The 106,150-nt window shown below is 44.0% G+C and overlaps 5 protein-coding genes across 11 annotated transcripts; 2 read left to right on the top strand and 3 right to left on the bottom strand.

Moving 5' to 3' along the window:
- Nucleotides 1-4,810: 4,810 nt before the first annotated feature.
- Nucleotides 4,811-21,127, bottom strand: dtd1 (D-aminoacyl-tRNA deacylase 1). The gene is made up of 6 exons (XM_079158818.1): nt 21,032-21,127; nt 20,058-20,148; nt 18,615-18,850; nt 17,146-17,243; nt 10,782-10,937; nt 4,811-5,709 (listed from the first exon to the last, which is right to left on the bottom strand). Exons 1-5 carry the CDS (start codon nt 21,072-21,074, stop codon nt 10,782-10,784), a joined length of 624 nt encoding a protein of 207 aa, XP_079014944.1. The 5' UTR covers nt 21,075-21,127; the 3' UTR covers nt 4,811-5,709.
- Nucleotides 21,128-23,106: 1,979 nt separating this feature from the next.
- Nucleotides 23,107-25,468, bottom strand: LOC306696748 (small integral membrane protein 26-like). The gene is made up of 2 exons (XM_079160432.1): nt 25,277-25,468; nt 23,107-23,546 (listed from the first exon to the last, which is right to left on the bottom strand). The coding sequence occupies exons 1-2, from the start codon at nt 25,389-25,391 to the stop codon at nt 23,371-23,373; spliced, it is 291 nt and encodes a 96-aa protein (XP_079016558.1). The 5' UTR covers nt 25,392-25,468; the 3' UTR covers nt 23,107-23,370.
- A 2,961-nt stretch (nt 25,469-28,429) lies between these two features.
- Nucleotides 28,430-56,845, top strand: LOC306695574 (uncharacterized protein). 5 transcript variants are annotated; one of them, XM_079158837.1, is made up of 55 exons: nt 28,430-28,552; nt 30,925-30,998; nt 32,917-33,360; nt 33,463-33,510; nt 33,602-33,655; nt 33,797-33,844; nt 34,055-34,198; nt 34,340-34,438; nt 37,743-37,808; nt 37,906-37,992; nt 38,219-38,269; nt 38,479-38,637; nt 38,794-38,874; nt 38,985-39,029; nt 39,261-39,383; nt 39,484-39,771; nt 39,894-39,944; nt 40,027-40,058; nt 40,159-40,186; nt 40,278-40,340; nt 40,425-40,529; nt 40,620-40,673; nt 40,869-40,904; nt 40,997-41,050; nt 42,041-42,112; nt 42,411-42,473; nt 42,681-42,752; nt 43,575-43,610; nt 43,701-43,817; nt 43,933-44,040; nt 44,161-44,232; nt 44,340-44,390; nt 44,511-44,573; nt 44,684-44,734; nt 44,937-44,963; nt 45,056-45,115; nt 45,371-45,433; nt 45,612-45,659; nt 47,242-47,400; nt 48,719-48,790; nt 49,343-49,369; nt 50,196-50,321; nt 50,405-50,527; nt 50,633-50,728; nt 50,867-50,992; nt 51,070-51,177; nt 51,274-51,414; nt 51,560-51,676; nt 51,922-52,083; nt 52,942-53,067; nt 53,665-53,787; nt 53,898-54,047; nt 54,132-54,212; nt 55,588-55,641; nt 56,096-56,845. In XM_079158837.1, exons 2-55 carry the CDS (start codon nt 30,935-30,937, stop codon nt 56,140-56,142), a joined length of 4,965 nt encoding a protein of 1,654 aa, XP_079014963.1. In that variant the 5' UTR covers nt 28,430-28,552; nt 30,925-30,934; the 3' UTR covers nt 56,143-56,845. The 5 variants fall into 5 exon arrangements, 4 of the variants coding, with proteins under 4 accessions (XP_079014963.1, XP_079014964.1, XP_079014965.1 ...); XM_079158838.1 differs by having other exon boundaries at nt 40,027-40,053; nt 40,160-40,186; XM_079158839.1 differs by lacking the exon at nt 51,070-51,177.
- A 153-nt stretch (nt 56,846-56,998) lies between these two features.
- LOC306695576 (STE20-like serine/threonine-protein kinase) lies at nt 56,999-82,167 on the bottom strand. 2 transcript variants are annotated; one of them, XM_079158844.1, is made up of 18 exons: nt 81,456-82,167; nt 79,833-79,997; nt 77,167-77,215; nt 76,315-76,464; nt 74,847-74,919; nt 71,920-72,114; nt 71,706-71,787; nt 70,209-70,340; nt 68,711-69,481; nt 68,493-68,623; nt 67,470-67,593; nt 65,266-65,445; nt 63,413-63,542; nt 61,570-61,694; nt 61,240-61,431; nt 60,995-61,120; nt 60,788-60,901; nt 56,999-58,310 (listed from the first exon to the last, which is right to left on the bottom strand). In XM_079158844.1, exons 1-18 carry the CDS (start codon nt 81,603-81,605, stop codon nt 58,164-58,166), a joined length of 3,036 nt encoding a protein of 1,011 aa, XP_079014970.1. In that variant the 5' UTR covers nt 81,606-82,167; the 3' UTR covers nt 56,999-58,163. The 2 variants fall into 2 exon arrangements, with proteins under 2 accessions (XP_079014970.1, XP_079014971.1); XM_079158845.1 differs by lacking the exon at nt 79,833-79,997.
- Nucleotides 82,168-82,677: 510 nt separating this feature from the next.
- On the top strand, nt 82,678-88,725 carry stn1 (STN1 subunit of CST complex). Of its 2 annotated transcripts, XM_079158847.1 has the most exons (9): nt 82,678-82,916; nt 83,354-83,449; nt 84,085-84,162; nt 84,395-84,568; nt 84,958-85,069; nt 86,182-86,332; nt 86,748-86,870; nt 86,958-87,030; nt 88,123-88,725. In XM_079158847.1, exons 1-9 carry the CDS (start codon nt 82,784-82,786, stop codon nt 88,278-88,280), a joined length of 1,098 nt encoding a protein of 365 aa, XP_079014973.1. In that variant the 5' UTR covers nt 82,678-82,783; the 3' UTR covers nt 88,281-88,725. The 2 variants fall into 2 exon arrangements, with proteins under 2 accessions (XP_079014973.1, XP_079014972.1); XM_079158846.1 differs by having other exon boundaries at nt 86,748-87,030.
- Nucleotides 88,726-106,150: the final 17,425 nt, after the last annotated feature.

The following is a 106,150-nucleotide window of genomic DNA, read 5'->3' on the forward strand; positions in this document are numbered from 1 at the left end:
GGGAGCGCGAGACTGTGCGCGTGGCCATGCACGCACACGCGCTAACTTAAGTGAAACCCAGGTCAAAAAAAATCTATATATTCACCTTCACTGGAAAATAAATAATAATTTTAGTATATATGTGTGTGTTTGAATAGTTTCTACCCATATTACTTGGTAGTCATGTTTAGCATCCTTTATTTATTAATTCATCAATGTGCAGTCAAAGTTAAGGTGGCCATCCATAAAGCTGCAAGACTAGATGCTCTGCCCACGTAGGGCAATCTGTAAACACATCAGTGAGGTTGATATGATGAACATGTTCCACATCCAGCAGACACAAAGAAACAGGTGTGTTATAGGCCATTAGACCAATGAAGTTAAGACCAACAGCAACATTTCATCTCAATATTTAGCTAAATGCTCCACTGAGCTCACCGTGTCTGTCTGCTGCTTGGTCCAGGCTACACATGTATACAGTGCGCTTGGACCCTTTTTCCAGTTTGAAAACAATGATGACATATACAAGTGTGCACACACAGTTCAGCAATGGAAGTACAGCTGAGTGAAACAGCTTGTAGAGCTACATAAGAGCATTAACCAGCAAAGATGGTGACTGTACCTAAACACACAGCCTTTCCAGAATTCTACAACACATTAGCTAGTGTGCAGGTATCAACATGTATCTGGTGGAAACCATCAAACACCAGGACAGAGACTCAGAGGTGGGACTTTATTCACTTTTAAAATGGACAGTGGTAGTCAACATGTGTAATAGCTTGCAGCCATAGAAGCCACCGGTGTTTCTGTTTAACTAGTGACCGTGTTAACTCGTGACTCTCACAGCACAATGTGTGACGGCAGCTGTTGAAAACACCAACAGAACATGTAGGTGTCCTGGTAAAAGACTATGTTTATTATCTACCAACCATTAAATGAAGTATAAGTTACTGCGAGCAACCACGGACGCATTCGGCTGAGAGTCACCAGTTAACACGCTCACTGCTTGAACTGAAACACCTTGAAAAGGTTGTGATCCTGACTGAATTCTGTAGAACTTGAGTCGGTTCTGACAAAGCAAACATGTAACAACCAGACATTTAGATGCTGAAAACAAGATTCTAACTCGTCCGGCTGGCTGAGACACAACAACACTTCTGTTGACAACATACACACAAATGTTTTTGATCTGTAAAAAGGGTCTATACAGCAGTGATACAGCCCAGTGGTTATGATAGCTGCCCAATGGGAAAAGGCATCGATTGGCCAGATTATGAGGATTTCTACCACAGAAGGAAGGAAACCTTTCTCTTCCAAATAAGGCTTCCATGAATGAATGAGTGAAGAAATGTCAGTTTATTTTAAATGCAGGTACAATTTACTGCATATAGTAATTTGTACTTGTATATGTTTGGCAGTTTTTCATTGAGCCTATAAACAAAATTCACAACTAGTCCAATCAGGTAAGTTCAGGTACAAAACCAAACGTCTGGCCTCCTCTGGGACTGTCTAATTGATGAAGGAGATGACGTAAAGGTTTGTTCATAGCTGTATCGGCTGTCTTATAACAACACCAGCAATAATAATGTTATCATTCTAAAATATGTAAGTATTCCAGCCAAAAGTCAGTAACCACTGCTTCTGTTTCTCTTCAGACATTTGGGCTAAAATAAGAGGAAGACTCTCTCAGCACAGATTAGCTGTGGTCTCTACACAATGCTAGTTAGGTCATATGGATTGTTTCTCTTGTGGCTCCTTGTACATGTTGGGATTTCACGGTGCGTCTGCCATGTGTGATAGTGAAAGAGAACTTTCGGATGGTGGATCAAACTTTATACAGTCCAAATGGGTTTGTTGATTGTCGGGCCTGAGGTTTCATATAAATAGCACTGGAAACTTTCCAGCAAGAATGGAAAAAGTGGTCAGGGCTCTAGGCAACATGGTTTCTTTGTGTTTTAACCCTTCGGAGCATGGAGCTTAGACCAATAGAATAAAAGACAAGAAAGAGGGAGGGAAAGCAAGAAAACATGTTTTAAGATAAATAATCCACATGTATGTGTCTAAATACAGTTAGTTTCCAAATAAGATAAACACACTATGAGCATCCCTTATGGCAACCCCCCCCTCCGTGATTGGTGACCTTAAAGCTGCCATGAAACCTGGCCTGTCCGAGTTGCAAAGGGAGCTCAGACTGGGCATGGAGTTACCAAGCGAGATGAATTCCCAACCTCTCAGAGGCACACAAAGTAGGGGGAAGGAGGGAAGAGGAAGGGAGGGGGTGGGGGGGCAACAAATTAAATCCAGTTAAATTGTTTTTCCATAGCCAGTGGGCTTGGCAAAGGACTCTCACACACGCACAAGATGTAAGATAAGTTGGAGAGAAGACAAACCAGAAACAGTGTGGCTTCAGATGGAAGAGAATGCCTGGAATTTAACCCACTTTCCCATGTCTGACTGCCCCGCCCCGCGGCTCAGGGCGTCCACCCAGCACACAAACACAGGTGACTGCAGAGACAAACCGTGAACATCTGCTCTGCTCACACTCCCTGTTCTCGCCCCGTTACAGCCGCTACCTCAGATGTGGTACAGTACATCAATAATCCGAGGCCCTCACACTCTACTTCTTCCTCTGTACTGTGAAGCCTGTCTGGCATTGGGATCACAATGCAGTCATTGCAGAGCACAAGTTGCAGTTCTAGCCAACTTTGAAGCAGCACTAAGGCTAGCAGAGAGCAGACATATTTGGGTCATGTCCACCATGCAGCAGCTCCTCTCCGCCTCCTGCTGCTCTCCACCACAACATGGAGAGACCTCAGCTCAGCACCACTGGAGGGACAGAGAAAAAGGGGTGCAGGGATACGGCATGGTCGGCCAGGAATAGCTCACTGAACTAAAATTAAAAAAAATAAAGTTGGGACAGAATAGACGGGCCAGGTGGTGGTGCTGAAAGGAGAAATAAGGACAAGCGTCTCTGTTCTTGCATCACACAAAGCAGAGTGGAATAAAGCAAAGCACAGCATGGATCACTAATGACATCTTTGTAAAGTGGAAATAAAATGTACATTCAGATCTGTCCAGTGACGGCAGGACAGTGTAATAACCAAAAACATGAATAAATACTCTGTGTTTTTGCTGCCAGTGTTGAGTGATGCTGAAGCACCGCTGGCCCCTCATCACAGGACACGTCATTGAGACAAACTGACTCGTCGTCACTGAGACCAAGTTACGATAAATGGACTGCAGTCAAAACGATCATTTTCTCAGGGGGTCTGGAGGGGCAACAAGGAACAGTTTAAAGGAGACTAAGCACGCTCATTTTCAGGTTCATACTGGTATTTTTCTTCTAGAACGTCTTTACCATTTTTTTCTCATACTGTCTGTCCGAATATTCATGAATTCCCCCGTCTTAAAACACTCCGTTTTAGCGTCTGTCTCTTTAAGCCCCCTCTCATGAAAAGCCCAGTCTGCTTTGATTGGCTTGCGTTTAAAATATGGTGCACCTTTGCAAAGGTAGATCTCAAGGGCTGCGGTCCACAAGTCCAAAAATGACCTCCTACCGTCTATTCCTAACCACTCCTCCTTGAGCCTCTATGGAGAACATCATGGGGTCAAGGAAAGATGAGAGTTCATGAGGAGTTAGGAAAAGACAGCCGTGGAGTTTAGAGCATCCCCTCCACTTTCACTAAACCACGTCATTATGAGACGACGGTGGAGGTCACTGACGTAGGTCTGCCATGCATGGAGAAACTACAACGGACCACAAAAAGCACAACTAAAATATGACCCCATGAAATCTATTATTGTAATCCATGCAGGAGCTCCTTCCTTCCTGCTGCTGTCACACAACAATCAACATGCTTCAGTAGAAACAAGTCACTCATTCAACATCAATATATCCTCTGTGCAATGATGTAGAGTTAACAATATATCATATATATATATATATATAAGTATATACAGGACTGTCTCAGAAAATTAGAATATTGTGATAAAGTTCTTTATTTTGTATAATGCAATTAAAAAAACAAAAATGTCATGCATTCTGGATTCATTACAAATCAACTGAAATATTGCAAGCCTTTTATTCTTTTAATATTGCTGATTATGGCTTACAGCTTAAGAAAACTCAAATATCCTATCTCTAAATATTAGAATATCATGAAAAAGTATACTAGTAGGGTATTCAACTAATCACTTGAATCGTCTAATTAACTCGAAACACCTGCAAGGGTTTCCTGAGCCTTGAAAAACACTCAGCTTGGTTCAGTAAACTAAATCACACGTATGGGGATTATCACAATATTCTAATTTTCTGAGACAGTCCTGTATATCTTTTAAGGATGCTTCTTGTTATTGAGAATTTGTTCATTAACAGTTTGCTATAGTTACTATACATTATATTTTGTATTCTTATTTGTTACATGTTTGAAGTAAATAAATACATAGAAATGAACTGTAAGGATTGTTACCGTCTGTTCATATTTATCAACATAAATCCCATTACTTTAGGACTATATAAGTATAATTATTAAACCTGTGTAAGATAAACATATTGTTTGTTTTCATGGACGGCCGAATGGTGCGTCACTTTAAATGTTGCCGCCGCAAGGAAGGAGCTAATAAAGGAAGCATTGAAGCACCTTTCCTTAGCTTTTAGAGAAATATCATGACGGACACTTAGACACTTCAGATCATTTCACTTCAGAGAGGAACCTTCCGAAGCAAAAAACACTATTCCACCACAGCCACGCTGTGGCCGGTATATTCTAATGAGCCTGCGTGTGACACAGGAAGGGGAGCTGAATCTGATTGGCTTGTTGAATCACGTGATTTCCGATGCAGGCAGCCCACCACAAACTGACTGGGTCATCTTCTTTACCAGCTTGTGGGTTGGTAGGCTCTCCAGATGCACAAACAAATGTGCACAAGCACTGGAAAAGTGAGGATTTCATCATATAGAAGAGACATTCAGATCGGTCTTTTATTTTGAGGTCCAACTGAAATCACAGTTAGTTTCTGCACTCTAAAGATCATTCTTAACATATTGCCAATATTCTAGAAAGCATGAGTTAGAGAGCTGATGTGGGCGGTAGGTCAGAGTCCGAGGCCTTGTGTTTTGTTGCGATGCTGTTTAGCTATAAGACATACATTTCTTTCACAGAGCACCTGTGTGCTGGAGCAGTTGGGCCTCAAAACATAGCCTTTTCATACAGGTACAATAACCTTTAATGACAGACATTACACACAAACCAAGGTGTCACTGACGTTTTGATATACTGATACCACTGTCCTCGTGCTCACTATAAGCCACGGACTTGGATCTGAGTTATGCTTCAAGGACAGTCCCATGAGAGAGTGAGACAGGCAGGGAGAATCTGAAAAAGAAAGACGGAGAGAGACAGAGCAGGATAGAGGTAGACACCTGGAAAGATCGGCCGGAGGAGAAAGACACTGAGCCACACAGTCTAGTGCTGTGATGTCTGTTCCACCCCCTCTGCACCCCTGTTCAGTCCTACATCAATCGAAGAAGACTGGGCAGTCTTGAGGTGACACATTGCCTCTTTACTTTACACCTTGCCAGTCCTATCTGATTGTGGAGGACCCCGGCGGGGGGACGATGCTCTGCTCCAGGCCAGAGGAAGGAGGACGGTCCACCATCAGGTGTCAGTCACTGAGGATTGAGGCCTTCCTGAGGGAACTGAGCTCACGGCTACGTCCCCGGTTTGAGATCTGCATGAGAGAGAACAGAATCATTTTTGGTCTCTGGCTCTTCTCATTTGTACTATCATTAATCAATAATAAGTATTAAGGTTGCTAACATTAGCCGCAATAAGCTTATGGTCGTAGCAGACCAAGCGAGGCGGTCGCAGCTAAACTCTTGAGCATATTTGAATGAAAAAGGACACTTTTTATTGCTTCTGTATAATATTGTTAAACAAACAAAAGATAAGAGGGCTAAACATTAAAATGAATTGCATGTGTAAGACATGAGTGTAACAGTCTGTGTTAACAGTGACATATTATCAACATATCTTCACCTTTTAACGTAATGACGAACATGTTAGCAAACAGTTACAGTAGCACACCTATTCCACATCCAGCCAATAGGGGGCAGCATTCTTTCAGTCCAGTATTCACTCTCTATTTCTTCCGTTTCTGTGAGCAAACTTGTGGGCCAGAAAACCAAAAGCTATTGGCTGAAAGACGCTCAAACAGTTCTCATAGCTCAGGGGAAGTGCAACGTTTGGTGATAATTCTCTACGAGGGACAACTTTCACATCTCTGTCTTTGCTAAATACTACCAATAATAATTAGCACGGCTGTAAAGAAAGATTGACTTAATCCACAGCATTATAGGTGACCAGATGAAGTGAACAGTGACAAAAACAGGTAACTGGAATTACTTTTTTATTGTTTATCATCAAAGTTTCACAGATGAACAATGTGACTGTAAGGGTTAATCAATAAAAAAGGCACAACATTGTGAAAGCAGACATATGAAAATTGAAACATGGAAGTTACATCCACTCTCTGAATATATATGTGACAGTTTTGCAATTGACAATGCGGGATAGGAATCGCCAACAGCTGACACATTCATATAAGATGTTCATGTCAACATCAGAACATTGTAGGCAGCGAGGAAGGAAGAGCAGAGCAGGTGACGGAGGACTGTCACAGATGAGTCACTGAGAGGAAAGCCAACGCTGCTCATGTTTAAGTCAGGCCAAGCAAACCAGGTCTCTCTTTAAAATATGCAGCGACAGAGTCAAGCAAGCAAGCCCCTTGTCTGACATCTCGCTGACATCCAAACGTCGCTCTTCCACCATAGCACACACATTTCCAGAAGTGCTGTGTGCCAGATGAAAAAACAAAGAACTCTCTGGACAACTCAGACTTTATTCTTTTAGCTTCTTTCTCATTTCCCTCTCTTTCTCCCGTCTCCCTCGATCTGGCTCTCTGTCAGACTAAAAGGCCTTATGTAACGAGGCGCTGAAGCCTCTATGTCTTACCCAACATGCACTTGGGGATTACAGTGCACGGGCCCCCTGCAGAAGAAGATGGGACTACGGGCTTAAGCATTGCTTGTACTCCGCAGACGAGGCATGAACGGAGGCGTTTACACTCTCTGCGCTGTTCGTTGCATTATTATTAACAGCAGAGGGCGTACAAACAAAATGAACTGTGAAGAATCAAAAAGACAATGAGTGTAATCCAGAGATATACATGTAGAATGTAGCTGTAACAGGCATTAACTACTTTATTGCCTTTCAACAAACCCTTCAAAGAAACAAGTCGAGCATTAAATATATTATGAAGAAACAAAGGTTGAATATCCTGTTAACTACTCGATTCGAAATATTTACTCAGATGTAGATTTTTAAGACCTCCTGTTTCTAAAGCATTTAAAAAACGAGCTGACCTTCTTTGTATAATCCCCAGACATGTAATCAGTGCTTTTATCCTTTAACTATCTGTGACAGTCACGTGATCGTAGGCAGCGCCAAATTACAAATAAATTCAGAGGTGCACGACCAGGCGGCCGCGACCACTTTGCGGAGCCTTCGTGCCCCGCGTGTCGGCAGGGATTACCTGGAACCGGCTTCACCACGGCGAGTATAAAGTATGCTTTACAAGGTCCCACACGGGACAGGACGTGTGTGTTTATGGAGGCCTTATAGAACGGATAAAACTGTACCGTCAAAATGAATGCAACACACTTCAATGGTGCACTTTAAGATGTTCCCACTGGTGTCTGACAGTGGGTGTGAACAGCGGAACAGGAAGTAGGACCGTCACTGTCACAGTTGGGTTGCAGCGCCAGACTGCTTATCAGCCAAAGAGGTGCCACAGCAGCAGGGACACGGAGAGAGATGACTCAGTGCTCTTTATCCTCCTCCTCTGTTTTTGCACTAGTAAACAACTACTGAAGGCAAATAGGAGCAACCCAAAGCCCTCCTCATCCCCACTATATGAGCCAGAGCATGAGAAACAAACAGATCTGTTTGCTGAGTTTTACTGCAACGTCAAGAATATGAAAGAGAGCAGGCAGGAAAAGGAGAGGTGAAAAAGAGAGATGCTGAGGTGAACGACACCTCTTTTCTCTTTTCACTGCACATTTAAAACTGACGTATTGTCCTTGACAGAATATACTATCGAAATAAATGGGAGTAGGACTGATTTAAAACAAGACATTACAAAATATATACAAGATAAAACACAGGCATCAATGGCTTTAAAGTGAAAAAAATGCTTTGTTAAAGTGTCGTTTTATTGCCTATCTGTGTTTCTCCGCAGCATTGTCCGGTGTGAGCTGGGTGGGGGGGTGATGGAGGAAACCGCTCTGGGGAAAAAGCTGTTCCTCAGCCTGTTAGTCCGGGTTTTGATAGTCCTGTATCTTCTTCCTGATGGCAGGGGAACAAACAGAGAGTGACCCGGGTGTGTGATGTCTTTGCAGATGTTGCTGGCCTTCTTCTGGAGGCAGCCAGGTATGGTCTTCCTGGATCTCCTGAAGTCCACTATGACTTCTTTGGTCTCGGCGGTGTTCCGAGCACCACTCAGCCAGATGTTGGACCTCCTGTCTGTAGTTTGTTTCGTCGTTGTTGGAGATGAGTCCCACCACAGTGATGTCGTCGGCAAATCTCACTATTGTGTTGGAGGAATAGGTGGGGAAGCAGTCCTGGGTGAAGAGGGTGAAGAGGGCCGGGCTGAGCACACAGCCCTGCGGTGCACCAGTGTTCAGGATGGTGGTTGTCGATGTCAGGTTCCCCATGTTGACATTCTATGGTCTGTTTGAGAGAAAGTCCAGAATCCATGAACAGCGTGAGGTAGAGAGTCCAAGGTTTTAGAGTTTATGCACCAGTTTATGGGGGATGATGATGTTGAAGGCAGAGCTGAAGTCAATGAAGAGCATCCTGACGTATGTGTTAGGGTATTCCAGGTGAGACAGGGCTGTATGGAGTGTGATGGAGGGTCCTCTGTAGATCTGTTCACTCGGTACGCAAACTGGTGGCTGTCCAGGTCAGCTGGGAGGACGTCCTTGATGTGCGACAGTATCATCCTCTCGAAGCACTTCGTGATGACTGGGGTCAGGGCGACTGGGCGGTAGTCGTTGAGGTAGGTGACTGCGGTCTTTTTCGGGACAGGGACAATGGTGGTGGATTTGAGGCAGGTGGGGACTGCAGCTTATTGCAGGGAGAGGTTGAAGATGTTGGTGAACACACCTGTGCTAGCTGGTCGGAAGTCGGAACAGGTCTTCAGTATGCGGCCCGACACCTTGTCTGGTCCCGCTGCCTTGGTGATGTCGACCCTCCTCAGAGCGGACCTCACCTGGTGGTGCTGGAGGAAGAGTGTCTGCTCCTCCTTGGGCTGGGTCTTCTCAGCTGTTGCTCCGCTGTCTATTAAAGCGGATAAAGAAGCAGTTCAGGGTGTCGGGGAGGTCACTGTGCTGACTGATCTGTGTAGTGCTGCTCTTGTAGTCAGTCAGGGTTTTAGTTCCTCTCCACATGCTCCGGGGGTTGTTGTTCTCGAAGTGTCCCTTGATGCGCTGTTTGTATCTTGGCCTCTCTGGTGCCCTTCTTCAGGTCCCCCCTGAGCACTTTTGTAGGCCGGTATGTCACCAGACCTGAAGGCAGCGTCTCTTGCTCCAAGCAGTAACCGCGTGCTTCTGTCCAGCCAGGGTTTTTGATTTGGGAACACTTTGCTGGTTTTGGTGGTCGTTACTGTCTCAGTGCAGAAGAGTAGGTAAGCCAGGACAGTCGAGATGTACTCCTCCAGGTCAGCTCCCTGTGCAAACACTTCCCAGTCCGTGCTTTCAAAGCAGTCCTGCTGAAGTGAAGCAGCGTCGTCGCTCCATACTAGAATGGTTTTGACAGCTGGTCTTGTTTTGCAAATGACTGGTTTATATGATGGTTATGCTTGTTGAATAAGTGGATTGATAAAGTCAGCTTAGTCGCAAAAGTAGTATAATAAAACGTTTGCTGACAGCATGGAGCCTGTAGGCTCAGACAGTGCAGCGGTGTTGGCAGTGATGTGGGCTACATGTGCGATGGGAGAATGAGGGTTGTGATTTTACTGAATTCCTATTTAATAGGACGCTGCCAAATGATCTGTGCATGTGATGAAGAGTGCGCTGCTGAATGTAGTGCATGGTTACTATTAAACTGGATGGGCCGACTTTGAACCAAAACATGCCATAAGACCTAGTATTGCTTTTTTTGTGTATTTCCCCCCCAATAAGTTCACTGTTAAAAAGGCGAGAAAGTTTACGGAAATGTGCCGATCCTTTGCAACTCAAAAATGTGAGCGAACCATTTTTGTTTCCAGTGTGAAAGACATAAAAAAACCTGCAATTTCTCGTGATAAGGCACAGCTGTAACTTCTCTTGGGTGTCAGGGTTTCTGCAAATTTCAGTCGAACTGGTCCATTAAAACATCTGCCATTGAATTGAGCTAAAACAGACTACTTATAATGAATCAATATAACTCTACATCTATAAATGAAAGGTGTTAATCATACTGTAATCTAACAGTGTGTTATTTTCCTCTTTTGCTTTAAAAGGTGAACGAGAACAGATTTGACAATGTCAATCAGATTTCTCTGGGTTTGAACATTGTTGAAACATTTGAGATAATGAAAGTACATACAACTCATGGGAGAGAATAGGCACATTATACCTTTAAGAGATGATCCTGTATACTAACATGGTGAATGATTTCAGACCTCAAATAACTAACACCTGCAGACACCTGGTGTGTGTTTCAACATGTATTACATGTGTACGCCTCCCTCACCCTGCTTACCTAGGGCTCCCTTTCTGACGACACGTCACCGTCGGCCCCACTGCTGGCATTGGGGTCCTGTCGGGAACGCACAGCGCCTTTTTCCCTGTTCGACTCTGAGGGGCCCTTGGAGCGCGTCTTCTCTTTCCTCTGGTGCTGCTTCTCCTGCTTTGACAGCTGAGGAAACAGGAAAGCTTGATTTGTAAAAAAAACTGTCATCTTCCAGTTCAAATCATGTATAATCACACATGCCCTAAAATTGTCCCTAAGAACATTTAGACGTCTCTGAAGAGGAAAAGGAGTTACATTCAATTGATGTCCATGTCCCGCTCATGATAATACATAGCATTCATTTAAACCCAGAACAATACCAATCTCCTTTTAAAGAGGCACTACACTGCGTACAGACACACTGCACACAGACACACTGCATACAGACACACTGCATACAGACACACTGCATACAGACACACTGCACACTGCACACAGACACACTGCATACAGACACACTGCACACAGACACACTGCACACAGACACACTGCACACAGACACACTGCATACAGACACACTGCATACAGACACACTGCACACTGCACACTGACACACTGCACACAGACACACTGCACACTGACACACTGCATACAGACACACTGCATACAGACACACTGCACACAGACACTGCATACAGACACACTGCACACAGACACACTGCACACAGACACACTGCATACAGACACACTGCACACTGCATACAGACACACTGCACACTGACACACTGAATACAGACACACTGCACACTGACACACTGCATACAGACACACTGCACACTGACACACTGCACACAGACACACTGCACACTGACACACTGCATACAGACACACTGCACACTGCACACAGACACACTGCATACAGACACACTGCACACAGACACACTGCACACAGACACACTGCACACAGACACACTGCACACAGACACACTGACACACTGCACACAGACACACTGCACACAGACACACTGCATACAGACACACTGCACACAGACACACTGCACACTGACACACTGCATACAGACACACTGCACACAGACACACTGCACACTGACACACTGCATACAGACACACTGCACACAGACACACTGCACACTGACACACTGCATACAGACACACTGCACACAGACACACTGCACACAGACACACTGCACACTGACACACTGCACACAGACACACTGACACACTGCACACAGACACACTGACACACTGCATACAGACACACTGCATACAGACACACTGCATACAGACACACTGCATACAGACACACTGCACACAGACACACTGCACACTGACACACTGCACACTGACACACTGCACACTGACACACTGCACACAGACACACTGACACACTGCACACAGACACACTGCACACAGACACACTGCACACAGACACACTGCACACAGACACACTGCATACAGACACACTGCATACAGACACACTGCACACAGACACACTGCACACTGACACACTGCATACTGAATATTAGGATTCCCTACAAAACAGAAGAAGTCAAGTTGATATATACAGTATATATATATATAAAGTATTTCCCTTTAAAGACGCAAGTTTATATTGAAAGAAAAATGGCTTTCCTAGGCAAGCGCTCATAAAATGAGGAGTAACCTTTCTTAAGATATGAAAAGAAACGTTGTGTGAAGTTAAGTTGTAGAAATACATCCGCTTTGGCAGAACTGGAACTGAGACCTTATCCGTCTGGGGTTCCTGATGGCTCACATCATGAACGTGCTGCATCATGACTTGCAGATCATGACATTTGCAGCATGTTCAGTATTCACCCAAAGGTGCATGAGAATTAGTGAAATTACTTAAACAAGGACGGAGAAACACGTCAGCGGCACAGACCAGCACTCCACATCTGACTTGTCTTTGTGGAAGTACAACCACTTCTACTCTCTCCTCACCAAGAGCTGCTCTGGAACGTCATATGCTCACTTCAACGAGTCCATTGTTGTGACTACATGCCCAGCCTCGCACACACTCCAAAATAACAGTTCACAGTGCCACTCGGTAGTCAGTACTCCAGTCAAAGAGCTCCTCCTTTCCTCATTGTGTTCTTCACGGCCCATGAAACACAACAACAGTATGCTAGCGTCCATCTGAAAAGGGGCCTGTAAACACAGGTGCTAAAACTTTAATGGCGGCTGGGAAATATTTATGAACTAAATGTCATCTTGAAAATCCAAAGCATTGCATAAGACATTACATTATTCAAAGAGGAGCCAAAGAAATCAGTGTCATTCCCATTTGAACCCATTTACACGCTGTGGTATCAAACCAGGCCTGCTGACTTTGTTGATACCGCTGTGAACAAACGTACACGTTCCTCTTCAAGCATTCAACATTTCAATCTCTAATGTTAAAGAATTCCTTCACCCCAAAATGATCATCTGTATATCAGATACTCGCCCCGTGTTACCTTGAATTCCAGAAGAAAACTTTGTTTCGCGATCCTCTGTGAATGAAGAATACAAAATAACGGCGATTGGTCTTGACAAATTAAAGTAAATGTGGGCCACGTTCAACAAAAGCAAAACTACATGCAAACGTCCGTTTACAAAATCTCACACAACTCATGCAGAATAATCCAAGTCTCATTCATCCCGGAGTAACATGACTCCTGTGCAAGCGTTAGTCAGTTTCTGCAGAAGAGTTTGAAATGGTACAGTTGTACTGAAGATGTTTGTACTACATCAGCTGATGGATCAGCTGGTTCACTTCTATGCATCAAATTCTCATACAGGACCCCTATTTAAGCTGCTTCAGCCTGCTACCCTTGCTGCTTCCTCTGCAGGCCGCTTACAACAATCCTCTTCACCCCTCCTCCACCCCTCCTGCTGTGTCTGACTTAACCAATGTCACTTCTGTTGTCACTGATGCCGGCTCCGTTCTGTATCCTTGGGGGTCTTTGCAGCTGCTGTCCCCTTAGGCTTTTTACATAAGCACGCCCTTCCATGTGCTTACGTGAGAGCAAATGGAAATCAAAGTTTTCTTTGCTTAAAGTGGTGCTGGCTGAATTAACATTTCCTTTAAAGCTACAAACCCCAAAACTCTGAATCCCAACTCGATAGAAACCTGACCTTACATGATCAAACATTCCATCCTTTCTGTGTGTGTTGGGTTTCAGCCCAGAGCCCCAAAACAAAATGCACAGTCAGGTGATCAACCTTCAGAAAAGGACCCCTCTGCTATGGACCCCAGTCGTTCAGCGTCCCAAAGGCAACATCCAGACGGCATGATTTTCATTGCTCTGGATAACACCATTGTTTGCTGGCCGCTTGACCCTGCAGAGGACTAAATCCCTGATTCATGGAAAGAATGGAACAGTGTCTGTTGGCCATTGCTTCATTTCCCCCCCCGTGCCAAGTTTAGCCTGTTGGCTGGCCTTTTATCCCTCATGTTCAGCCTCAGCTTTGGCTCGTCGGCCTCCACAGCAAAAATTCCCAAACAGACAAGATTACAATTCTGAGCACTGCTTAACATCCCTCCCTTTGGGCTCGAGAGTCAAGGCCACCGAGGGGACGGCAGCCAAAGCCGGCCTGAAGCCACAGCATGAGGACGCTGGCCGGGTTCCACAGCAGTGACCAGAATCCATTCAGGAGGACGAATATATGAACGTCTCCTGGAGTAAGAGGCTGATAGAGGTGGTGCTTCATGAAAGAGATGTAGAGGTGAAACTAACCATTATAAGATAATCCTTTCATAGTCCAACAGCGGGGACATTTACTAGTTATTGTAGTTGGGTTTTAATTATCTAAGAATAATAACTTAACATACCTGTACAAAAAAATGCATTTTCATTATTATCAATACAGTCCATCCCAAACTGAGTTACAGGAGGAGCAATGTGGAGTGAATGCAGAGTGTTATTATCAAACACAGGATTAAGTCAAACATTATTAACTCCTACTTTATATTGCATTAATAGCTGGAACACTGCCATCAAATAGTTCCAATGTGCTTTTCCTGCTGTGAAAAAGATCAATTACTGACTGCGTTTGTAATAATGAGGAGTGCTCTCATGCTAGGAGAGCTATCAAGATTCAGCTTAGCATCATTTACTCAGAGAGCAAAACGACAGGGAAGGAAATCAAACGCATGAAGAAGCTCTGGCCCTGGAGTTCACTGTCAGTGGAGGAGGAGAGCCTTGTGTCGGTTCAGTCTCAAAACTCAGTTTGAGCTAAATTATGCTTGCATTCTATTTTTGGCACAACAGCAACTAATGAAACTAATGTTGTTACAAGTTGATGGAAACACATTGTTTTGGCTTCCAAACGGGGGGGGGAGCTAACTTTTTCATCCATCCACCCATTCATTCATTATCTTTAACCGCTTATCCTAAAAAGTTACGATTGTCCTGTTCAGGGTCACGGGGGGCTGGAGCCGATCCCGGCTCACATTGGGCGGTAGCGGGTTACATCCTGGACAGGACAGACAACCACTCACACTCACATCCACACCTTCGGGCAATTTAGAGTCTTCAATTAACATTAAGTTGCATGTCAGCCGGAGAACCCGGAGAGAACCCACACTGAGACAGGGAGAACATGCCGACTGCCCCTCATGCTGTGAGGCAACAGTGTTAGCCACCACCAGCCCGCAATCTTTTTCAATTAATTGAAATAATACTAAAATAAATATTAGTTTTAAACTAGAATTTCCGCCTTAAGGTTGAATGTTGCAGTTTACATCCATGTCTGTCTAAAATGTCATCACTTTATCATTTTAGACATTTGTGTGAAATTGTCATAGTGTATCAACTCTGCAGTTATAGCCCAAAATGTGAGAGACGGACAGACGGACAACCCAAAGATAATGTTTTGACACAACATGGGTGGCCGTGGCTCATGGGGTGGAGAGGGTCGTCTGGTAACGCCAGGTTGGCGGTTCCATCCTTGGCTGCTACGTGTCGCGTGCCGAAGTGTCCCTGAGCAAGACACTGAACCCCTAACCGCTCCCAATAAGCTAGGGATGGGTTAATGCAGAGGTTAAATTTCATACGTATGTACATTACGCTGAATATAATAAAGTTTAAGTTTAAGAACTTTACCTCAGTTAAATGTTGCTTAACTCAGAAACGTCCTGATCCCAGATCAGAGTGAAGGAATCTGACCAGACATTCAATGCAAACTTTCAGTACTCGAGCGTCTTCACCAGCTGGTGCTCTGGACATATTTTGGTCTGAACCAAAAAAGTATTGAGGATTAATACTCAACCCTGCCCATCAGAAATTGTCAGAACTTAATTTGACATCAACTCGTCTATTAATCGACTATTCACTTCAGCAACACGGATATCCTCTCCTCCCCAACACAGCAGGGCACATGCATGAACGGCCTCACAGTGAATCAGTCCCACTGAGGTGGACGGCAGACATGGATCTTGGAAAAGATGCAGAGCCCATCCAATAACTCAGGCAGATTTGACTTTGTCATGTTAATAAAAAATCCAAAGATATGTTGGACATAAGTAATGGCTCTTAGAGCTCGCATGGCGTAGAGAAACAACTAACAGGAGGGAAAAAACATTAAAGTTTGACTATTTTAGAGATTGGAGAAACCAGCAAGAGGACTTTAGATTTGACAGCATTTAACCGAAAACCCAACTCTTCTCCACTGACAGCAGCTAGCAGCTCCAAATTGTAGAAATGGTGAGAATTCTTTATTGGTTCGTCATTAGAGCAGTTTTGAAATGTTGGATGTACATTTCTTCTTAGAAACTATAAAATATCAGTCTTGATCTAAGAGTCAGTTGAGCTCATTTCATATTTACAGCCACATAATAATTAAAGAGGTCAGTGGTAGTCGAAATAAACCACAATTTTCTCAATTCTGTCTTTGCATAATCCATGTTTCTTAACAAAATCATTATCATTAAAAAAACTGCTCTACATGTAACCTGAGAAGAGTTACTGCACACAACAGGGAGGGAATAGCCCCACCTAGTGGTTCACAATGAGGAATAGAGTGAGCCCCTGGAAAGAGGAATGACACTTTTTGAATGATTTTAAGTTGGATAGATTTATCAAAGAGAAGTCAAGTCAATTTTAGTTTTATGACCCATTAGCACAAATTTGCCTCAAGGGGCTCTAAGAAGAAGCCAGTTCATATTACATAATGACTCTGAATCTGTATGAAACCGTGTATGTAGCTCAGTGTACTAGCTTTATTCTGAGCTGTAAATTAAACCCTGATAACGCCATCAACTTATACGAGACTGTGGAATACAGTTGAAAGCTCCAGTAGAGAGCTAATAAGTGGACCTTGAGTTCAATTGTTCTGTCAATCCACTTTATCCAAACCTCAAAAAACGTACCTGTCTGGGGTCTGAGGGGCCCGTAGGTGACGTCAGTTCGACAGTAACAGGTCCGTCATTTTGAATTTGGACCTGCATGTAGGCCCCGAACTTCCCGTCTGGAGACACAAAAACAAACAGACATTTTACAAGCCATCAACAATGAGAGCTGGAAATCAGACATCAGAGACGTAGGATGAAGCCAGGTTAAATCTGTTAGCATCACTTTACTAAATCTAAGTAGCCCAGCGCATTCAAATCCAATCCTATCCTAACGTCAAGAGGCAGTACACGCTGTTTGTTTGGCATCGTCAGCCGATGTCCCATGAGGACGTAGGACGACGTGGACCCTGGAGACATTGGGGACCGAAGACGGAGGGGCTGTAGGAGGACAGGAAGTTTAAACTTAAATGTTCTCCTTTCTTCAAACAGAGTGCAGGAGAGTAATGACACCATCTGCACAATGAAGCTGTGGGCTGCGGTGGAAAAGCGCTGCATCATCATATTTCCTCTCTGGGGGGGGGCTAATTAGGAAGCCTTATGCCTGCCTTGCTGGGACGAGGTGTTCTTCGCACCCGCTCCCCGGTGGGCTGACCCAATTAACTGCCACCGTCACCACCGCGCCGTCAGAGCCGTGATAATCCCCCCCCCCCCCCGAAGGCCTTACACCGAGATGGGAACACTGCAATGAAATAGCAGAGGGGCAGGGCACCGATCCAAACGTATGAGTGGGTGGCGATAATGGTGACCCTCAACACTTCACTTTTTAATAAGCTTGGAAACAAGTTTTCTTTTTATCCGTCTTGTCCTCCGGCCTCCTGTGTCTGTTGAAACCAGCTTCATTGTGACCTCCTCACTGTTTGGAAACTTCAAACTCTGACCTCACAAAATCTAGCACAATGTCGTAGAACTAGAGAAGTGTCCTCAACAAACAACAAAGAGGTTAATCACTCAGTTGTTCCTCCCTAACTTTAGTGGATCAAACCCAATCGGGTATGGAGTTAATCTGCAGATGCTCTGCTTCAAAATGAGGTGTCAGCTTTTGAGACACAACTAAAGGTCAATCTGTGACCTGTAACAGACTAGAGAGGTTTGTTCTTAGCCTGGCTGATTGCTACTGAAGCCCCTACCGGCCGGTTTAGAGGAGTGAGCAGTCAATGACGGTAGAAAACAGTCAATCAAATGTTGTTGTTTTTAATTGTGAATCACTAGAATCCACAAGAGGTCCTTGAGCATACAGTTCTGAAAGAGCACAATTAACTATCACGCTGATGGGTCCAGTAGCAGAGATTAGCTGTGGACAGACGGACAGATACACATGCACGCCTGTGGAGAGATGCTAAACAATGGCTACCTGACCCCGGGCTGACGTTTAATGTGTAGGGATAACTGGGACACTATCAGAAGCATGCACCAAGTGTTATCAGCTCTCCTCTGAGGTCCAGCAGCAGCAGCAGCAGCAGGAAACAGTGAGCGACAGGTTCACTCGCCTTTAATGAGCTCCGGCTTGTAGCTGGTCCTCAGGTTCTCCAGGATGCTGCTGTAGAAGGGCTGGGCGAGCTCCGCGGGCATGGCTGAGTGAAAGTCTGGCTTGTTGCCCTTCAGAACACACTGCAGCGTGAACTGGCTCACGCACAGCACCTCAAAGTCCCGGTCCATGACACTTTTGGTCCACGCTCGGCCGCTCTCGTCCTCAAACAGCCGCAGGTTGAGGATCTTCCTCACTCTGAAAACACACGAGGATCAGCGGTGAGGAAACTGGGACAATCCCTCTGATCCATGTGGTCAATGCGAGCGGAGACTTTAGGACTTTAGAGCACACGTTAGGAGACTGATCACCTGTCCTCCACACATCGTTGCTTTTCATGCTTGGACATGAAGATCTACTTGGAACTTGACTGATATATATAATCACTCACAACAAGGATTTAGTTGTCTATGTTGTCGATCAGTTCTAATACGGTGGAGTAATGCAGTTCAAGCAGGAATCAGTTCTAAAGCTCTGCTTGCTTTTGATGGTTTTGAGCTCCTTAACTACAAACCATGGATACTTTCTATCTTTGCTCATCATTTTTAATGCGCGATATAGTCGGAGGTGTTTTTATGTACCTTCCCTTTTGTTCCAGACACTTATTGACTCACGTTCATTTCTGGATGTCATGAGAATCAAAACGAGCACACTTGTAATCCATCAGTGTGAACCTCACGTCTGCATCGTTTGTCATGTTTAGTCATCGTTGCATGGCAATGAGTCTGCACTGCAGAAAACAAACAGAATGCACTCCTGGTGTTCAGTGTGTTGGACTCCACAATGTTAACACATTTAAAGACTTTAACACTGTGTGTGAGGAAATGAATGGAAGCCAACAGTTGCCTGGAATAGTAGAAGAGTTCAGCTGCCCATGGCCTCAGAAGGACTGAGCCCCCCTTCTGGGCTCTAACACGTAAAAGATACTAAAGAAACTAGAACAACTAGTAAAACATACTAGAGTCTACAAATACTTGAATCAGCTTCGGAATGTCCCACCATCTGGAAGTTTATGATTATTAAATGCAAACGCCCCCTATATGTAAAACATGTAAATGCAATAACACACGAAACAAAAACTCTGTGTGTAACTCAATGAAATAAAAATATCAACCGATAACAAAACAACTTACATTAAATAGTTGATGTTAATTCTTTAAACGTGAGCTATAAAAGAAGAAATGTACTTAAAGGGACCTTTAAAGATAAACTTGTCTGTACTGACTGTATCTTGTTGTGAACTCTAGTCGAAAATACATTAGTACAATTTAGAAAATTAAGGATACATCAGTTCATAACTCCAAACTCATCCGTGTGGTACTGCACATGACACAGAGTGTTCCCTCTGATGATTTGAACTGTAGCCTGGGCCCGTTAAGGTGTCGAAGGCCCCACAAACACTCACATGTAGTCCGCATCCTTCTGGGTGTCCTCCACCGACACTCCCAGCAGTACGCACAGTCCTCGTCCTATGGAACTGATCTCTTCTTCTCCCACTGCAGGGACAGAAGAAAAGGGTCGAGGACATGAGCAGCTACTGTCTTCAAGCAGCCGGGACAGACAGGAGACGTCCAGGGGACGTCCAGGAGACGTACAGGGGACAGACAGGAGACGTACAGGGGACAGACAGGAGGCGTACAGGGGACAGACAGGGGACAGACAGGAGACGTACAGGGGACAGACAGGGGACAGACAGGAGACGTACAGGGGACGTACAGGGGACGTACAGGAGACAGACAGGAGACGTACAGGAGACTTACAGGGGACAGACAGGAGACGTACAGGGGACAGACAGGAGACGTACAGGGGACAGACAGGAGACGTACAGGGGACAGACAGGGGACGTACAGGAGACAGACAGGGGACATACAGGGGACAGACAGGAGACGTACAGGGGACAGACAGGAGACGTACAGGGGACAGACAGAGGACAGACAGGGGACAGACAGGGGACGTACAGGAGACAGACAGGGGACGTACAGGAGACAGACAGGGGACGTACAGGGGACAGACAGGGGACGTACAGGGGACAGACAGGGGACGTACAGGGGACGTACAGGGGACAGACAGGAGATAGACAGAGGACAGACAGGGGACAGACAGGAGACGTACAGGGGACAGACAGGGGACAGACAGGGGATTTCATCCTATACCCTTTGCTGGTTTCCTCCGAGCTTGGAGCCCCTGCCAGCCTCCGGATAGGCAACCCCACCGTCTGTCTCTGGAGCCATGAGTCTAACTTAGCTGCTAGTGCTATTGCTAACCCAGCTAGGTGAGCTAACGCGCGCGCTCAGCGACGTTAATAAACGAACGCTGCCAGCCTCGGTTTTGCGACACTACTAAAGGGGTGAAGGCATGCCACCTCGCGCAGGTCCTTACCTGCCACGGTCGCCTTGGTGACCCTCTGGATGATAGCTCTCATCGTTCCGCTCGTGTAAGGCCGCTCACTCTCTCAACTTCCGCACACCTCCGCCGTGGACGGGACGATGTCGCCCTCTAGCGGCCGGAACACGCAACACATGTCCCGGAGGTGTGTGGTACAAAGAAGATGTTCCTTCTTCTTCGTGGCATAAGTGGAAAGTAACTAAGTGTAATTACTCGATTACTATACAAGTCAGAGGTACTTGTACCGTACTTGTTATTTCATTTCCTGCTGCCCTGTACTCGTAGGCGACTCCACTAGATTTCAGAGTGAATATTCTACTTTTTACGAGCTACTTGACAGCTTGTTACTTTGCAGAAAAGGATTTTAAACCTATGAGCATATAATGTGATGCATTATGTAACAGTATTTAAAATAGCTCAAATGACTTTGTGCCTTAAATACATCAGAAACAATTAATGTTACAACAGTTAACTCCGACAAAGCTCATTTTCCTGCATAGCAGGTGCTTTGACCATTAAGTTTGTTTTACTCCTAAATTAATTTACTTCTGTAAAAGTATGGAAAGCAGGACTTTCACTTGTAATGGAGGTTGTTTTTTTACAGTGTGGTATTTTATCACTCACGTCAGTAAAGGATCTGGCTCTAAATACTAAGTTAGTGAATATAATAGCAACCTCTAAATATGAATTTTAATTACAAAGCAAATGAGAGAGCTTATTTACCCGACATAACTCAATGTTTCAAATTGATACAACAGCCCAACTGTATGATGAATCTGAGCAATAAATGTTACAATATTACAGTATAGTGCAGCGTTGATGTATCGGGTATTGCATGAATGGATATTGCTTTCACCGGATCAGAAAAGCACTACGGTGCTTCTTATGTATTTCCACCTCAGAGGCCTTTTTTTGGAGGACAAAGATGGATGAATTCCTCTTGGCTGCCTCAGTCGTGGGTTAGAGTTAACCCTACAAACATCACTAATGTTAGTAGTAACTGCTGTCTCAGTCATCAATCAAGATAATGACGAGATCTATAAAAAATAATCCAAATAATCCATATATAAACAGTGTGTGTATATATATATATATTAGAGCTGTGGAAAATAACGCGTTAACGCGTTATGATTAAATTACAGGATTAATTCGTTTTTTTTTTTTTAACGCATTTAACGAATGCGCAGAATGAGCTTCCAATATACCCAAAATTGACCGTTCGCCCCCTTAGTTACTGTTGCTACGTCAACAAAACTCCCAGGACTGTCAACCCTAAAGCATGGCGAGGACGAGGACCAGCGCTATATCTGTCAGTGTCAGTGATACTTTTTGGAGTAATATCTCCGCGATATTCTCCGGATCAAGGCAAAAGGGACTGCAATATGCAGTGGAAGGATATATCCAAAACATTAAGATCACGAAGGTGACGCAACAATAATCGAAGCAAAAGCATACAGGTCTCAATCAAAACATCTCTAATGCAGTCAGGCGTTAGCTGCTATCCAAACAAACTAATGTAACAGACTATCTCATGTTTGTCCTTTCTGGTGTTGAAGATATGTCCCATCAGGGTTGCCGTAGAGAGGGGGCAATTCCCGCCTCTAGGAAAAGGGGCGTAAACGTAAACGGGAAGACGTTATGGTTTCACCGTAGCACTACCAGCCTAAAGTACCATCTCCACGCGGCGCATGCGTTGGTCGGTGAGAGGAGTTTAAGTGGAATGCGCCAAACCACCCTCACTGAACAACGTAGTTCCCTCACTAAGTCTGCCTGGGACAAGTTGACTAGCACAGTTGCCAAATGGATTGCAAAAAGCTGTAGACCGATTAATATTGTTGAGGACGAGGGGAAGTTTTACGAGTGGCAACGGGGTACTCGAGCATCAAAGCACCGCAAAGACGCACAATAATGACAAAAATCGGTAATATGTGATTAATCATGATTAATCCACAGAAACCTGTGATTAATTTGATTACAATTTGTAATCATTTCACAGCCCTAATATATATATATATATATATATATATATATATATATATATATAAACAACAACCTTCAGACAGTTTCATATTAGCCTCTTACATAATGAAGAGATCACGTTTATTTGTACATCATTGTGGACAGTAGCTGACAGTAACATTACTGAATATTGTTGGCAGATAAAGAATAAAATAGATCTGGGGTCAGACCATTAGCATCCAAACACAATGGCAGCTGCCTCAGACCTGGATAGTGCGCTGGAATTTATTTTCCAAATAAAGAGAATATCCTCACACAAAAAGCATTCATAGTGCATTATAAAAAGGTGCTCCTGACGAGCCCAGTGTCCATCGTCATTTGTCACTGTCTCCACTCTTTGGTTCCCCGCTGAAGGACCGGATGAAGTTGTAGATCCTCGTGCTGTACGGGACAAAGTCTTTCCTGTAGACGATGACCGTTTTGGAGTGAGCCGTCTGGTGGACGACCTTATTTGGATCTTCTGGCTCTTCAACCGCTTCTTTTCTTTTCACTAAGTTCAAGGGTCAAAGTAAAGAGTGAGCCGTTAGAGCGGATATCATTCTATGTAAGCTGGGTTGAGTGAATAATATACAGGATAACAACTGTGAAAGGCAGCCGTGTCTGAATGAATGCGAGTAATTGATATTTATTTATTGTAATAAACATTCTCAGCTTGACTAAACAATAAATACAAATCAAAATAAAGATAAATAACGTAAGAAACTAATTTATTGAAGCACTTTGAAGTATCCATCTGCAAAACAACTATTGCTGTCAGACAAATGTGCAGGAAAAAGTGCAATATTTCAACATAACATTGAAATAGTCAAGTACCATGATATTCATACTAGACGACACTAACTGCTGATTACAGCCACACAGCCCAAGCTATAGATGGTGATATGGGTTCACGTTGATGCTAAACAGGCTATAGGTTAGAGAACACAGCAAAGCTGCACAGTGATGATAGAAAGAGGATGAAGTTAGTTTGTCAAAGGCATCGTTGTTTAGCGGTCCGTGTGTACAGCAGACATTACGGTGTAATCAGTGTGTCAGCTCTGACTTCAAAATAAAAGCTGAGTTTTGGTGAATGTGATAGGCAATTTCACATTCATTCAATAAATCAGTCTATCAATAAATAAATAATTACATAAATAAATAAAATGCATTAATAAGTAAGACAAAATGAATAAATATTGAATAATACAAAATAAATAATTAGTAAATAACTGCCGCCTGCTAAATGTATTTTAGAGAAAATGTAATTCCAACTATATCAATAATTAGTCAGATGTAAATAAGAATACATTTCCAAAGACTAACCTGACCTCAACATTAGTACTTTACCTCACATTCAAAAACTCCATCCACTTTGGATTAATAGGAGACACCTCAGAGTATCACTTAGATAATACCAAGATATTCTGATGTGGAATTTCAAAATGAAAGCCCTTAAAATGTCTCATGAGCTATCTCCCCTCTAATTTCATGTTAGAAAGGAAAGGACTACTGTCACTGATTCACTTCACTTCAGAATGATAGCAGACTATCAGTGTGAAACTAACATAAGAATAAAAGGACATTCTGATGCAGATTTCCTAAATTGACATTAAAATATCATATATGAGCGAAATGCAATGAAGAATTTTAAGGGTCAAAACTAAATGAATAAAACACAACTAAGTATATAATTCAATGTTAAAATAAATGAACGGGCCTTTACAGCAGCATTCTAGTGCTTAGAATAGGTTAAATGCAGAGGTCAGCTTTCATGTATGTTTATGACAACTGTACTTTAAGATCGTTTTTTTCTAACTTCAGCCTGCAGTACATGCATTACAATGCGTAAAAAGTCCACGGCACGTTTTTTTAATTTTTTCCTTAATGTGAGATTCACTGATTTGTTGAATGAATGTGAAATTGCCCATCACATTCACCAGAACGTAGCTCTTATTTTGAAGTCATAATAGTCGTAATGTCTACTGTGTTCACGCACCGTAAAACAACGTGGAGTCCAAGAAGACTCTAGTGACGGTCTGTTCACGGATGACTAGGATTCTAGGAACACTATAAGTGACTCTAGTGCTAGTCAACTAGTGAACTGAACAAGTACAAACCGAATTAGCTCGTACGGTTTGTTTTACAGCATATAGTAATACAATAGTACAATACTCCTAAACATAGACTGTATATAACCGACTGAACAGCAGTATAACACGGTTACAGTTGATCGTCCCTCACCTGGCGTGTCGCCCGAGTACGTGACGTATACGTAAGAACCGACCATGGTCCAGATACCAACAGCGTAGACTGCAGACACTCTCGTGTTCCACCTCACCAGATCTTTGAAATTCATGACAGCAGTCTGCTCCGGGGTTGTTAGCCTCTTCAGGGGTTAGGGTATCTATTTTCAGTTCTGGCTGTGCGCCGCCATGACAGTTCACCCGGAAGTACAACTGAAAATGAAAACTTCCGGTCAGGGTTTTATCAAAAGTATCACACGTAATGTTTTTATCAAGAAATGTTGATGTACGTCACATGCAAACTTGACAAATTAGATTTTGTATAAAAAACATCAATAAAAGGAAACAAAGTTAGGTCTAACAGATTTGAGGACCATAATGCTGATCATACATATACAGGACTGTCTCAGAAAATTAGAATATTGTGATAATCCCCATACGTGTGATTTAGTTTACTGAACCAAGCTGAGTGTTTTTCAAGGCTCAGGAAACCCTTGCAGGTGTTTCGAGTTAATTAGACGATTCAAGTGATTAGTTGAATACCCTACTAGTATACTTTTTCATGATATTCTAATATTTAGAGATAGGATATTTGAGTTTTCTTAAGCTGTAAGCCATAATCAGCAATATTAAAAGAATAAAAGGCTTGCAATATTTCAGTTGATTTGTAATGAATCCAGAATGCATGACATTTTTGTTTTTTTAATTGCATTACACAAAATAAAGAACTTTATCACAATATTCTAATTTTCTGAGACAGTCCTGTATGTTTGTATACACATAAACACATACGAGGCACCACATAATAATAATTAAAAAAATATTTTCTGAGTTTGATAACAATTTCAAAAATGTCTGTCAAACACTGCGACTGGAAATAACCCGGGACACATTTATAATGTTCATGTTTAAAACTGTCGAATGGTCAATAGATTGTAAAGTTGTGAAAATTGTAGAGAAATCCTGACGGCTCGTTTCAATTTATACATTTGCAGTAGTATGTGGAGACATTCCTGGGGGAAAGAGCTGTATAACAGTTTTTCTCCATTGTATAGCCCTACACACACAAAACTATGCACACAATTCACACAAAATAGCATGTTTGTATGATGAGATTGCTAATCTCAATTCATTTGTTCTCCAATAGAAATTCTAAATTAAGCAGGACTGAAGTCTTACGGATTGATTTTTTGAAGGCACAGTTGTTGAATATTAGCTGTGTGTATTTTTCCATGGATTGAGTGTTTTGATATTTTCATAGTATTTATATTGCTAGTGCACGTGAGCGTGCCTTACTGGTACTGCTCTGCTTTCATAAGGCGGTTACAGCTGATAATGTCGTCCAGACAGACAGCGTCGTCCCTCCGATCCCCCCTCCGGTAAACACTTTTAGCTCTGTCAGCACTTTCAGTGTTGTTAGCACCGTTAGCTTCTAGCAGCCGGCTCAGCCGTCTCCATGTTGAGAACCATGTGGAGACAATAGAAATGCTCTGAATGTCGAATTTAGCAATTTTAAGTCTTTAAAGTGGAATGCTGGTCTATGTTTCTATTGAGATATATATGTGGATATAGAAAAAAATACAACACAATTTCCTAAAATAGCTGGGCATTTTTGCAAAAACTACTCAAGCAGGGGTACATAGTGGGTTTGGGACTATTTTCCGCCATGGATTTGTACACATTTGGTGCTGAGGATTTACATCAACAGGACAATGTATGTGAGACTGACTCAAATGAAATACAGCGTACATGATCATGGTGAAGAAGGAACATGTAACAGAGTGGCTCACTGATGTGGAGCTCTTGCTACAATACAGTTGGACAGTATCTTATCTTAGTGCAGTACAGTAGTAGTTATCACAACAGCCTCCGTTTAGAATTTAAACTATTATCATTATTATGAGTGGTTGTTTCATTTTTTCTTTTGGATATGAGTGATGCTAAATGATGCTATAATTGCAGATGTCACATAGGATATTCATAGATATATTCATACGCCTTTGATTTTATTTCTTCATCCTCCAACTCCTGGAGGCCCTGAAGCATGAAGGTGTAGATCCACTCGTGCCAGCACTGACACATACCTGAGTAATAGTAGCCGGGAGCTGTGGGCTTATTAATGCAACTCACTCACATCTCCCCAAACTATTTGCCCTTTTAAAGACATCTGAGCGTGGAAAATAATTATTATTATAACGATTACTTCAGACTGGTGGTGTTGAGGTGACATCTTAACAGAAATCAAACACAGCCTGTGTCAGTTTGAAGTGGGAAGTCAGACGCATCGGTCCACGTTAAAGTAAGAGACAGAAGAAAAGAACACATGGTGCTGTGTTGTTGTTTGATCGCTGTTACATCAACAGACTTTTCAAACATGTCACTAAAGAATTCATACCGCATAAGTTTCATTCAGGATGGATTCAGACTTGATCGAACAGATTCAACTCTGAATCACACCTCCGTCACAAGGTTTGTGTCAGTAGTTCCAGATTGAGTGCTCCTTGTCTACCTGACACAGTGGATATATAAGAGAGGCTTTTCTCCACTTGAAGTTGTGTACCTGTGATGCATTTCTCAGCTCCAGTGAGAGTGAATATAAATCTGACAGTCACGGTGCTGCAGGGAGAGTCAAGCCTCACTGCCACTGTAAAGCTCAAAGCATGTAAACAAAGTCACAACACAGATCACCCTCTTGAGGAGACGGATTTGTGGCGCTGACTATTACTGCTCACATTCAGATGCACAGTTCAGGAGTCTGCTGCTGAATCATGATCACTATCTACGGCGCTGCAGCACGTTCTTCTAGAGCAGGTAGAAGATAATGAGGATGAATTGTTTTGTCCATGCTTATGTTTTCACTTTTAATTTACAATAATGATATTTTTCAGGCCTTTCAGAGTCACGGTCACATTCTTTTATTGTGTATGACTCTTCACACATGACACAAGCATGTGATTATAGAAAAAAAGGAAAGTAATTATCGACAGAGTGGCGCGACACACTCTGACTGCCTTTATTCCGTTGTTTTCTTCTGCCATCCAAAGAGCCCGGGGCTCTTGTTCCTGCACTGACTAAACAGAGAGCCTGTGAGGGGCCCATTCCACTTTGTTGGGACTTGTCGACTGAAGCTATGAGTCAGATACGCGCATGTCTCCGGCACTGCACAGCGTATTCCTTCAGCACCTGGACTTGATACACTGCGATGTGCTGAACAGGAAAGACTCATCAGTCTTTTCTGCTGGGAGACATTACTTCTGAACAAATAATCTAAAAGGTAAGAAAACTCACTAGCATTCTGTTTTATAAAATCACTCAAACCTATTAGCCGCTATGCAATCATTAGTTAATGCTGAACTATGGTTTTTACGGGTTCAGGTTATCGCCACTTCAGAGGAATAACATGAGTCATGGCAGCCACAATCGTTGTGAATAACAGTAATAAATGAATAACTATAACTGTAGACTTTAGCTTGTATGTCCTGAGTCTCTTTAACATGGAAAATGACTTTTAAAGATTACATAAGATCATCTTTATTGATCCATCAAATACATAAAAAAAATGAAAGGCACAATGCATTAACAAAGTATATTCAGTCACGCATAATAACACATATAGAGAGAAGGTTAGGAAGTTGCTTTGTATCAATAAATGCTGCAACAACAAAAAAATGCACTTAAGTGAATAGAATTGTGGGAAAGTGTTTGTCACATAGTGGAGAGACGTTTACTATGTAAACGTGTTGTGCAAATGTTGACTGAGAAATGTAAAATGTGAGTTATACATGTAATTCTCTTCATGTAGCAGGTATTTCCTTTCTTCACGGTTTTATGCCCACAGTATCTTCCTGAGGGGGGCGGGCTGCGTGGGGGGGTACTGTTCAGTATTTGGGGGACTGACATTGTCGGGGGCTTCACTCTGCCCTTTTCAAGCTAAATACCCAGACTCCCCCGTCAGACCAAGTTCATATTTCCACAAAGACCCAGCCAGTTACCTCAGGCAAATGAATGCTTTCAATGGACACGTTATCTCGAACAAGCCAACGCAGGGCTCAACAAAAAGGTGCATTTAGTGACTGTGTGGTCTCCATCATAACGTAGCTCTGGCAGCTTTTCCTTCTTGAGCTGATGATGGTAGCAGCTAAGGAGTGAGCCATCCTGCGAGCATTTTTTATTATCCTGGAAACAAGATTTGCGCTGAGTGGCGGATGTGAGAGAAACCTCATATATGTATTATGCAGTTTGCCATAACTTTGAGAGCAAGGCAAAGTAAACAAGGTTATTTTTCAAAAGGCACATCAATTTGATGAAAAACGTCACTGGAGTGTCATGAAAAGAACCATCAGCATCTCGTTTACATGCAGCTAAGAGTTAATTGAGAGCTGCTAATAAATAAAACTATTTGGATCGGGGCGAGTAAAAATGGACTTTGGGCAAGTGATTCCCGACCTACTGACCTTCCGGGATAGTAAAAACAAATATCAACTCTGTTGCCCCCTAGTGGCAGTATGATAGATGACAGTGTAGTGAACAGTGTGCACACCTCTACCCACAACTAAATCAGCTAAAAGCAACACATGGACTACACCAGTTTTCACAGGATTCACTAAAGCCTTTTGTTTGTAGACAAATTCCCAAAGTCCCAGTGGAACAGACGTTAGAGCGTCTGTATCTTCTGTACTGTGACATCTTTCACAATGAAACAGAGTATTTGAGCGTTAAACAGTTACAAGAGTGGTTTAAATCAAATCCTTCATATTTGATTGGACAGCTATCGTGGGCGGGCTTATAGTTCAGCACAATATGGAGCTCCAGAGGACTGTTGGCTCCACACACGCCTCCCTCACCTGTTGTCAGATCAGGAGGAGGGAGAGATGAGAGATGCTCTGTCTCACTGCAGAGCGACCACTTCATGCAGATGAACGGCGCCCAGCCTCCCTTCATGCCGCCAGTGTCCCCGCTCAACCGCTCATTTGAATGGGAAATTTACAAAAAAGAATCAAGAGTTAAAAATCCATAACAGAAGCTAAAAACGCTCTAACCTCTGTTTCACTGGACCTTTAGGTAAAACTGCTATGATCACGTGCTTTGTATTATTTTTGAAACCATTACTTTATTTGTGATCTCTAAAATATAAAGAAGTAACTCTGTAGCAGTCTTTCATCTAGCTTTAGTTTGTGAGTTCTTTGTTAGTCAGTGTGCTGTAGCTCTGCTCTGACTGGATGTCTGCAAAGGTCAGTTCTAGTTTCAGTCCGTCCGTCTGACTGCTGGCCAGAGATCGTGTTCCTCTGGCTGTGAAACCTCACCTGTTTCAGCTGAAGTTCTGTAGTGATCCGCCTTTTAGGTTCTTTTTGTTCAAAGGAAAGCCACATTCATCAAAGAGCTACGCCCTTTATACAGCTTCAGGTGAACCCTTTACATCAATGGCATGTTGGATTCTATAGAGCCCCATCCACAGGAAACATTGCTACAAAGGAAAGAAATATGACCACACAAATTGAAAGTTTATGACTCAGTGCGTAACGCCTCGGGGAGTAGTAACTTTCCAGCTCCGCGTGGCCAAAATCAACTTTTTCTCATATTTTACACAGTATAAAGGTATTTTCTCTCAGGAATCAAACAGTGTGTGTTCTGTTTTCTTTTCAACAGCTAGCATTGAATGGACAAACTAATTACAACCACGACTGTCGGTTCTGCTGGAGGCGTTGGAGGAAGCAGCAGAGGTAAGATCTCAGAGGTGTTGGCCTTTACCTGCTACACCTTTGATTTGATATGCTTCACACAAGCTAAAGGAAGCTGTGTAATGCCATGTATCACTGACATGGCATGAGTTCGATGTCAGCGTTTTAAAAGATTTGTTCATTTAAATTAAAAGAAAAGAGGAAAAAGGGATCTGTCTCCTTCATTTCTGCTTCCACCTCAATACACGCTGTACTGTTTTTATATGAGGACTAGTTCAGAGGAAAACTGTTTACAGTGGACCAACCTTTCAAAGGCCACATGCTAAATGAAATAAGAACATCAGTGTTCTTGTATTAGAATTGTATAATTCAATCCTTCCTTACAAAGTGTTGGGGAAGCTACTCTGAAAGCTTTGAGAGACACTAACTCCTTCCCACTGGAAGAAGTTCAACCACAGCAAAGCTGCCCTGAAGACAGACAGGCTCACTAAAGCTGTAGAAAAAGTAGTACTTTTCAATAAATAAAAACACCAAATGGACCATGTATATGTGATATGAATTCATTACAAAATATATTACAACTAGCTCGTCATGTATCTGCAGGGTGATTGTTGATGATGCTGTCGCTGTGAAACTAATACTCTCATGTAGTTCTCTATCACAAAGTAAGCTGTGCCATATCGAATGGCAGATTGTGAAGTTAAGTCTGGTCGGATCAAATTGTTTTATCTGACTCACATGTGGGTTCACTGTTCATCCCTCCCCGGGGAGAGTTATTCATGACACACAGCCCCAAAACACTTGTGCAGATGACTCTTGTAGAGAGCTGCAGGAGGACGTCATTCTGTAGTGCAACAGGAAGTCATCATCACTGGTTCCCTTCACAAACAGCCAATGGGATTCTTCTGATTTTGGATTACTCGAGAAAATAATCTGTGTCAAACGAACGTGAATGATGCTTACAGGTTTTGTAATCTTCACAAATGAACACCACTTTTATGTTGTTTGAAGTGTAAAGTAAAAAGTTAACGTTGTAAACGCTATAAAGGGAGTCCACCGCCGTCACATGACTTCATACCTCCACCACTAAGCTAAAGGAGGTCTTGTGTTCTAGTGAGGACGTTAGTCGTCTCATTTACACTCTTTTTAAGACACGTAAACGATTCCTAACTCACCAGTGACTCCCCCCTGCAGCTCATAGCCTTGTTTCTAGACAGCAGGAACAAGCTTTGATGAACCTACTGTATGCTACTTTCCCAGCACCAAAAGAAGTAAATGGAGACCAAAACTAAGCTAAAAGGAGAGCGAATATTGTTATTTAGCCAAAGAACAGCTGCAGATGAATGCTCATGTATCTCTGTTTCTGCAGGATGGTTTCTCGCTCACATGTTAACCATATCAACTGTAGAAGTTGATCATATTGTATGTCAGGGTTATGATTACAGCTTGTGTTGCTACCCCCAGGCGGCCAGAAAACCCCTGACTGCAACTTTAAAATATGTTGGTGGACGCAAAGAATTATAGAGACATGCTATCGTCATATTTCTCCCCTAGAGGAAGCTGGAGGCCCGTCAAGACTCCAGATGTCAGCTTGTCTTTTTTATTAAGCAAGAAAAGAACATTACCCTGTTCTATGCGTGTCATAAATCAATCTCATCCAAGTGGAAGCATTCCGAGAGTATTAAGCATGTTCAGGCACACTACCAGGCAGAAGAAGTTTGAATAGGTATTCATGTTATAGGTCAAATATGAGCTTTGCCAGTGCAGTCTTGTAGGTGAAACTGGATTCAGGCGATTAGTTATTAGCCATCTTCAGCCTTCCTTGGAGTATTAGCCGAGAGTTTTGATAAGATCTGCTGCTAAAGATGAGATGAAAAACACAAGGGGAGTCTTTTAACAAAGAGTGTAATAACTGATCACTGTAATCTCCTCTCTTTTAATTTCCTTTCTCTCCCTTTAGCTGATCTTTCTCTAAGTGCAGGAGGGTCAGGTGAGAGAGCTGCATCAGGAGGCTCTAGCAGCACCGTTCTCATCACATCCAGCAGCTCCTCTGGACCAGGAGGCCTCAGCATCTCAACTCTCGGAGCCTCCTCCGCTGTGTCCTCCGGTGGAGGGAGGTCAGCGGCTTCGGGGGGCTCAGGGGGCTCAGGGGCAGGGTTTAGGGCTGGCGGAGGAGGGTCCTCCACTATGTCCTCTGGTTTTGCGAGTGGCGGCAGAGAAGGAAAAAGGGAAGGGGGTCTAGGTTCGGTGACGGTTTCAACGGTGACGAAGACCAGCTACGGTCCGGGAGGATCCGGGGGAGCGAAGAGAGGATCGTCCTCCGCTGTCCCTCATTCACCCACTCCAAAAGAGAGGACGAGCACGAGCACCAGCATGGCAGCTGCTCTCTCAGATGTCTTTTACGGTTAGTCGTAGGTCAGAGGTCAAGTCATTGCTGAACTGTTTCTTGTGCCAATGACAGCAAACTGAAGGCTGATCTGATCATTACTTTGTCACCACGTTTCAGAGAGTTCAAGCACAAACTCCTCTCCAGAGTACAACAGGAAGGAGTACGGTAAGGTTTACCTGGGTCTCACATCATGATCTGGAATGAGCACACAAATTCAAACTGTCAACGATTTAGGTTTCCTTCTTTTTTCTTTTAGGCTCTTCAAGTGCAACTTCAAGTAGTGCCACCAGAGGGAGAACTCAGAGCAGAGGTACACTGGCTGCTGTGTCACAGTACACTTAAAGGATAGGACATAAACAATGCATATCAATACAGGAATACTAATCAATACTTTACTTTATACGTTGTTAACAAAGCAATGTACAATGAAGACATTTTGTGGTTTGTGTAGAGAGTGAGATCAGAGCCAGGCTGCAGAGCGCTTCTCCTCCAGCAAGCTGTGAGTATAGGACTCTTCACGGCCATGTATACCTACATCTGATCCCTAAAGAAAGAGGTCATGATGCAGCAGTGTGATCATGACCTACTGTCAGTCTGACATGTTGGTATTTATTGACTTCTTGTCGGTGCATTGACTAAATGCATGCTGTTAGCGTCCTTGAAGTGGACACAGAGTGGTCCTCTGTTTGATGTGAGCTCTGCTGTGCAGGGACGGAGCTGGATGACGTGAAGCGCCTGCTGAGAGGAAAGCGCTCCACCAGCACCAGCCCCACTCAGTCCCCTAACGACACGCTGCCCATCCCCAAGAAGGCCAGCGTGGACACGAGGACCGTGTCCGAGAGCCGCAGCGCAGGTTCAACCGATCAGCCGTCATGTCTGTTGATGTTCATACACACTGGCCTCCTTTATGTACCACAATATGGAGCTGTGATGAACCATTGTTTAAAGTACACTTCTTCTACTGTGTCCTCATTTGTTCTGTCTTCCCTACTAGACCAATATGGCAGCATTTGGTCCGGAGGTGTGAGCAGTAGCTACAGTTACAACACCAACCCCAACAACCTGTCCTCTCCCTCCACCTTTTACCCGTCAGGTGGGTCTTGTATGACAAGCAATAACCTGTAGCCAGAGGAACTATTGTATCTCACCCCTCTGTTAGCTGTGCATGGTCACACCTGAGCAAAGGGACTGTGGTTATTTTCACAAAGTAAAGCATGTTTTGGTTTTGTGAACTGGATTTAGCTTGTGACTATTTCTACAGCAGACATTGTGATGTTTAGTGATGTGGGTGACCAGACTCTTGAAGTCAAAGGGACCACTTTGTAACCAGGCGTTATCAGCAAAATAAAACAGCCAGGGTAGAGGTTCAGGGGTGGACTTGTATTTTCACCTGTGAGACCGTAGTTATTAAGGTGAATAAGGCCTTTAAAGGTGTACTATGCAGCAATTCTCACTTACTCTTTAATAATACATGCAGGGCAGAATTAGGCCATTATCCACAAAAGAGAAACTACATTTTGGACACAACACTTGTATCATTACCAAGCCCTGCAGTGCCAAGAGACCAGCAGACCAGCAGGTCCTGCTGCTGAGCCCACAAACCTGCTCCACCAACACACCAGCATTTAGACTCAAGCACATTACAACACAGGTAAAGAGAACTACGTCACCTACTGGCAAACACAAACACAGAGCTGCATGAGATGCTGTCTGGCTCTAAACCGACAGGAGGCAGAAGACTTGAGCATGGTTACTGATCTACTATTAAAAAGAACCACGACAGAACACAGATACATCCACACTGCTGCCTGCCATCAACTAAGAGACACTGAGGGACAGTGAGAGACACTGAGGGACAGTGGGGGACAGTGAGGGACACTGGGGGACAGTGAAGGACAGTGAGGGACAGTGAGAGACACTGAGGGACAGTAGGGGACAGTGAGAGACACTGAGAGACAGTGGGGGACAGTGAGAGACACTGAGGGACAGTGGGGGACAGTGAGGGACAGTAGGGGACAGTGAGAGACACTGAGAGACAGTGGGGGACAGTGAGAGACACTGAGGGACAGTGGGGGACAGTGAGGGACAGTGAGGGACAGTAGGGGACAGTGAGAGACACTGAGAGACAGTGGGGGACAGTGAGAGACACTGAGGGACAGTGGGGGACAGTGAGGGACAGTGAGGGACAGTAGGGGACAGTGAGAGACACTGAGAGACAGTGGGGGACAGTGAGAGACACTGAGGGACAGTAGGGGACAGTGAGAGACACTGAGGGACAGTAGGGGACAGTGAGGGACAGTGAAGGACAGTGAAGGACAGTGAAGGACAGTGAGAGACACTGAGGGACAGTAGGGGACAGTGAGAGACACTGAGGGACAGTAGAGGACAGTGAGAGACACTGAGAGACAGTGGGGGACAGTGAGAGACACTGAGGGACAGTGGGGGACAGTAGGGGACAGTGAGAGACACTGGGAGACAGTGGGGGACAGTGAGAGACACTGGGGGACAGTGAGAGACACTGAGGGACAGTGGGGGACAGTGAGAGACACTGAGGGACAGTGGGGGACAGTGAGGGACAGTAGGGGACAGTGAGAGACACTGGGGGACAGTGAGAGACACTGAGGGACAGTGGGGGACAGTGAGAGACACTGGGGGACAGTGAGAGACACTGAGGGACAGTGGGGGACAGTGAGAGACACTGAGGGACAGTAGGGGACAGTGAGAGACACTGAGAGACAGTGGGGGACAGTGAGAGACACTGAGGGACAGTGGGGGACAGTGAGGGACAGTGAGGGACAGTAGGGGACAGTGAGAGACACTGAGAGACAGTGGGGGACAGTGAGAGACACTGAGGGACAGTGGGGGACAGTGAGGGACAGTGAGGGACAGTAGGGGACAGTGAGAGACACTGAGAGACAGTGGGGGACAGTGAGAGACACTGAGGGACAGTAGGGGACAGTGAGAGACACTGAGGGACAGTAGGGGACAGTGAGGGACAGTGAAGGACAGTGAAGGACAGTGAAGGACAGTGAGAGACACTGAGGGACAGTAGGGGACAGTGAGAGACACTGAGGGACAGTAGAGGACAGTGAGAGACACTGAGAGACAGTGGGGGACAGTGAGAGACACTGAGGGACAGTGGGGGACAGTAGGGGACAGTGAGAGACACTGGGAGACAGTGGGGGACAGTGAGAGACACTGGGGGACAGTGAGAGACACTGAGGGACAGTGGGGGACAGTGAGAGACACTGAGGGACAGTGGGGGACAGTGAGAGACACTGAGGGACAGTGGGGGACAGTGAGAGACACTGGGAGACATTGGGGGACAGTGCGAGACACTGGGGGACAGTGAGAGACACTGGGAGACAGTGAAGGACAGTGAAGGACAGTGAGAGACACTGGGGGACAGTGAGAGACACTGGGAGACAGTGAAGGACAGTGAAGGACAGTGAGAGACACTGGGAGACAGTGAAGGACAGTGAAGGACAGTGAGAGACACTGGGGGACAGTGAGAGACACTGGGAGACAGTGAAGGACAGTGAAGGACAGTGAGAGACACTGGGAGACAGTGGGGGACAGTGAGAGACACTGGGAGACAGTGAAGGACAGTGAAGGACAGTGAGAGACACTGGGAGACAGTGGGGGACAGTGAGAGTGGCAGTTGCCTGCACCTTGTTGTTAGTTCTGCTTTGTTTCCGCTTTGTATTGTTCAAACCAACGTTTGACTTGTATACTTTCTGTTTCAGTTTATTCTATTGATTTGAATACTTTTCTACATTCAAATATGCTTCGGCAACATGTACGACATGAGCGAGAGAGACAGTAACTTCTGTAAATGTTTGGTAGATAATAAACTCAGATGAGTCTGTATTAAAAACGGATTGAAGTCTTTTACCAGGACACCTACATGTTCTGTTGGTGTTTTCAACAGCTGCCGTCACACATTGTGCTGTGAGAGTCACGAGTTAACACGGTCACTAGTTAAACAGAAACACCGGTGGCTTCTATGGCTGCAAGCTATTACACATGTTGACTACCACTGTCCATTTTAAAAGTGAATAAAGTCCCACCTCTGAGTCTCTGTCCTGGTGTTTGATGGTTTCCACCAGATACATGTTGATACCTGCACACTAGCTAATGTGTTGTAGAATTCTGGAAAGGCTGTGTGTTTAGGTACAGTCACCATCTTTGCTGGTTAATGCTCTTATGTAGCTCTACAAGCTGTTTCACTCAGCTGTACTTCCATTGCTGAACTGTGTGTGCACACTTGTATAAGTCATCGTTGTTTTCAAACTGGAAAAAGGGTCCATTCATTAATTTTAAGGAAAATCTTTCCTTTGCTTTGCCAACTGTGATCGATGGACACATACGACTGTGCTCTGTTCTGTCATGTGCAGGAGTTCAGAACAACCTGACACTCGGCTCTCCCTCCATGAACGACGGACCATCTGCTAGCAGCACTGGTGATTCTCCTCTTGTCATGTCGCAGCCCACTGGGATTTCACATCCTGATGCTTTGGCACTGACAGAAGATAACTGTTGATTGTCTCTCTGTCTCAGGCCCTGTGTATGGTGTTCAGAATAACCTGGCCAGTTCCAGTTCCAGTTCTATGGTCCTCTCTCCAACTGGAACCAACACACAAATAGGTGAAGCAGTGATGTTAAGAACAAAAACGTATCCATCGATGTCCTGTCAATCTTTTCCTACTGCGACAACATTAAAAGGGAAAAGCTCAGATGATCTTTTTGAGAGGTGCCAATATTGAACCCGTCAGTTTCAAAGAGGAAACACCACAGTTAATGTGGAAGAGGCTGTGGGGTTTCCTTAGGAATCATGAATCACGTCTAAACGAGCGTGCCTGTCTCCTCACAGTGTACGGCGTGCAGAAGAATGTGTCTGGCACTGGATACAGCACCACTACAGGTGAGGGGTTGATAGATTTGATTGTGAAACAGAGTGAGTTTACCCACTTCTGTCAGACTGCGCAGGCCCTTACGACACACATCGTTTGGTGCTGAGGCCCGCCGCAGTGACTGTTACTGTATTCTGCACATGTAATTCAAAATGTCTTAATCACGAGGACATTATAGTTATTCACAGTAGCTTCTAACGGTGTTGTCTGTGTCCCACAGTGAGACCCAGCAGTCCCGTTAATGACGACGCCTCAGGCAAAGACTTTAAGTTTATGCTGATAGAGAAGGAGAACGCTCCCGTCAAGAAGGAGACAGAGCGGCTGGTGATGACCAAAGACACAGGGAAGCAGTTCATGTCTGCACCAGCTCAGGCTTCTGGTAATACTAAATGCTACCAAGTACTAGTGCTTGTACTACTAAGCCTGATATACTGACCCCACTGCCCCGACTGCTTTCACTGTTGCTGACATTTTAAAGTCACCAAAGATGTGTTCTTTGTGTGATCCGTGTTTCTGTAACTGTTCTGTCTTGTAGCGACCTACTCTGGGGACTCCCTAAAGAGAGAGAAGCAGGGGCTGTCATCCAGCAGACTGGAGGGAGGAACAGATGCTAGAAGTAGACTGATATATAACTAAACATTATGGGCTTTTGGATTCATCACATACCTCCTATTTCTTGTTCGGTGTGTAATTATTTGCTGTTTCTTTTTTTTTTTCTTTTTAAAGCTGCAACCCTAAAAGTTGCCACAAAAGACAAAGCCACCTATGCAGGTACTGTATTTGGTCCCATTTTTACTTTTTCCCTTAAACTATAATCTGTTGTATACACAGGTTTACAGTCAAATCCTGCCAGAACTAGATTCACAACAGAATTGCTAAAATAGGTGTTAAAAGAACAAGTAATAAGAATTTGAAAGTGTCAAGTCAAAGATTTCCATGTGAATAAATGTCTGTTAAGTGTCTATATCGCCGAAGGAGCTAAACGTTTTTTTTGTTTCTCAGAGATCGGCAATGACGAGTCAGGCTCTAGCTTCTGGTCCTGCTGCAGCTGGTGGAAGTGGCTGCTCGGCCTCCTGCTCAGCCTGCTCTTCCTCCTCGGCCTCCTCTTTGGACTCATCGCTTTGGGCAAGACATGCATTCTCTTGCAGCATGTTATTTACTTTAACAGGGCTCACTGAAGGTCGTCTGCACGAGCGAGCCCATCATCTTCTCTCTGGCCTCACAGGTGAACAGGTGAAACGGCTCCAGAACCGCGTCGATGCTCTCGAAGCCATCACTGGCACTGTGGCGGCCAGGTCCAGCCGACTGTCGGCCGGCTCTGGTATCAACATCATCGACCCGCTGGACTCCTCATACATTTCTTCCGGGGCCACCCTGACCCGCTCTGACAACGGAATCAACCTGGGGGCTGCTGGGCCTGGTGGAGGTGCAGGAAGTGGACAGGACAGCGCTGCCCTGCAGAGAGCCGTTCAGCAGCTGGTCAGGGCTGAACTCCGCTCAGATGCTGTAAGAGGTACGGAGATATAACACACGGATGAGTTATCTTCACATAAGCTCATGAATCAACACATTCATCAATAGAAAAACTTCCTCAACGCTTACATTTGATTGATCCTAACTTGTTTCCACCACCAGATACACTTGTGTACTCACTAAAAGGGGAGAGAGGAGATCCAGGACCTAAAGGCATGTTTGCACAAATCATTAAATCATTTGGAAATTGATATTGTCCTCGATATCCTATTTAAGGCTGGTTGTTTCTTTACAGGTGATCCAGGGCTGCTAGGACAAAAGGGTGAGGATCAGTCCTGCATGTGTATTGAAAATGTCATGAATATCAAACCTCAGCAGTGTGTGATAAGCAGAACGCTGTGTAACGGCTATGAATCACTCTTTTGCAGGTGATGGCGGATTTCCTGGCCTGCCAGGTGAGACTGAGAACAAATGTGTTGTAGCTGTTTCCATCCCACAGAGGTGACCAACTCACTGCTTGTTCCTCGGTATATCTCATTTCTGTAGGCCCCCCTGGGCAGGCGGGACACCCAGGATTGGATGGACCGAGAGGACCAAAGGGTAGTGAAGGTAGTGTTCATTTTACATCATCATCTTTGTTCTTTGAGGACGAGAAAAGTGAGAGTGAGCGAGTCTCTCCTCCTTTGTGACCAGGTGAAGCAGGTTCCGAGGGACCACCAGGTCAGAGGGGCCGGGACGGGCCGACGGGCCCCCATGGAGAAGCCGGACCACCAGGCTTTGGAGCGAAAGGAGACAAAGGTAGAAGATGTTTACGTCACCCACGTTGAATCATGGAAAGTTATTCATTGATTGTGTTCAGTCTTTAAGAATGAAACCTGGTTTTGACAGGATCTCAAGGCGAGGCAGGGCGTTCAGGTCCTGCTGGTCCTGTGGGGCCGATAGGTAAGGTCAAAGGTCATGGTGGAGTTATAGGCCAGCTGTGATCCAATCTAAAAGACCAAACCAGTGTTTTTGCATATTTTAGGCCATGTACAAATGACTTTATCTTTTTAAATCACTAAGGAAAATGACATGTAAAGTCCCTTTGGTAACAGATGCTAAAACCAGTGGCCACTGTGATTTCCTTGTTTGATTTAGGTGCCATGGGAGAGCAGGGTACCTCAGGAAGCCCCGGTAAAGACTCATGAATTACTGTTTTTGTCTGTTATTTCCTATTGAGTGATTCATTGCAGTCATGAGTTAAATCCGTAATCTTGTGTTTGCAGGCGCTCCAGGTCCAAAGGGTTTCCAGGGTGAAGCGGGAGCACCAGGAGAAAAAGGTACCTTTTAGGGTTTATTTTCTTTTCACATTTCACACAAACAATCAAACGATCTCTCAAAAAACAATCAGTGGTTCAAGTCAAAAATATTCCTTCAGTGTAATATATCCACTATTGCTAGTTAAACATCAAACATGGGACATTTGAAGGAAAACTGTATTTCCCCAGTTTCAAAGTCGGGTCACATCCTGAGTCGTCCCTCCTGTGAGTAACTTAGTACACATGTAACTTAGAGGACAGTTTCACGATATTTGCCCTTTATAACAACATGTCATTTTCTTTAACAGGTCAACCTTAAACTTCAACGTATATCTGAGTTACAATAATGAAAGTATCAACAGTCAGCTACTCCCTGACAATGGGCTGTTACACATAAAAATATATTTCAAAAATGAGAGTACATTTACCAAAATGTATTCAAAATGGCCGCCGACATTAATAAACAGAGATATTTATATAATTTAGACGTGAATATCAATTAAAAATATTAAGTATTTAGAATTTTAAGACAAATAAAAAATAGATAATGCTGACTTTGATGATTTTTAATCATTAGAGGCCAAAAATTCAATTGAAAAATGGACATTGTAAAAATTGTCAAATGAGGAACTTCATGACAATTTCAAACTAATAGAGCCACAAAATGTGTGTCTGATTACATGATATGAGTTCCTTTTATTGGTAAAATATGATATTTTTTAAGTAAATAGTTAGATTATCATCAATGCACATGAAGTGTAACGCAAATATAAAATGATTCATAAACTATAAAAAAGAGTCCTGTCAAAATAAAACTATGAATATGGACAGAACAAATAATGACGTGAAACTAAAGACCAAATATAGTGAAAGGGTTAAGCTACTGTGTCTTAGCAGAACAATTGATACGTTCGTTGCAGTATTAAGTAATGATATATATACAGTATATTATGCAAAGATATCTCAGTATGAGTTCAGACCGACTTTCTGAGAGCTTCATTTTGAATGCAGGTGATCGAGGAACACCAGGGCTGGCAGGAACCAAAGGAGAACATGGAGAGAGGGGACCACGCGGACCAGCAGGTGAGTTCTAGAATAGAACAAATATATTAAGAACAACATGAATAATAAGTCATCATTACAGCATCTGTCCCGTTAGTTGTTCTTAATCTCTATCAAAACGTTTACATCCTAACCGTAAGTAGACCTCAGCAGGTTGTTAGGTGTAAGCTAGCGTTCTATATTTGTGTCATTTATTCTTTTAAAATATATGATAAGAAATAAACAATAATAACGTTATTCAGACAGTCTGACAAACCTTTGAAGAAGTTGTTATTGGTCAGATAAAGGTTTTAGATTTTGACGTTTCTCATGGTTCAAGGTGAACCTGGACAAACTGGACCACAAGGACCTGCCGGACCAACGGGATCTAAAGGAATTACAGGTGAGGAAAGAGCTTCACAAGAGTACTAAAATACATGACCAAGATGTGTAGATTAAAGAGGGATGTAATGAGAACTGCATCAGACCTCATCACCCCTGAGTTTGTTCTGTAGGAGCCAACATTCTGACATGGCTGCCAGAGAAACATCCACGATTATTGTGAGTTGTTGAGGTAAAGACTGCTCTGTAATCCAGAGTCTGTATGCAGGTGACGCAGGTTCAATGGGACTTCCTGGAGTGAGGGGACAGCCTGGAACCCCTGGAGATGTTGGTGCCCCAGGTAGGCTACTACCAGCACACAGCAGCACGGCAGTATGCACAGTTGTCATGTAATCAACTGTGTCTCAGATATTGCCTGAGGAATCAACGGTATCTTATTTTCAATACTGTACTGAAACGAAAATGATCTTTTATGCAAAGCCTCATGACAGGATAAGAACGCTAACTCATAAAACTAATGGAAGGTAGGTTGTTAAAATGAAAAGTAGCTATGGTTCTTATTGTTGGGGTTCAAATGCTAACTGTATGAGTGGCTGTGTGGGACAAACTTTGAACACACACACACACACACACACACACACACAGTAAAAAGATGAGGAGTCTGCAGGCATGCCAGCAACGCTGTGCGGCTGGCAGACACCGCTGCTAACGTCAGCTTGCTGATTAACAATGAAAGACACATTTAGTGTGTAACTGTGCGAAGGCTTTGTCCTTGGCACTAAATAACACAGCTGAGGGTGAGGGCAGCCATTAGTTCTGGATAAATTCATTTTTGACTTGATGATGGCGCTAGAGGAAAAGTCGGGGAATCTCTTAAAGTTAATATAATTCATCCTCTGGGGACCATGCATTCATGTACAAAATATGTGGAGATATTTTAGTCAGGACCAAAGTGGTGGAGCAGCTGATTGACTGCCATCGTTCGATTCTTCACTAGTGTGCCTAAAGAAAGCTTGCATACACACTTCACTTCTAAACACGTGTTTGTGGGAACTAGAGAAAGCATTGATTCTAGCTATGTAAATGGTAGTTCACTGTATGCCTGTATATAGTGTATAACAGAGAGTTTGATCATGTAATCAAACATAACTCTGTCTTTCAGGTGAACCAGGATCCCCTGGTAAGGTCATCGCTCCAAGTAAGAACCTTGACAAAGCAATAGTTGCTCCAATTAGACGTCTAAACACAAAGTCTAAAATGTAAATGGCATTTGACTTTTTGTTTCTAGTTGGCTCCAATACTGTGGCAATCCCCGGACCACCAGGGCCTGCTGGGCCTCAAGGTCCTGCTGGAACCCATGGTCTGTCTGGACCCATTGGCCCCGCTGGTGTCCCAGGACAACCTGGTAAACCCAAACTCTTGACCCGTGTTAAGCATCTGGAATGAGTCCAAGAGGATTATTGACACATATTGAACAGACTGTTGTTTTTCTGTGATGGTACATTGATATCATAACGTAGGATCTAAGGGAGAACGAGGAGAGAAAGGAGAAAAGGGAGAGCAAGGTAAACCTGGTGAGTCTGGTAGTATCGTGAGATCAGACACTGCCAGTACCACCGGAACCGACAGTGAGTGCATCTCTATTTCTATAATTCCTCACGTTGGCAACATTTGGTGGTGGTATCAAGAATAACAGTGTGGAAGACAGTAATACACACCTACCCCTGCTATGCCTTCAATCCAAACAGGATTTTCTTCAGCGGTTACACTGCCTGGCCCACCAGGACCTCCTGGAGCACCTGGTCCTCAAGGCGCTCCTGGTATGTCAAAAGCTATTTCTAACATTTTTAGGGTATTTTCAAATAATTGGATTAAGTGCTTAGATCAAACTAATAATTATGCGAATGCTGCTGTAACTCTTGTTTAGGTGACATTAAACAAGGTCCTCCAGGACGCAGAGGTCCTGCAGGAGAGCAAGGTAAACAAGTATCTTGCAATACACAGATATATACAAATAGATACCTAGATCATCAGCGTGCAGGATGATTTGAGCAGTGTCAGAGAATAAAAAGTTAAATGTTTTCTGTTGTCCTCGCAGGAGTTGGTTTACCTGGACCTCAAGGACAGAGAGGAGAACCTGGCAGCTTTGTGCCGACCTCAGGTTGGTGAAAGAAATCTTATTTCAGACAAATGAATCAAGAAACCTGTCATACTCAGCTTCTACTGTCTATGCTTGGCATCTTTCATGTGTTCTTCCCTGGTTTGCCTCAGAAACCTTTTTCGCTGGACCACCAGGACCCCCAGGCCCGCAGGGTTCAGCAGGTAGCTTTGACAAATCAGATACTTCTGACAACAAAAGTCTCTTTCAAAATAGACCAGAGGACTGTATGTATAACGGATTCATGTATAGAAAATTGTAAAAGGTGAATGTGGCAGCTCGCGGGTCAAGATGAATTAGGAATCTTCGTTAGAATTGTTCTGGTTCACAGGAATGTTCTCTCATCTTATCATTCATTGTCCTCAGGCAGCCGAGGACCACAGGGGTACCAAGGTGAGAAGATTGCAAGCCATTACATACATCATGGTTTAGAAACTACAAACGTTTAAAAGAAACATATCTTAATGTAATGATAACTGTTTCAGGTGAACCAGGCCAACCAGGTCTTCCAGGGAGTCCAGGGAGTCCAGGGGAACCGGGTGTCGGTATGTGAACAACCTCTAGATGAGATGGATTTTTAATGGATACTATGAGGAGTCTTGCTTCATGTAAGAATATATATTTTTGTTGTTGTTGTAATATATGTTACTATTTTCCAGAGCTTTCTTCCACATCTTGTAGCCTTCATCTTTAGGTGGAGTTTAGTTGTTATGGAGGAATTTCAAGAGTCAATGATGAACCTCCAAGCTCTTTTACCAGATGTTCAATCAGTGTTTTGGTTTTCATGTCACGTTTCCCAGGTCAGCCTGGACCCAGGGGGCCTGAGGGTCAACCAGGCCCAGAGGGGCCAGAAGGACCTAAAGGTAAACTCAGCCAATGTTCTGATCCTCTCTTACAGACCTGTTACCAATCATGTTCTTTTCTTTGTGTGTTGTTATAGAAGATTGAACCAGTGAACTGTTAAACACAAACACTTCCTGTCTGTCAATCCCTGTGTTTTCCACAAGTTTGTCTCTCTTATCGTTTACATGTTCCTTGCAGGTTATGCAGGATCCCCTGGTGCCCCAGGAGCCCCTGTGGTCTCCAATGGTAAGACCATCCTAGATATCATATCAAATCATAAATTGATAATAATCTTCAACAATGCTGTGCTTTTAGAAGGTTTGCAGGGTTGTGAGCATCCAGCAGCAACAAAAACACACCTATCAATCATGCAAACATGCTCCAAAAGTTATATCTTTTTATAATATTACGAACAGTGTGTTGCATTTAGGGTGATCTATTGGCAGAAATGGAATATTATATTAATAACTGTATTATCTTTAGTGTATAATCACCTGAAACTAATAATCAGCGTGCTTCCGTTAGGTTAACTATTTATATCTACATACGGAACAGATCCTCTTCAGAAGAATATGTAATGGTTCACTTAGGCTCTTGTGTTGGACTCCTGGGTGTTCTCAATTGTTTGGGTTTTTAGGGCTTATAGGTCATGTCCACTCTAAAACATTTGCACTGTTTGTATTCTGAGATGTTCTGGGTTCTTTTGGCATTTCCTTTGTTTTTAGGGTGCAGTTCTTTCTTCTGTTGTGGTACTTGGCTATACATTGGGCCTATCTTATTTCCCAATGATGTGCCTTCCTCTGCTTGTGACCTGGAAATTGATCTCAACGTTCTATCTTAAAGGACGTCTCTATTCCTAAAATGCATGTTGAGGACCGAGGAGTGAGGTGGCTTTCCATAGGAGCTATTAGCGAGGAAACACCAGTGTGTCTTTTTACAGCCGTGATGAATAAAAGAGGCGTGACACACAGCTGGAATCATTTCAGACGGTGGCAGTAACTGTTCCGTTTGTGTTCGGACGTTGTCATTATCTAAGAAGATCAAACTTTCTGCCCTTCACAGTTTGTGTAGCTCCTCATAAGGCTCTGTTCTAACAACATTCCTCAATGAATCAATAGACTAAATCCAATTCAACTGCTATGATCCTGACATGATTTACAGGGGCAAACAGCATCATATATCATATATCATAAGATGTATGTGATATCTGTACACCTCAACAATAAATCACCACCTTAACATAGCGGAGAGGTTTGTGTGCCCCAGCGACCCTGGGAGCTGTGCTGTTGGGGGCAACAGCTCCTGGTAGGGTCTCCTAAGGCAAAGTAGTCCCAGGGGAGGGGCCAGAACAAGAACGATTCACCGACCCTACATGAACCACCTGGGGTAGTTCACAGTGAGAGCAGGAGGGGCTCAACAATATTGACCTATAGTATCACTAATACCCTTTCACATTTCAGGAAGTCAGTTGACCAAGGGATGATATTTAGAAAGTATTGCCTGATGGATAAAGACCATTAGCTATTAGAGAGACAGCAATTCCTGGAATCAAAGAGATGTTGATCCTTAAGCTGCAGTCCACCATCCCTTTTTAAATGCAGTTAATGCAAGTCTACCATTTTTCATAATCATTATTTCACCAAAAGGGTTCTCCAACGATTTCTTGTTGCACTCTTCTAATATTGTCGGACTTGTGAGAAACAAGTTGTTTTTTTAAAGCACCTCTGCATTGGCCTCACCACTCAGTCCAATGGTACTGCTATTCATTTAGATTGTTTTGATATTTCAGTCTTTTTTCAACATGACATCATTTGTGGTGTCATACCAGGTCCAGGTGACTCATTCAGTCCTGGAGCCCCAGGTCCACCTGGACAACCTGGACAACCTGGACAACCTGGACAATCTGGACAACCTGGACAACCTGGAAGAGATGGAAGTGGATCTGGATCAACTGATGTGGGCCAGTACATAGCAGAGTACCTTCAGAGTAAGCCATGCATTTATTTACTGTGGTTCATGTACTGTTACTCTGTGATCGAATGAATGACACAACATTGTCTTGACACGCAGGTGATAGCATCAGGCAGTACCTGGCTGGACCTCCTGGTCCCTCACATAGAAAATGAGTTTAGATTTAATAGGAAATACACAGTAGGTTACAGCAGGTGTTTTCCAAAATGTTATTGCATGAGGCCCAGTGTTATTTAACAGAACTTCTAACTTTTTATTATTTACTATCATAGGCTTGTTGAAAAGAAAATGACCAAAGTAGCAGTTAGTAGACAAAAAATGTGTAGGTTGAAACTTTAATTGGGAGTCGCTCGGGATTGTTTTGCGAAGAAGAGCGTCATATAAATCACTTTTTTGAAACGAATATAATGAATTTTACCCACATGCTAAATACCTACTTAACGACGAGATTCTGAGAAAAAATACAAAAAATGTCAATCACCTGACTGACCGGCCCACTGTATTCTACACTCATTTCCGCATTCTTAGATCACATGTGCAAATCGACCAATCATAGGCTTCGAAAACTGCCAATACACACACAGGGAGTGACGAAAGAAATCACATAAAACACATAAATCAGGCCCCTGAGCGGTCAAAAATGGTTCAAAATGATGCCAAACTGCTGTATTAGATAGATTGCACCCTTATTAGTGATAAAACAAGTGAAATATATAGTTATATAGTATATCAAATTAGAATAGAACAGCTGGAAACCTGGTTCCAAAATTCGGAAAATTCAGAATTTTGGCTTGAGCTGGCATGAACTCTCTGTACTCCAACCTCTATAAACTTGGCCTGCTTCACTTTATCAAAGCCAATTCTTTTTTAAAAAGGACTGCTGACATGTGCTATGTTTGTGGAGAGTTTTAGGCTTACTGCTGCATTATTTCAAAGACAAAAGTGCTTTCTTTTCCAGGCGAACGTGAACATTTTCAATTTGAGCTGTGTGTTATATTCATTCAGCATTAACCAGTAACATATACACTGATATGTACACTTATTAACAAACTATCACAAGTGTTAGTGTTATTAAACCATCAAAATTATTCAAATAGACCTTGTAGTTAGAGAGACAGACTCTCTTGAGTATGGGTATATATTTTTCGAGCAGAGGCCTGAAAATAGGCTTAGAGGTTAAAAGGCTTACGGAAATTTTCCAGAGCTTTCTTCCACATCTTGTAGCCTTCATCTTTCGGTGGAGTTCAGTTGTTATGGAGGGATTTCAAGGGTCAATGATGAACCTCCAAGATCTTTTACCAGATGTTCAATCAGTGTTTTGGTTTTCATGTCAGGTTACCCAGGTCAGCCTGGACCCAGGGGGCCTCAGGGTCAACCAGGCCCAGAGGGGCCACAAGGACCTAAAGGTAAACTCAGCCAATGTTCTGATCCTCTCTTACAGACCTGTTACCAATCATGTTCTTTTCTTTGTGTGTTGTTATAGAAGATTGAACCAGTGAACAGTTAAACACAAACACTTCCTGTCTGTTCTGTCTGTCAATCCCTGTGTTTTCCACAAGTTTGTATTTTCCTTTATCAAGAAGTCAGCAAAGAAATCTGTTAAGTCGCTCTGTAGCAAGACAGAGCAGGTAAAGTTGCAGACTCAAGATAAGCAGTCTTTAAGCTGATAAGACAGTTAGAGACTGAGGCAAAGGACTGAGAAGAGACGACGGAGCTAGAAACGGATCGGTTGGTTCAAAAAGGACAACGTAAAGGAACAGAAAAGGCTGTGTCTTGTGTCAGGGTGTTGAGAGGAAGTGTAGGCAGAGTAACGAGCCACCTATATAGACTCACAGCTTCACACAGGTGCCCTCCATCAACAGTCAGGGAGCTGCACCTAGAACACAAAGACATAGAACAGACACATGCACAAGCAAAACAACAGAGCCCACAATGACATGTAACACTGTTCTTTGCAGGTGACGCAGTCCCCGGGGTCTCCAATGGTAAGGCCATCCTAAATATCATATCAAATCATATTATGATGATAATCTTCACCATCGTTGTGCCTTGAGAACAAGCAGCAACAATGGTTGACAAATAACACACCTGTCTATCATGCTGACATGCTGCAAAAGATTTTTTTAATATTCATTTGTTGGGATCAGGCAGGAGCAGGTTTGGTTATAAGCAAGTATAAACATATCAATATGAATGAATATCAATAGGATTATTAACACATATCAACAATAACGGGATCAGAGACCAATAACCAAACTGTGGATGAAGCACTATTCACAGAGTAAATGACACAGCAACCAGCCATTACTACAACACATGTGCACAGAGTAATCACAGAAAGTGCTCTAAACTATAACAGGGTTTATTGATCTTTGTAGAATCTTATAAGTACTATAATATTACAAGCTGAGTATGTGTGTGTGTGTGTGTGTGTGTGTGTGTGTGTGTGTGTGTGTGTGTGTGTGTGTAGGAGGGGGAAGAGAAAAAAACTTTCCACTGCATTGACTCCGACAATGTTGACACAAAGAGTGCAATGCTACATTGGTGGATTATCTTTTGGTGGACTAATGAATAGAGATGTGTCTCCTCGTAGAAGACTTGCATTAACTTTACATTTAAAAAGGGATGGTGGACTTGTCCTTCTTTTTCCTGGAGGAACTGCAGCTTAAAGTATCTCTCTGTTGGCCTCACCACTCAGCTGCTGGGTCAAATTGCTCCACTTATAATTTAGCAGTATTGATAATTGAAGGTATTTCATCTTTGATATTTCAGTCTTTTTTCTACCTGACATAATTTGTGGTGTCATACCAGGTGGCTCATTCAGTCCTGGAGCCCCCGGTCCACCTGGACAACCTGGACAACCTGGACAACCTGGAAGAGATGGAAGTGGATCTGGATCAACTGATGTGGCCCCGTACATAGCAGAGTACCTTCAGAGTAAGCCATGCATTTATTTACTGTGGTTCATGTACTGTTACTCTGTGATTGAATGAATGACACAACATTGTCTTGACACGCAGGTGATAGCATCAGGCAGTACCTGGCTGGACCTCCTGGTGCTCCTGGTCCTCCAGGGGCCCCGGGGACTGCAGGGGACAGGCCGGTGGATGATTTGGCCAACCAAGTTATCGCCTACATCCAGAGTATGACCAATTACGTAATAATGTGAATGAATGAATTATTACACAGGAGGTCTGTATGTGACACCTACGGTAGTGAAAACCTCCTAATAACGTTCACCTATTCAGGTTCAGGTAGAGGATATGATGGGACTCCTGGCCCTCCTGGTCCTCCAGGTTCGCCTGGCACAATCTCTGTCAATGACGTTATCAACTTGTTACAACGTAAGTCTCATTTAGAGGTGTTTAAAGTCCCCAAATCTTTGGCAGACCCAACATTTGAATGGCACACTTGAGGTTTGATACCCTGCTCTTAGTGCATAGCATGTGAGACTGTTTGTCAAAGTGTGTCGATTATTCCAGGAGAGGACGTGAGGAGATACATGGCTGGAACTCCTGGTCCACCAGGACCTCCTGGAGCTCCAGGCCACGGCAGCTACGGAGCCGACCCCCAGGAGGTGGCTGAACGTGTCCTGACCCTCATGAATGGTGAGTGTTACAGATGACCTACAGGTTACCATGAGAGAACATGACAGTGTTTGACCATGAGTCCTGTTTGTCACCAGAGAGGGGGGTGGTAGGTGTCCCTGGACCCCCTGGGCCTCCTGGAAACTTGTTAACCAATAAGGAAGACAATAAGAACACAGACAGTTCGCCACCCAGTAAAACCCGGTGTTAGAGCTCATCTGTTTTTGTTCACATAATTTCTATTCAAGTAATCGTATCCAGTAGCATTCTTAAGCCAATGATCAGTTTCATTGTTCAACTAGGTGGGTATAACACAGGTCCTCAGGGGCCTCCTGGTTTCCCTGGAATGCCTGGTCCACAAGGTCCAGCTGGACCAGCAGGTCCACCTGGCCCAGCAGGATTTGGGAACTACATCAGTTCAGACATTCGTGACTACCTGCAAAGTGAGTCTGTGTAAAAACATTAGCTCCATCAGTTCATGAGGAGTTCATCTGACAAAATATATAAGTATAGATGGTATAAAATGATGATTTAACTTGGTATAAGATACATTATGTCTTCCTCCACATCTGTTCCATTGTTCCAAAGACCAACCAGGCCCTTCTAGACCCGAGGGCACCCCTGGTCTAACCCACGGCCTGGTTTCCTATGCTGAGCATGCAAACAGAGAGATGCTGAAAGCAGAACAACAACAATATGTCAAGAGTGAGTTTACTTCACCGATTTACAACGGTAGAACGTTACTAAACTTTCTGTTATACTTAGCATATAGGTCCAAAAGTATTGCATAACACGGCTTTTTGTTATCAACCATACAAAAATATTACTTTGAGCATTTAATTAAGGCACAATGTCAACATAGACCTCCACAAAATGTCAATTCATAAATCAGTCTGGTTTATTGAGCCAATAACTAAGCAATTGTTTCTTGTACGTTATATTATCTCCAGGTGGCAGTGTGAGTGAAGCTATGTTTGGTCGTCCCGGGACGCCAGGCCCTCCTGGACCACCAGGACACAAGGGAGAGCCAGGTGCAACTAGCGCCAGAGAACGGAATTTGGATACTGGAGACTACGCCAATATGGCTGTCAAAGTAACTGATTACATCAAATGTAGGTGATCTAGAGGAGGTTTTCTTCTGAACGTTATCACATGACAAGTGTTTTCTCTCTGAACCATGCTCTCATTATTATATTACTAGTGTATTGCCCGTTCGGGGCGTGGCTGCCTACCCGTTCGGAATTGCTTGGCCCCTGGAAGTGCTGATTGTACCGTTATCGGGAACTGCTCATGACTCATGAGTTTGGTTGTAATGTTAGTATGTCCAGTATCCAGCAGCAAAAGTGAACTACTGTCAATCAGCCTGCTGTGGACAACATGCTCCTCCCCTGATGCTATACAGAACGCTGTCCGCTTGTTTTTTAAAGGTTTATTAATATTGAATGTGTCACAGGTCCAAATTGCACCAACTTCAGCACGTCCCGTCCTTTGGTTCCCAGCAATACACCCGAGAAGTGTGAAGGAGACCGGATGTACGGTTCTTGAGTTATGCGAAGGACGGACACACGCACACACGCACGCACGCACACGCACACACACACACACACACACACACAGGGCCATACTTACCATTGAGCACACAGAAGTACAGGCATTGGTATTTTCTGACTGAAATGAATCTGGTTCGGAAAAGACATTGTACAACACCTACTTGCTCACCCCTCTTCAGTGTATATCGTGTAGGCTTCACCCTCTAAGATCGGTTGCTATTGGGTTTATCCCCGCGTGCATGCACAGTCATGAAGTTTTTGTTGCGCACTTGTGCCCTGGACAAGCCTCTTACATCTGCACTTGTAACATTGAACAGGCGTGCAACCATAGTTCTGCTTCCAGAGATTCCTTGCTGTATTGTTAGATATTGCTACTTACCCTCCTTCCCTCCACTGAACTCTTCTGTCCTCCACATGCAGCCCACGGTCTGCTCCGAGATGTTGTGTGGGACTCTGAACGTCTAGTGCAGGGACCTCCAGGACCTCCTGGACTTCCAGGGGTTGGTTCTCGTGAAAACGTTGTGGATGTGGTGGAATACATCAAATGTAAGTGGATAAGAGCTCTATGGGCTTTTATAATTGAAGGTCATTTCTAGGACAGCGTCTGTTACAGATCTGGTTGAATACATCAGATGTAAAAAAAATAAAATTCAAAGAGGAATCACAGTCACTACTAAACCGTTGCTGCTATTGTTTGGAGCAAACTGTAGCCTACAGGATACGACCAAAAGAAGTGTACCCATCAAGACTTCTTATACTCAAACCTCTAATGCCCCAACGCCAAAGGTCTTTGCTCATGATCCAAGTCTGACAATTTACAGGGGGACCTCATGAAAAAGCATATACGTTTGTGTATCTGGAGAGCCTACCAACCCACAAGCTGGTAAAGAAGATGACCCAGTCAGTTTGTGGTGGGCTGCCTGCATCGGAAATCATGTGATTCAACAAGCCAATCAGATTCAGCTCCCCTTCCTGTGTCACAGGCAGGCTCATTAGCATATAGCAGACAGAGGTTGAATTTAGCTAAATCAAAAGACAGAGTATGAAACCTGAAAATAAACACATGTGTCCTTTGAAATATATGTGCTGGGAGATGATTGAAACCAGTGGCACAGAGAGCTTTCCCTTGCTTGTCCTTTGCAGCCCGCGGTCTTCTGCACGACATCGTGAGGGAATACAACAGTCGTGTTTTCCAAGGACCTCCGGGACCGCCTGGCCCTGCAGGCCCCCCTGGAAACGCCACAAATCTGTTTGAATACATCAAATGTGAGCCACTGTACTATGACGTCACAGATCTCCAATCCAACTCTACAATAAAGCACGATGGGTAGAAGTACTGTTTGACATTTCTCCTCACCTTGTCTCCTTTTCTCCAGCTCACGGTCTGCTGCGCGACTTTGATCGGAACCACAATGAACGGGCCATCCAAGGGCCGCCGGGACCACCTGGCCCCCCAGGTCACCCCGGACACAGCCGACTGTTTGGTTCCCACGCAAATGTCACTGATTTAGTGGAATATGTCAAAAGTAAAGATGTTACAAAGAAGAAGGATGAAGAAGCTGAGAGATGTGACAATTAGGATTTCTGATATCTGAATTTGTCCTCCACAGCACATGGAGCCATTGTAGGGCCGCCGGGGACACCAGGACACAAAGGGGACCTGGGATACCCGGGGCCAAGAGGAGAGAGAGGTAGATCTAAAAGATCTTGTTGGCGTTTGGAATGAGAAATCTAGAGGATTGTACTGTTAATAGTTGATCACACAGTGGTTACAGTGCTATAGTGTTCCACGCAGTATTTGGTCATGCTATAGACTTTTTTTCAGTTAATTCAGACTGGCGGCTGGTGGAACATGTTCTAGGTAGGGCCATCCAATCAATTTCAGCAAACATCCCAGAATGATTTAATGCAAAATGAAGGTATCAAACACGCATTGCTACTTTGCAGTTAAATATTTAACATTTATTCCAACATGAAAGAAAGCAGTAAATAACACTTTGGCAAACATCTTATTTTAGTCACCCTCACAGGGAATTCAGTATAATATAATAATATATATATCATATAATAATATTCAGTATAATATAATATATATATCATATAATAATATTCAGTATAATATAATAATATATATATCATATAATAATATTCAGTATAATAATATATATATCATATAATAATATTCAGTATAATATAATATATATATCATATAATAATATTCAGTATATAATATATATATATATCATATAATAATATTCAGTATAATATAATATATATATCATATAATAATATTCAGTATAATATAATATATATATCATATAATAATATTCAGTATAATATAATAATATATATATCATATAATAATTTTCAGTATAATATAATATATATATATCATATAATATAATATATATATCATATAATAATATTCAGTATAATATAATATATATACAGTATCATATAATTTTCAGTATAATATAATATATATATATATCATATAATAATATTCAGTATAATATAATATATATATATATATCATATAATAATTTTCAGTATAATATAATATATATATATCATATAATAATATATATATCATATAATAATATTCAGTATAATAAAATAATATATATATATATATCATATAATAATATTCAGTATAATATAATATATACATCATATAATAATATGTATATATATCATACAATAATATTCAGTATAATATAAATCACACACACACACACACACATATACATACATATATATACACCAATAGGGAGGTAAAGACCAGGAGAAGTAAACATGAAGTGCAATTAGGAATAATGGTGTTAAATGAAGCTATGATGAGTTTTCACTGTTCTGAAAGTCTCAATGAAATGGAGTGAAACTGGAATTGGGCCTAAAACAAGCAGTCTGAAACTGAAAGAATGAGTTCCTTGTAAAGAATCCACTCTTCTGAATAATGTTCTGGTCTTTCAAGGCTTCTTCTACCATTCGTCTACCATGAGAGTTTGTAATAACTATTGGTTGATAATGAGTATAAAGTAATCTACTCTGTCTGTGTGGACACAGGTGAACGAGGCCGTCCTGGGCTAGAAGGAACCAAGGGACAGAAAGGTGATAGAGGTCAGTTGTGAGCTTGATTTGATGGTTGATGATTTTGGCCTGGACTCCTCAGTTCTTCAAACAGTCAACATGTAACACATTATATTAGTTCGATCATCACAGCAGCATCATGACCGATAAGACCCATACAGCACTGACCAGTGGAACTATTGTTCATTTAACTAGAACACTTTGACACAAACGTATAAAAATGACTTTCATCAAACCACACTGTATATGCTGCACTTGGATTGAGAATCCGGTTTCATAAATGATAGTTACTCTACTATTTAGTAAGAGAAGAGTGATTTGTCGTGCAGTTCAAGCCCTAAAACTTCATCTGCTTCATTAGAAGATGTTACAGAGTAGAAGCATTCATCTCTCCAGCTGTTTGATCTCAGGCTGACATGCTGCTGCTAGTGATGACCGTTTGATTCAGCAGGTACCATTAATCCATCTGTGTGATGTGTTTCAGGAGAATTCCCTCTGATGACCAACAGCAGGAGGGACGTCAGTGTCTAAGAGTCACGAGACAAATCCTGTCTTTATGGAGTTAGTGTGCTGTAAAGTAGTGAAACACGGCGGATCTGTTCTTATATCCGCTTTGTGGTTCTGGTTTTTATATTCCAGAATGTCCACTGTGCTGTGAAACCAGGCTTTCTGATCCACTGCACTGAGGGTTGACATCTGTATTTTGGGGGTTGAATGAAGAGTAGTCTGTCTCTCGTCTTTTTATACTCGTCTGCATTTTTTCATTCAATCGGGTTTGATTTGTTGATTGTTTTTACAACCTGTCAGATAATTGCACATGTGTAACCAGACTGAACACAACTGTAGTACAGAGAAAAGTTTATTTACAGCACAATGAACATCAACATTACACAGCTATTCTAAAAAAAGACTTTAAATGCATAACAATTTTGATATGAATATTGTTTTCATTGACTCAAACTGACGGACAGAACGAGCACTTATAGTTCTGACTGCTGCGAACCTCCAATGAGGGAACACGCTGCATTTCATATAAATAGCTACAGAGAAAGTTCTGGAAAAGGTGCACAATGGTTATTGAATACCTTTGACTAGCCAATCAGGAAGAAAACGAGATGATGAGATGAACCTCTCGTCCAGTCAGGTCCACTTCTCCTTTGCTTTTCAACAGCTGCATCAAATATGATGTCATTCACAACACATCAGTCTGAATAAAAGAAATGCTGAGAGCTCATGTTGTGTTTGTTTCTTCCAACACAGATGCAATCGGTCTCACATTGTTAGCTTGCTTCACAGTCAGAGAGTAGAACAGGAAGTTGGCCAACTGGCATAAAACATAGTGTGCCCCAAAACCCGGTGTCAGTATATCCATTAGCCAGCAGGACAATGCCAACGGTATTTGAATAAGAAGAAGAAACTCCATGTGAAGTGGAACTGCTGATTAGGTGATTTGTGTGGAGCTGAACTGGAAGCTGTTCACCACAACAGAAACTCCTTCAAATGTTAGAGAACCTCCAACAGTTGCATTCTTCATTGGTCCCTGAACACTGCTCCTACAGATGCATCTTTTTGTGCCTGACAATGATAAAGTGGTGGTACCTAAAAAGATAAAAGCAGACCCATTGAAATGCTGGTTTGTGCTTCCTCTGAACAGTGATGCTCTGTCTCTACTGTGTGCTGAAGGAACGCCCTCACACAGGGAACACTTCTGTGGGAAAGGTTCCTGAAGCTCGCTGTGAGATCATGCATCATCTCAAGCTCTACTCATCACAACCTACAACGTCTACTACCATTAAATATACTGGATCAAGAGTGATCTTAAAAACGGGATCCGCCTCCTTCAGCAGAATGACATTCTATGTCATCATCAATTAAAAATGATACGGTTTCTGTTTAATATTTAACTAAATTAAATCAACAGGTTGTTCGAGTTGTATAAAAATGCTTTTTTTTCATGCAAATGTAGGGAAGCCCCGAGAGGCAAGTGAGAATAAGTCTGATCTCCAGTGTTTATGACAAAAGGTTTGTAAAGATATTCTTTCTTTCCCTCTGTGGAACAGACTGTCAAAACTGTGTTTACCACCTAAACTATCCCTTTAAGTAACAAACAGGAGGGAAAATGGATCACCACAATATCTCCGGTCTTATTAGCTTCTCAGGACTTCCGTACGATTGTCTAAAAGAGAAAAGAGCAGTAAATAATGATCATAAATTGCTGGAATATTGAACAGATGAAAGTCTACAGGCACCGGAGTCTCCATAAAAAACTATTCAATGACAACAGGAAGGTCGGGCAGACGGCTACTTCACCCCTTCATAACCCTCCTTCACAATAACCGGAATAGTGTGAAAATATGACAACATGAACAAGATGAGGGCGGAGTCTGCAGACTGAGGAACAAAGTCCAGAAACAGAAGTGCTTCTCACAGCCTCCAACAGTTTTCAGAGGACGAGGGCAAGGCAGCTCGGTTGGGTCTGTACTGTCGGGGTGTGTGTGTGTGTGTGTGTGTGTGTGTGCTCATCATGTCCATGTGCACTGTGTGCAGGTCTACTAGAAACCTGTGGAGTGGACACTGGGGATGGGGTAGAACTTGGAGATGCGGCTCTGGCTGGACGGGTTAAGGCACTCGGACTCTCCGCTCATCTTGAAGAACACTTCCTGTTCCTGCAGCTTCCTGGCAAACTCCTCCTCCAGGGCCTGCAGGGTGCACACAGAAACATGAGGAAAGACTATTGAATCTGGGTCCTTTACATGCAGTAGTGTAAGTAGTGCATTAGCCTCCAGCGGGTAAGGAGTGGGACAAACTCTCAGGAGGTTAACAGTGGTGACGTTAAAACAGTGTGTGGATTGTGACTCCTAAAGTAAATCACACTGCTGTGATCCGTCTGCCGACTTAAACCGATCAATGACAACACCTGTATGACACCAAACGAGCCGTCACAGTGAGAGAAGAAGACAAACGGTATTTCTCTTATAGGGAAAGTCTGCTGTCCAACCAGTGTTGATGGAACTGTAGACTCCAGTGCTGCTGTATTGACCCACAAAGTTGAGTTTGCAGCTGGATAATGCAGCGGGACAGTGACGTAAGGTGGGTGAAAGAACATGGACCTCTGGTCTCCACCTCGGAGCAGCCAGGGGGCGCCGTTCTCTCGGTAGCGCTCAGAAACACAGCTCGCTTGTTCTCTTCACTTGTAGAGCAAACTAGCTAACAGCCAGAATGCCACCCCATAATATGCGGTCAGAGAATGTCATGGACGACACATGGTACTGTGTTTCGGCTGTGGCTGCACAAGTCGTGTACACTGTGTGGTTGGCGGGGACACTGGCCATCAGAAGCTTGCACGCAATGCATCCTGGTACACGTAGGCACTGCTGGCAGGCCTCTGTGAACAGGAGGACTCCTCAGCTTTCTCAGTAACTATAGCAGCACTGAGGAGTTTATTGCTTCAGTTGACTACATTTACCATCATCAGAAAAAGATGGCAAACCGTGTTGGCATCATAGCACCCGGTGACCGTGCTGAGTCCTCAGGGTTCAGCTGGTCAGGACGAAACCGGACATAACAGATACTTAGCTGGAGAAACAGCCTCTTTAAGAATGATCACATGCCTCTTCAACAAAAAGGACATTTTCAGGTTTCAATGAAAGTGAACCGATAAACACTGCAGCTGTTGTTCCCTTCCGGTCTGATGAACAGGTGATCTTTAATATTCACAACTCTCAAAATCACCTCAATCAGAAAAGAAGTCCCAATGGGCCTAAAGACCAGAGTTTGTGACTGATAAGATCTTCTAAGATGAGGTCTGCATTAAGTGGAGGAAGGCTCAGAAAGTGCTGAGCATGCAGTTGTCCACCTCTTTTAAGGCCTAAAGAAAGAGCGTTCACATCCCGTTCTATCATTTACTCTGGGGTTCATGAAAGGAAGAAGGTTTCACAGCGATTCATCCCGTTACTGCAGATATTTCATTCTGGACCAAAGTGATGGAGCGACCATCACTAGAGCTGCTAGCATGGCTAACATCAAGGTGGACCATGCTCTGAACATGAACAGATGAGTTCACAGCACAGTGCAGGTTGAATCAGTTAGCTTTGAGATCCTTCACAACAGTTCTCTGTAAGTTGAATTCTTCATATACAGAACAGAGAAGATGGGCTCTGAGAACGACACGGCAGGCGGGCTTCTCGTGGTGCTTTTGAGGAACAGACGCAGTTTCCAATTTCCTGGATTTAAACTTCAAGAGAACAAAGAGATGGGAAGTGATTGCCAGTGAAGCAGTGGAAACTTTTGACAGCAGAAAACTTTTGACAGCAGAGAATGTACTTTTTATTAACTGTTGGATTTCACTAAAGATTTACACGCGTACTTCAGTGTTCTGTCTTTTGGTCGTATCGTATCTGTGTGGTTGGTGGATGTGCAGCATCGGGTCAGGAGGGTGTTATATGTTAACTCATTTATCCACAGATCATGATGGTGGTTATTACGTGTTTTAATCAGGTCCATATCATGTTTATTGGTTACTGTGCTGTACTACAACTACGAGGACACTACAGTTCTCTACGTCAGGACTAAACCAGGCTGCAGTGTCAAATCAGGACGGCAGGAAAAATCCAACATTGACCAAGAAACATCCCCAGCCTGGACCGTGAACTGAGCCTCCAAAAACAGCTGATTTGACAGGATAGTAGCGCCCCCCCCCCTTCACTTCAAGAACTCTTAGCTGGTCACGTGCACTTTTATTTTACTTGACTTTATTGTGCTTCTGTTATGATATGGAGCGTCTTAATGTGGCCGGTGTGCTGTTTTTACTGTGGACTCCACGGTGGACCAAACCAACGTCCTGTGGTTGATCTGTGTTGGAGTCCTTCACCAGTTGAGGACACGGTGAGGCAGTGTTGTCATAACACTAAAAGTATCCGAGTACTTACTGAAGTGATCCTACGGTAACAAGCGAAAACATCAGGAAAATAATAGATGAACATGGACCTTAAAAGTCTTCCTCTTGTCATTAATCAAACCACAAAGCTTCTTTGGACAATGTCAATGCAACGTATACACAGTTCTGTGTAACTTTGGCCAAAATAATCAAACCAGGAAATGTAATGTGAGCTCATGCGTCAATATGTTCAGTTTATCATTACTAGAACACATATCTTATCAGGAACAGATATTGTACCTTCTTCCTGGGTCGTAGTTTCTCCCTCCACTCCTTCAGCTCCAGACTGTGCTCCTCGTCCAACTCCTTCAGCTTCTGGGTCTCGTGTTCAATCAGCAGGTGGCACTTCTCGTTCTGAAACGCACAGAGGGGGGGGGGGGGGTATGAAGCACGTTTCCGTGTCTGGGACTGCGTGTAAACAGCAGATCAGAAGCGCTTGATCTCTACCTGTAACTGCTGAAGCTCTCGGATGTTGGCGTCACACTGCAGCTGCAGGTCTCTCATCTGGTTTTCATGTTTCTGGTGCTGATGGAGCCTCTCGTTCTTCTGCCTCTTCTCTTCCTGCGCTGCAAACTGGAGAACAGGGACACCGTTAGGCTTCTGGGTTCTCATTCTTTTAAAGGAAAGCGGGCTAAGGTTTTGGTGTGACTAAAGGGTTTTTCTGGCAGATTACGCTTGGTGTTGCCCGTCACCTGTTTGACCTTCTCCCTCTCCTGCTCGGGGGTGATGAAAGCTCCGGTGATGCGGAGGCTCTTCTTGAACATGGCCATGCGGGTCTTGGCCTCGCTGCGCTGAATCTTCGGCAGCCTGGCTCTCTCCTGCGTCTGCTTGTTCTTCATCTCCTCAATCAGACGCTGGTTGTAGCGCTGCATCTGCTCCATCTCCTGCACAGGCCACACAAGCAGAGACACAGTACATGGAGGGAGCTCGCAGAGAAAGCTCCGACAGGAACAGAAGCAACCGGAGGTCGGAGGGATAATCAAAGAGCTAGATTGAGGCTAACTGTCTGATGCAGCCCGTACCTTCTCGTGTCTCTTCAGCAGCTGATGTCTCTGCATGAAGTACTGGTCTTTGAGCTGCTGTTTGAACAGCTGGTGTTTCTCCTGCAGATGGCGCTCTTCCAGCTCCCACATGGCAGCCTCCCGTGCTAGAGAACAAAAGACAGCTAACTGATCAGTCTCCTCAACATCTGTATTTCTAGATGCTCTGCAGTGAGACGGAGCAGAAGACATGCAGCGACAGCTGTGGGCTGAAGTTACCACCTGAATGCTTGAGTTTAACAACATCAACTTTACTAATGAGGTTTCAGCTTTTAAGCTCTCAACTATCTCAGTGTGTTTTCCCAGAGAAGGCCCTCGGCAGGCTCCTAACACACAGTAACACCTCAGAGAGTGCTTCTCAGAAGTGTTGATTGTGCAGCATATTAAGCATAGATTAAGTCCCAGGCAGCGCTGCCTGCTAACAGGCTGCAGTGGTGTCGGTCGGGCTGAGAGGATCTCAGGCTTGTTTACTGCTCCTCTGACTCCCTATGACGGAGATGCTTCCATTCTATGCTGAACCTTCTGCTACCACTCAGAGGATTGGACAACACTTAGTGTTGACCTGCCTGGAGGAGGACATGAGGTATGAGTTACACAAAACACTACAACATTTGCACATGCCGTGTGATTGTGATCTCATTTCTTAATGAAACATTGGGCCTCATACAGTTTCTCTTTCTTCTCTGTTCAGAGAAGAAATAAGAGAAGTAACCTCCAGACGGACCAAATCTTAACCATCCAGATCTGCTGAATGATGAATCTCAGTGATCATAAATTGATTATTAAAATCATCATTAGCATAGGTAACGGTTAACGGAGGCGTATTGTTGAATTAAACTAAGTAAAGCTGAGATTCTCCAGAGCGTCGGTACCGAGGCTACAGGAGCAGTACGGAAGCCGTTTAGAAGATGAATTATGATCAATGGACCAATAGTATGTTCTCTACAATCCCATCACTATAGTCACTCTAAAACAGCCCATTCATCTGCACACACACCAAAAGAATATTCCACACGGTGGGAACGTCTTTGACTTCATTATAAACTGTTGAACTGAACATGTAAGTCAAAGTAATACATATATAAATCTGGAACTAATCATTAAACTAACCATAGATAACGTAGCAGAGAACCTTGAAAGTGAACATCAGTCTGCTTCACTTCCTGCATTGAATCTTAGTAAGAGAAGGTGTGATCTGGTGGTTTACGTCACTAGGATATGTTCTATTTATTCACAATGTGTTCTGAGGTTTAGAAGTGGCCAGGGTTGCCTGTTACATTATTAAACGCCACTCTTAGAAACCCTGAATGTTGCTGCGTGTTCCCGGGGTAAGCAGGGTCTAAAGTGATGAATGGATATTATGTGGCGGATCATTTGGAAGAGAGAACCTCAACGTTGGTAAATAACACAAGGTGACAGAAGGATTTATTTCCCTGCTGCTCTTGGATCGTGGCGTTTTGTTCTAGACTCCAGAGAAACAAACTGAAAACAGGTCTGAGATGACATGAACACAAGTCGTCTGCCTGCTATAAAATCAGCTGTTCACCGCGACCGCAGAGGTTTAGTCACATGTTCAAACCCTCTCGCCCAGAAAGAATCATGTGTTGAAGGTCTTTTTCATGAAGTCTTATGGAAGTAATCGGAGCCCAGTTAATAACGATGGTTCTGTACTGAAAAGCTCTGTGTGGCTCTCAACAGTCTAACAGGGTGACTAGTCTCTAGAGCTGTCTGACGGTGTGGACACTCACAGGTGGTAGTGTAACCACGGGAACGTGACATGGACACAGCATTACCTGGCTGACAGTAAACGGGTTAGTATTTTCACCTCGGAGCAGCTGCTGCTTGTGGTTGAGGCAGTCTCTCTCGATGGTGGCGAGCTCGTGTTTGTGTTGCTGGATGATCTTCTTCAGAGCGGTGTCCAGATCCTGCTGCTGCTTCTGAAGGAACTCCTGTTCCTGGAAGGAGGACAGAGGTTACAGGTGACATGAAGCAAACACAGGAAGAGGCTGCTGATCTACCATCCAGTGTGTCTGAGAGACCCACGCAAAGTTATGATGATAATAATAATAATAATAATGAGGATAGAAACAACGACAATCAACATCAGAATAATAAGAACAGATGTTCGCCTCATCAGTGAGACACTTCTACACAGAAACCTTTATCCATACATTAACCTGGATTGGCTTTGTGAGGCCAGCTGTGTGTGTGTGTGTGTGTGTGTGTGTGTGTGTGCGTGCGTGCTGGCCTACAGGCTTTCTGCCAAGTTCACCTCAGGCTAAGCTCAGCTTGAGCTGGAGGACCAGACAGTAGCAACAGGTAATAAAGAGCGTTTCACCTGCTTGTCACATTAATCCTAACCTGACCTGGCTTACCTCACAGAGAGGGATTAGTGGTCATGTAGCGCTCAATGATAAGACAGGAAGCACCATCAAGGTTTCTATTGACGCATGTCTCCAAATGTCCACAATTTACCCAACGAATCTGAGCTTGGCATGTTCTCATGGGAAAGGTAGAACATAAGGAGCACCCTCTAAACCGTGAGGCCATGGGCCACTACCTCGTACGGTTCTGATCCAATAGAGAACAATGACCCTCACTCATGAACCACACTGGCTTGAGTCATTGTCCTCATTCCTCGTCTTCATCAGGTCCCTTAATTCTGTTAGAATGAGAGACTTTCCTCTCTGGATCTCTGGAAGCAGGACTTCATCATAGGACACATGGGGCAGGACGTGTAGCCTTATATGGTGTTACCGGGTTGTTAGCGATGCTAATTCACTGTCCTTATGGACGCACTCATTTACACACACATCACTCACCATGTTAACGCTGGTCATTCACACAGTTATCTGACGTTCAGAGAGTTTGCTGAATGTGACGAGCTCACCAAACGGAAACAAGGAGGAGAAAGTTAAGATGAGAATACCAAAATGTTCTCGCATGAGCTCCATTACTTGTGGATGAAAAGCACTACAATTTACAGCTGTTCATTGTCAGCAGTAAACATTTATCTGTGTGATTTGTTGATGGCATGGCACCACTTTAGGATTGGTGGAGGCCTGTGCTGATGTATAGAAAAGGTGTGTGCTGTCTCAAGAGTGATGAGTCATGCTTTAAGAGGCCAGACTCCAAATGTGAGGAACACACAGTTTCACCTACGTCCTGTATGGGAGCGTTGCACAAGGTGCACGAGGACAGAAGAACTATGTGCTGGATAATAAAAGTCAGAGAGGAAGAGCTGAGAGGAACAGGGAGTGTGCGTGTCAAAGTTCAACACTCACAGCAAACCGGGGCCCTTGTGACCTCATTCGGCTGGGCTTGGATAATATCCTCTTTAATACCTTTCATGATAGCGTTGGTCACATGCTTTGGAGAAAGTCACACTTCCTGTTGGCCCTATGTCAGGGCAGCCATGAGCAATAGATAGAAACCAAATGAGAAAGAAGCTGTGGATGGATTAACACTCTGTGACTCATTTAGCTCCTGTGCAGCTACACGGTGGTGATGCCAACACTCATAAAACAGATCAGAGAGGCTTGTGTGTGTGTCTGGCGAAGTATCAAAATAACTCACTATAAATAGGAAGTGTACAAGTTATCCCACCCTACTAAGGGCCTTACATGTGGGCAAAGGGAAGTGAAAGAACATTCCGTGCGTCGTGTGGAACATGCTAACCTCTTTCTTGCGGTTCTTCAGCATGTTCTGGTACTTGGACAGCTCTTTGTCCTGCTCGGCTTTGATGCGCTTTGCCTCGTCCCTGAGCCGGTTGGTGTGCTCCTGCTCCAGCCTCTCGATGGTCTGCTTCTGCTGCCGCTCCAGGTTCTCCACCTCCTGGTCGTACTGACGCTTCTTACTCTGTAAGGCACAGAGGGTCACTTCATGTCAGTGAAACAAATTATTGTGTTAAAGAGGCAGCAGCGTGGGACGGTCATCCAGCACCAATCCATCGGCCACGGATTGATACCGGACACACAAGTGCCACCTGATACGTCGGCACAAAGTCCAAAGTAAGCTGTGGAAACATACAATTGAATTTCAAAGAAATATTATAAAAATGTCTCCTGTCAATTACAGTCCTTCAGGAATCAGAATTGAAAGGTGAGGCTGACAATAACCTTAGTTGTGTATGTTTTAAAAGGAATGCGAGGCAGCCAACACTTCCATCTATCCATCTAAACCTCAATAGAAGCTTTGATGTAATGGAGTATACTACTGCTACAGCACTAAAAGGTACTAGCAACAAGTAATGACAACTGGAGGGAATCCTTCACACAGTAGCAGCAACAGTTTGCCTTTCACCAACTGCCAGGAAAACATGGATCTCTGTGCAGTGGAAGAAAACACTGGGATGAGTCATCCTCTTTCCTACATCTGGTAAGTTTTTCCTCTTGTGGAGGCTCCATTTAACCACCACAGAGTGACGTCTTTTTATACACAGCCCAGTTTCTTCTGCTTCTGGCGTTCCCAAATCTAGAATGTTCTGTTACACAACAACAACTTCACCATTCGTTTTGTGAACCTCAGCATGCAGTAAAAAGCGCTGAACCACCTCCCGAATAAGTGACGGGACTGAATGTTCATGAGAGGGTTTGGAATGCAGAGAGACATTTCATTTCCAGTTTTTCTTGTGGAAAAGTCATATTTCTTGTCAGATACCAATACACTCATAATACACGTTTACATTTTCTCCATCCTTTGCTCTATTTTTAAAAACATTTCTTTGACTGTTCCTTAAAACCTTTTTCAGTGAATAAAAGAAACGGTTCCATTTCTTGCCGCGTTAAATGAGGTCATTGGCCGTTCTTTGAGGTTTCATGTGTAATTCATCTTAATGCAGTTGTTCCCAAAGTGGATGCAGATAGAACAGTTAACAGACATGACACTTCTGTTTTCTGTAAATACCTGAAGCAAAAGCTGCCACACTAAAACTACTTCCTCCTCTGGGCTTGATACGAGTTCATGTAACATGATGTTAAAGGAGCAGTGTGTAACATTTAAGGGGAGTAATTGGCAGCAATGGAATATCATTTTCATAACTATGTTTTGATCAGTGTATAATCACCTGAAACTAAGAATCGTAGGACTTCCGTTAGCTTAGAAAAAGCAGTTTATAACTTCCTAGGTGTCAGTAACCTTGTGGGAAGACCTGCCCTTACTCTGCCTCTGATTGGCTAGAGCTTGCTAAATGCTAACATTAGCCTAGCTATGATGCTAGCCGGCGATTCGCACTAGATACGCCTGGGATGGAAACATTTGAGATGGTGCAAGTACACAACTCAGCAACATAAATATGTGTAGTATAAATGGTCTTCCTCGTCTTCTTACACTACATGTCGTTCACACACCGATGCCAGGGCTACCATGGAGCCACTATCCGTCAGGACTGGTTAACCAGTCACACACCGGTGACACAGCCTTCGGGAAAAATGTGGGGTTAGGTGTCTTATCCAAACACATCGACATGGACAAGCGGAGCCGGGGATCGAACCGCCGATCTTCAGACTGAAAAACCCACTCTATCTCAGAGCCCCAGCTAGGTCTAGTCACTTTTGGACATTTTAACATGACAAAGTTACATATTATACTTTTAAATTACGTTTGTGAATGACTGTTTTAAACAGTTCAGCAGCCACTGGAACATAATGGAACACAACACAACAGCTGGTTCTCAAACTCATTCGGACTGAGCCTCATTTACCTGCCATGACCAGAACTACGTCATGAGCAGGCAATGAGGTGAAGCATGGCTGTGACAGGGCTGAAGACAACCTTCACTGCAGTGAATAATATTTGGTGGCTGGAGGATAAAAACTGCCGTTTGGTCGGATGCATCTGAGCCATAAATCTGATCCAGGACTTTTCCAAGCCGAGTGACTCACCGTGGTCTCCTGCTCAAAGCGCCGGTAGATCTGTTCCTTCTGCTGCTGCAGCTTGTTGCTGAGCTGCTGCTGGGCCCTCTGCTCCTCCTTCTGCAAGAGACGCAGCTCCCTCAGCTCCTGGCGTCTGGAGACGAGGAGAGAGTAGTGGGTGGTGGCAGAGGAAAAAAAGATGTTAATTCTGTGTCAGAGAGGTGAATTCTGAAATGGCCAGATGAACTGCTCAGTCAGTCAGGCTCGAATAACGCAGAAACCGCCTCATTGGCCCGAGTCTAAATGACGCTGTGTCCTTAAAGCCTATCAGCGCTGAGATGCTCCTCCTGTCATCACTGATGTTGTTGAATCAGAAAAAAACATATGGTATAAAATATAATGACGCTGCAGTATTTAGCCTAGTGTTGATGGAGCTGCTACAATGTTAGCAAAGCACATCACCGATCAATCCGAGCTCCATTGAGAAAATGAGCACTTTAAAAGTTATTTGCTTGTCGTCTTGCGGAGAGAACTAACAAAACATGAATTCAGACTTTTTATAATCGGCATCATTACGTAGTTATTTCGGAGTCCCTTTTTGTCCGTTTATTACAGTTAAATGAAATCAGTTTACTTTGTGTTCATACAGCTGTAGTAAACAGCCGACGTGTGGCTGGCTGGACACAGTGAATACAGCTCGATGAAATCCACGGAGCTCCTCCAGAAGATGTTATAAACCCAGACAAGAAGAAGTTTAGTTTCCCGGGATATCTGGGACTTCCACAACAAGTACTAAGCAGAAATAGTGTTCATTTCTTCCAAGGTTGATGGCTGAAATAAATGGCCTAGTTGATAACAGCTTCCATGGAGATAAGCCACTCCTCCTCTCCGGTGCGTCTGGAGCGAATGAAGCGAATAACAACAAATGATCCAGCGAGTAATCTCCAGCGAGTAACGCAACGCGAAAATTAGCTTTGTATTTGGTGTGAACGCAGCATAGGGTTACTAGGCAACCTGTTTACATGATATTTGTAAATGAAGGCAGGTGAATACCTCAGGAACCTCATCTCCTCGTTCTTGGTATCATTGTCAGTGATGATCTTTGATGTAGTCACGCTAACTTCCACTCCGTCCACAATGAATTTGCGAGTCTTTTTCAACGTCTTCTTCTGACGCTTGTTGTCCTGGAAAAGAAGAAGAAAGAAGAAGAAGAGTTGATGGATGTTTCTGTAGCTCTGCTGATATCTGAGTGTGTGGACTGCAAGGGTTACCTGTATGGAAACAGATCCCGGCTCTTTTGTTTTGGACAGAAAGCTTGAGATGGACAGGTTGAGGTCCACGCTGCTGTTATCTGCAGCTGGGCCGCTCCCCGAGTCTGAATCTCTCTCTCTGTCATCCTTAGCTTTGTCTGGAACCGTCTTCTCATCTTCTGCATTCATCTCCTCCTTTTCTGTGGGCTTCTCTCCATCCTCCTTCTTTTGGACAACGTTAACTTGCTCTGGTAGTGTCAGTGTCACCTTGAGATTTTTGTACCGGTCCTCCTCCTGCTCCTCGTCCTCCGCTGGTGCGTTTGATTCCTCCACAGCAGCTTTGTTCTCCTCCTGAGGAGCCCCGGTGACCTCTGAACCCTCTGTGCTGGCCTGTGGATTGGCTGGACCCTCCGACGTGTCCACTTCCTTTTCATCCTCCACTGCAATCTCCAGCTGCTGCATTTCCTTGGCAGGTGCCTCTGGTTGGGTCTCTGGTTCTGGGGAGGCAACATCTCCTCCTGCTGCTTCTGGGGGCTTTTCCTCCACTGGTTTCTGTTCCGCCTCTCCGTCCTCATCTGGAGCGTTTGAAGTCTCCTCAGCTACAGGGGCAGCGGCCTCCTCAACAAAGCTAGTGTCCACCACATGGTTGGCCACAGGGAGCTCAGTGGGTGTGGGCACGGACACAACCGGCTCCACCTTCTCAGGGACTGATTCCAGCATGGAGGGAGAGAGGGGGATCTTCTCATCCTCTGAGCTGGCAACGCTGACATCAGAGGGGGCGCGCTTGTGGCCCTGAAGCGGTGGTGGAAGTGACAGTTAAAGAGATTAGGATTATTAGTTTCATTTTAAAATACAACACAACAGGGTGCATGAATGACCAATACCTATTAATCCATCACTTGACCAACAAAACAATGAATCAGCAAACTGTTCTGATAATAAAAGAATCATTTAAGACATATTTCGAGAAATTTGTTTCTTTGTGTTCAATCTGGTCTACTGAATGAATATCAAGAACATAATCAGCAGGTTAATGAAGAATGAAAATAATTGTTAGTTGAAGCCCAATCACTGTATATAAAATACTAAAACGTTTTAAAGCTGGGTTTGAAACATTCAGTTATTTAGAATATTCAGACATTGGAGTGTAAAATAAATATTAAAATAAATATTAAATGAATAAAATAATGCCACACAACCAAAACACTCTTTGGCTCTGTAAATATAAAATGTGCAAATTCGGCGCAATGTCCAAGTCTTATAATGGTACAGAAAGCCGTGGAGTATATTCTGGCTATATATATATATATATATATATATATATATATATATATTATAAAAGACTGGGTGACAATTTACTCACATACTGTACTGAGAATCTGGAAATGACTAAAATGATCCTCCAGCACATTAAACCTTTTTAATATGCTGATTAATTAACTTATCTCAGCTCTAGGGAAAAGTCATAAAACGCTAGCAAGTTCCTTTTGCTAAGAGATTTTTGTAAATGTTTACACACCAGGTGGGCTTCCGTCTCGTCCTCCTCCTCTTCCTCTTTGTGGTCTTCAATCTCCTCCGTGACCTCAGCCTTTGCCTCCGCTATGAGCTCCCGAAGGGGCCTGCTGTCAGTCACGCTGGACACAAATGAATGCTGCGCAAAAGACAATTCACAATAACATGATTAGTAATCAAGGTTTCATCTCCATCTTAACTGTGTCGTAACATTTCAGCTGCTGCAATAACCCTATGCCCTTCGACATAGCTGGCAGCAAGGACTGGACACCCCGCAGACAACTAATCCCACAGACTTTGAGATAGAAACTGTTCACAGTAGAACAGACGCTTCTGTTTTGACCAGAGACACAAGATCCAAATAGCACGCTAAACAATACGGTCTTTCCTGCATCCTTCTGTTACTCTCCCTCTGGATATAAGTCGATCAACTTCTTTGTTGCGTACAAAGAGACTACACGCACTGGATCTACACCTCCTGACCAACTCACCTCCTTCAGCTGAGAAATCTGCTGCACATATTCTATCGCTGGCCTGAGAATATGCAGCTTCTTCGATATCAAAACCTTCATCGGCAGCAGACCGATATGTTGAATTTTCAAGCCCATCGAGTCTTCCTCTGTGCAGAACAACCCTTTAGCTGCAGCGTTGAAATGTGTTCACTGTGTGTGTGTGTGTGTGTGTGGACGCGTCCTTACTGCTGCTCTGGACATAAGTGGCTCTGACTCGACGAGCACCTTAAACCCTTCAGAAGAAAAGCTGCACTGCTGACGTCAGCGTGGGCACAAAGGGATGAGCGCCAGTCTTGTCAGGACACACGGTCCATTCCCTGACGCGGACATGGACAGGTCAACACATGTCCTCTAGGACTCTGCTGCTTACACTCTGAATGGCAGCTGGTACAATAAATAATAATAAATAGGCTGTGAACTAAGGGACTGGGAGAGAACAAAAAATCAACATTTTCTATATATATTCTCATTCTGCTCTTTGCATTTATTGATGTCCTAGTTGAGGAAGTCTGTGTTAAGCTAAAATCCCTTTTCTGTCTTGTTTTTACATAAACTGAAAATATTAGCTTGCACAGCAGCTGGATTCTCACAAGGTCACGCAAGAACAGCGTCGTCACATGAAAATCAAGTAATGTGTTTGTGTCTGGACCAATCAGCTTCCTGTGAGGAGCTTCTGGCAGCTAGGGGCGGGGCTTAGGTGTGTGAGAGACGACATGGAGAGGAGACTGTTGGTTGTTACCAAAGGCCGCTCCTGAAGAGCTCAGTGTAGATGCTGCAGTGTCAGTCCTATCACTGGAGAGTATTTCTTCATTGGAAGAAGAGCAAAGAAATATTGAAAAGACTCGCTTCGGTAAGAGTTTGATTGACCGTTTGATCCAAACCGCTTCCAATGACGGCCTCAGATGGTTCTGACGGGTCAGGTTAGAATGAATGGACTTTGTTCCTGTGGAACCAATGCTTATAGACATCCCTGACTGAACTGAAAGAGTTACCTGCAGCAGTTGAGTGGGGGTCCATCTGTTGTCCACATGCTTGTCCAAACAACGCTTTAGGAAGTCACTGAATTCTGGGGACCTTAAGAGTGCAAGTGGTAAAACAATAAGACTTAAGACAATAAAAACTCTTCTACATCAAGGATCTCTGCATATCAAGATATGATGTAGAGTTATGCTAAACTAATACATGGCCATTGAACCAGTGACTCACCAGCGTGACGGCTGCATCAGGGTGGGCGGGTCCGCCTTGGCTATTTTCAGCAGGACTCTCATGGGGTTCATCTCGTGATTGGGCGGCTCAATCTGTGCCAGCTCTATCAATGTGACCCCGAGGGACCAGATGTCAGCCTTGTAGTCGTACGGACGGTCCTTGGACGTCTCGCACATCACCACCTCCGGAGCCATCCTGGAAGGACAGAAGGAAAGTCACTGAGGAGATGTGGAGTCAATGGATGCTTGTTCTATGTACAAGAAAGACGAACTGATAGAGAGTATTAGTTTCACTTCTTTCATCAAAGAACTGAAGAAAGGGTCGTCATTGACTAGGACAGTGGTTCCCAAACCTTTTCTGTCAAGCCCCCCTTTGATGATATGGGAACATTGTAACCCCCCCCACCGCACCCGACCCCACCCCACCCACCCCAAATGGGTCGTACCTTCTTTGTTTTGAATTAATTGCATTATAATACATAAACTCTATAACATATTTGTATTTCTTTCTAAAATAAGTACATATCACTTCACTTTTCCACTTCAGTTTATTGTTCAGTTTGTTTAACTGAAATAAAAATAGCAATAATAAAATCCATTTCCAAAAAGACATTCATTTGTAAATAAAATGAACTTAATTTCAAACAAAGTGCAAACAATGTATATTTCCCCACATTGAACAGCAGGTTCTCTCAAACAAGAAAATAACATCATTTAGTTTGGCCAACCCTTAGGTTCTTTAAAACTGAATTATAAACTAGATGTACAAGCTACTCAAGCTTTTCCTGCATGGATCAGATCATATTCATAGGTGCATTCCTATTCCTACATATCAGTGAGCGGGGTTGCTGGTTAGAGACTCTCAGTTCATTTTCAATGTTCAACTTTGATCTGTATTTGGTCTTCATTGCAGCAACTGCAGAAAACCCTGTTTCACATAAATAGGACGTGGCAAAAGGCAACAGTATGCCCATAGCTCTTTGGCCTAGTAGTGGGTAGTCTTTCTGCACTCCACTCCAAAACACAGCCAGTGAACTGGATGTGAACTGTAGTCTCCTTGTTGAGTCAGATGTCATGTCAATGGACTGCTCTTCCTCTGTGGTACTGAGGTCTGCAGGTGCAGTTGCTTGAAAGGGGTCTCGTATCCAGTCATATTTTGCAGAATCCTCAGGGAAGTACTTGTGAAAGTGCTTTTGCAGGGCTGAGATATGAGCCTTCATACATGGAATAATTGTATTTTCCAGCTCATTGTTGTCAAGGAATGCATTCAGGTTTTCAAAAAGGAGTCCACACTCCCCTCAGCAAGCCTTCTCTCCCACAGCTTCAGATGTTTTGTAAAAGATGTTATTTTGTCTGTGAGCTGTGGAAGATGAGTCAGTCCGTTGAGCTTCTGAAATATATCACTGAGATAGGCAAGCTTCTGTGAGAAGTTTGCATCATGAAACTTGTGGGCAATGTCATTCCCTTCTTCAGTCAAGAGCACTCTGATCTCATCCCTGAGCTCAAAAACCCTGGACAGTACCTTCCCTCGTGAAAGCCATCTAGACTCACTGTGCCACGGAGCCGTGGCCTCGGATCCCATTTCTTCACCATATTGATGATAAAATCCTGGATTTCAGGGGTCTGGTTTTTATGTAGTTGACTGTTGTGATGACATCTGTCAACACTGAGTTTAGTTCGGGACTTAGCTCTTTGGAGGCAAGCGGCTCTCTGTGAAGGAGGCAGTGTGTCCACTGTGCTTTGGGAGAGACGTGCCTGGTAAGAGCTTGCAGTCCGCTGCGTTTCCCAGCCATCGCCTGAGCCCCGTCTGTGCAGACTCACACTTCAGATCTGCCTCTTTCAAATAGGTGTCAATTATTTTGAAAAGTTCTTCTGCAGTGGCTCTGTTTGGTATATATTTGCAGAGAAGCAAATCCTTCTTTAGATCTTCCGCATCGATATACCTGAAATATGTTATTAACAAACTGTCTTTAGTGCTGTTTATCTTTTCAATAAGCTGCTCTTCCATGTCTGCAGAGAGCTCACCGATACGCCTTGAAATAGTGTTGTTTGACAACGGAATAGTTTTGAGTCTATTATTCATCAATAACTGTTGAAACCATGTCAATGGCTGCAGCTAGTATTAACTCCTCCGCTATGAGCCGTTTTGCATTGGGCGACTCTGTAGGCTACTTTGTAGGAAGCGAGTTGTGCTTTAACAGGGACAGATGCAGCTTTTACAAAGTGACTCTGCTGGGCACGACAGTTTTCCATTTTGTTGGACTCAAGGTGCTTGTTTACATGTTCGGGGTGGTGGGTTTCCAAGTGTCTTTTCAATGTAGTGGGCTTCATACTGTCTGCCGCCAGTATTTTAAGAGAACATACTGGGTCTCTCTTCTTGGCCGACCATAGTGCTTGTAAAGCCCAGGGACAGATAGGCCTCCTTATATTTTCTTGCTTTGACCTGTTTTTGAGGCGTTGTTGTGGTCGTGTCGCCTGTTACAGCTGTAACAGACTTAACATCTGATTTGTGCTTTACACCAGTCACACATCTGTCCATCTCGGTACATCGCTTCCTTCCTATCTCTTATCTTTCTGTGTTGCTCTGTGTCTCTCGCTCTCTTTGTGTCGCTGTGCGTCTCTCTCTGGTTTTGCTGCTAGTTGGTCTGTAACATGAGCCGTGGTTGGAACACAGTGCATGTCACGTCGGTTCAGCTTGATTTGATTTTATTTCTTAGGTGCAACCATATGATATAGTGCCCTATCTTTACAACTTGTTTGCAATTGTATTTGTTACAATCGTATTTTATATTGTTTTACCGGTGTTTGTGTGTGTGTGTGTGTGTGGGTTGGTGATGAAGCCACGCCCCCCCCCTGTAGTTCCACTGCGCCCCCCAGTTTGGGAACCACTGGACTAGGAAAACAGGTTTTGTTTGATATTCAGCTCACCAGTAAGGCGTCCCAATGAAAGAGTCTCTCCTCTGCAGGGTTTTGGTGTTTCTGGCAGACACACCAAAGTCAGCTGGAAGACAAGGCAAACCAGGCATTCATCAGAGGGACACCACTGTCATCATTGATTCCCCAAACTAAATAAAAACAGTGCCCTTGAGCAGCACAACTAATAATCTCATCAGTGCATGAACACGGCCTGAGAGGAAACAATGTGCTGTTATAACGTTGGGTTTATGTTTTGCATGATGACATCATGCCTCGTCTGTGTGGCGTGTCAGCAACACCTGCTATTGTGCATTCATTCATTATGATGTCTGCCATGCAGCAGTAAAGGCCTTTGCCCACCAAGTCTGCAGTTTTAGTTCAAAATGTTTCAAAATAAATACGACCTCATGTGTCAATCACGTTTACTCACAGACTCTGAAACTTTCATCCGTCATAAAGTTTCAGAAAAAACATTTTGTCTTAAGACTGTGTCACAGTTAGCTCGTTTGACAGTTCTTTTAAAGGGGCATTCACTGATCTCACATCAGGTTCAGTGTGCTTGTCACAAAAAACAGGGATTTAACCTGTGACAACAGTAGAATATCATCTTATCTTGTGTTCTTTCTGGCTCAGTGTCCCATCAACATGGGTCGTAAAGCCCAGACACACAACACTTTCCTCTATCCACTCATATACAGACTTGTGCACTTTGTTAAAAAACAGCAGACATATAGACAAAGAACAAACGATGAGTTAAACCTGTTCTAATGCTATGGAGTTGCATTATGGGAGTTGCTAAGGGTTAGACCCGTGCTTGAGACGGGATACCTCTGCTGTTTCAATTCTGAAGTCTGGTTTGGTTACAGCTTGGGTGTCCTTCTGGAAATCTTACGTCACATGATAAAGATGCCCCATTCTCTCTTGCGCCTGTCACATTCATAGAGTGTAATGTCATAAAAAGGATCACATGAGCTGCTAAGCTCGTTGCATTGAAAGTGTGTCAAAGTGCTAACGTTGGTTTTCTGCTCCACGTGATAGCACATGATAGACCGACTGAACACAGAGCTTCTGTTGGAGAGGCCTGTGTGTGTGTGAACCATGAGGACAAACACTCGACTCAGATTACTCAATGCATTTGGTCTGCATGTGTGAGAGCGGCTGTAAAAAGGATGGATCACTGTACAGCAGCTCAATCTTGAGAAAACGGCCAAAGGCAAAGAGCCTACATCGATAGAATGTGAACTCATTCATGGTTTGTCCCCAAGAAAAGTACAAATCTAAACAGGAAAATGTAGCATAAGAGAGTTTGCCCTAGCTTTTTACTTTCTCCTATACCCTGTATGTATGTATGACAGATTACAGTTCATGTTTGTGGGATTGTCTTTTTGGAACTATGGATTGAATCATATCCATTCTGGGTATGGTGGGAGACAGTTTGAGACTTCCTGGTGTTAACAGAAGGATTTCACTTTGCCCTTACCCAGCTTGACGTCCCCGTCCAGCATGAGGAGGATGTTGCCAGCCTTCAGGTCTCTGTGGATGATGTTGTTGTCGTGGAGGTAGACGAGGGCCAGCAGAGTCTGCTTACACACCACCCTGATCTGAGGCTCTGTCAGAGGTCTCTCCAGTTCTACAGGGACCACACAAAGTGCTTACAATTTATGACTGTGGAGCACGCACACATGCAACCTAATTATGGACGGTTATATGAGCTGAGCTCCATTCACTGTAATAATGAACGAGGAATGTAACGTGTATGTGGTCCACAGAGGTCTTTAGATGTCTTAAGGCCTTTACACACCGGGGGCGCAACCAATAAACCACAATTTCAACAAAAGGTTTGAATAGAGTCACGCAGCCAGAGGGCCAACTACCAGGAACCTATTGACCCAGAGCAGCGTCAGAGGTAAACTGTAGCCTAAGCTACTCTTAACTGCTTTATTGAGTGGATACGAGTTCCCTCTGGCAAACAGTTACAGTGTATATGTCTAGGGCTTTTATTGTGAAAGGTAAGAGAAGGAGTGGATCTGGTCTGCGCTCTCTTTGTCAAGGTTGAAAGGAATAATAAAGCCTTGGTTTGGACTACGGAGCCTCTGTGTGGTTGTACTATATAGTGTACAAACACTGTGATTGGTTGATGCATTTATTTGCGGTGTGAATGCTCAGAAGAATCAACCTCGCTCTGAAAAAAAATATATAAATATAAAATAATGTGCAAATGAATCACACCATAGAAAAAATGCTCCCGGTGTGTTAAAGCCTTCACACTGACCGGTTTAGTGTTTACTGTTTGACATTCTAACCTGTATGCAAAGTGGAAGTGCTGACTCACCTAGCATGACTGCATCCACAGCCCCTCCAGCACAGAACTCAATGAGGATCTGCCAACGTGCACACAGGGAACACAGAGTCAATGTGGTTTACAACACACGTTAGTTCATGTACAACAGCATGTGTCCAATAGCCTTTATCAAATGTTTGAGATCATTTAGAGGTACAACAACAATAATGTGACACAGAGGTGAGTGCAGTAATGCTGTGGTTGAACACAGCGCTCTGTCAAAGCTGGAGTGAGGTCTGGAAGGTTCTCAGGTTCAGAGAGAAATGCATTGTATACGTACAAAACTCAAAAGGGACCCGTCACCATGTACCCTACCTACTCACTCCACTAAAGCAGGTTGAGAAGGAACCTCCACCCAGCCTGCATGAAAGAAACACCCGGAGCCCTTGAAGGCGTTTAGGAGCTTTCAGGACGGCTGTTGCTGTAAGAGGATTGGCCCAGTTAGGGGCCACATTGTGGAAAAGGTTTCACACAGCTGGTAGGTCACTAGCTGGCTATATAGCCAGACCTCAGCCGTATTCTGTAAACAGGATTAAAGTTTCTATGGACGCAGCACTTGAGGCAGGAGTGAGTATGATCAGTAGGTAAGGTTGAGCATCTGGAGCAGAGTGTTGTTATTCAGCCCACGATCCTCTACACTGACATCTGGGGAACATTTAGCCAAATGTCACACATTAAGGAAGAGGAAGTAAAGGCCGCAATTCTGCTATTTTGCAACCATTGAGAAACTAATTGTGGTTGATACGTTGGTTAAGGCCCGAGCTCATGTTACAGGGTCAGCCTGCATTTAAAATGGCAAGTTACAAAACTCTTCTAAGAGCCTATTTATGAAAACTAACTTTTCATCAAGGATCAATGGCATTCCATTATTCAGTTGAGCTTTTCAAGGCTGTTCTACTTACAACAACAAAGCCTTTACAGGACACACAATGCCTGAAGTCTCAGAACGGTCTGTTCCACACACACACACACACACACACACACACACACACACACACACACACACACACACACACACACACACACACACACACACACACACACACACACACACACACACACACACACACACACACACTTCTAGTGTTTCTCTGTAGGCGTGCTGTTGTGTTAGCGGCTCTGCTGTTCTACAATGGCCCCACAGTGGTTGCTCACCACGGGCCCGGGCTTCCTCCCTCCTTCACACAAACACTTGGAGAAGTGTGCACCCACAGATTTACTAATCCATTCATGTGGCGCACAGAAGGAGGATGTGAGACTATATGTGACCTCACCTACATTAGCAACATCACTTCAAACTGTTGCTGTGCAACTGAAACTGGAACCAAAGGTCAACGGGTGACACATGCAGTTCTGAAGTGAGCCACCTCCCCACCCTCCCGGGTCAAGTGGAATGAAGCCTTTCATCTCCAGGAGGAAATGTCCTGGACACTCTCTCCTCTCTGATCAGGTGGTAACACAGGCCAGGATACAAATCAACAGTCAACCTCCATCAGGCTACGGCCATTGTTCGGAGGACAATGGGGAGGAAAAGGGCCGGGCACTGAAATGAAATACTCAGGTAATCACCAGAGTGTATAAAGACCCCACTGTCTTCTAAGATGCTTGAGTACTGACTCACATGAGGGAATGTGGTGCTGGCTTCTGGAGTGGTTAGAGATTCATTCTACAGGAAAGAGGACCAGTCTGTAATCTATCTCAGTCACAGTTTATGCATTCATGAACACTTCCCTCATGAGTCTCATGTAGAATCCCCATCACACAGGTTTGCTCCAGGGCCGAGGTAAAGGGCACTACTTCTACACAGCTGGTCACGAGAGCCCAACACTCATGCCCCTGGTGTGACACCTCAAACTCAGTCTTTGTGTTGAAAGGAATAGACAAACTAGTTTCCAAAGATAACAGAAGACCACATTAAAGAAGGGCTAAAGTGAAGAACAAAGCCATTAAAAGAAAAGCTCAAATCAACAGCGGCTGGATTATAAACTGGTGTGATGATTAACAGCTCTAGAAGCTGCTCCTTTCTGCTGCTCATGTGAACTTTGGCCTCAAATGTGGATAAGAATACTACAGTAGAAAAGGAACTTTCATAAAGCCTTGCAATAATAATACAGTCCATCTATTCTCCTCCTCTTATGTGGGGCAGCAGGGCCTGTAGACGGCCCTTTCATCCAACAATATGTTCCAGAGACGTTGCCAGACCAGACCAGATGTATAACCCCTCCAGTGTGTTCTGGCTCTACCCCAGGGGACGTGCCCGGAACACCTCTAAGGGAGGCGACCATGAGGACCCTGATCAGATGTTAAACCCCGCTCAGCCGGACCCTTTAACGTGAAGGATCAGCATCTCTACTCCGCGCTCCCTCTGGCTGAGCTATGAGGGAAGCTCATTTCAGCTGCTTGTATACCTGCGATCTCATTCTCTGAGGTGAGGGTCGGAACGTTGATGGACTGGTGAATCTTCACCACAACGGTCCAGGTTCATCCCTGCTGATGCCTGGTCTGTCTCTCCGATACTTGACCTCACTCACAACCCGGAGGGAGCAATCAGATAGTACAGTGATGCAGAATCAATCCACATGTTCCCCTGCTTGAGTGGTAATACAGAGGAGACACTGATGACATTGTCGGTCCAGAGAGCTCTTCCCTCTACTCACCCACAGTTTGCTCTCAAAATAGAAAGCGTCGAGCAGTTTGACAATGTTTTGGTGGTCACAGGAGGCCAGGATTTCGATCTCCACCATGTAGTCCTCCAGCTCTTCCTCCGTCTTCGTGTCAATAACTTTGGCTGCAGCTAGAATTCCCGTCTGTTTGTTTTGAGCCTGTAGGAGGAGAGCGTTATCCGACATTTGTACGGCCAAAGCGCAGTTATTCAAGTCAGTCTTAATCTTTCTTTTCTTGTGCTCTGATCGAGTTCAGGATGAACACATGTAATGTAATGTAAGACTCAGAAAACTTGTTTTATGTTGGATTTAAAGTTGTCTTGATTTTAGACCTGCAACAAACACCGCACACACCCATTGAGAGGATCTAAACACATCAAATATACCTGCTTTGCTGCAGGTCTGAGTAAGTTTTAGACAGGTCTGGTTAAAGTTTGTTTTGGCTTCTCTGCAGGCAGGATGTGCTCAACGGAGTCACCGCTGCGATATAGGATGCAGCCACTTCCTGATGACCTGCCCGTGTTGCGCAGTCAGCCATACACGCCATTTAAAAATACATGCACCCCCCATAATCTACTCATGGGTACTAAAGCAGACAGCTTGTGTTTCAGTATGAATCAACAGCGCGGACTATCCCAGTGATCATCAGTGCAGCGGGGCATTACACAGCTCAGACACAACTCTGCAGTTTACTATTCATAGATCTCCTTCAGCTTGACTTCGGAATGTCACCGTTGGACAACCAGGAACTGCTTCCATAGAATCACAATGAAGGATCTGTTTTGGTACTTTTTCTCCTTTCTTCAACAGTCGGTCTAGTCCACGTAAGCCCTGCCTGTTGGAATGCTGGGAAATTGGCAACATGTGATGAAATCATTGTGTAAGATGATTAGGCTTAAATTAAGTATGATACTAAATAACACCCCATTTAAAACTCTCAGGTAAGTCCAACTGTTTCAAAGTGTCCAAAAATAGCATTTGGCACCAAAGAGCCAAACAGTCCACGTAAAGTGCGTTGATCAGCCACAGACTTCCTGCTATCAGACCTGGTCCAGCCCTGCTGTGTGACAACAGTTACTGTCACTCATGCAATGCTCTGGGGTGAAACCAAACAATGGCTCGATTTAAAATGATGACGAGGGGGTTGCTTTGATATTGGGTCAGCTTTATGAAAATGTAAAGGCGGAAATATTCAGCTGGCTCGTTGGAGCTTCTAAAAGCAGCTGAAGAGTAGATATGAAAAAGGCGTAGCCACAGCTTCTATCTGTACGTATATGACAAATATGATGTTAAATTGTGGTTAATTCTCAGCTTTACCGGTCAGTGAGAGCAGGTAGAGAAGAAGTCAGTTTCCAGCAATGAGGGGATGTGATGATATTTGGATGTCACATGTACACAACCTTCATAGGGAGAGTGGGGAGACAGGTATGTTGGAGGGACTGAGCAGTCCTATTTAACACCACCTGTGCCCCAGTGCAGGTGTGCTGTCTGAGGGGACCCTGCTGTACCTTGTGTCGGGGCTTCAGACAGAGCACTGCTGGGTACGGAGAGGTCACATGAGAGATAGGGGGAAGGCCACTCACTACAAAGAGAAGCTCTGAAGGAGACATGTCCTACCTTGAACACTTTTCCAAAGGCTCCATCTCCCAATTCACCGATGATGTCCCATATTTCTTCTGGATTCTCATCCCTGCGCACGTGTTCATACTGTTTCTTCTTCTTCTCGGTTCCCAATTTAAATATTTTACGGAAATTAAAAAACGACATGCTGAATCCTAGGTCCTTCAATGACAAAAGAATTCCACTTTAAAGAGCCAGAGCAGTGTCGCGTTCCTTGAACACTTTTAGAGACTTTAGCGTGAGTCTTTGGAGTACTATGTGTGTCCCATCAGTCAGAAGTACCCGCTTGGAGAACGCAGTGCGTTAGCTTTCATAATAGTTCGGATCTAAACCTAGCCTAGCCTTTGACACCGTTTGGGCCAGTACAGAGAATAGCTCTTTCTCTTCGGGTCATTGTTAACCACTAAATGTAGCTAAAGCTCACAGTTAACATCTGATACACGCCTGAAGAAGATTTTATGTTTATGCAAAGTAGTAAGTAGCTCGTCGTTGTTCCAACTCCTGACGACCCACTGGCCCGAAAACCCTGTGGGGCTCTTTCTCAACCAAAAGAAAAAAGATGAGTGAGGCGTCCTCCCAAGTTGTTGTATTCCACTGAATAATTCATCAGTTTCCTTCAGGCTAAACACGGCTACAGTTGGTCCGCACGTTAACATGAGCTAAAACGGTAAAAAAGGAAAAGAAAACGGTCATCGTTCCCTTGGTGTGAGACGGGTTTAGTAATCTAGCGGATTTAGTGTCTGTGCGCGTTCCCGAGTGCGCGCCGCTGCGGTTCTTTCTCTCCGTTACCCTCGTGTTTGACACTTGGCGGGCTAATGTCAGTCTTCTGCCGCCCTCCTCTGTTTGGGAGACCAAACGCAACTGGTGGGGGCGTTTCAACCTTCCACGACTATACTGCAGCGTATTTTCATCAAGAAAAATAACCCATGTACTACTTGTTCATTGTAGTGTTACTGCGTCAATCTGCCACCATCTCCCCAATAAACAAATTCATTCAGGTTCCTTTGTGTCGCTGAAACTACATGTCCCATACACCATTGCGAAAACGACCCCGCCGTACGGACAGTAAAGTGCCAATAAGACTCTTTCAAACATATAAGTTAAATATTTTAAGGCTAGTATGCAGCTGAAACATATCTACCATGTTGCACGTATGTGTTACCGCTACAGAGCCACTGTAAATAACAAACACGCATTTAACAGAACTCAACAACACGTCACGTGACCAATGTTTTGGGTTCCTCTCAAGACGCTCCGCGGGAGCTAGCTTACATACTTCGCCGCCAAAGGAGAGGTCAAATATCTGTCTCTGTTTTCACCATGAAATGCAGCCAGCCACGATGGATCCAGCGGAAGAGCCCCCCTCGATGCTGTGGGGACTGGACCCGATCTTTTGTGCCTTCGCCAGGCTGTATGTCAGGGACATCCTGCAGATGACAGAGTCCACACAGGTGCCAGGTAGTAACAGCTAGCGTCAACGTTAAGTGTAGAAACACCAGGTCTTTCATCTACTGACTGTACCCTTGGTCCTTACATTTTGAACCTTCACAAGGAACGTTGGCTGCACGTCGGGATATTTGTGCCTAACAGCAACGTTGAGTGAACACAACAAACGCTATGGCTGAACTACTCAAGCAAGCTATTTACAAACAGTTATCGTTAGTCTAAATGCAAAGCAAGTTAGCTAACGTCAACTAATTTGCTACTTTGTAAATTCGTTGACAACTTCATAAGGCGTTTTTATTATGTATATGGTTAATGTTTCAATCCATTGAACATTTGACATCAGTATCCTGTGTGACTTGTCTCGATGATTGACTCACACCTGATGTTGACAATGACGATTATTGCTTTGAGATGAATATTTCTGTCCTGCATCCACCCATGTCTCACAGGTATCTACTTCTACAACTTGCATCCAATCTATAAAGTTGATGTACTCGGGACGGTGGTTTACAAGAGAGAAAGAGAAGACTTCTTCTGCTATGGAGGTAATCTCTCTGAGTCCCTGTGTGGAAGTCTGGTCGAGAGGTCAAGTGGGGTTAAATGAGGAAGGTCTCAACATGTCAGACATGCATCAGCTGCAGCAACAAATCATTTACGCATATTAATAATAACAGGTTATTTAAACCCAAGTTAAAAAAAATGTTTTAATTGTTCCCAAAGTCAAATATGAACACTAATGATAATAATATTATAAGGTGTAATCAGTTGAGTGCAGATTTCCATCAGGTGTGTTTACATCCTGGTAATTGACTGGCTATAAGCTAATTGGCTAACCCTCATCTAGACACCATAACCTAAGATACCTGACTGTGAATGCTGTCTTTGGGAGTTATTTTGGGACCCACTGTGGCATTGTCAGCAAAGAGTGACATTGTGCCATGTTCTGGATAAAATGTGAGAAAGTCTCCATCTCTGACAATGCTTCAGTTTCTGTTGACATCTCACTAAGTGACACACACACACACACACACACACACACACACACACACACACACACACACACACACACACACACACACACACACACACTCCTGTTGTATAAAGGCCTAAAACAAGCATGGTGTTCACTTCCCAATCACAAGCAAAAACACATTTTGAGTATCTTTCCTTTTGTTCACAGTGGATGATGGTACTGGTGTGATAAACTGCCTCTGCTGGAAGAATGACCTGTTGAAAGAGGAGGCGGAGCCTACCAAATGTGAGTTTGCATTTGTATGGATCTCATTGTTAGCAAGATACTCTTCAGCCATATTGATTCTAGCTGAATATGTCATGTAAATATATGAACTGTTATTAGTGCAGCTTAAAAGTGTAGCATCATTATCGATTAGTTCAACTATTTTCAAAGGTGCTTCATAAATTCATTATTATACATTAATGTATTTCCACAAACCGTTGTGTGATGTCCGATATTCCTTTGTCATCTCCAGCAGGAGGAAAACACAGTGATGGGGCTCAAGGAGGCTTCAACCCAGTGGATGAACTGGCGCTGCTGAGGCAGGCCCAGCAGAGCCGCTGCCGTCTGGAAATCGGAGAGCTGCTCCGAGTCAGAGGACCGGTGAAGACGTCGAGGCAACAGAGAGAAATCATGGCCTCCACGTTCTGTGAGTACAGAGGACTGTCCTCGGCATGCCACAATGGCAGTTTGATACCAGAACACATCATCCGCTTTCACTTATTTACCTTCCAGCTACACCCAACAATGTCCCACCAATGTCCCACCAATGTCCCACCAATGTCCCAGAATACCAGCACTGAATCAGTGGTTCAGTAGAAACTACTTTTCAGAAGAAACTACTCTTGAAGTGCCCAGCAAGGACATTCTTTATCCTATTACTGCAGTCTTGTTTACTAATGGCCTACAGATTTCTCTCTTCCACACACACACACACACACACACACACACACACAGCACAGTCTTTATTTGAGATTACCCACCATCGATATCATCTGCCCATTTGTCCCGTGTGAATCTGTATCTGTGTGTTCCCAGATAAAGTGAACGACCCAGTGATGGCGGTCCAGATAGCGTGGATGATGGAGGTTCCTCAGCTCTACAGACAGTGCTATGACAAACCACTTCAGCTGCAACCTAATGCAACGGGGTACACACATTAATCTCTGAACATACTATCACAGTGGATTACCACTGTAGCCAGGTTTACATCCAGGTTATTGTACATTTTAACCCAATCTCCAGAAAATTGGCGAAAGAAAAACGCTTATTAATGCGTTTCCATCCAACACTGAATATTAGTAGTTGGTCCACCAAGATAAACAGTTGGTGGCTGTAATACTCCAGTTGGGTGTAATTAAATAGTTGCAGAAGAAGGTGCAACATGACAATTAAAAAAGTGTTAGTCAAAGTTTCAAACAGTGGAAAACCATGTCAAATGGTAAATGGACATGTATCTTTATAGCACCTGTCTAGTCCTCTGACCACTCAAAGGTCTTTACCCTACGTGTGATCATTCACCCATTCACACACACACACACACATTCATACAAGCACATCAGGATCAAAACTGATCATTCTCACACACGCACACTGATGGAAACGTGAAAACAACCTCCAGTTCTGAAAAGTGAAGTCAAAGCTTCATGTGTTAAAGCTGCATTCTCTCTAATGTCCAACAGGGGGCGACTCCTCTGGTTGTATAGAAGTCTATGAGAAAATGACTACTTCTCTCTTGATGTATTCCCTCAGTACTCATTGTAAACATGAGTTTATGGTCTCAATCTCTAGTTTCAAGTCTTCTTCAATACAGCATGAAGATCATTTAGTAAATGATGGTCCATTTAGAGTCAAATAGACCATAAAGCAGAGTATGCTTTAGGGGCGGGGCTACCATGACAGGTCTCTACCAGGTGTTGTCCGATCTGGGAGTTGTTTGTGTTTTCGTTTTGGAACTTTAACCCTTTCAATATGGGTTTTCACTTCATCAAAGTTAATTGTAAGATTTTGGTCCTAAAAATAGCTTATTCAGGTTGTTCTTAGCCCCCCCCCCCCCCCCCCTTTTTTTAAATGATATTGCAGTGAAGTACACATATAGTTATATATATTTTAAAATGAACCAACACTGAACGCAGGCTCTAATCTAACCATATATACATGGACAGGAAGCTGTCACAGCTGTCATCTCTTCTCTGTAAACATACATGTAAGCATGTAGTAGTAGTGTGAATTGTATTAAGGCCAGATTCTTTGTCTGTTCAGTGACTCAGCCATCAGTTCCCTCAGCAAGGCAATGAATATCATCAAGGAGTTCTTAAAGCAGAAGTCGGTGACCAGGTTCAGACCCTATGATGTTCAGGACCTCCTCCAGCCTCTCATCTCCAGCCAGCCTCAAACAGCATCAGCAGACCCGGTACGCCCCAATAAGAATATCACAATCCTTTCTTCTCTGAAGATGTGTGGTGAAAATCAAACTGCATTTGAAGTGTCCTTCTTACGTGAGAGGGATGAGTGAAGTTAGGAAATACAGCCAGGATTTAATTCCTAGCATAGACGCTCATTTGTATTCTTTCATTTGACTTGTTCTACATTTTGGTTTGACCATAAAACTAGACAAGAAGACATCACACTGAGGTAGGGGACAGTGATGAAGATCTAAGACTGAAACAAAAGGCAATAAAAACACTAATAGCACAGTGTCTGCTTCTGATTAGTGCCATATCCCATCTCGACGTGTTATTGACTGTAAACCAGCGTTAATGCTTGTGTCATTTCAAATGTAACTCAATGTCCGCTCTGTTGTATTATTGTGCTTCCTTGCTGTGAAGGAGCCTGTGGCGGGTCCATCCGCATGCCAGCAGCTACGCCAGCTCCTGAAGGAGGCCCTGCAAATTCTACAGGATGAGGGTGTTGTGTACCGCAAGGTCAAATCCCAGGATGAAGTCTATCATGTAAGAAACAGCAGAGAAGAGTCCAATACACTCCTCCCACTTCAGTGGGTTATCTTAGTGAGGATTCATGCTGTTGCCCCTCACCAGGTGACTGCACACGACACAGATCTACTCATAGCCGTCAAAGACGTTATCAGGGAGGACTCGCAGAGAGAGAAGTGTAAGTAGACTTCCTTTGTTTGCTCTTGATTAAAGGGAAAAGTCGCCAGCATTTATGTGGATGTCCAATCAGTGTTGATGGTAAATGTAGTCAATTGAAGCAATACATTCTTGAGTGTTTTATTGACCCTGAAGGCTGAGTTCTCCTGCCCGCAGAATATATATATATATATAAAATCTATATGGTGATGAGCTGAGTAGTAGTTCCAGCAGACCGAGGTGGATCACAGCGTCAGCAGGCTGGGTTAGCTCCAGCAGCCGGCTCTCTTTGCAGGTCGACGTCCCCATGCCGCTGAATGTGGTTAGGCTTTGTTCCAGTCAAGTGGTTAAATCCCAATTTATTGTGACACAGCCCACGTACAGCCTTCTATACATCTTCTAGCTAATCAAAAATTCTGCCAAACTGCGCTTGTTTGACAAGATGCCATCTAGTCCCACTCTCCTCCTCGCTGAATGCGAAGCAAACAGCCCAATGTGTGTTGATTTAGTCTTTTCACAGCGGACGCTCGTTGTTATAAGCCAACGTTTGACGAGGACGTAACAATTTCAGTGCAAATAATGTCAATATGTTATGTGTGTGGCTACATTAATGAAATAATAATCATGTCTCGACTAGTATTTGTGGTGCAGACTGGTGATGCTGGAAGAGTTGACTAGTCTGGCTTTCTGGGTCCATACAGCAGCACTGGAGTCTACATTTACCATCAACTGGTTGGACGTCCTGGACAAAGGCGGCACATTTTCCCTTTAAGTCTCAAGCTTTTGATCAACGTTGACCTTCTGTATTTTTAGTTTGACTTCATGACAATCTCCTTTGTGGCAGTGTGTTGAGTAGAGCGGTGATTATCATTCAGTTGAAGGAATGTAGAGTTGAAGCTGTTTATCTGCTTGTCAGATTTGTACATTCACACCTACTGCATGTAAAAAATTGATTTCTTGCCATTCTGTGAGATTTTTGTAAGAAATATATCCAATAAAAATGCTGAATAACTTGGAGACATATTGAAAAACTAAACTCCATAAGTGTGGTGAAGCCTTGCTTTCCATGGCCACATCCCTGCGCGCTGACCGTTGCTTCCTGCTGTGCCCGTAGATGCAGAGAAGGGTTGCCACATCCTGCACATCCTGTCTGCAGTCAGGCAGCGCCACAGCCTCAACGTGAGCAAAGCCACGCTGGAGCTGGTCCTCAAATCCCTGGAGTGCAACAGCGACATCGTCAGCACCAGCGACAACCATTATACTGCGTTTTAGCTGGAGCACAGTATTACTGTAGTATTACTGGGTAGATTAGTATTAGTAATACTGTAGTATTACTGTAGATACTATGTGCACTATGACTTATTGCTCCAAATTGTGACCGCCCAATAGGTTGGAAGTAAATCATGCCTTTTGTATTCCTTTGTTCATCTATTGTGAATTTGAAATTACGACTGCATAATGACAGGCATCAGGGAAGCTTTCAGGACCACTGTGCACTTCACTGTTCTGATAGAAGACATGTTTATATGAATAGGAAATACATAACAGACCAGGGCTCATGCGTGGCTTCATCAACCTGCTGAAGAGGCCTCTGGGGAAGATGAAGGCCTCTACACACCGGTGGTCTTTCATGCCATTCATTTGCAAGTCAATATGTTTTTTCGAACTGTTGTTTTTGTCACAAATACTTTTATGCAGAGTGAGAATATTAAAAACATTCATACAAGAAATGTTGATGATGCAATGCAAACATGCCAATGACATATTTTACCATACCAACACATAGGACGTGTTCAAGATCTCTCCACATCCAACAGCCTGCTCATGGCCAGCAACGAAACCGATTCGTCATCTGTTGAGCAACTCATCCTTGTAAACATTGTACATGCAATCCAAAAGTTATTTTGGAATAATGGCTGAAGTGCCCTTAAAATCATAATGGTTCCTCGGTCTGGAGTCTTAAATATGCATCTAAAAAGGCCAGGAGTTTACCGAGCCGCACGCAAGGTGATGATGCACTTTCTACAAAGTGTTCTACAGGTTATAATTCTGCCGGTTGTATTGCTCAATGCCACGTCTGATGAGAGGATACGTTCGTTGTTACCAGTTGTCATAACTTGATGGCATTATCTACATGTGATGCACAACTCTGGTGTTTTACCAGCTGTTCTGAAAGATGCTGTCCAGACAGTTTCCTCTCTGGTAAAGTGCTAAATCGTACTGTTGTTAAATAATCCACACGAGTCATCTGCTGCTGTAACGTTAACGTAAGTACAATATCAGGCCCTCTTTAGATAGCTAGAAATTTGAACCTGGCTTTATCCAACGTTCAGATTAAATAAAAGAATGCGTCATTTGCATATTCAAACATACATATTCTGAAACTTAATGTAGTAATCTGGGGAGGTTTCATGGTGGGGTCTATTACCTTATTCACCTGTAGTGTGCCATCTTAAAAGGTGACTGGTCTGTTTTTAGTACTGCCCTGACAACATGATAAGGGTCTCAATGCAGCTTAGCTGTGTCATTTCATCAAGTAAATAAAAAAGCCACCAGGAAGAAGTGCTGCCTCGAATCAGGCTCCTTCACGCGCTCTCGTGCTGGTGCACAGGGGGGCAGTGTTCGGTCGTTAATTGGCTCTCTCATGTAGAGCAGGTGGCTGCTGATTGGTCGGCTTTAAAACATCTGTATCCATATCTCCAGCCGCTCGTGTCTCCGGCCAGAAAGCTGCTCGTGACTCAGAGCCTGGAGGAGAGCTGCCCCTTTAAAGTAATAATACACAGCTTGTGTTGCGGTCAGGCCCGCTTACATGTAACCGTCTTTCACGGTCTCATTATAAGCGGGGAGGAAAAGTTGCGGGGCCCCGAGGGGGATGAGTGGCATGACACTGATACACCGTCCCTCGGCTGCTTACAGACGCTCGTTTTTCGTAGAGGGAGGCACAGACTAATGTTTTTTTTTTCTCTCACGAGTGCTTTATTCAAGTAGCCCCGAGGACGTGCGCGCGAAGCCCATCCCACTCCGTTCCCCAAAAATTCACTGCGCCTGCTAAAACGCTGGGCTTCGCCGGCTCCCCTCACGCTCAGACAGCCCTCCTGTGCGCTCCAGGTATGCGGCTGTCCCTTCAGTAGACACAAAGGAAAGTCGCTTCACTTAGTTTTTTTCTTTTTTAAGGTGACCGCCGTCCTTCCTCGCGCCGCCCGCCGTGAACATCTCTCCCTGCTCGGTTATTCGGCTGTGTGGATTCCACCGGGACGCTTCAGTTGAGCAGTTTCTAATCATATTGACGGTGCGAAGGAAGCGCGAGCTGATCTCTCAACGACCGCCGGATAGTTGGCACGAGACAGCAATGAATGTTGGGATCTCTCTCCCGTGATACGAGGTAGCTTATCCGGAGCCGCAGCAGCCGCCTGTCTGTCGCTTCTATGCATAGCCTTTGCAGGGTCAAGATGCAGTTCCGGACGGTGCTGGACGTGAAAGTCGTGGACGTGGAGAAGAGGCGCAATCCGTCTAAACACTACGTGAGTTGCCCGCCTCATCCTCATCCATGTCCCCTTATTCCCCCCACCGTGTCCCATTCAGACGGGTCTCTGTGGCCTGCTCCCGGTCTCAGCGTGGCACCGCACACGGCTGCGTTTAGTCCACTCCATGGAGCTAGCTGCTATGTGAGGAACCAAGCTAAGCTAAGGTGTTGTTCAGCAGGATACCTGCTAATGAATAGTACTAGCTGACACAGTTCATCATCACAGGTGAGCTGTCAGGACTGGGAAGCTACTGACACACAGGTGACTCAACATCAAGTTATGAGCTGGTAATGAATGGTCAACACTCTCCAGACAGACCTGTGATGTTGGGGGTCAGTAGTCAGTATGTGGCACTTATGTATGGGAAAAGTATCTAACCTGTATTATTCATGAGGCTGTAAAGTGGAAACAAAACTTCCACACAGAGTTTCAGCCTCACGGGGATTCTTTGAATCCCAGCGGAACATTTCATTTATTAAGAAGTAGAATTATTGTATACTCTTAACATGTCATGGGTTCAGATAACAACAATCAATCCAAGTCTATTCTATCATCTTCATCAGTTCAGTGATGATCACCGCAGCCTGTCCGTGCTTGACAACATATGTGAAAGTGGACAGTTTTCACACATGTACAGGCTTCTGTTTGTCTTTCCATTAATGTCTAAAATCAAGAGGAGCACGAGAACACGTGCACATGAAGCCCCGAAATGATCTGGTAACCAGTTGACAAAAATATTCTCACCACGAGTTCCATTTATTTGTTCTGGAGCTTTTTGATCATGTCACATGATCTTCATCAGCAGATGGAGTTGTACACGTTAAAATGTTGTCCACATTTACTTAAAAATTGAGATTGTAAGTTTGTTCTTGACCTTGGAAGCAGCAGTTGACAAAAGTATCTCACCACGAGGGTCATTTAGTCGCCGTTGTGGAGCTTTGACAGGCCTCAAACTCCATCTGATAACCCTTTTCTGATAATGAACTTTATTTTACTTTAAAGCTTGTGTCATCAATCATTTTGTCATGTATGTCACTTGGTATTTTCCACATTTTCTGACGGGCTTCAGTGATTATTATTACCTTCCTGATCCTTCCCTCCTGTGGCCCTCTTCATCAATACTGCACTTGTTATGAGTGTTAGTCTTGTGTTGGGGCTCTGCACTCCGTGGCCCACTTCAGTTCCTATTTTCAGCTCATAAACAAGTCATAATAAATGACTTGCTCGTAAGCAATTACAGTCCTGCAGACCCCTTGGGCCCAACGATATGTGGACACAATTAGCACACCCATTCTCCTTTGGAAGGAGGAATCCGTAGGGCTCCATCAGACCTGCTGTATCTGCTGACTTTTAGACAGAATGATCCAAACAGCACAGTGGATGAGACCACCTAAACACAGTTGACATTTTAACATGGGGTGCCCCCCAGTGAAAGTGATGCCTGAAACTCTGACACTGTTGAAACATCACTGTACGGCACCCCGGGGCAGGAATGAGCCCCCCCCCCCCCCCACCATTCTCTGGGTGTTGTGCATGTACTCTGTCGCCTTCAAGTACCCATCAGAAACAGAGCACACAGCAGACTCCACATGGCAGCTTAATTACAGTTTGCCTGGAGCTGTTAAACCCACCAGTTCTCCCGTACTGGAGTACTTCCCCCTGCCCCCAGGTTTGCTGTGTGACAGTTACGTTGTGTTTATTTGATTACACACTAACTTCTCTACAGCCCATGTAAGAAATAACCACGGCCTTTAAAGTCCACGTGGCTTCACGATTAGGTGATGATGTCAACGAGTGCCTAAAGGCACTTGCGTTAAAATTGGGTCTTTTATTCCTAAACAAATCTGTGTGTTCAAATGAGAACAGAGAGCCGTCTGATTGGCTTTGGCCCCGTGGAACGTGTCCACACCGCCTGGTTGGTGACTCAACCTGGTAGAGGACCTAGCATTAGGTGTTAAACGGTAACTGTGGTATTAGTCAACCTATTTCCCCACGTGTTTGTGTCTAACAGACTAGCTGCTTCTCCCGGCCTCCAGTGTATGATAGTTAGCATACAAACTTAAGCTAAGCTAATGGCTTCCTGCCTCTAGCTCCATACCTAAAGGTGCTCAATACACAATTCAGAGCATTTCTGCTGCCTCCACACAGCTCTCTCTCTACATGGAGCCTTCTGAGCCGAGGTCTAGCAGCTAACAGCGCTAGCAGCACTAATAGGGAAAACAACAGCAACATTAACATGCACTTACATGCAATCACATGCACTAAAAGGCACTAACATGCACTTAAAAGCACTCACATTCACTAACATAACATGCACTCACATGCACTAACATGTACTAACATAAGATGCACTCACATGGACCAACATGCATTCACATGCACTAACATAACATGCACTCACATAACATGCACTCACATGGACTAACATAACATGCACTCACATGCACTAAAAGGCACTAACATCCACTTAAAAGCACCCACATGCACTAACATAACATGCACTCACATAACATGCACTCACATGGACTAACATAACATGCACTCACATGCACTAAAAGGCACTAACATCCACTTAAAAGCACTCACATGCACTAACATAACATGCACTCACATGCACTAACATGTATTAACATAAGATGCACTCACATGGACCAACATGCATTCACATGCACTAACATAACATGCACTCACATAACATGCACTCACATAACATGCACTCACATAACATGCACTCACATGCACTAACATAAGATGCACTAAAAGGCACGCGGGTGGCCGGCTATGTGAACAAAGAGAGGAGAAGCTGTGATCATACACACACAGAGAGAGAGAGACTTTATTCTCTGCTCTGGTAGACATTACTCCTCTAGATCCATACATAGATGATCGTTGTTTGAGTCGTAGGAGATATAGTAACACATGAAGAATGGTGTCAATGTTCTCACTCTCTTTAAAACACACACATTGAAAACAATAATAATTGTGCTTCTCATGTTAATGTGAGTATCTTCAGTGCTAAGAGACAGTGAATGAATGCTCTGCTGTTGATGATATCTACAGGGCTATGTATTTAATGCAACCTGGACTCTTAATGCACAGCTGCTGCTTCCACAGACTGGTTCAGTAATCAGTCCATCTGTATCATGGGCTTGTGGAGTGGTATCCAGGCCGAGAACAGTTGAAGTGTAACAGGAGCTTCTCAGAGCTGAGCTGAGCTCTGTTTTGGGCTCCTCAGTCTCAGCGGGTCAGTCCGTGGCCTAGTTTCCCTGGCTACCCTGTCTCAGGAGCCAAGGCTCGTCACTGTGGGAAGGAAGAAAGAGGGAAAGAGGGAGGGAGGGGAAACGAGAGAAGACCCAATCTGTGGCACCCGCTGAATGTCGTTTGTAATGTTTGTTAAACCAGCTGGCCGTGGTTTAACAAACACACTATCTCCCCCTGCGATCGGTACATGTTTGCAGGGGCAGGTGATGCCAGAGAGAGCACGGCCATGTTTACTTTAAGCTCCTGTTTCCCCTACAAGTCCCAGTGCCGTAACATTTCATTTTCCAGAGACCGGAGGACTCTGTTGTTATTGGGCACAGTAAAACGTGTCTTCAGAGAGCTGTTCCCCACTCAAATATGTATTTGGCCCATCAAACAAAGAGCGAAAGGGTCCCCGGTCTCAGATGCTCACCTCTAACTGGGAGGCTGATGTGTGCAGAGGTTTACGAGGCCTAGCGACTGTTTGGGAGAGACGACTAGCTGGAAGTGTGTGAGAGAGAGGAGAGAGAAAAGGGGGAGTCAGTCAGGTCCATGCTCTCCTTCCTCAGTTTGCAGAGCCATAACTCTGACCCTGATACTGACTGGGTGTGTATCCGTGTTCCATGCCCGGGGTTGTTTTCATGGGTTCAGTACCAGATGTTGTTTGTGATTGTGGGACGTTTTATTAGTCTGCTGCAGAAGTCTGAAAGCGCGCAAGTAGCTTTATTCCGATAGCGCTCTCTCCTCAACAGCTCCACTTGTGATGACATCGTGCAGAAATGGTGATGCTCTGCGGAGAGACGGAGGATGTGCGGGCATCGCCGGAGAGCACCGGCTCTGGTTCCTGTTTTTTTAACGTCACCGGATGAGTCATTGTGTGACCGATGAAGGAGAGAGAGACAGAGGAGGAAGAGGAGAGATTAGCATGATAAGATATTCTCTCTCTCCACCACAGCACAAAAGGATGATGTATTATAAATATTTGATCCTGGTTTATAATATCTCCACCAGAAAGTACTGCACGCGTTAAATCATAGTATAATATCTACACCCATACTTCAACTGAAAGGGGTACTCCAAGTATTGCTCTTACACTGGAGACGGATGGAGACGGATTTGAAAAAAGAATGGTCAAAGTTTGTGTAACCCTGATGACATCACTATGACATCAGCATGAGGAGTAGTGACCATAGAGTTCTACAGGCAGGAGTCAGCTTTGTTGCACTACTGGTTCCCTTGAGGCGTGGAACCAGACATGGAAAACTTGGATATACATTTACTGAATCGCTATTTATTATTAAGATAACAAATCATCAACTTGGTGAAAGAATCTTTAAATAAACAGGAATCAGGATTCAAGTGAAAAGCATTGGTCAAAACTTCAGGAATTGAAATAGCAGTAAATGATGTATATCGTTCATAGAGATAGAATTGAATGGAATAGATGATATCTGATATTATTATCAGTTATAATTGTAATGCAGGGCTGCCTCATGTTAGCTGATGAGTCCACTAAGATCTCTTTAGTCCTCTCATCGTTCTTTATGGGCGTTTTCAGCTGATTGACTTCCTCCACAGATCCTCCACAAAGCTCCTCTTTAAATCCTGTGTTCAGCAGAAATGTGCTCACTAGTTTAGGAAATAAGTCAAACAGTGGATTAAGACTTTCTTCAGTGGAGGACAGCTCTGGTGTAATGTCATCTGGGCACAGCTTGGGCCTCGTTGGAGGTCTGTTAGTCGCCTCATGTTGCTTTTTAAAGTCACATATCAAAGTCCTACTCTTGAGAGTGCAGTGGACTGGGTTCCTGCTCCCTTAGAAGCAGTGTTTGTACGGTAAACCTGGTTTTTCATCAGTACATGGTCTTCCTGGTCTCTTTGATCTGATCCAAAGAAAATGGTATCAAGGTGCACAGGACGTGGCTGCTGATTAGACAGGTTTTCCTCAGCACCCCTGACCGTCGACCACAAAGGCACTGGGTTGGTCCATGTCAAAGTGGGCACTGTTTGTGGCAGCAGATAGAAGACCCCTGTCTTTAGTGGGTGTTCAGAGACCCTCTGCTAAAGCTTATGAACGGCATGGTCCCACAGTTGATTTGGCTCTGGTGACGTTATCATTGGCTTTGCTGAGAAACGTCTCTGAAGATTTTATTAGCTGTCATTTGTTGATGTGGCGAGAAGAAGTGACTATATTAGACGAGTGAGTATATTTAGGTGGTGGTTCCATGTGGAAAGACTTAACTCCCATGCAAAGGGAATTTTTCCAAGTCAGAGGAGCATGTGCGCTTTCATGGTCTGAAAGTATAATGTGTGTCTGTTTTATAGCTAACTTTAAATATAGTGCTTTAGGCGGGGTTCACTGCATTTAGTGGCTAGCTCCACGATCTCCGCCCCACCAAGCTCTGCGCTCTCTTGCCTTCTTCACTTCACTTCACAAAACTGGGAGACTGGGTCCTGGCTTTCCTCCGAAACTGTAAGTTATTTTCCCTGTTCGTATCTCTGTATGGTGTTGTGTTATTAGAGAAATGGTTCTTTAGTCAAAGGGGGAAAAAGGAAGCTGTATGAATATTCATAGCCTATTTCAGAAGAACATGATGAAATAATCAGAGGTCCAATTTGTTCCGTCGCAACAATTCATGTTTGTCTCTCTGCTTCAGAGCATGAATAAAACTTTAGTTTTCAAGTCCCGCTTCCTCCGTGGGAATAACAGACGAACCAGGTCTTTTCTTGCTATCTGGGACATTCGAGGCCCCCAAGCCTTCTTAGACATGTTTAGTTTCCCCTCCTCTGTGTTTTCCCTGTTTATGAATCACTTTTTTGACTCCTTTGAAAAGAAAGTTGACATGCCAGAAGATAGAAATGGAGTTTTGTCACGTGACTGAAAACTCGACTAGTCTGCGATCAAGAAAGTGGCAGAATGATGACATCTCTTGAATGACAGTAGTAATAGTACGAGTACATCTGATCAAACCTACTCACGCTCATCTACTGTGAGTTCTGGTCCGGCCTCCTCATAGTTTTCAAAGTGAGCTGTGATTGTTGAGTGTTGGAAATCATGAGGATTCATGCTTCTCCGTCTGAGCTTTCATGTTGCTTCCTCACCCCAAAAAACCCCCTCTGCCCTCATGTTAGAATTGCAGCGATGCCTTGTTGGTCCAGACATGCCTGCTGCTGTGCAACAATATCTGCAGCAATCACAAGATTCTGCTGGGCTTCTATGTTGATTTCTGTGGTTCTGAAGAACATGGACGATGAATTGGAGACCTGTTGTCGGTGTTGTTTTCCTGCTTGTTAATATCAAAAATGTATCAGATTGGAATATTCTTATCATATGGAGTTATCTGCAGATTATTTCTCAACTGTAATGTATCAGCATTATAGTTGCAAATTTGCAATGCAGATATAAGTGTTTATTAATGTATTTGTCCACAGATAAAACTCCTCATGTGGAGCCATGAGTGGACACATAATGACAGTGTAGTGAGTCACAGTTGTAATGATATAAAGTGTGTCTTCACCATGTTTAATACTTATAGTCCATAGCTGTGTACAATTAAGTCATAGTGTGTTATAAACCATTTATTAATTGTTTATATAGTGCTAATAAATGCTGTTACCTTTTTGTTCAACCAATACTTGATTGAAGGCCACTTCAAACTTACGACTGGCTGTACTGGAGCTCTGAGTCAGCGTGTGGGCTGCATGAGAGAGGTGAGGAAGACGCAGCGACCATGTAGTATGCAGAATAAAGTCAGTATGCAGAATAAAGTCAGTATGCTGAATAAAGTCAGTATGTAGAATAAAGTCAGTATGTAGAATAAAGTCAGTATGCAGAATGAAGTCAGTATGCAGAATAAAGTCAGTATGTAGAATAAAGTCAGTATGTAGAATAAAGTCAGTATGTAGAATGAAGTCAGTATGTAGAATAAAGTCAGTATGCTGAATAAAGTCAGTATGTAGAATAAAGTCAGTATGTAGAATAAAGTCAGTATGTAGAATGAAGTCAGTATGCTGAATAAAGTCAGTATGTAGAATAAAGTCAGTATGCTGAATAAAGTCAGTATGTAGAATAAAGTCAGTATGTAGAATAAAGTCAGTATGTAGAATGAAGTCAGTATGTAGAATGAAGTCAGTATGCAGAATAAAGTCAGTATGCAGAATAAAGTCAGTATGCTGAATAAAGTCAGTATGTAGAATAAAGTCAGTATGTAGAATGAAGTCAGTATGCAGAATGAAGTCAGTATGTAGAATAAAGTCAGTATGCAGAATAAAGTCAGTATGTAGAATAAAGTCAGTATGCAGAATGAAGTCAGTATGCAGAATAAAGTCAGTATGTAGAATAAAGTCAGTATGCAGAATAAAGTCAGTATGCAGAATAAAGTCAGTATGCAGAATAAAGTCAGTATGTAGAATGAAGTCAGTATGCAGAATGAAGTCAGTATGTAGAATGAAGTCAGTATGTAGAATAAAGTCAGTATGTAGAATGAAGTCAGTATGCAGAATGAAGTCAGTATGCTGAATAAAGTCAGTATGTAGAATGAAGTCAGTATGTAGGAGATTTTCACTGCTCAATATCTGTCACTGCATGGAGAACGGCAGCAGCCCAGACTGTTCCACTTCACTGGGAGTGTTGAGGAGTGAATAGAGTCTATTTTGGGGATGGGGGGACGGGACGGGGGCATTAGGTTTAAGCTTGATATTTTCAGCATGGGCAGACATGGATGGTTGTTGGTTGTGTTTTCCACTGCAGCTGCCATTACATACTGTACCTATCTGCTTCTGGGGTTTGGATCTTTTTACCGAGTCCGCATCTTTCAGCCTGGTTCCCATCATGGACCTCAGCTAAGCACGGATTGCCTTGAGGCATGATGGGAGGAGTTAGTAGAGTACACTGGGACCCAATCTCCACACTCACAGACTCAAGGACTTTGAAGCGCGCTCCCGTAAAGTCCGTGAGGGTTTAGGGTTGTCCCACTGTAAAATCATCAAGTGTTTGAGGACTACAATTTGAGCCCTTTATGAACACTTTCTGCAGACTTTGCCCGAGGGAATTACCCACAATTCATAGCAATGTGACATTAAACATGGGGTTAACAGTGAAAAATGACTTAAATTAGATTAAACATTTCATTTTGGCATTGAAGCTGTTTTGACAAAAACAAGTAAATAAATTATTCGAAATGACCTCTCATCTTGTGAGGAAAGAGTCTGGAGGACGTGACAAATCAGGAAGTAAAAAGTATAAAATAAATACCTACAACTATACATCATCATTTTTGACGTTGTCATGGCACAGTGCTGTCCCATTCATATTTACATCATTTCAAACCCTCTCTCACACTCAAGCATTTACCAGGAGGATGTCAGTCTCTGAGGGTTCTGGTCTTAAGGCCTGAGGGGGCCGAACACTGAGTCACATGGTAGAATTGGAGTGAGTTCCTCATAGACTGTATCCTGACCAGGCTGACATACAGATGATATTTGTTTGACCACAGACATTTCTGTTTGGATATCTTTGGACATTCTGCAGGACAGAATTGCCAAAGATATATTTGGACTAGTGTTTACCACCATGCTAGCAGCTCTGCGAGGCTGTACTTCGGCACAGCAGTGCTGTGAGCTCAATGCTAATGTCAGCATGCTAACACGCTCACAATGACAATGTTTAGAATCATTTTTAGTTCAGCATGTTAGCTAGTTAGCGCATCATTCAGGTAGCGGTTGGAAGCTCCAGGTATTTGGTCATAAACAAAGGAAGAGTTAGACCTCATGATGGTGCTAAATGTTAGTTACTGGATCACCAAAGCTATTGCAATCAGTCCAGAAGGGGACATCACTGTCTGCACCAAATGTTGCAATCAAGCCAGACATTTCACTCAAAACCACAGATGTCAACTTCATTGGTAAGTAATAACGTTAAACAGCTGGTGGCGTCAGATAATAACTCAGAGTATCGTTAGGATTCATCCTCTGGGCACATGGATTTCTGCATCAAATTGAAAGACAAGATAGTTGTTGAGACATGTCACTCAAAGACACAAATGTCATTGTCGCATGGTGGCTCTACAGGAAAAAGTCAGGATCACCAAAGTCCCTATGATTCATCCTATGGGGACCATGAATGTGATCACTGAATTTCCTGACTGACTGATGGACGTTTGAATCCACAGAGCCACACCACTAGTGTGGATACAATCTGAATATTAACCAATATGGCTTCTTTGGATTTTTTTCAATAAAAAACCATTAGGACCACACACCTGAACAAGCTGTGGCGTAGCCGCTCCGGTCCCTCTGAGGCGTGTCCTTCTGAGTCATTTACATAAGTCCCTACCTAACAGCATGAAGGTATGCTGGCTATTTGTGCCAGTGAGGTCAATGCTGGCCTAGAATGAAGCTCCACATGACATGAAGGACGCCTCACCCAGTTATCTCTCTTTGTGCCCTTCACTTCTCTGAAGCGCCGTCTCATCTCTTTAAGAGGTGCTCTGTTAATGAGCTTTAAAAACAGCTGTTTGCTATCCTCACAAGTCCCTGTCACAAAGACACTGGGAAACATTGCTGACTGTGGCAGCGAGCCATTTTTTACTTTCGTGATTTGAGTAATTCAGAGGTTCCCTGGGGAGCACATTTTCATAGCAATGAATGCCAAAGCCAGTGGCTGTGGTGACACCCCACCGTGCTAGGAACAAGATTGTGAGTGTGGTGTGACAGTCGCAGCTTCTGGATGCCAGGAGTGTGCTGTGTTTTGCATGGGAGGGAACATACTGGGGTGGCTCCTTGCCAGCAGCAGCCGAGCCCCTTCCAAGCAGCAACAAGGCCTTCTAACCCTTCGGCGTTGTAGCGGAACCTCTTTTGTTTCAAGCTGCTGCCCTCCGTACGTCGACGTCGGGGTCTTTCACTCCCCCTCATTCACCGGGGCTCTGCTCGGGAGCCTCTTGGCAGGTACAGACGGGTCGGAGTGACAGTGTAAGATCAGTCAGAGGTGGAGCCTGCTGGAGGACGAAGCAGCAATGCCTCACCAGGGAAACGCGTTGCCTTTATTTAATCTGAATGCTGTACAAGAGGCAAAGCCAATGGTTTCTGTGTTCACAGTGCCTTGACGCTAAGTGGATTTCTATTTGCGCTGTGTCTGGGCCACTTAGCTGGAAGGCTTTGGATGGGTGACAACATCTCGTTTTATTGTAAATCCCTTCATAATGGTTATTTTAGCTGCAGGTTGAGTACACGCCAGATATTTAACAGCTTTGAAGTGCAAAATATCCGAAAACCCTATAAATGCTTTTTGTTAAGGCTGATGGAAATATGCTACATTGAGTGTGTCCTCACCAGAGACACAGCAGCTTGAATACTTCAGGCTTCTTGTAGTCGTGCAGCGTACCTCATTTGGGAAGACACTGACAATGTAGCCATGCAAAGAATTAGCATTGATGATTCTTAGTGATGGAGTCACTGGAGTGTCTCGAGGAATCTTCAGCCCCACATCCATGAGAGTGAGAGTGTATTAGAACACTACAAGCTTTAGATTAGATTCTGGAGGTGTACCCACTTAACTCAATGTAATTAACCCTTCACAAGCTTGCAGCTTAATGTTATGGAACGACTAATCCACCTGAGAGCCCTTTAATGTATATCAACCGATGATTACTGAGAAACATCGCTGTTCCTCTGGCTCGTCTTCGTTGGTCGTCGATGAGATTAGAAATGATGGCGGTATCGCTTCCCTCCTCTTGGCGGATCATTGCTGCAGCCCAGGGTGAAGGCCAACAGGTCAGTGTGCTGACAGAGGAGGGGTGACGTCACCGTCCATCACATTTGTGAGCGTGTGTCATTGAACCTTCATGTTTTGGGGAGCTGGTGTCGGGCTGTGTGAGCCCACGTTTATCCCATTACAATCCACTCATTGGCATCTTATCGAGTAGCTGATTTGTCGACGGACGGAAAATGATTGCCAATGTATTCTATGAATCGTTCTGTCATTTATCAAGCAAGAACGTTCTAGCTACAGCTTCTCCAAAGAGAGCATCCGCCGCTTTGTATCATTGCAGTTAAGTATCTTTTCCACTGATGGCTGCTCAAAACAAGCCAGTCAGAAATGAAAAGAAATTTAAAAGAAGAGTTTGAACTTTATTCTCCTCTCTTCTTCTCTTGGCAGGTATATCTCATCAATGTCACCTATTCGGACAACACCTCCCACATCGTCTACAGAAGATACAGCAAATTCTTTGACCTACAGGTAATCCTCCACCTCTCATGTGCTCCACTGCTTGCTCTGTGTGAGGTGCGTTTGCAGAGCGATCCCGAGCTCCGGATGTCCGGATGTATTTTGAACATGTCAACCCTTCGAGCTTGCAGCATTGTTATGTATAGATTAATGTGTAAGCCCCCGTGTTCTCCACACCTGGTCGCCTCAGTGAATCAATGTGAGTGTTAGTAATTGGTGGGTGAGCAGGAGAGACACTTCGTACAGATGCAGCAATGCAGCACGTCTCTCTCTCTCTCTCTCTCTCTCTCTCTCTCTATATATCTCTCCACCCCTCCTTCTTTCGCCCCACTTCTTCTTCCCTCTCATCTAATCTCTGCCGTACCCTCAAAACGTCAGGGAGCTGACAGGCTTTTTTTTTTATAGCACAAGCACAAATTCACATGGAAGTCAATTTAATGTACTATGCTTTATAGTGGGTCGTCGCTAGATTCTCTAGTGCAGGCTGCTCTGATTGGTGGCTTCTTGAAATACAGTCTTTTCCTGTTCTCTTGGCTCAGACGCTATGTTTAAAGGGTCCAGTTCTCTCATTTGGAACTGTTTATTTTGGAACGGTGCAGGAGTTGCACTAAAAAACCTGCCTTGTATCTCTCAGATGGACCACTCCATGCTGAGAGAATGTTTGTGTGCATTCATTCCCCTTGCACCCTCGGCCCACTGCAAGCTGATACCTCATGTGTATTAATCCAGAGGTCTTCGGGTCACTAGTAAATATGAAAGGGCCGCAGTGAGGGAGTTACAGGGGGCCACATCTCAATGGCCCCAGTGTGCAAGTCCAGCAGGAAATGATGTTCCAATCAGTGGAGGAAAGGTCCTTTCTGAAAGCTCCCATTGATAACCAGTGGGGCAGTGTGAGGTGGAGAACAGACCCCCCTGCAACTGATTACTCCCAATGTGGACTAAAAGACAGAAGTAGAATAATAAACAGGGGAAAACCTGAATGTTCCTGTGCACTGGATGTGTATCTTCCTCCTGGTACTCCTCCCTCAAAGTGCCCAGGAGGAAACTAATGAACTTTAATGGTTCATGCATGGCTTGGCAACAAAATCACTCCCAGTCAGCAGCAGCGAGATTGATTTTTGTTATCTTTGTCAGATGGCGCGGGGGCAATGGTCAGCTAACCTGGTCGGGCTCTTTGTTGAGTTGTCAGAGCGGTTTGGTTCTAGTGTGAAAATCCTTTGCGACACACTTATGGGAGTTACCAGATGTCCCTTTTAAAGCCTGCTGCAAGAGATCACCGCCGGCACTCCAGCACTCACATCTTACTCTGCCTGCTTCCTTGATGTTTCCATTTGCAGTGTGACGCTCCGCACATGTAGGAAGCTCCCACCGGCATCGCTGACGGAGCAGCTTTCTGCGTCTCTGCCGGTATGAGGGCACAAAGTAGGGTCTCTCTGCCAGCCTGTTGAACTGCTCCCTGGCTTTGATGGTCCTGTTTGGTCCCATTGTTGTTAGAGCAACCTGGAGCCACTCCTGCTCTCAGCGGCCCCGCTAAACCCGAGGAGAGAGACGCAGACGGCTGCTCTGAAACTGTTGGAGACACTTTAACTGACGCTTTGGCAAATATCTCTAGGTTTCCTAGTAATAACCAGAACAGGCTGTCTTCCTGGGAACTCTGGCGCTGGTTCTGGGCTGGGCCTCATGTGTTGCTTAGACTCACTTTGTTTAAGTTGTGTAGCCAAAACCAACTCTTTATGTGACAATGACAAAATACCTACATGCTGTTCAGACACACACGTGATGGATGTAGCACTGACCTCTCAGCGTCTATTTGTCTCTGTCCCTATCAGCCTGATGATGAGAAGGCAAACACAAAGCGTTTGACTTCTCTAAAGTCAATGCAAAGACGGGAGTAAACGCGAACTCGCGCGACAAATTCGTGTGACGTTGTGTCGTGAAAGCCTATCAGCGTTGGGATTCTGCTCGTCATCACTGACGTCCTGCCGTTGTTGAATCAGAACCTATGGAGGACAAAATATTGTAGCCGTAGTTGGGGACCCAGAGCGCTACGATACCTGTAGAGTAGTAGTAGAGACCGGACGAAACTGTGTGTGAAAATGTATGTACAAACAATGAAAACAAAGCTGCCGTATTTACACATATATGACGTTAGGTTGAGTGTTGATGGAGCTGCTACAATGTTAGCATAGCCCATCACCGAGCGATCTGAGCTCCATTGAGAAAACAAGTATTTAAAAATTTATTTGCTTTCCGTCTAGCGGAGAGAACTAACAAAACACGCATTAAGACTTTTTACAAGTCAGCATCTTATGTAGTGAATAGACCTCGATGAAATCCACGGAGCTCCTCCAGATGATGTTATGAACCAGACAAGAAGGCGTTTAGTTCTTCCATAACAAGTACTAAGCAGAAATAGTGTTCATTTCTTCCATCTAGAGCGAATGATGCGAATAATCACAAATGATCCAGCGAGTAAACTCCCGCGAGTAACAACGTTTTGTTGTGAACCCACCACTAGAGTGGCAATAGACAAGCTTTTTGCTTTAACTTATCACTGGGAAGTAAATGTTGATAGCACACTGTGATGTTTATCCAACAATGACCGGTTCCCTATAAGTCTGGCTTTCATTATGTAATTCTGTCTTCCACCGTGTCGCCATCTCCTGTAGTAGCAAGCAACCCTCTCTCTGCCATCCTTCGCCATCGTCTTTCCATCAGGTCTTTATTTGACGGTGGTTTGTGGCTGAAGCTGCTCTGCTGGAGCACAGGGTGTGATCTTTTTCATTACTGGCTCTTCGTCAATCGAGCAATCGATGGACCTGAACTGCAGCCAGGGAACGAGCGGAGGCTTGTAGTCATACATACCTGACTCATCAAGACGTCACCTAAATACTCTGCAGAACACTGCATGCCTTTGCTATTAGCTCTCTCCACACCTTAACACACACACACACACACACACACACACACACACACACACACACACACACACACACACACACACATATATACTGTGTATATATATATATATATATATATCATGATGATGGCAATGAGAATAAAACAAAGTAGTGCTGATGCCTTTGACGCTGACGATGCAGATGGTTGAAGATATTGTGGTCAGGGTCACTTGTTGAAAGCAGCTTCATGAGCATGTGTCAGGAGCCTCTGAGCAGGGGGGGGGGGGCTTTTTTTAAAGCTGCGGTATGGCTCACCATCTGAAAGAAGGAGCTTTTTTACGAGGGCCTTTGGTTTGTATTCCGTCCACACGCGTGCACACAAAACCTTCTTTTCTTTTGCCAGGTCTGCCTCGTGTGAGCCTCCGCACAGCAACTCCAGCTTTAGAGATTCTGATGTGACGTCTCTTTTTATCGGTGTTTAGAGTAGCTTTGAAGAACCAGCAGACCATATTAGCTTGGTTTGATCTGAGAGTCTCAAGGTTGATATTCAGTCCTTTTACATATAGCTTGATGGATGCTAGCAGCACGCGTTCGGCACAAGGCATCTTATATTCAGCTCAGAAAATGATACAGTAGCCGTGGTCAAAGCGCTTGAAGGGAAGGTCACTGAATTGGGAATCTCAAACCTCTAAGTAGGCCGTTTGATGGAAACAAATGTCTAGACCCCAAGGCATTATCGGTATGCCATCTTTGAGGATAATTTGCTGAATAACCAGGCCACTAGCTCCACCTCTTTGTCCTTGAGTCCTTGTCTCTGGATGTTCTAGACATACTGTAACTCAACTGAATGAGGGAGCCCATTGTTTCAGGTCCAGGATAAAGGACTGATTTATTTGATGTATGTGTGTCAGAGAGAGAAGAGCAGAACAACAGAGTTTTCAGCACCTTCTGAGAGGCAGAGGAAGGACACCTACACGCCAAACACAGGGGCTGTTCTGGTGAGTTACAATCGGGCACTTGAGTGGACGGCCCAGGCCGGGTCCTTGCTGGATTGGGAGCAGAGGGGTGTAAAGTATCCAGTGTTTCCCACAGCGAAGGGATCAGGAGAGTGGGCTGAATTTAGGAAGAATGAGCACAGTTCAGCCGTTTGTGGGACAATTCTTCAGCTCTAAAGAAGTCAGCGGTGTGACTGTGAGGGGACACATTCAGGGGATCTGAGGGACAGACAGGACAGAAGACGCTTTAGTTTATAACGTG

The sequence above is a fragment of the Pholis gunnellus genome (genome assembly GCF_910591455.1).
Source record: "Pholis gunnellus genome assembly, chromosome: 5".
Classification (NCBI taxonomy): Eukaryota; Metazoa; Chordata; class Actinopteri; order Perciformes; family Pholidae; genus Pholis; species Pholis gunnellus.

What these genes read in the sequence shown, in the direction of transcription:
- dtd1 (XM_079158818.1), bottom strand. Translation starts at nt 21,074, where the DNA reads ATGAGAGCTATCATCCAGAGGGTCACCAAGGCGACCGTGGCAG. An exon ending in CAGAAGGATGCGGACTACAT is followed by an intron (nt 18,851 to 20,057) that starts GTGAGTGTTTGT and finishes GTGTGTTTTCAG; the next exon opens with AGTGAGGAAGATCCTCAACC. An exon ending in GCCCCTCAGACCCCAGACAG is followed by an intron (nt 10,938 to 17,145) that starts GTACGTTTTTTG and finishes CTGTTTCCTCAG; the next exon opens with CTGTCAAAGCAGGAGAAGCA.
- LOC306695574 (XM_079158837.1), top strand. Translation starts at nt 30,935, where the DNA reads ATGGACAAACTAATTACAACCACGACTGTCGGTTCTGCTGGAGGCGTT. An exon ending in CGTTGGAGGAAGCAGCAGAG is followed by an intron (nt 30,999 to 32,916) that starts GTAAGATCTCAG and finishes CTCTCCCTTTAG; the next exon opens with CTGATCTTTCTCTAAGTGCA. An exon ending in GGGATCTAAAGGAATTACAG is followed by an intron (nt 42,474 to 42,680) that starts GTGAGGAAAGAG and finishes GTCTGTATGCAG; the next exon opens with GTGACGCAGGTTCAATGGGA.
- LOC306696748 (XM_079160432.1), bottom strand. Translation starts at nt 25,391, where the DNA reads ATGAATTTCAAAGATCTGGTGAGGTGGAACACGAGAGTGTCTGCAGTC. An exon ending in GTACTCGGGCGACACGCCAG is followed by an intron (nt 23,547 to 25,276) that starts GTGAGGGACGAT and finishes CCTTGAACTTAG; the next exon opens with TGAAAAGAAAAGAAGCGGTT.
- LOC306695576 (XM_079158844.1), bottom strand. Translation starts at nt 81,605, where the DNA reads ATGTCGTTTTTTAATTTCCGTAAAATATTTAAATTGGGAACCGAGAAG. An exon ending in TGTGGATGCAGTCATGCTAG is followed by an intron (nt 76,465 to 77,166) that starts GTGAGTCAGCAC and finishes TGGTCCCTGTAG; the next exon opens with AACTGGAGAGACCTCTGACA. An exon ending in GAGGAGATGAGGTTCCTGAG is followed by an intron (nt 67,594 to 68,492) that starts GTATTCACCTGC and finishes CCTCGTCTCCAG; the next exon opens with ACGCCAGGAGCTGAGGGAGC.
- stn1 (XM_079158846.1), top strand. Translation starts at nt 82,784, where the DNA reads ATGCAGCCAGCCACGATGGATCCAGCGGAAGAGCCCCCCTCGATGCTG. An exon ending in AGAGTCCACACAGGTGCCAG is followed by an intron (nt 82,917 to 83,353) that starts GTAGTAACAGCT and finishes CATGTCTCACAG; the next exon opens with GTATCTACTTCTACAACTTG. An exon ending in GGAGGCGGAGCCTACCAAAT is followed by an intron (nt 84,163 to 84,394) that starts GTGAGTTTGCAT and finishes TGTCATCTCCAG; the next exon opens with CAGGAGGAAAACACAGTGAT.